We start from the raw sequence: 121,896 nt of genomic DNA on the forward strand, positions 1-121,896 counted from the left end.
CTTTAGTCTGGATATGGGAAGCGATCTTCCAGGACTTCATCCAATATCTAAGTAGGAACATGTCCTGGCTTTACCATGCATGTGTACAAACGCGGGGTTCGCACAAACTAGAGAGAATCATTTTGATTATATATATATATATATATATATATATATATATATATGGTAAATATTATACATACTTTATAAATGATGAAATGTATGGGTTACAAAGTCAGAGTAGCTGACAACAGCATCATTGGTATGTTTATGACTTCTATTTTTTGTGATGTAAGTTTCAAATCACACACCTCCACAACCGAGATTTTTTACTTTACCCGTAATGCATCTGACTGTTGGATGGACCCAAAAGCTAAGAACTGTGGAGCATCTGTTCTTGCCACTAATTCAGATATGTTTCAAAGCATAGCACATTTTTTGGCACCATTCATATATAGACAATGCAAGTCAAAGTGCTTAATAGAATTTAAAATGTCAGTTGTGCGCTAATGAGAAAACTCAATTCCACCTAACAACCTCAAAGATTCTGCACAAGGACATGGTAGACTACAGGACAACCAACTGAAAAAACACCTACCAGAGGTGGTATCTCAAGGCCGTAGGTGGCAAAATCCACCTTAAGCCAGTAGATTCCACGTACCCAATACCATTTATGGAGATTAACTTAAGTTTCATTAATCTTGTTTACATAAAATATGCTTATAGTTCCTTATGTGTTTATTCAATCTATTGGTCTGCTGGTTTTGTACTTTTGGAAGGATGCCCGTGGAAAAACATTTGATTTCACAAGGAGCTTCAAATCAGACCCTATTTGCTGTTCATCACAGCTAAATTAAAGGCTTTCTTCTGTCTCTGTGAAGCGTGCAGATTCTTAACCACATCAAATAACACCTGACACTGAAAATAATCACATTTCTCTAAGCACAAAGATTTCTCCAATGCTTACAAATGTTCGCTTGATTTGGGGCTATTCTGACAAACGTCTTTACTCAAAACACAACCGCAAGATCTTCACTTTCCAAGAGTTGACACGTTTCCCACATGCTGCACACTTTAGTGATAATGACGTCTGAGTGCAACTCTTATCTAATGTTTAAAGCCGGATTAAAGCAAACGGCAAAGATTGTTTACTACCCCAAGACACTAATGGCCTCTAAACGATCCTTCTTTGCAATCCAATTTATTTATGAAGCGCATTAAAAAAAAATAACAAAGTTGACCAAAGTGCTGTACACTAATGAAAATGTAAAATATGGCATACTAACATAAAACACACCAAGGAAATAAATGATGCCTACAATGAAGAACAAAAGCTGCAAAAAAAAAAACCTTAAAGTGTCATGTTTAATGCGGAATCCAAAGATGTTGAGGGGAGAACAAAATATTATTTTAATATTTAAAACAAGCCTAGAAATGCAGCTAGATGCCCTCCCGATTTCAGCATTTTCAGCATATTGGAATACTGTACTCAGTACAATTCTATGAGATCAAAAGTAAAGTGAATCAACTCCTCTTTTGTTGACGGAGACACGCAGACCTCAGTGACCTTTTATAGATGAGTGTTGTGCATATAAAACATGTTTTCTACGAAGACCTATAAAGGAAAAGTAAAATCAATAAAACAAATTCCCTATTGAACATGAAAGGACCAATGGAAGGAAGGGTCAAGAACCAGAGCAGGAGGAAGACCCAGATGCGTGATGTTTCTCACACAAGCTTTATTTTACTGGGGCAGACATTCACGTTAACCCAAACAAACGCCAGTGATTCGGTGATCATTGGGCGGAAGACATAAGGCAGCAGTCTGGCGTGGAACGACAGGAAGCCAGAGGCTGACAAGATCGATACCAATTGCACGAGCAGAAATCGGACAGATGGGGTCGATACCGGACAGGCCAGGACAGGACAGACTGGATTGATAACAAGCACTGGAGACTGGGGTCCGATAACAAGCAGGACGAGATAGACGGAAACGATACCAGACACAGAAGATCTAAATTAAACAGGACAAACTAGACGGGAAAGCTACTAAAAACTGGAAATCAATATCAAACAGAAGAAAATAGCTGGAACGATACTGGAGATCGACATTAAACAGGACAAAATAGACGGGAACGATACCGGACAGGAAACACAAGCAGGAAACCGGACAGGGTCCAAAAACGCGTCTTGCGGGTGCAGAGGTTTGTTGACGGACTGACAAAGGGTGAGTGAGAGCACTGAGCTTAAATAAGAGGGAAGACAATCAGTCAACGAGCTGCAGCTGGCGCCAAACGGGCGGGACCAATTGGGCGCCATGGGCAACTGTGACAGGAAGGAAGGAAGGAAGGAAGGAAGGAAGGAAGGAAGGAAAATATTTTAAAGATATTTTATTTTCATTACACCCAGAAAGGAAGGAAATAATTTTCTTCATGCTGACATGACGCTTAATGGCCTGTAGTTGGCTCGTGGCAAAGTCTGCACACACCCTCCAGTCAATGCACCAGTCAATTCCTTGATGTTGTCGGCCCAGTTCTGTATCTGTCCTTTTCTCCTCCTGCCCCTCCTCCTGGAAAAAAATCCTGGCCACTTCTGGTGATGTTGTTAGGGTCCAATGTGCCCTCTCATGTTTTTTTTTTGTAATATGGAATATGTAGCTGATGCCCAGAAGTTTTTTGGTGCATCATATCACCATGGCCTTAATTTTCCTTTCCAGCTCTGCTGTGAGAGTCTATGTAGTGTAGAGGAAGATGGTAGTAACCTTGTTAATTATCAGTTTCCTAGGATGAAAACTTTTGGTGTACTAATATTTGGTGTTTTAATTTCTCCACATTAAAAAAATGAATGAAAACATATGGCTGGAATCCACTGACACTCGTTGATGGCACACAGACTGACGGGTAGAGCACACACAACATAGACGCTCAGAAAACGATCGCCCCACCCACCCAACCACCCCGACAGCATCCTCATCCTCTTCATCCTCATTCTCCTCCTCCCTCCCCTCATAATCCACCTGCTTGTGCAGCCTGCATGTGTGCACACTCACGCGGTAGCGCCGGAGAGAGCGGACGCACTGATTTCTCCACAGAAAGCCTCTGGATCTCTTCTTTTCTTCCTTACTGCTGATTATTTTTCCAAGTTCAAGGATATAATGTGCTTTTTTGAATGAACAGGCTTCTACAGAGTGCACAGATTTAAGTTTTTTTTATTAGTACACTTTTATCTTGACTTAACCAAACACTCAAATGGGTTACCGTTTGCCAGGTAAAAGTTTGTAGCAGCAGCGAGAATATCCCTCTCCCCCTTCTCCTCACTTTTGGAATCGGTGTCAGGAGAATGACAGTCCAACTTTGGTCCATCTTCTACTTGCTTGGCTCAGTGGCGAGCCAGCAGAACGCCCCGACCACAGCCACAGGTAGCCGCTTCGTCTGCAACGCCATCCCGCCCGGTGCCGAGCCCGGTTGTGGCTACTCGCTCATTGGCAACCGCTTGCAAATGAGCGTCCCCGTGGAGGACGAGTTGCGCAACACAATCATCCAACTCCGGGAGACCATCTTGCAACAGAAAGAAACAATTGTCAGTCAGCAGGGGACCATCAAGGAGCTCAACTCCAAACTGGCGCGCTGCGAGGCGGCTGCAGACGATTCTGCGCAACCGGGCAGGTCCCGGGTTCACAGCTCAAGGAGAAAAGAGTACGGCAAGAACACCATGGGGGACTTGCCGCGGGATCCAAGCGAGACCATCAACCAGCTGGGGAAGACCATGCAAAGCCTGAGAGGGCGCTTGGAGAGCTTGGAGGTAAGGCGCACTTATACACAGACGCGCGCATGGCTCTGTGTAATGAGAACAATAAAGGGTGGGTGTTCTAACCCATAAGCCAGAACTAGAGGCAAGATCAACATAAAACACGACCACACTCAATGTATTGTCCAATTTAAATTGGCCGGTGAACTGGAGCATATCCCAACAAAATTTGGGCAAAACTAGGCGTGGTGGCCAGCCAATCACCGAGAAGATATGCTTAGAAAATGCATGCATATTTCAAAGCTTTCAAACAAGCTCACATTGATGCAGTAATTTGTATATTATGCAAGATTTAGAATATGAATTAAATGAATGGTTTAATTATCGCCGAGGCCAACAACATTTAGGGAGAACAATTGAAATAACTATAATTTCTATTGGTGGTTGAGTGGTAACAAGTCAAAAGGTAACTACTGAGATCTAGACCAAAAGGGATTTTGAACAACTCTTCGATCCTTAGTTGTATTGTGTGACAACTGCAATAAATACTTTGCATTTCCATTCTTCTCTAAAAAATTGCAAATACTAAACAACTGCACCCAAGCGATTTCATTTGCACTTTTTACTGAAAAAAAAACACAAACAATAAACACAGTCCGATTAAAACTCACAGCTGGAAAGCTACGGGAAGTCTTTGATTGATTCTGGGCAGGCGGCGGGCGGCAGCAACAGGCATGTTGTCCACATTAAAAGTACAATTCGACAACTGGTGAAGTCAGTTAAGTCCTTAAATACCTTGGTGGTAAAGAGGGCCGGGTGTGGTAGATCAAGGTGATTATCCAGTGACTGGTGTCCTTTGAGGGCCAGTGGCATACTGGATCTTCACATCACCTCCTCCTCAACAGGTGCGAGAAGGCAGGCTTGTCCGGTTAGGCACGGTAGAAGACCCGTAGGAGGTCCTTGTCCAAGATGAAGCGAGGAGGAACCAATGACTTCTCCTCTGGGCCGTAACCCTTCCAGTCCACGAGGTACTGGAAATAAGGCCTCTCCGACGGACATTCAGGATTACTTAAACAGTGTACCCAGGGGGACCATCCACGAATATGACTGGGTACAGGTCGTCAGGCAGAGGGTCAAGGTCTGACCCAGTCACTGGCTTATTGTGGGAGACATGGAGGGTGGGATGGACCTTTCGAAATGAAATGAAATCTGCATTTATATAGCGCTTTTCAAGTCAATGACTTCCCAAAGCGCTTTACATTGTGCTTCACATTTCCCAATAGCGGCCGTGATGTGTGCAGCCATGTAAGGCGCTAACATGCTTATTGGGGGTATTGGGGGTTCACTGTCTCACCCAAGGACACTTCGGCATGTAACACGGACAAGCCGGGATTTGAACTGGGATCCCTTAATCCTAAAACGATCGCTCTACCTCCTGAGCTACTGCCGCCCCAAGACGCCAGAAGCCGCAAACGCACAGCTTGCTGGGTTGACCCCACGTTTCATCCTGTAGCGCCAGCTTCCTGCTCTTCACCTGGATGGGGAGGTCCTTAGAGGACAGCAAAACCCTCTTCCCGGGTCAATCGCAAGGCACTGGAGTACAATCCTGGTTTGTCTGCTGGCGAGAGCGTACAGATGCGCCAGGTATGAAGCACATACCTGCTGCCAGATCCTCTAGCAGCAGCGGAGGTGAGCCCGGACGGATGGCACTTTCGCCTCTTCCTTCTGGTACTTAGAGACCATCATCTGGAACCCCGAGGCCAGCATGAAAGGGGAAAGACCAGAAGACAAGCGAGTTCTGAGCATATTCCACCCAGGGCAGATACGTGATCCAGGCAGAGGGATGCCGCACATTCGCCATAGTCTAGTTCATCCTCTCAGTCTGCCCATTAGCCTGGGGATGATAAACTGACTAGAGTCTCACACAAGCTCCATGAGCCTTACAGATGGAGCGCAACACCAGCAAAGTGAACTGTGGGCCCCTGTTGGATACAACATTTCTTGGGATCCCATTGAGGCGGAAGACGTTCTGAACCAGGAGGTTCCTTGTCTCGGCAGTAGACGGGAGATACCCGAAAACGATAAAGCTGGGGTAGCTCACCAAAGACGTCGCCTTCCACCCGTTGACGATAGTATGCAACCATGGCCTTCTTACATCCACAAGAGTCTAGTGAATCCAACCATGTAATATTTACTCCAAACCACACGATAATGTAATTTTTGTGGAAAAGCATCTCTGCATCGATATACGTTCCTTGTTGTTAGCCGTCTGTTTGCCATCCATAGTACCCATTTACAACTAAACAGACTAGTAAAATCATTTTCTCTAGGCCGTCATCATCCAAACTTTGACATATTTTTTGGCCAATTGCAGGCTTTCCATTACGGTCTACAATTTTAGCAATTTTAGCCAATGAAAGAGGACCTGCCTTCTTTACCTCAAAATAACTTTAGCCAATAGTGACCGAGTCTAATGATGATTGACACATTGGTTAGCCAATGAAAGTCTGGATAACTTGATATAAAGAATGCCCCTCTTGTATTCAAATTAGACCATGAAATAAATGTGCATAAGGCACCATTTCTATGCGCGAGTGTGAACAATCATTAATTGACTTCTGGAAAGAGAATTCAAAGATGTCTAAAAAAATGTCCAAAGTAATATACACATTTGCAATGATTGTAGTGTTGTAAAGTGGTCGTCTCCAAATAGCCACTTTTGGAAATGCCTAAAACTACCCTTGGAAAAATACAATGTTAAGTTTTTCAAATTGTGATCAAATTCCAACTGGGACCAGGTAAGGCTTTAAGCTATTGTCTTACCAGTTTTCCAGCTAAGAAGCCCATGCTACACTTATCTGCATGCTTTTAATTGCAAAAAAACAGGCAAAGTTAAAAACCTTTTATTTCTGTGTCTTCTAACTCAGATTACCTAATGTTCAGTACAATTTGCAGTTCGGGACAAAACTTCAGAGTGTTAATGGTTAAAGAACAGCATTCAATTTACTTTGGGTGCATCTTGGATTGGGATTTTAGGCAAATTTCACAGGAACGTTTAGGGGTTAAACACCTTGGTGGTAGTGAGGCCCAAGTATGGGTGACCAAGTTGATTATCCAGTGACTGGTGACCTCTCGGGTACAGCGGCATACTAGGTCTTTACAGAATGAATGAGTAGATAATATCTCATGTGTGGCTTGAAGGGGGCAGAAACAGTGACAAATTTGAGGTTTGTTGAAGAAAAAACGGGTACCTAGCAGGTTCATTTTCAAAACATTGTCACAATGCTAACTGATGTAGATTTAAAATGCCCTCTCCTTGTGAACCTAACAATTACAGACTTTTTTTCCAAAAATATTTCAACCCTTTCAATTGTTTTAGGGTTAAAAAAACATCTGTGTTTTCCCTGAACCCCTTTTGAAACACGAACCCCTGTTCCGCTCGGTTACGAGTTGTTCACGAACTCCTTTGGATGCACCGTTGTTTTTATTCAAATAGTTTCTGTATGCCGCATCCAGGGACTCCTGTTTGAAGAGCACAGGCAGAAACTGGAATGGAAGGGGAAGTGTCGTCTCCTTATTTAAGTAAAATACGTATTTCTCGTTCTTTCTACTCGTGGGCGAAACAAACGCGCCAAAGATGTCTTACGGCATAAATATGAGCGTGCATACAATATCAGAGCTTTAAATAGAACTCGGATAACACACAATAACGCTTTGTTCAATTGATATCAGACTGATATCCGATCTGATACTAAATGAAGACACTTCTTAGTGTTTGTTATGGTTCATGGCAAGGTTAAATATGTTTGACGTTTGTAGCTGATACAACTATTTTATGCAGTACTTGGATTTTTTTTTCATGACGTACACAACGGTTCACTTCCTGTGGTGTGTCTTGGGCAAGTACTGCCTGACGGCAGCCATTCCTTTTCAGGATTTTTTTTTCAGTAGGGGTTTGCCCACCTACATGAAACAGATTTTAATGGTTTCCATGGTTACCAGTAGCAGGAAAAGCCTCTTGATCTGACCCAGATACAGCCCTTTCATCATCTGGTTGTTGTAGTTTTTTGGTGTAACGCACCATCCCGCAATTCATAGATGAGTCTGACCTCAGCATTGACGGGCGACGGCGTGTGACAATACTCATACTGGGGGAAAAAATGTATATCTGAAATAATGGGTATCACATTGTATCACATACTTTACTTGTTACTTTCGAGTTTTTGGTGACAAAAAACCTTTGTGGAAATGACGTTACGTTCTTTGCTTTTGCTACATATTAAAGATCTTTGTCTCTTATAGGAATTTGGATGTTTTATATTTTTGTATCTATATTTAATCATGTATGCATTTAAACACAGAAATAACTACACATATAAAAATGAATTGGTTCCAGATAATTGATTTAGTTTAATGAATAGTATTTCATTGGTTTGAATTACGGACCCCTACGAAATATGAACATAAATAATGGAAAAATGCCCACTATTCGACAACCATACAGGAATTAAATTAGAGATAGAATATAGTAAAGGCTCGTAAAGGGACCCTGTTAGTGAGTTTTCTGAATCCCATTATGTCATTGCAGTAGCTAGCTTTCCACTTGAGTCATTTATATTTACTAATATTCGCCGTCTCTCAGGTACCGATACTTGCTACCAAACAGCAGTTTTTAGTGTGAGTCCCTTATGCAAGAATCTTTGCATATTGTTCTCTCGAGCCCACCCCGTAGCCCAGGGCCCGAGGCAATTACCCGTGTTGGTTCCCCTGTTGCGCTGTCCCTTCCTGCAACAGTCACACCTGAAGTGAATTTCACATTAAAGCATGTCTGCTAACAAGTGCAGGATGAGTCAATAAAGGGCCCTGCTGAATTAGAGCTATGAAAGATGGCCTGCAGTCCGGTGTAATCATACCCGTGGCGCACAAGAAGTCATGCGATGATTTATAATGCTGTTGGGGTGATTTCACCGCTGTGTTTCACTTACAAATTGTCCAATGTCTTCAAAGTCCACATTTCCATGCTCCCCTGGGAAACTGAGTAAAATTAGATTTGGGGGCCCTCTGTTCCTGTCAATAATGTCGATTGCTGATTATTCACAGGCCTCAGTTGTACCCTGGTAGTGTCGTTTACTTGTTTTTAATTCCGTCGCACTTCTTCCTTATAAGGATTTCTTTGTAATGACACACCGACCTGAGATGCAGTCTATTTTTGAACCTAAAATTTAGGCAAATCACCTTGATATGTGTAGAGATTGTTTTTTTGTATTTAGCTTTCCAATACCCCCTTAGTAGTGAACAAAAATAATTTACATATTCAGCACAGGAATAGCAAATAGAATCTTTTAGATACTTTATAAGAAGCCAAGGCCACCAAGGCCCATTCATAACATTAATTGCATTGTATATATTTGTAAAGTACTGTGGAACATGTAAACTCGAAGTACGGCAGCCACAAATTCCCTTATTTGCCATTTGAAAATCATAATTTAACGAGGAAGGGAAGGGCTTAATACACGTACACCCATTGTTCACGCAAAACCCTTACTGGTGCTATAATCCTACTCACTGCCGGCGCCAGGTCGGAACCAAATTGGTTACACTTCTGTATCTCATCTCATTAGTCGGGTCGCGGGGGTGCTGGAGCCCATCCCAGCAATCATCGGGCAGTGGACACCCTGAACTGGTTGCCAGCCAATCACACGGCACAGAGACAGACAACCATTCACTCGCTCATTCACACCTGGGGAAAATTTGGAAATGCATGTCTTTAGAATGTGGGAGGAAACCGGAGTGCCCGGAGGGAACCCACGCAAGCACGGGGAGAACATACAAACTCCGCACAGGAAGTCCGGTAGCTGGATTTGAACCCACACAGGAGGTTCTCAAGACCTTATAACTGTGCCACAGACACGCTAACCACTGCCCCGCCGTGCTGGCCCACACATCTGTATATCTTGTGTTATTTTTTGGTGTGATGTGTAGAAGGTACTTGCCAATGCAAGTCGTAAAAAGATCTTTAACAAGGCAATTTTTATGGTACGAATCATTTTAGATAAGAGTACTTATAAGTGACAATTTTGGAGGTACAAATGATGTATCCATGTCGCCAGCATTGCACTATTGAGGTTTTTCCTGCAAAGATATGACTTTGACTTAGTATCTTATTAACAGCCACTGCATAAACTGCATTCCTGTTTTGTTTTCCCATTCCAATATATTTGTAAATAATTTCAAATCATGTGGGATTGTGTTATTTATTGTATTTTAAAATGTTTTGCTTGTGTAAGTAAGTATAAATAAGCATAAGTACTTCAACTGAGCAAAATAATCTAATATGGAACAGAATAGATAAACCTTTGGTGATTTTATACTATTCCATTCAAAAAACCAATACACAAATACATACCTTAATCATCATTGAAATTAAGTGAAAGCATATGCAGTTTATTTTTTATAATTTGAGGTGTCACAGTTGCAAAATATATTAGTCTTAAAGCCACTGTTCTGCTAGATGTGCACCGTTTCATCAAAAAGTGTTTGATTCATTTGTTGGGAAGCAGGTTGTTATAGGGACAGTATATATAATTTAGCACATCCTATTGGTAAAAAAACTTAATTAGTTTAAACAATATAAAGTAACAAGCACAAATGATGAATATGGCCATTTGACTTGCATTTTTTAAAAATACTAATAGATTAAAAAATTGGCCTTTATTTTACATAGCAAGAGCCGCACCTAAAGGGGGCTCATATACTCATTGATGCTACTGGTACCTAAAAGATTCAAAACAGCTTAGCAAAGAGTACCGTAAATTAAAAAAGTAAAATGTTGCGTTTTAGTCACTTTCAGTCTCCGTTGTTTGTATTCTTCCTCATGCTTTTAGAACTCATTTTAGGATGCACTGCATCATACAGCATCATCGAGTGGTACACCAAAAAATACAAAAACCTTGTGAAAGACTGGACAAAAAAATGAGAAAGAAATTGTGTTGTATGGTAACTTTGAATCTCTGTAGTTTGACAATTTTGCTGTGTTTTTTTAGCACTCGTTTTCTACTGCACTACACAAAACAGCAACATCTAGTGGTGAAATATTACACGGGGTCCTTTTAACAATCGTTTGACAATTGGGAATAAATAGCCTACTGTACTTTTCAAACATTATCTTAACAAATAACTTCCGTTGTGACAATTTTCAAGTTTGAAAACAATCTTGCTGTCTTATTGGACAACTGTATGATTAAAGACAAGAGCCACCTTACATGATACTTTGCCGCCGTCAGGTGTGCGTTATGGAAAACTGCATTTCCCTTCCGGTTAGGTTCTACAGATCGATATATTTTTTCTATCAAACATATTTTTTAAAGCGCCAGGGAGACTCACATGTGGCTCCAGAGAAAGTATAGCAGGTCAAAATGTCCAACTTTGTTGGCTATATAAAGCATCTTGATCTGTTTAGCCAATGAGAATGCATGATGAAAATATGCAATGAGTAAACCGCGATAGAGCAAGGGATCATTGTATCCCAAAGAAACATGATAATGCTTCTTGTTGTTGATGAAGATTTGATTTTGACTGATTAAGTGTCGATATCTGTTTAAAAGGTGTGAATTGAACCAACTAGAGGTTGTCTACCACATTGCTTTGCTTGTGTTGAGAAAAAAGAACTAGAGCGTAGTCTATTATTGTAATGATGACAACATGTGGCTTGCTCTCTCACTAATTGAGGTCGTGTGCGCTCATATCTATTAATTCCCAACGCTTCACTTTGTTATCAGCTTACTGTAGAAGGAGATTTGATGTGAATTTGATGGCAGCATTGTGTTGGAAAAGATTAATCAAACTCAACCAACGGGGTCGAGACAGATGGGGAGGATAAATGAAAGGGTAAAAACGATCACATTCGTTTCAGAGCACAGAAGCAGTAAACTCGGCCATTGGCAATTTTTGTACCGTTTTCTGAGACCCAGTCTGGTGTGAAGTCTGGGTCATGTCACATACACCTTTTTTTCTTTTTCCAATAATCATTTCCATTGTGGATGTATGATGGGTCAGCAAACAAGCACAAGTGCATCAAGTCTCTCAATATATATTAATAGCCATCCCCCCTATTCCCCCACTTCCCCACTATGCACTCCAGCAGCAGAGTTTGCAGCTCCCCGGCTCTAATGTCTCAGCCGGAGGTGTGCCGGCACTGACCCCTCTGCCACCGCAGCTGCGGGAGCTCCTCGGGCAGCGACTGGGAGTCCTGGAGACGCAGCTGCTGCGAAAAGTAGCCGAGCTGGAGGAGGAGAAGAGCCAGCTTTACAATGAAACGGCGGCCCATCGCCAACGCACTGAGAAAACGCTTAATTCGCTTCTGGAGAGGATCACAGAGCTGGAAAAAAGTAAGTGAAACAGGCGGAGCTGTGAAAACGGTGTTCATTTGTAATGCCAGAGACATTTAGCAATCAATTTAATAATCACCACAAAGATAGAAGATTGTGATGATGATTAATTCTGCACTCCTGTTTTCACACACTCTTACAAAGATATCAGGGATCATCATTGGACATTACTGTTGCAAAAGTACGCTCTGTCCTACAATTCCCCTAATAAGAAGCCGAAGTGCTTGTTTCAAGCTGTTCGACACTCCAATTTTAGTTGCGTGTGAACAGTCTTGTAGAGACATTTCCACCTACTTTATTTTAATATTTCCTCACACAGATTCATTCTTTAAAGTCATAGTTTGTATTATTTGACCACTAGTTCTTGCTGTGTGGCAGTGGTCAGGAACGTATGGTTCTCTTCATGAGTACATCTGGTTTGGAGATTAAATAAGAGCCTTTGTTATCTTCTCTGTGATTTTGCAACTTTAGTTTATGCGAAGCAAAAGCAACACAGAAGGCCATTTGTTCGGTCCAAATTATATCTAGCAAAGTTTCGACCACAGCTAAAACTCACTGTGGTACACCAACAGACCCGTTTTAGCTGTACGTCTCTAAGGAATCCATTAAATTGAAGCTCAGACAATTATTACACCATCCCCTGATCTAAAACCTATATCCCTAATTTTTTAAAGGTGGAATTCGTTAAAAAAATTGTATTTGGTTTTCATTAAATTTCACAAGTGTCCTGGGAGCATTTCCTTGTGTACGATGGGACAAAAAGAAAAACACATTTTTTTTATTACAACTTGACGCATTGACATGGCAGACAGTCACAAATCTTTAAAACGTTCGGATGACCATATATTTGTATTACGTATGCCTCAATGGGCACCCCTGAGGCTTGATTTATTGATTTAGTGAAAGCAATTTCTACCAATTGAAGGAGGTGAATACACAAACACATCCACCTAAGACAATATTTGTGTCAAGTCTAATTTTTGTCTTTGCACAGACAAGGACACAATATTATTTTTTTTTGTAAGTCTGTGTTGTTTTTTTTAGGAGTGGCAGCGCAATGTTTCAAATTGTGGTGCACTCCTACTAAAACATGCATCATATTTTGCTGTTGCTACCTCATCCATTACACATTATTTTGGGCGGATTTCGTAGCTCATATTTTCTTTATTTATATTCTCGTTTCTCTCTTATGAGCCTTACAGTCTGCCACAGTGTTGCTCAGTCAAGCGTTTATTTTTATCGGGTGTCTTACACGCTCTCAAAGACCATGATTTTTTAATTCTTAACTTGTGTAACTTTGATTTTTCCCTTATAACTACTAATAAAACACAAACCCAAGATTTGAAATCCCAGAATGAACTCATTAAGTTGAGTTATTTTTGCCTGTTTTAATGTGTATCAAACAAGAGTAGCATAGTCAATTCTCAACATCTTAGAGAATAGACCTAGACAAAACATGGACATATGTCATTATTTGTGGAAGCAATAATAATAATAATAATACTAATAATAATAATAAAAACTAAATACAGTGTCAAGTCAAGTCATGTTTATTTTTATAGCCCTGAATCACAAAGAGTCTCAAAGGGCTGCACGGATCAAAGACTATTGCAAACTACAGACTATTATAACACCATCCCCTGATCTAAAACCTACATGAGGGCAAATAATACACATATTATCAACATGAAATATAGGTTATTCATATGCTATAGAGTAGAAGTGTGTTTTAAGCTTAGATTTAAACATGTCCACTGAAGTTGCAGATCGAATCTCAGGGGGAAGAGCATTCCACAGCACTGGGGCCCGGATGGAGAACGCTCTCAAACCTGCGGATCTCTTCTTGGCTCTTGGGATCACTAGTAGACTAGCATTTTCAGAGCGAAGGCTCCGGACCGGAACATAGGGGGAAATTACATCTGAAAGATATGAGGGAGCAGTGTGATTGAAGAATGATCAAAAATTAATTCAATAATCCAACCTACCCTATATATATATATATATATATATATATATATATATATATAAAGAGAGAGAGAGAGAGAGAGAGAGAGAGAGAGAGGGAGAGAGAGAGAGAAGAGAGAGAGAGAGAGAGAGAGAGAGAGAGAGAGAGAGAGAGAGAGAGAGAGAGAGAGAGAGAGAGAGATAGATACCAAAGCCATATCCCCCTAGTAGGAGGTGGCTTGAGTCAAGAAAACATTCACAATTTTAACTCTTTCTGCTACAGAGAAAGGGATTCCCAGCCCCCTCGCCCAACCCACCAGATGTTTTGTAACATCTCAACAACTCATTGTAGCTCATTGTAACAACGCATTAGGCAGTTTCAGTTAAGTACATCAGAATATCTAGAATATCATTAAAAACCTACAAACATTGTGGGCGTAAGCACAAAAATACAAGTTTATTTAAGACATTTTAATGGTGAGAATGCTTTGTGTCAATGAGACAGTTTCAATAAAGAACTAATATGGCTCCCAATGTGACGTCACATCTGGTCTGATGGTATTTCGAAATGTAAATGGTCTGGTCTGCATTTATATAGCGCTTTTCAAGTCAATGAAGACAACCCTTCGACACACTAACCTACTAATAGCAGCGTCAGTCATGCAAGGCAACTACCTGCTATCGGGGGCATTGGGGATTCAGCGTCTTGCCCAAGGACAGTTCGACATATAACACGGAGGAGCTAGAAATCAAACCTGCGACCTCTTGATCCCAAAACAAGCGCTCTACCTCCTGAGCTAATGCAATGTGTTCTACGTGCAATGTGTTCAAAGTAACTTTTCTTGAGGGGTAAAATATTACATAAATAAATGAAGAAATTGAATGTATTTAAATATATGAATTTCAACTCATTCAATGCCAGACCCTTATCTTAATTCAATGCCAGACCTTTCTCTTTAAATGGAAGTGCGGCCTTTTTTTTACCATTCCGAGTCATTTTGAAAGCCCACAGAATATTTAGTTGCGTCGCTAAATAGGAATAGGACATATCAAGAGAAAGCCTGAACCCTCATCTTTCATAAGAATAAAATAATGTGCTTCTAGGTTTCTACCATTTCTTAGTAAACAGCAGTTGAATATTGTTCTTGAAAAGTTTCTTGAAAATAGTAATTTCCAAGAAAACCTCTGAGAAAAAAAAAATTGTTAAAGGATGTCAAGCAAAACTTTCACTCTGGTGCTTTTTTGGGGGCATTGGTGATACCTAATATCTAAACAATGCTTTCATAAATACAAGGGCACTTTGTTGGGAGAACACTGAACTTATGCACCAACAATGCATGAATTTTACACAAAGTTTTTTAACATAAAACAAAAAAACACATTTTTACGTTTTAGACTTCAGGGTCGATGCTTCTGAAAACGTATTTATTTGGTATGGCATTGAATGAGTTAATTTATTAATTAGATTTGAAATGAAATTAAAGGATCTGCATTTATATAGCGCTTTTCAAGTCAATGACTTCCCAAAGCGCTTTACATTGTGCTTCACATTTCCCAATAGCGGCCGTGATCTGTGCAGCCATGTAAGGCGCTAACCTGCTTATTGGGGGTAATTGGGGGTTCAATGTCTTACCCAAGGACACTTCGACAGGTAACACGGACAAGCCGGGATTCGAACTGGCATCCCTTAATCCTAAAACGATCGCTCTACCTCCTGAGCTACTGCCGCAGCAGATTTTAAATAATAACCTTTTCTACAGGGAGTGTGGCTTGTCTTTTTAGAAAGGTTGAGAAAAAGGTTCAAGGTTCAAACTCTTTCGAAGTATATTCTGTTTGTCTCCTTGGATTTGTGCAAAAATAATGCCTGGGTCAAGTCAATATCCAAAAACAGTACTGCACTCTAGGTCCATCCTAATTCAACACAATTTGTTCCCAGATAACAACGCCTTCAAGTCTCCCGAAGATTTCAAGGTGTCCCTCTCCCTGCGTACCAACTACCTGTACGGACGCATCAAGAAGAGTCTCCCCGAAATGTATGCCTTCACCGTGTGTATGTGGCTCAAGTCCAGTGCAAGTCCCGGCATCGGAACTCCTTTCTCTTATGGCGTGCCGGGCCAAGCTAATGAGATCGTCCTGATCGAATGGGGCAACAATCCAATCGAGCTGCTGGTTAACGATAAGGTAGGTATGGCGCGTTGTTTTCTCATCAGGGCTACACGTTTTTTTTGTTGTGTTAGGACCCCTCTGGCTGTGATAATGCTAATGATTGTAGAGATGCTCATTAAAAGTGTGTATGCTTGTTCGTCTTGTCCTACTGTATGTACCTCTGAGCACAACTACTATAAAGGAGAGTCTCTGACCTTCAGCAGTGATTTTATAATTAGCATCTTATGAACATTTCATACGAATGACCCATTTCCGTGTTGGCTCCACAATAACATCAATTCATTAGAGATTTGCTGCGCTTATTTAGGGCCATCTTCTTTTTTCCGCAATCCTGTGAATCCTAATACAGCAGCTAGGTTTATGAAGTACTTTCAGCACCCAAAGATGCAAAAATCTACATTATATTCATATAGTGTTGGGTGTGTTACTGAAAAGGGTAATATGTCACAGTTACTGGTTAAGTTCATCCATCCATTATCTGTACTGCTTATCCTCAGTAGAGTCGCGGGGTGCTGGAGCCCATCCCAGCCATCTTCAGGCAGTGGGCAGGGGACACCCTGAACTGGTTGCCAGCCAGTCGCAGGGCTCACAGAGACAGACAACTCACTTGCTCATTCACACCTAGGGACAGTTTGGACCGCCAAATAACCTGACATGCATGTTTTTGGAATGTGGGAGGAAACTGGACTGCCGGGAAGAAACCCACGGAAGCCTGGGGAGAACATGCAAACTCCACACAGGAAGGTTCGTTCTCAGAACTGTGCCGCACACGCGCTAACCACTCCACCGGCATGCTGCCCACTAGTTAATTCATTGACAATTTAATTGCCTTAGCCCCCATATCACTGACACCCAAATGTAGCGTGTTACTCTGGAAGGAGTTATAAACTACAGTATATTTTCTCAATGGAGTGTACCCCCCAAAACTGTTAGAAAATAGCCACATAATAAAGAATTAAATAAAATGTGGACACCAACCACTGATTGCAATAATGCATTAATGTTTCTTGGCTTGTGCAATCTTAAAAGCTTGAAAATTTACACTTGAGAAACTCCATATCCATTTTGTCTTTTGCCACTCAAATATTTCCTTTTTCGATTTCTGAGTAATGTCCAAGAAATTGTATTTTATTTTTGAGGCATGGTGTGTTGCACAAATAATTTCAAAAGATAAACAAAAAAAACAAAAAGAAGCACACTTTTACGATTAATTCTGTGTTTACGTTTGCCCCCTTGTTTTGGTTGTTCCTGTATAAGCCAAAACCACATGCTCATTTGCTACTGGTGACACACAATCAAATACGTGCATATAAACTGACTTTAATATTCTATTTTATAGTTTTAAATACGGCTTGGATGTAAATATATACAGTACTACAAATATCAGAATATCAGTACCGAAAAATTGTAAAAACCTGTTTGGGTACTCTATGGGAAAGACGCCGCCACTATAAATGTATTCAAGTATACTTTGTAGTTAGATATGAATATGTGTGCCCTTCTTAGTTTCTGTGTTCAGTGTTGTGTTGCTGGCAGAATGAAGGTCATTGCTTCATTTGCGGAAAAGGAACGTCTGTGATCAGAATGAACTGTGATCCATGTTCGGCTTTCAAAAAGTAGTGGAGTAACGCACCATGTTCTAACAATTGAGTTACAACATGATGTCAATGACGCATTACAGTACTTATTACTGAGAAAAGTAATCATGTTCCACGAACAACCCTCCTAATAAATAGTGTTGTTTTTTTTTATGCAATGGAACATAATATAATCACACAAAGGTGATCTTCCCATGGGCTCACCACCTCTGGGAGGAACCAAAGGGGTCGGGTGTGAGGAGATCTGGGTAGAAGCCCAAGGAGGGGTCCTTGGCGCGCCGATCCCCGGCTACAGAAACTGGCGTTTGGGACATGGAATGTACTCTCTCTGAAGGGGAAGGTGCCCGAGTTAGTGTGTGAGGTTGAGAGGGTCCGGACTTTCTTTCATTCTGCAGTTACCTGTGGTGAGAGGCATGCAGCCAGTGTGGGCATATTAATTGCGCCAAGGCTCAGTGCATGTACTTTGTGGTTCACCCCGGTAGACAGAGGGTAGCCTCCCTCCGCCTTCGGGTGGTAGGATGGGTCCTGACTGTTCTTTGTGCTTATGCACCAAACAGCAGTTTAGAGTACCCACCCTTCTTGGAGTTCTCCGCAGGGTGTGCTTGAGAGTGTGCCCTTCTGGGGACTCACTCATACTGCTGGGGGACTTTAACGCTCATGAGGGCAGTGGGAGCTCGAGGGCCGTGATTGGGAGGAGTATTGAGGTGGGCTTTCGTATCTCTGGGGTTGAAGTCACTGAGGTGGTCAAAAAGCTCCACAGTGGCAAGGCCCTAGTGGTTAAAGAGATCCAGCGAGAGTTCATTAAGGCTCTGGATATTGTGAGCTTTTCATAGTTTACAAGCTTCTGCAACATCTCGTTGACGTCTGAGACAATACCTCTGGACTGGGATGTTGGTAACCCTTTTATAAAATCTGCTTTTTGCAGATTATATGGTGCTGTTGGCTTCCTCAGGGATCTTCAGCTATCACCATATGAATTCGTAGCCGAGTGTGAAGCAGCCAGGATGAAGATCAGCAACTCCAAGTCCCTGACCATGGTACTCAGCCGGAAAAGGATGGCATTTTCCTTCTGGATTGGGAATGAGATCCTGCCCCAAGAGGAGGAGTTCAAGTATCTCAGGGTGTTGTTTACGAGTGAAAGTTGGATGGAACAGGAGATCGATGCATCTGTGCAGCGTCTGCCGTCATGCAGACTTTGTGCCGGTCCGCCGTGGTGAAGATGGAGCTGAGCTAAAAGGCAAAGCTCTCGATTTACCAGTTGATCTATGTTCCTATCCTCATCAATGGTGATGAACTTTGGGTCATGACCAAACGAACAAGATTCCGGATACAGGCGAATGAAAGTTTCCTCCGCAAAGTGTCTGGGATAAGGTGAGAAGCTCTGTCATCCGAGAGGCACTCAGTATAGAGCCACTGCTCTTCCGCATTGAGAGGAGCCAGTTGAGGTGGCTGGGGCATCTGATAAGGATGCCTCCTGGACGCATCTCTCGGGAGGTGTTCCAGGCATGTCCCACCCGCAGGAGGGCCTGGAGGGACAACCCAGGACACGCTGCAGAAACTATGTCCCTAGGCTGGCCTTGGAATGCCTCGGGATGCAGTCAAATGAGCGGTACGACGTGTCTGGGAATATGGAGGTCTGAGATTCCCTGCTGAGGCTGCTGCCCCCGGGACCCTTAGGCGGAAGAAACTGGATGGATGGACATAAAGGCAATGTAGTGTATTGAATGAAAATATCTACGATCTAGTTTACCATGTAATTTTTCAGTATAAGGCACCCAGTAAAAAATAGCATCCTGACGTCCAGCCTTGTTGCTTAAAATACCATATTCATATGCCCCTAGCCCTGACTTTAAATATCTGTCATCCCATTTCTCTTCTTTACACGACAAACTCGCTGACCTGAAGCTGATGTGGCTATTTGATTTTTCTCAACGTATCTTTTCTATACTAGCTATAAAAAGGCCTCTCTTCCCCACTGTTTTAATTGCAATGAGGGGCTGCTCAAGCACAGTCAGTCATTTTTCCTCACAGCTTTTGCTCTGCCATGCATTATACATGCACTCAAGTCAGACAGTTGAGAGAAAGATGATGCTGGCAAGGGTGGCAAATATAAGAAGACCCACAAAAAAGGAATACTTTTTGGGGCCGATGAAGCGGTGTTCGGAGTACAAAGGAATGATGAACTCCAGTAAGTCATGACAGATAAGACAAAAAGATAAAAGACAGCTCAGCACTGTGATCTTATGTTAACAAACTTGACCGTGTTAAGTCAGCTTGTTTGTACCTACACGTATGATCACCCGCATAATTCCTTGCAAAGAAGAATAACATCTTGAGGGTATTCATAACTTTGTGGTTGTTTCTGTATGAAGACGTAATGTTTTGAACACAAATGGAATACTGTAGCTTAAGACTCCATCAATTAACCAGTGGCTGCAACAGCCAGGGGTTTTAATTCACTACGGGTTCAGTCAGCCTTGCACTATGGTACCTTAACACAGTGTTCTGCTGGAAATGGGAGCAAGAGGTGGAGAGGGCTGTAGGCTTTGTAAATCAGACAGAAAGTGAAGGCATTTGCATAAAATGGTGATATCAATCCACAACAACAAGGACTTACAAAGGCAAAGACTTTTCAGGACTGAGACCTCAAAAAGTCAATATAAAGCCTAGAATAACAAAAACAAAACTGCAACAGGCCGAGATTGGTTAAACACAAAGAACAGGACTATTCAAGAGTGTAAGGAGCCCAGCCAAAGATGAAAACGAAACCTTGGCAAGCCAAGACTATCGGTGTGGCCAAGACCAGAAAAAATTGTATTAAACCCGTCACACGGTTGAAGAGTTCAAGCATGCAGCCAAACAAAGAACCTTTTTGAACCTGCAACTGTGTGTTTCTCAACTGGTGCGTCGGGACCTGTTTTCAGCTGGTTTTGATGCAAAATAATCCTAAAAAGAAGGAAAAAAAAAGAGGACCAATAAAACTCCTTAAAAGTGAGCTCATCCTGATCTCTTCTTGTTCAATCGGCGCTGTCTAAATTGTGTTTTAAAGGCACATACTCTCGTTTTATTGTGATTTTGTTGTTTTTATTTCTTTTTTCCTGCCTATAATAATGTGCCCCAAGATAGTTTGTGATAAGGGGAAGGAAAAGAGGCAAAAAGTTAAACAACAATCGCCTCAAAGAAGGAAATGATATGAAAATACAAAAAGGGTGTACGAGCTTTTTACTATTATACTAATCATTATTTTCCGCATAATTATTGTTGTTTGGATGCTGTTTTTGTGTGTGTGGCTATTTTAGAGCAGTTTTTCTGCGCCATTTTTATGTGATGTAGGCTTATATGACAGTATGAATGGTACGTGAAGTCGTTTCGATTTTGCTGGTCATTTTGGTATGTTTTTTTAAAAATGTGAATGTATCACACTGTCTGATTTAAACAGCACAATCATTTCATTCAGTAAATTTGAAAAGTGGAAATTTGTCTTTGATTTAGGTTGTGGCTTGTAATATGGGTGTGAAGGTGAGTCAGACCAGTTGAGAACCACTGGTCTAAAATCTAAAATCGACTCATATAATTTGTATATTTATCAATCAATATCTGTGTATTTATGATCTGTGTATTTAACAATTCCCGGCTATATAAATAAACACCTGCTCACCTGGACTACCAGCAGTTGTCGTACTTATGATATTTTGTTCAGATTTTTGCTTTGTATACCTAAGGCTGATTTGCGGTAGGAAGTTCAAGTACCGTTCAGCTGTTCTCTTACTTTCTTTCTTGTTTTCTATCTCATTTGCTCTCTCACTTTCTTTGCACCCTCGATTGCTGAATTAACAATCGCGGATCGTTTTATCTTTGGTGCCATATACATCCTTGAAAGGGACACCTCACTATGCATGCCTCTGGGAACTCTGCCTTCCTTGCCTAATCAATATTTTATACATATATATTTATATATATCATCTCATCTCATCAGCTGCACCGCTTATCCTCAGTAGGGTCGCGGGGATGCTGGAGCCCATCCCAGCAATCATTGGGCAGTGGGCAGGGGACACCCTGGACTGGTTGCCAGCCAATCGCAGGGCTATATATATATATATATATATATATATATATATATATATATATATATATATATATATATATATATATATATATATATATATATATATATATATATATATATATATATAATTATTATTATTATTATTTTTTATGCAGTTAGTACAGTCTGGCGGCACACATCCCTCTCCTGGTCGGTTTTTGGGTAGGAGTTTGCTCCATTAGGTAAAAAAATACTGTTGGTTTCCATGGATACCAGTATCAGGAGAAGCCTCCTGATCTGACTCAGATACATCGCCTTTAACATCCGGTGTCTGTTGACTTTTGGTGTAAAGCGCCACCCCGCTGTTCAATGATGAGCCAGACCTCTGCATTGATGGGCAGCGGCGTGTGACAATACTGATACTGGGGAGAAAATATTTCTTTTGAAAATAATGAGTATCACATATGAATTGCATGACATGTACCTTTATATATTAGTGAAAAAACATCTTTGTGGTGATGACGTTACTTTGTTTTTGTGACTCTTTGTCTTTTTATATCTATATTCAAAGGATTTATGTACCTCATCAATTCAATAACTAGGCATTACTTTACTTTAATTCATAGTGGGTCAAAACCAAGTTGTATTAAATTATGTTTTTATAAACACATAAAAAGATAAATGTAATACGTACATGTAGATGACTGTATGATTATTTATTCATGCATGCATATTGTCAAGTCAAGTCAAGTCAAGTCATTTTTATTTGTATAGCCCTAAATCACGAAGAGTCTCAAAGGGCTTCACAGATTATTACACTATATTACACAGACTATTTTGTCAGTTTATTCTAGAAAAAGACGTCTTCATTTTTCGTCATTTAAAAAAAAAGCATAATCGTAATGTTTTTAATAACAAAAGTAAAAATAAATCAATAGCCGAAAACGTAAAAACATCTTTTTCTAAGGGCAGCAGCGATATAAGAAGAATTGGATAGGCCTACATTATCTTTCTTTCTTCTGTAATTATTGAGGTATCGCATGGAGACTCCGTATCAGCACATTCAAAAAATCTAATAAATAATCGGTTTTCTTGTGGTTCCATCCTGCTGCCATTTTTGTTTTGTTCAAAGACGGCCTTCAATTTAAAAAAAATTGCTCAACCATATAGGAGAAGGTTGAATAAACTGAATCACAGACTGTGAAGTAATACCCCGGAAATGCTAAAAAAGAGATCAGGTTTAGTGTTGCCTTACCCTCAGCGGGCCCTCATGTCTTGGCGTTCAGGTCGTAGTTTAGCTTTCATCCATGAGCGAAGCGCGAGGATGCTGTTTTGCTGCTGGCAGGTTGGCTTCTTTTAAAGTTCCTTCATGCCTTTGCTGTGTGTGTCACCTGGGTAATGTATATTTCATACCACTGGCTCATCTAGTGTATTTGTATTTCTTTTGAAGCCCTCGATCCATCCCCCACTGGATCCTTTTAATTTAAGTCCTTGTTACTAGTGTGACAATTAAGCCCATGTCTCTCATCTTGACAAATTTCTCTCTCGCCCCCGATCGAACTTTTCCAGGTGGCACAGCTTCCTCTTTCTGTGAGCGACGGGCGCTGGCACCACATCTGCATCACCTGGACGACCAGAGACGGCTTCTGGGAGGCTTACCAGGATGGAGAGCGACTCGGCACAGGGGACAACCTAGCCCCATGGCACCCAATTAAATCTGGCGGGGTGATTATTCTGGGCCAGGAGCAGGTGAGAGATTTGGAGGAGCTCACATTGTAAAAGTAAGAGTGGGCGATACTGGGATTTTTGGTGTTCATCCGATCCAAGTATATACAGGGAAGTACCGATCAATACCGATTCTATCATTTTTCCTTTGAAATCTCATTATCATTGAATATTCTAACCCCTGCCCCATTCAGGTAGTTCATAATTACAATAAAAGCTGCCTAAAATTGTATATAGTTTATTCGATAGCTTCATTGCAATGCAAACTTTTACAGTATAAAACATTTTCAATATTCCAGTACAAAAGTCAAGGGAGAGTCGAACCAAAAAAGCAAATGTAACAAAGTCAACATAAAAGCAATAATACCTTTCATTTTACAGTATTTTGAAAATAAGGAAAAAGTGCCCCTACAACCCGAGTGGTTAAGTGATCCAACCAACCAACCAGACACTCAAAATGGGGCAGGAAAACATCAATGTATTTTGAACTTGCATTAAGGAATGGGAGAGGGGCTTTTAGATAAGAGAATCCCACCCCAACCTAAAGCCCTCCTCCAAGCACCCTCTTATTATTAAATATTCAAGGTTACAAAAACAGATCAGCCCGGAAGGCGACATGATGTAATTGTCAAACAAACACCAGTGAGTCAGAAGAAAGAACTGGCACTTTATGAAAACTCTTTTGCATTTGTTCAACGATAAAAACAAAATAAACTCACAATACGATGTAAAAACCTTTAACAGTATTAAAATGAAAATACTTCAACAACAATAACTGTTTTGGAACATAAGTCAAGAGAGTCAAAGAGAAACAGCACCAATGTAATGAAAATACAAATACTGTATAACAATGTCAACAAGACAACTAAAATACCATATTTTACGAACTATAGGGCGTACCCAAAGTCCCCAAATTTTCCAGGGATTCAAAAGTATGCCTTATAGAGCCAGAAATACAGTAAATACAGTTGGCAATGCATAATTAGAACGAAATGTTTCTACATACGCTAAACATTTATGAATGAAAAAGCGTGTACTGTACCTTATATGTGAAACACTGGGTTATTATTGAACGTGCTTCTTATTTTCAGGTTCGCCTGCAAAATATGGTACCTTTCATTGCACAATTTTGAAAATCAAATTAGTAGTGCTAAAAAAGTGTAACCACATTGGAAAGTAATTTGAAAATCACAATGTACAGTTTGTATAATCTTACGGCAACCAACAACATAATAACAGTGATAGTTAAAATGTGACGACAGTATCTATCTTTAAACAATATTGTCGATCCCAACCAAGTACTTGCTTAGTATCTATACTATCTATATCCCGATCGATCTGCCCACCTTTAGTTGGGAGTTAAGCATGTGTGTGTCTGCTTCTGTGTGTGTTTTCCATGTATCAGTAGGATCCCTGAAGGTATTTTCCTTCTGGATTTAGCGCCCATAGCGCGGTTCTTAGGGGATAAGGATGAAATCACTCTTCTCACGCTATTATGTTCCATCAAGTATTACCTCATTCATCTGCTGCAAAGCTGAAGCATTATGTCATTTCATTAGCTGGTAAGCTCGATGACTAATTTGCTTTAATAATCTTCCGTGAGACATTCATCCATATTGGATTATGTTTGGCTTCAGAGCATACTTAAAGGGATATTGCTGCATAGATTGTGATTCATTTAACAGCACTGTTAAATGAATAACAAGCAAGAAAGCACATTATCAACTAAACATTTGAAATCATTTTTTAAGGATTCAAAATATACTCCACATTCTCTCTTGATAATTTAATTCTAGGGGGCAGGGCCAAATGTAACCTTAGTGCATGCTTGCAAGCAAGTTGATGTGCATTTTCCGTAAGGGGTTTAGTTTAGTGTCAAATATATCTCAGTTTTTTGGGGATTGTGGGTATTCATATCTTATTTATCGACCTTTTAGGAATTTTGTTACTGCTAAATGTTATTGCACTATTTTTCATTGCACTATTGTTACGAAAGAAAATTGCACATAGAACCCAGACCAGTCTCAGAGCACTACCTTGTAAATATTTTGGCCTATTTATCCTGACATTTTTTATCTCATTCGTCTCTTTTAAGACTTTAGTCTTATCTTGTTCCAAACAATGTTCATACATTCTTATCATTGGCAGTACAGACAATTTTATTCTAAACTTTCAACTTAACATATGAATTTAGACTTTCATGTGTTAAATGAAATGAAATGAAATGAAATGATTTGCATTTATATAGCGCTTTTCAAGTCAATGACTTCCCAAAGCGCTTTACAATGTGCTCAACATTTTCCAATAGCGGCCTTGCAGCCATGTAAGGCGCTAACCTGCTTATTGGGGGTGTTAGGGGTTCAGTGTCTTACCCAAGGACACTTCGACATGCAACACGGACGAGCCGGGATTCGAACTGGGATCCCTTGATCCCAAGACGAGCACTCTACCTCCTGAGCTACTGCTTCAACTTGAACATGAATGAGAATGTGCTATTTGCCACTATCATTTTGAAACTCTAAGGACTCATGAATTGGTGCACTCACTAATCAAGGTGTGCCTCAAAGGTAATTCCAAATTCCTGAACATACAAAAAGTGAGAGGATAGTACGTGTTTTTTTCATGGAAAACATATATATATGAAATATACTATTATATTTCAACTATTCTCTGACAAAATGCATTTTGAAGACAGCATGACTTGTCTTTGTCATCCTGATTTGTGACATCATCAGAGGAACACCAGCACCCTACCAAGCCAGTCCCATATTGTTTTTCGTGTAAATTAGATGAAGAGGTTATGAGTGTTTTAAGCCAAGTTTTGGTCGTTTTTGTGGAGAATGCCTAGGATTTGTGTTGCAGGTGCATGCAGAAGTGGTACAACCAAGTGCTAGCAGCAAATATAACACACTGAGAGCTAACGGGGGCTCACTGGGGCCAACCGACAAAAGTATGCCCGACCAAAAAGCATGCAGTGAGTAGGCAGGATAACTGGGAACAGACAAAAAATGGTTGGAAAGGCTAAGGCGACAAGTGCTAAGCTGGCCAGTAATAATAAAGCGCCGGACTAGTCGATCAAAAAATACGTAGTGGGCAGACAACAAGCGCAAACCTGGAGCAGACAAAGGAGGAAAGCCTTCAGCAGCCTCCGAAGGGGAGCTAGTCGGACAAAATGTTACAGATAGTGACTCATGCTGCACAATCGCCTACCTCCAAACAAAATTTTGCGGTATGCAATCACTGCTCACTATATAATTAATGTCTGTTTCGAAGTTGACCTCACGTGTTGTGGTAGTGAGATTCTTCTTTTTAAAATGTTTTTATTTGTTCTATGACACCTCTTCAGCATACAAGCCAGATGGGTACACTTCAGGACTTAATTTCTCGAGTCCTGCGGCGCGTGGAATATTTGGCAACATATTTGAATAATTGTGGGGAAGAACAATACAGGCTCTGTGCCTGATTTAAAAACAAATCTGTTTGGGAATACTTAAGTCTATTTAAAAGCCCATTTTAAAAAATCCAATATTGTTCTGGTAGTGATAGAAAAACAAGGGGAATTGATTGCTACAAATCAAACTACTCATGTTTTCCTCAGCTCGCATCTTATAATCTAATCTTGTGGTTCTCCTTCTCTGAAGGACATAGTTGGAGGACGTTTCGACGCCACCCAGGCCTTTGTGGGCGAGCTGAGCCAATTCAACATGTGGGACCGGGTGCTGCGATCAGTGGACATTGTGGGCTTGGCCAACTGCTCGGCATACATGCCCGGCAACGTGGTCCCTTGGATAGACGCTAACGTGGAAGTGTTTGGTGGGGCGACCAAAGCTCCTCTGGAGATATGCGAGGACCGTGCATTTGATTCCTAATTTGAGGAGTCTGCGAAATTGCAGAAAAAAAGAAAGCAAAGTAGTCTTGTTCATAGTTCAAAGCAAAATGGACATACATATCAACAATTGTGATGTCACTCAAAGATTAATGTGTGGGCTTATATGTGTGTTCGTCCAGTCTAAACCGTTGAGGAGACTTCCCAATCGGGACCATGTGGGGAAGATGCAATGTTGTTGACATAATGGGCCTTATTTACTAATTTGCGCATGCAAAAACAGGCGCAAATATGTAGATAGATGAGGAAGCTTACCAATTAATCAGGCGTATTAGGACAGAATGTACCAAGTCAAAATGCGGAAAGTTCATTTGCATGGCATGGAAGGAGTATCCGCAAATTGATTTAACTGCTGCTATGTGATTAATTAAAAGTGAGACAAATGTCAACAGATAATTTCAAATATCTAAGCCTTAATTATCCCTGGACAATGGGAATGCACAACAGTGTTAGCATAAAATCAGCAAAATTAGAGGCAGCAGAAATTCCCTTTTTTAAATTCTGCAACCCTTTTAAAATGCCTTTTATTGAGACGAGCTAGTATTTGACATTTCTCATTTTGAAACACCTAAATAAATATAATTTTAAGCCAGTAATAAGGAGTCATTCATTATTCTCTATAAAATCCTATATGGTGTCATAGAATTCCTTTAATTTGTGGGCCAAGGTTTAAACACAAAGTTAGCATCATATTAGGTTCATGCACGTGTTTCAAAAGACATTTCAAGCACAAGTACTCTCATTCTCTCCTCAGTATTCCATTGTAGTCCAGAATGCAGTACTTGTATGGTCTTTACAGTCACAACTTCATCTTATAGGGTTCTTTGGGAACCTCCAAAAATGCCAACCCTCGACTTCATTTTTAAAGCATTAACAGCTTTAAAACAGTAATTTTGATGGCGTCCATACGCCTGGGATGGATGAGGAAAAACATGGAGGTTCATGAAGGTTCCTTCATCACAACTTTGGATGCAGGCCTGTTATAATGGTGAAATAACAATGACTTGCCCTTTAACAAACCCTGGTTGATGTAATTCTTGTACCACAACACTGTGGTTGATTGCTTGGCGCTCATTATAGACTCGAAATTGGTAAAACAAGGGTACCATGGCTTCTCTGTGTTGCCGGCTTTTCCAAAACGATCTAATCCATGGAATTTCAGTACATAATTTACCAGTGCTTTCAATTCAGTTCCCTCCCAACATTTTCCAAATGAAAACCATGTTGTGCATGAAGCCGTTTACTCACCGCCAACAGCTCGTGCAATCAGAACAAGCATGTTAATAATCTCTGTTTTAGATCTTGACTGTGTTGTTGCTCAGTCTTTTAGTGTATACATGCAGTTTAGCGTCCACAGTTTGAGATCTTAGTAAATCAGGTCCCTTGTGTTTTGTCCACTTTCATTTGACTGCTCATGAGCTTTTTCACAGACAATGCTGCACTGCGTGCGTCATGAGTGTTCCGCTCCAACCACCTTTCATGTGCCGTGGAAACCTTATTCCCGAGTTAGACTGTGCAATATTGCACGCTTTGATGATCAAACCAATTGAAGGGAAGGCGTTCAGATCTTCGCGGCATTCACAAAGTGGTTCACAGCCATATATAATGCATGAGCCCTAGCAAAGAACGGAAGTTTAGGAAAGACACTGCATGCCTTCTTTAAATCCACAGCCTGTTTGCGTGCGTTTGAAAGAGGGAGAGCGTGGACATTACGTAAACAAATGTCTTGCGTGTTAAAATACGAGAGATTACCAGGGAGGGAGGACATTTTCATTCTTGTAAATCTACGCTTAATACCTCTCTGCCCCTTGAGCAGCTGCCATATACCAAACAGCTTTATATGGACGCTTGCGCTCAGGTTAATAGCAAATAGCCACTGACAGCTGCCCAGAACTGGCTAAAACCCGTGGACGGTTGCCGACATGCCAGACAGGGCAGTGAGGAATTGAGCAGGATGGTCTATCCATAATTTCTACATCATGACATACAGTGGTACTTTTATTTATGATCTTAAAACAGCTCAACTAATTAATCTGTATTGAAAATAATAACCCATTTCTGATCACACAAAAGGTGAATACAGAAATAACCCGATTTTATGAATGCCCCAGTGTGTGTATGGAGTTATACTTTAACAATCGTTTCATTTTGCAAAATTGAAAGAACTGATTGTTTCATTTGCTTGATTGGTGTTTTTTCTTAACGAACATCAAGATATGATTGGATCACTTTTACAAAGTGTTGTTTTCTTTTGAGCCAGTAAGTTGAGGTTTAGAGCAGTGGTTCTCAACTTGTCTGACTTCAGGACCCACCATCGCACCCTAATTTCAAGCCATGACCGAAATCAAGAACGATTTACACTCCTAAAGCTTATCGAACGAAATGATTGTGCAGCTTAAAGTAGAGATTTTGCAATACATTGACCTTTTTCCTATTCTTTTTTTTTTTAAATTAAAATCAAAAAATAAAATGACCAGCAAAACCAAAAGGACTTTAAGTATTGTATATACTGACAAATAAGCCTTCGTTGAATATAATCCACCCCTAAAACTGCTTTGAAATAGCACATACTAAAATAAATTTGTACCTAAAATATTAGAAAAACATGAACCTAAACAACTATAAGTATTTGATTACATCAATAATAAAGATGAATTTATTGCTTAAAAAAAAGGTAAAAATATAATATTTTCAAACCATTTACTGTACTTTCCAGCAGTTCTTCAATGGCAGACACATGTACACCATTTTGATATTTTGGAATAATTTCCTCCTTTAATTCAATTGTCGTTGTGACTGTTCACCACTTTTCCTCCCCCTTCTCACTAACACTCTTGGGACCCAATATTTTGGTCAAAAAAGGAAATAAAACCAATACATTCTCAAGAAAATGAGATGTGCTCCCACACAAACATAGTTGGGACGGCACCGATTGGCTGAACAGAAGAAGCGATACGGCAGGGCATTATCGCCATCTACTGTTAAGGAATGTAATTTTACCTCCATTTTTTTTCTTAGCATTATTTTGGCAAGGCAAAAGCCTGCAATCCACTGAAAACGGGTCTGCGACCCACTTTTGGGTCCTGACCAACCAGTCAAGAAACACTGATTTACCGTAGACATTCAATTAGAGTGGTAAAAACACAGTGCCCACTTTCACTCCTCACACTTCACAGTCAAGTAGTTGCATACCAGACGGTAAAGGTTTTAGCTAGGTCTAACTAAGCTAGATACCACTAAATTATGGCGATATTGTAAATAGTTTTTTCTTCAACCTTAAAAAAATATATATATATATATATATAAACCTGAAAGGGCAGCACGGCAGCGCAGTGGTTAGCGCTTGTGCGGCACAGTTCATGTCATGGGAACCTGTCGTGGGTTCAAATCCAGCTCCAGGCTTCCTCTGCGGAGTTTGTATGTTCTCCCCGTGCTTGCGTGGGTTTCCTCCGGGCACTCCGGTTTCCTCCCACATTCCAAAAACATGCATTTCAGGTGAATTGGCCGGTCCAAATTGTCCATAGGTGTGAATGAGCGAATGAGTTGTCTGTCCCTGTGTGCCCTGCGATTGGCTGGCAACCAGTTCAGGGTGTCCCCTGCCCACTGCCCGGGAATGGCTGGGTTGGGCTCCAGCCCCCCGCGACCCTAATGAGGATAAGCGGTACGGCTGATGAGATGAGATGAGATAAACCTGAAAGAAGTTGAGTTACAAGATTAGGGTTAAACCTAAAGTCAAAGAAAGGAAATGTTACAAGAAGGAAATCAGTGTGAGCGATAAAGACATATTTTAATTGATAATCAAGTTTGTTACAGAAACCGAAATCAATACTTTACATAATATAATGACATTCTTTTCTCAGATTTACTCTCTGATTCGAAGTGTATACAATATTTATGTTTTTTTCACTGTATCGTGGGTTCTACTCAGTAGGTTCTGATGCAGTATCACATAAGACAGCGCAGAATGTTGAAAAAAGGGTGTTAAGTCACCCAATTAAGGATTGTAAGATTTGCCATAATTTGTTTTGTAATGCTTCAATGTCAAATCATGCAAAACTATGTTTCCTTAAGTTACGTTTTCTTTGTTTCTCTTCATGCTTTTTGCTCGATAGCAGTAAATGGTGGGAATTTATTTCCTAAAAATGACAAATGGCCTTTTTTGGAAAGAGCTTTTTTTTAAAAAAAAAAAAGAAAAAAACGTTTGCAGTTGTTTTATTACGTCTGTCATTTAATCTTGCTTTTGCACTCATTAGAAAAAAGGAGCTTATGAAATAGCTGAGCACAATTTTTCATGTTGATGTGTTTTATGTACAAAATAAAGATCGATGTATTGTGATTTTTATTCACAGACATCTTAATGGAGATATAATTGGCTGTCCCGTATATCAAAATTGAGAGCAACCGCATAAACGCAACAATCTGGCAAAAAGAAAAATGTTCATGTGGTTCGTGTGAGCAGCAAAATTGTTTGCCTTCTTGGAAAATGATGCAATTGTCTTAATGTGTGGCAATTTTTGTGCTCAAATAAATAACACAAATGCAGTAACGTGTGTGTGTGTGTGTGGGGGGGGGGTGTCATGTTGTCATGTGACTGCATTCTCTGAACATCATGATGTGATAATCAACCACTCGTCTGTCCATTACACACCCAGGCCTTCAATGATGTCCTTCTGAGTCCGGCTTGAACACATTTCCATTGAAATCCCATCATTTATAGAATCATGGTTTAAGAAGCTCTAAACAGAAGCACGCGTGCGCACCACTGGGAGTCATATTGTCTTAATTGTGTACAACACAGGCTATTTCCCAAGGTATTTAAATATCAATAAACCTGAGTCACCAATTACAATGTATCACTATACATAATAATGCAAACATTTAAAAATAAGATAATTATACGTTCTCTTAGTTTTAACTCCTTATGAAAGCTTTTTTCACTTGAAAGATCTGTCTTTAAAATAGCTTTGCAAGTAGTAAGATTTGGTCACTGATCCAAATCTTTGTTGTCATCTTCAGCCATAGTTGGGTTGAATATTTTAATATGACACATTTTAAATTTTAAATAACATGAAGCCTCCTAGCTGGCCTTACTGCCGCCATCTTGGGATCTGATTGGCTATTGCAACCATCTATCCGCTCCATGTACCGTTCACTTACAGAGCTCAGACACCAGCATTGTTGATCCTGAAGGCCTTGGGCAGATTCCATACAGGCTGACGACACGGGCTAGCTGAGTTATGTTTGGATGCACACGCTGACCCAAAACTACAGGAAGAATAAAATATAGAATGAAAAGTACAAAATAGGGAGATTAATTTTAAATATGCATTCACTTTTGAAAAATATACTCAAAATGAAATTGACCTTTATTAAATTATGGTAATGAGGATGGTCATGACAGCCCACCACTGCAATCAACCCTACACTTTCTTACAAGTTTACAAGACGAAATACAAAGAAATTGTCGTAAATGAGGCTTTGAAGGTTCTGCCTGCTGTGTTTTCTCAAACGTTTATGTCTTTAAGAGCCGTCATTCAGGTCGTATACTATGTCTCCTTCTTTTAACACAACTCGTGCCTTCAGCAAGCGCGGCTGAAGTCGGATAAAGACCCTGTTCATCAAATCCGCTGTGTTGAAGAGGGACACAGTTTGGACTATGGGATGTCAAAGAACAAACCTTCCTCCTTTTTTTTTTTTGCCTGATTTAAGGTTGATACCGTATATAACGCACCTTTTCTTACCTACAAAAGAAGTTTAGGCGCATGTAACACATTAGATTTTAGAGTAGTGTATTACCGTAATCAAGCAATGATGATCATTCGAAAATATTGCAGACCACATTTGACACAACATTACATGCAACAGGAATAGAATCCAAATTGCAGCTATGAGAGCACTGAATCCCAACAACTTTGTATTTTATGACCACTACGTTCTCGAAAAAGGCGGGGCCAATTGGACACCATGGCAACAGTGACACACAGGTGCAGCCACTTGAGCGCCATGGCAACCATGACAGTATAAGGTCAGTGTTTTTTCCAGTAAAATTATATTTTGAGGGCAAAGTGTCATTGTGTTTATGGAAATCATTGTTCAGATATTAGAGGTATCACAAATCCAAAAGAAAACAAAAAACAAAAAAACAAAAACAAAAAAGGGAAAGTTATGCTTGAAACACATCCTTTGACGAAAAGCTGTTTTTCTCAAGAGTTTTCTTGGAAATTAATATTTTAAAGAAACTTAACAATGTTCAATTGTTGTTTATTAAACAAGGGTAAAAGCTGGAAAAATACTTTTTTTTCTATGGAAATATGAAGGTTGAAGTTTTCTTTTGATATATCCTTTGCCTATAGAGCTACAGAACTGTAGACCTTCAAAAACGAGCCATAATGGCAAAAACTGTCTGGCAAACACACTTCCAGTTCGAGAAAAACGTCTGGCACTAGATGAGTTAAAGAGTAATATTACCTACAGAAATAAAATTAACTGAATTATATTACTTATAAAAAAGGGAATACAAAATTACATATGAAAAAATGCAGGCAGTGGATGTTCAAGTAGCACTTGATCTACTTGTATACTGAATATAAAAACGGAAAGTTTGATAATAAACAGTATTGAGAAAGAAAGAACTGAAGAAGAAAGTCCATTCATCGTCTGTGAAAGGAAAAGGGCAAATAAGGTTCAGTGGAGTTGAAGGGATTTTGAAGTTAAGAGTGGGGAGGGTTGTGACTACTAGAGACAAGATGGCCGCCTGGCATCCAAGAAGACGGAGGGAGAAATGACTGCAGGGATACCGTGGAAACTATTTGGGGTTTTCCTTCGGTTTTTTAGTCAGCACTTTACCTTTGGGGACAATTGTGACATCGTCCAATCGCATTTCTGTGAGATATTGTCACAACTGTCACTTATACAACTTGATTACTACAGTAGCTAGCTGACCTATCCCCAAACCCAACAAAAATACATCATCCATTTTGACACGCTGCTGGTGTGGCTGCTTCAGAGGGCTTTGTGGTTGGCGGTGACTGCTTGCATATCATGAAAAACAGCATGAATAACTAATTCAATGCCAGAGGTTTTTCTCCAGTTACACACACTCATTCTCGGATACAGGAAGCAACTGGACTCTTTCGATGTGTGGACAAAGATCTGATCAAAGCCAATTCTGGCGTCTAATGGTAATTTATCGTACTGAAATAATTCCTAAAGCCTTGATACTTAATAATGATCAGCACCAAAAACTATTTTTCTTATATAAAACTAGAGAAACATATTTTTTTGTTTTGGCACTTATACAATATGGAATTATATGAATTATGGATTTTTATTTATTTTTTTCTTAACACTAATTTGACTGACTATTCCTGGAGCAGGAATTCTCATTGCCAAGTCCATTTTAGAGCGCCTCATTGTCTTTGCATGGAAAAAGCCCTGAGGCATCCCTGCGGGATAAAGCCACCGAGGTTTAAGGAGAATATTTGATTTTTAGCTTTAATTTGTAGACATGTGTCATTAAGCATAAGAAACATACTGGACTGACAGTTGACAGTGAATGACCATTGAAAAAACAATCTTTTAATAATATGAATTATTAATGGACTGGCTTAGCGCCTATCCCTTTGTGAGTGATGTGGATCACTTTTGACAGTTAAAATGCTATCGTGGCAGGGGATCAACATTTTAGGACGTACACACTTTACACTTCACATGGATTTTGACATCTTATTCAGCAATGGCAGTTTTAACGTTTTATTTTATTTCTAAGGAAGCCAATGACTAAGTGACAAGAAAATATTTGCACTATTCTCTGGAAAAGTAAACCCCAGCTAGGAGTGGTAGTGCTCCATTTGTTTTTTTTTTGTTCCATCCTAGTGCATGTTTTATACATTGTTTATCAAATTAAATATTCATTTGAGGAATGTTGCCAGGTTGTCAGCGCCTTTCCATCCAAGTCCATGTCAGCAGAGTGACACTGCAAGATGATTGAGAACAAAGCTCCCATTCACAGTCTTCGACAACTGCAGCATCGTACAAGGTCGTGTCAAAAAGAGTGAGCAGCCTAAAATCAAATGTGTTCATCTGCAGGAGAGCAACGAGGGTAGAATTCGAGCGCCATTGCGTCCCCACGGAGCCCTCGAGAAGGAGCGACTGTGAAAAACAAGTTGAAGAACTCAGTCAGCTAAGTTCTTTGAGTCGATAATTAAAGCCCATGAAAAAGTCACTTCTAGGCATGATATTTTTTCACTTTCTTTTTCAGGACGTCACAGACTAACCCCCTTCAGCCTGTATCACAAGTAGAATATTCTGTTCCTGTCATCAATATTGTCTCGCAGCTAGTTTTAAATTAGGCACGCAAGTACTCTTTCGTGTTGTTGCAATTCGGGAGAAAATGCGTTGTCAACCAAAAGGAGATTTTTATTAATCGCATTCCTGTTACAAAATGGTGCCACATTTTGGAGGAGACTGAAAGTGTGTACTTTTCCTCCACAAAGAAAATTGATCAGAGGCACCGGATGCAGAGACAATTTTTTATTGTCACTTCTAAGAAGATCAAAGCTCGTGGGCATGGAATGAGCATTTTGTATTTTCTTTGAAAAGCTGGGCAGCAATATCTTCAAGGATTATGAAGCTCCTCAAATGTCCTCATGTTTTGGCAGAAAAGCTCACTGCAGATTTACAAGCGGAATATTAAATCTTTGGATCTAGTTTTTTTTATCGGATGGTGAGGGATGCAGAGCATTGTGTGGTGCCTATAAGATAGAGACTTGTGAAACTTGAAAATTGCAAATAGCTCAATAGGTGACACTATGATATTCAATCAGGTGACACTTCATGTTAAAAAGATGTTCTTCATTGTAATGTTCGTGATTTTCCTTGAACTAATAGCACAACTTGGTCGTGTCTCCTCTCAATTTTTTTGGAAGGTGCGTGAGGCCAAGATCAGTCGCATGGCTCAGGTTCGGTGCAGGCCGTTTTGATTCTATTGGATTCTGAACTTGAGCCGGATCATTGAGTTTTGTTTTGTCGATAAAACATGATTTCGTTCTCCTGTGTGTGTGTGTGCTTATGTTTGGACGGAGATTGACTTCAGATTGACAACTGCACTCATTCATTAAGATTTAAAGATTTGCGTGAGCTGCTATTAGAGACCTGCACAGCCATAATCGACCAAACATTGAGTTTTCCCGTTGTAGTTTCCCCTCCATGCATGAGCACTTGTATATTTATTTTGGATTTATTGTATCTACTAGGGCAGCACGGCGGCACTGTGGTTAGCGTGTGTGCAGCACAGTTCTGGGGTCATGAGATCGAACCTCCCTGTGTGGAGTTTGCATCTTCTATCCGTGCTTGCGTCGGTTTCCTCCGGTCACTCCGGTTTCCTCCCACAAAAACATGCATGTCAGGTTAAATGGCCGGTCCAATGAGCGAGTGAGTTGTCTGTCTCTGTGTGCCCTGCGACTGACTGGCAACCAGTTCAGGGTGTCCCCTGCTCACTGCCGAAGATAGCTGGGATGGGCTCCAGCACCCCCTCGACCCTACTGAGGATAAGCGGTGCAGATAATGAATGAATGAATGAACGAATGGATCTACTAATGGAAACAGCCAATAAGAATGAATGATATGTTTTTCTTAGGGAAGGCATGTGTGCCACTCAGTATTGGAGTATCGGTATATCTTTCAGAAGCGATGCATTTGCACATAACAAGCATACACTTTATCATCTCCAACATATCTTTGTTAGTATTAACAAGAAACTAATTATGCTGACAAAATACAAATTGAACGTTTGATCGATTGATGAAGTCAAGTTCAAGTCTCTCCAACAGTACTTTTTGGATACACTGTATGTTTACCGGAATTGTATAATGTTATTTTTCTTTTCTTAACAAAATAAAGTACCACATTGAAATGATTTGATTGTCTTTGTGTGTGATTTTATTTTTTTTCAAATACAACATGTGGTTGGAAAAAAAAGGTTGTCAGTTTTGGTCTCCCCAAGCTGGATTTTAGTTGTAGCATAATGCTACCCCTTGGCCTTTCTCTCTTCCCCTCCCCACATCTGGGACTCACAGGGTTAAAACCGCCTATCTGGGTTTCGGGCACAAGAAAACAATCATTATAATATAACCTGTTAGCAATGTCAAAAAATTTATGAAATTATGTCAGAACATGTGCATTGAATCCCATGATAGCTCCAATCCAATTATTTAGAGTGATTGAATTGTATTGTATTGTATTGTATTAACAACAGGTTGAGGATTGTTCTGAACCTATCTACCGTCTGTGAGGACATTGTGGAGTTGCCTTGGAAACCCCCCTCAGAGAGAGCCCTCCACACCTCACAGTCAGTTCTGTTTGAGGCAGCGAGTGTGCAAGAAAGTCTTGCTTAGCCAGGGACAAAGGTTTTGATCCAGCCAGCGACGAAGTCCTGTGAGCGAGGAGCAAGAAAGTCTCGCTTAGCAAAAAAAAACATAAGTTCTGAATTACCTAGCAGCCAGGCAAGTTCTGATCCCAATAGCGGCTAAGCCAGTCGGATTCAGTCAGCGACCTCAAAGGTCTAACCTGCATGCTACTTCACTGTTGGGCTTAAAGTTAGCATAGAGACGCTAACCTATGCTTACTAAAGCTCCTTTCAGGACACAGAATAGACCTGTCCGCAGCCAGCTGAGACCCATTGCTACGTTTTCCCCCCACCAGTGATTTTCGTCCCGGCTTGGCCTCGAAGCTTGAGAACTGCATATCTACTGACTGGAACGTCTGAATCGGCGCTCACTATACTCACATCATTGCACTGAAACCAAAACTCATACAATGGACAGGTATCAATTGGTGTGATTTAAGGGCAATTAGACCCAGTTACAATAACACCCAGTTATCTAAAGTTCTACTTGCAGTCAAATTGAAGCGAGCCACGTTCTTTTTCGATTCTAATGTTGCCGGCTAAGATCCCAACTCATATTTCTTTATTTTGCTTAGTCTTGTTATGTGTTCTGTTCAAGCTTCTTCTTTAGATTGTTGGTTAAACTTTAAAAAAAACGGTAAAAATAATTTACTTTGAAGTGTTGTGTAGCCAATCCTTCACATTAACTAAAATGTTTTTTATCAGTTTTCCTAATGAAGTTATCTAAAAAATGAGTTATGCTTGTCTCTTCAATTGGTCAAATCAATTATCTGTACAATAATTTATTTATTGGTACACACACGCACGTACGCCCATTATGAATATATATATAAATATATATATATATATATATATATATATATATATATATATATATATATATATATATATATATATATAATATACATATAAACCAAAAAAACATTGATAAATCTCATTTGAAAAATTCAAGGAAAGAGCATACGATTTTTTTTTTTCACCTCTCTTTGTGGATTCGTCCATCTGGGGATATTACACCACCTAACACTCCTCCCCCACCACCACAAGAAGCAAAAAAGAGGACACACTATCTTATTATAAAAGACACAAAAATGAGTCAGACAAGAAAAGTTAATGCCTGCTCACTATATAGTGCTATTATAGTTAAAATGTTTAACAACTTGGCACCAACTGATCAGAAATTATTATTATCTGTTGTCGATTCAAGATCCCCGGTCCATTCACACAGCATTCATGTGACAGGTGGTGATGCTTTTATCATTGTGGGATCTAATCTGATGATACCAAGCAGCAATTGCACCCCTCCTAGCTACACAACCCTGCATGGGCTGTGCTAAGTGTATTATCTAGTTCATCCACTGCTGCTAACAAAATCATCAGCAGCCAGTGTTTTCTACCCGAGAGAGGAAGTCACCCTCCCATCGACCCAAACTCTCACAACGCACACATATACACACATACACACACACACACACACACACACTCACACACGTCGGTATGATTAAATCCTGCTTACTACTTTATGCCATGAGCAGATCATGTGACCCTCATCCGGAAACAGATCTGGCAGTATAAAGTTGTTTTTTTTTAACATTAATCCCTTCTTCATAATCTATTTATGGAACATCGGTCGCTGCCTACTATTTATGCATATGGACTTCCTCTTCTGGTTAAGCTTATCCCTCTTTCGTTAAGGCAATGTTACGGCATATGTGAGGCAATAAAGTGAAGTTTCTTTTGTATGCTATGACACAAGGCAGCATTTTTCTATGATTGGTCCTGGAGTGAAGTCAAGTCACATTTATTTGTATATACTTTAATCACTAAATGTCTCAAAGGACTGCACATGCTACAATTACACCATCCCCTGATCTTTAACCAACATGCGGGCAAGGAAGAACTCAAAACCTCAGCACGGGGAATCGATGAATCGGTCAATAATTTTTTTGATTCTTCGATAAATCTGATTTTTTACATTTCCTACACTATTCAAATATTGGAGTGACAAGATTGGATAGATTGAGAAATGAAATTGTGAGAGACAGAACTGGAGTAGTCGTGGAACTGAGCAAGCGTGTTGATAAGAGAGTACTCGGTTGGTTTGGACACATGGAGAGGATGGATGAGGAGCGAATGTTGAAGAGGATCTACAGAGCAGAAGTCAATGGAAGGAGACTAAGAGGAAGGCCGCAATTGACGTGGATGGATGGTGTTATAAGTGCACAGCAAGAAAGAGGTCTAAATATAATAGAAGCGAGAGCTCTTGCTGGTGATAGAATGGAGTGGAGAGGTGTTGTGAAAGGATAGTGGGATTGTGGACGCGTTCTTAAGGATGGGCTGGATGCGGCAGGGGTAAACCAGTGAAAGCTGTCAGGCCCTGCTGTTGAACAAAACAGTGTGTTGTGTCACCCTGACCCGAGTGACATGGCCGCTTTCTCGTGTCCCATTTCATCTGGAGGGACGAAAGCATGACCAACTTAGGTGCCGAGGTGCCTATCTTGTTTGTTGTTTGGGCAATTGGGTTGGCCATGGTCCAAAGATTTTTTGGGTGTGTTTTTTTTTGCTATTTGTTTTTTTTTCCCCTTTTATTTTCTTTGTTATTATATGTGTTTGTCTTGCTGTCGGTCACCCCTCTTGAGGGATATGACCAAGGTAGATAGATAGATTAAAACATTGAAGTTCTGGACGGATGGGAAAAAAGTACAAAAAACAGCAGAATATTCTGTGATATAAATGGGGAAAAAATACCAGTGTTCATAAAATAGCCTAACAAAAATGCATACAAATGAGTTGTATACACAAGATACGTTTTTTTATAAAGTGCAAAAAAAAGGGAGGCAATATTTCAGGAGAATGTGAGTTCTTCATTGGATGTAAGAATTTTCATGATTAAGGTCCATACAAATCAACATGACCTTACTTAATCTGTTGATAAAGGATGTATGCTGTTGTAATGTGCTGTGCCTAAATAAAAGCCACACACACAAGTCTTTAAACTAGGGCTAGCTTGAGCGTTTACCAAATTGCCTCGCTTTAAAATAGTTTGCTTAACTTTTGGCTTTGCAGGAAACTTTGTATGTAATCTTGTTGTACTTTTAATGTTTTTATACAGCACAGTGAGTTGCATTTCAGTGACTGAAAAGTGTTATATGAATAAATACGGATTCGGATCAAGATTACCTTGTGCCTCAAAATACGGTCTCGGAACGCCCTCTGCAAATCCAAAGTGCTACAACATGTTCAGAAAATTCAACAAAAAATGTAATGCATTGATTTAACGTGCACAGCAGCACGGCAGCGCAGTGGTAAGCGCTTGTGCGGCACAGTTCATGTCATGGGTACCTATCGTGGGTTCAAATCCAGCTCCAGACTTCCTGTGCGAAGTTTGTATGTTCTCCCCGTGCTTGCGTGGGTTTCCTCCGGACACTCCGGTTTCCTCCCACGTTCCAAAAACATGCATTTCAGGTGAATTGGCCGGTCCAAATTGTCCCTAGGTGTGAATGAGCGAGTGAGCTGTCTGTCCCTGTGTGCCCTGCGATTGGATGGCAACCAGTTCAGGGTGTCCCCTGCCCACTGCCCGGAGATGGCTGGGATGGGCTCCAGCCCCCCCGCGACCCAAATGAGGATAAGCGGTACGGTTAATGAGATGAGATGAGATTTAATGTGCAGAGGGACACACGAAACTGTCAGGTCCAGAACAGGAAACAGGACCCACTCGCGTAACGTTACAGTTTTATTGGGGGGGAAAAAGATAGGAGCGCACACTCGATCCGGAGATCGTTGGTCGCGGGGAGTCAGTTGCTCAGCCGCGGAAGTGGGACTTCCGTGGCAAGCGATGACGTGTCGGGAACAAAAAAAGAGTCAAAATCAAACAGATAGTGGCGGGAGAAAAACTAGAGTCAAAACACAGGAAAAACGGAGATTCGCAGACCCCCCGACAAAAGGCAACTGTCAGGACAATACTGACAGGGAGCAAATCCGTCAACGAGTTTCAGCTGGTGACCACGGGCGGGGCCAATTGGGCGCCATGGCAACCGTGACAGACACAACAAATCGATGATAAAATTCCTCCCCAACGCTTTTAATAATCGATTTCATCAATTCGCTGTTGCAGCACTAATTGGTAGATATTTATATTTAAAAATGTTATTTTTTCCTAGGGAAAAAGTTGTGTGGAAATGGCAGGATCCAAAGCTTTAATTCAGATGATGGCGTGTAAAAATAGGATACCTTTTGTTCGTGTTTCATTTTTCTTTAAGTTTTCCAATAGCTGTATTTCAGTCAGCCATTACAGCAAGAAGGAAATCTAAGTCCAATCGCAAAAGAAGGTGCTCTAGAGCCGGGCTGATCACAGACAATTCATTCAACAAGGCTGTGGAACAATTTCCCTAGCGTGTCCTCAAAGAGTTTGAGTTATGTTGATCAAAGAGCGGCAGAAGTTTAGTACAACCTCCTTGGCCCGAATGGTCAATCTGGCCACTGCTGATCTTTATGATCTTAAATGAGTGTATTGCCGATGTGTGAGTCATCTGCTGATTCCGTCTCTGCATATTTAATTCCGTTTCTGCATATTAGCGGTATGTGTATCCCTCAGGGGACGTGAATTCCAGGGAGAGGTAAAATTAAGTTAAAAAGTAGCTTTCATATTAAAAACAATCAAAAGTCATTATCGTATTATGTCATTATTTTAAGAAGATATAAGAAAAGTTTAATTCCATAAAAAAAAGAAAAATAGATGTTTTAGGTTGTTTATTTACTTCAGCTTACTTTTCTTGTAAAATAACAAAATTAATATTTTCAATGAGATATAAATAGCTTGCAGTGCATTCAGGGTTCAAGTCCAGCTACCGCAGCTCCCCGTACGGAATTTGCATGTTATCCCAGTGCCTGCGTGGGTTTCCTACGGACACTCCGGTTTCCTCCCACACTCCAAAAACATGCCTGTCAGGTTAAATGGCCGGTCCGAATTGTCCCTAGGTGTGAATGAGCAAGTGAGCTGTCTGTCTCTGTGTGCCCTGCGACTGGCTGGTAACCATTTCAGGGTTTTCCCCTGCCCACTGCCCGAAGAAGGCTGGGATGGGCTCCAGCACCCACGCGACCCTACTGAGGATAAGGGGTGCAGATAATGGATGAATGGATGGATAGTTTGCAGTGCAATAAGGACATCTGATGATGTGTTTACAAGGCTAATCATATTTATTATTATTTGCTTTTTATGTCGATTTTATTTTCATAATAATTCGAGAATACCACACAAAGCATTGTGCAAAACTTAATATGTATTTATTTATCCATATATTTGTTTATTACCTCTTCCCGAACTGATAAGTTTAAAATTCAGTAGACGCTGAAAATAAGGAGGTAATACATCAATGTATTTTAAACTTGCTAGGAGAACAGAGGAGAAAGCCTAAATTTAGGCAAACAAAATCTAACCGGTTTTAAAAGCCCTCCCTTGAGCCCCTTTCTTTGTAATAAATCCCCTAAGTTACCAATTTAGATCTGCCCTATAGAATGTTGGTATCAAAGAACAGCAACGTTATTTGCCTCTGGTGCCAATGCTGTAAAAAGTTCATGATAGTCCAAACAATGAACAACAGGGTGTGATAATCGTGAAAAAGACAAACTGAAATCATATGCAAAACAAAACAAACTTATCACCCACCATGAAAACTTTGAGCTGTCTGAGTTCTTGATTGATTGTTTTTCCAACTTAGGTATCACCGGATTACTGGAGTCTGTCCCATCTTACTTTGGGACCCACTCAGATAAGACAACTTTACACAGGTTGGTAGCTGGAATTCAACCCCGAACCTCTGATATGTGGTAACATGTCACCCATCGTACTTAGCTTGAAAATATTTAACAGCGGGCATTTCACTAAAAAGCTTAATAGGCACTGGTCTATCAGACAGTTCTTATTGTCAGCATTTTTAAAATTGCCAACCCTGAACATACTCACCCAACAGCAGGTTCAAAATTTTCTTCCTATAAGACCATGAGCCTCATGTGGCTCCATCAATTTGATCTGGTGTAGTCAGAGAGACATTTTCACGATGTTGCTGGGGATTTGAAATGTGTCTCACTGCCTAGCGAGAGGAGACTTAATCTTTTTCAAGATTTTGGCAAAGGGAATCGATGTTGTCCTCAGCCCGTGCAGATCGGATGGGTTAAACAGTGTGTAAGTACCGTGTAACAGGACTAACGTGTTGGCTCGTCTGTAGATATGGCATCGCAGTGGCCTTTTTGAAAACACAAGACTGCTTTCAAAAGATTTACATATAAGAAAACTTTATGTGTTCTAACAGTGTTCATATAGTGCTCTTATGTTTTCCTCAAAATTACTTGGCCCTTTTGACCTCATCTTGGCCTTTTCACTTCCTCTCGGAGCCAATTTATTTTCACCCGTTGGAAAAGATATGAGAAGCACTTTAAACAAATGACAAAATAGCATGATACTAAATGTGAAAAGCAATTGCAATCTAATAATAAAATCCATGCTGCCTAAAAGTAACCTAGTTACAATTGCAATGCTTGAATGCATACAGCATTTCTCAGTAGTTCCACTCGACTTTCAAGGTTGCTCAGCGAAGATGCAGTAAATTTGTACCATTCCCGCCTCGGAACTTGTGCTCTATCGTTTGAGAGGGAGCCGTATCTCACGGAGGAGGAACAACAAGCGGACTCTTGCTTACAAACAGCCTTGTCAGCTCACAGAGTGGACGGTGTGGGTCATGAACTTAAGCTGTTGATGCAACAAAACTTTTTTATATATGTTGCTTAAGATGAGATACGCTGAGGTAGGAGGAACAAGTCTGAGGCAAGCTAAAACGTGCTGCTTTGCAATACTCCTCTGATAGTATCTTGAAAATACTTCCAAGTAATAAAATATGTTCTCCTTTTTTTATTCTTCTGTATAGTGAAATCGTTGTGGGATGGAATGACAATTAAAGTAGCTTCTTTCAAATCCAAGGACTTTTAGGCCGACACGGTCCTTGCAGTTCAGCAAAGAGTAATTACAGGGGTCCGGATAGTAAACTGGCAAACCTGAAATCTATTCACACATGCAAAGATCCTCCCAGGTGGAACCATGTAGTGGTGTGGGCAACTGGAAAGTAGAGATTGTCTTGCAGCCATGCATCCGAGCTAATAAAATATCTTTGAGATGATAATGGATGTGCCTCAGCAGAGTAATTTAGTGCCATGGGCAAGACAATTCATCGATGTCCACTTTAATGTAATCCAACCTTGACAAAATATATCGAAATTGCTTTTGCACCACTTGTGCCCTAAACTCAAACTAAAAAGGCCTGCCATACTCATCTTAAATTTCCCAATTCTAAACGCAAACGCAACGATTGCACTCTGCACTTGTTTACGTTAAGGGTTGGGTAGGGTTACTTTAACCGGATTACTTTCAATTACTTTTGGATTACTCCAATACCAAATATGCTAATAAAAGACAAAATAAACTAAATATGAATAAAATTATGACTCACAACACGTGGTAAGCTTTCTCTCCTGGCTTTGATCTCTCTGATCTCCTAAGCTTTCTCTCTTGGCTTTGATCTCTTTGATCTCCGGCAAAACTAACATAAAATGCGACTGAAACAAAATGAAAATAAATCCAAACAGCTTTCCAACATCATTTTTGCCGTTCCATGTATTCCAAGCCTGCACAAAATTTAGTAATTTTATTCATATTTAGTTTCTTTTGTCTTTTATTAGCATATTTGGTATTGGATTAATCCAAAAGTAATTGAAAGTAATCCAGTCAAAGTAACCCTACCCAACCCTGTTTACGTTGTTGTAATGTCTCAAAAGAAGATGGTTTGAACTACAGTAAACACTCGAAATACGGAAAAAAGACGTCACTGGGTTTTGAACTTGCAGGGACTAGCAGGAGAGAGGCCTTCAGATGAAATAATTCCATCCCTTCCTAAAGCTATTCCATAATCCGCCTCTTTTTATCAAATCTTCAAGTATACAAAAAGAAACAGATTACCCCTAAAAGGGTGTGGAAAATCAAAGAACAGCAACATTATTGGCCGATACCTACAACGATGTGCAGTCATAGTCAAAATAATGTACAACGGTGCGCAATAATAGTCAAAATAAGGAACTGGTATCCTATGAAATCTCCTTTGTATTTGTCCAATATTAAAAAAAAACAGAATAAACTCATCATTGATTCCCTAGGAAAGATTTTGTACAATGAGCAATTAAGCTCCTCGTCGTAATAAAACAGCCGTGATTGAGTTGAATGTATATGTTGGTGGCTACTAGTTGTTTTTTTGCTAGTCTGAATCAAGGTCCCCAGGCAGCCTTTGTATCAAAATGACAGCTCATGTCTCATTCAGACAAAATGTGTGGGCGTGCACTTTAGTTTGATCAAAAGAGCGCATCTCACAAGGGACTTGTGTGCCTACGGTAGTCGACATTTGCACTGAAAGCATTCATTCTGAGGTAAGGTTTGAGTCTAAATGGAGAACTTGGATCAATCTACAAGGTTGCAGGTAATCCAAACAAACGCTTAACATTTGGGTACTCTCAGGAAAATAGTGTCATGAGTTATCACAGTGATCTGAAGCGTTTGTGAGCTGCCAAACAGATTTGGCCAACATATGGGTACTGTCAGAAACACCGAGTAGAAACATGCAATACTCAAAGAAGATTTAATCAACATGGTTATGATGAGCGGGCGGCACGGTCGATGAGTGGTTAGCGCGTCCGCGGCACAGTTCTGAGGTCATGAGATCAAATCAAGCTGCTGGCCTTCCTGTGCGGGGCTTGCATGTTCTCCCCGTGCCAGCAGGGGTTTCCGGTTTCCTCCCACATTCTAAAAACATGCATGTCAGGTTATTGGCTGGTCCAATCGGTCCCTAGGTGTGAATGGGTGACTTGTGTGTCCCTGTGTGCCCTGCAACTGGCTGACAAACAGTTCAGGGTGTCCCCTGCCCACTGCTGAAGATAGCTGGCATGGACTCCAACACCCCGTTACCCTACTGAGGATAATCAGTACAGATGATGGATGGATGGATGGATGGGTATGATGAGCATTGTTTGTTTTTAATGCATATTTGTTAGAATCTCACATAGCAGTCATTATTTGACTGTTATTCTTTCTGGAGTCCCAATAAGCTTTCACAAATACAGTACACTTATGCTATGATACCAGGGTACACTATCGTGTGCAATCAACTCTCAACAAAAATATATACATTTACATTTTATAAGTGATCATTCTAAAGGTTAGTAGACACTCAAAATAAACAAGGAAGAAATGAGTGGATTTTGAACTTGCAAGGAGAACAGGGGAGCCCAAACTTCTAAAAAGAAATTCCAACCTGTTCTGTAAGCCTTCCCCTGAGCCCTTTCTGTTGATTAAATATCTTACAAAAGCGAATCTTCCCTGACGAGTGTGGCTGATATGATTGGCTGAAAGTGACAATGATGTAAAAAGTTCATAATAGTCAAAACAACCCACAATAGTGCACAATAATAGTCAAAAAAACAAACTGGCAGCCTATCCGCCCTCTTTTGCAAGTGTCCAATATTAAAATCAGAATAATCTTCTCAATAGGGTGGGTTTCTAATTCTGAAATATTTGCTATTATTTGTCAAAGCTTCATTCACACGAAAAGGCAGCTTTTTCTACAGTGTTACAGCTCTAAACAGAACAAATCTGTTTAAAGCTTCTGTCCTACTTAACGGTCTTGTCAAATTTTAAATATTTGGTCTCTTTTACTTGTTAGATACCATTAAGCATTTACTAACAGGGACCAGAACCGAGTGTCAACAAGACCAAAATAATTATTTATTGTATTCAATTGTATTGTAATTCAAGCAGAAATGCAGTGGGGCATAAAGAAGTTGTAAATAATTTTAAATTATTTCTTCATTTCAAATTAATACCCTTTTTTGGTCTGCCTCATTTGGAGACATACTCATTAAGTGGTAGTTAAAAAGTCTTAAATCCTCTCTTTGGTCATTTGTTACATATTGATAAATATTTTTACGGATCCTATTTTTTTGCATGTACTCCTATCACCAACTCTTCATGAAGGGCAGGTATGTTATTATATACATGTTTTTTTTTTTCCTGGGTGGCTAAGTGGTAAAGTAAAATGCTCTTTTGTTAAACTTTGAGCATCCATTAATTCATAGAGACCGCCAGCTTTTGGGGAATACTTGTAAGATATATTTAAAGCGCACAGTATTATTTAAAACAATAGTAAAGTGATGCAATACTATGATGGTATTCGCATTTCCAACAATGTTTGAAATTGTAAAATAGCTATGTTTTCTTCTCCCAAAATGCATCCGCATAAAAAAATCTTTTGAGACCTATTACATTTAGCAATTCTTCATGTGCCACTAGGTGGCACCCACCACTTTTTTCTATTTGTTTATGGTCAATACAAATTTGTTTTTTACACTTGAGGATGATCAGCAATAAAGTAAATGTTAAATGAAAGCTATCTCCATTCTTTAGATACAATACATATACAATAATCCCTTCCTGTATTGCACTTTACTTTTCACGGTTTTGTTACCTCGCGGACTTTCATTCCACCTTGTGTTCTGTATTCGGATTGGCTAAACAGTCACTCCGCCTCATCTCTACCTGTGCGTCAATAACATTGTAATTGAATATGTACACGTACGTAAACAGCTTGCCGAATTTATATTTCATATGTGCAAATTATCTCACGATTTTGTTTTTTGTTAACTATAGCAAATAGCAACTCTTTGATGAGGCGTTCATTGCAGTTCTCCAATGGGATTAATGTTGACATGTCGGCGTGAACGGATCTTTTTGCCAAAACAAAAAAAAAAGGATGGACACTATCTGCATATCACTATGTTCTCGAAAAAACACACATGCACCGCAGACTTCAGAAGAAGGAAATGCTGAAGAGGAGAGTCAGGAAGTAGTGGTTCATTCAGATTAGCAGTGAAATACACTGCTACAGGGAGGGTGAAACCCCCCTTTGTGCAATGGTATCAGGGTTTCCGAGGATCCTTGAAAAGTCTTAAAAGGCATTGAATTCTTTATTCTAAAAATATGGCCTTAATTGGATTTAAAATGTCCTGAATCCAATTTTTAAAAAAATTAAAATTTTTATAAATCTTATTAATGTGTTCAGTTCACTAAAGATAGGAGTGAACTGAACACATTAATAAGATTTATATTTCCATCCATCCATTATTTGCACCACTCATCCTCAGTAGGGTCGCGGGTGCGCTGGAGCCCATCCCAGCCATCTTCGACCAGTGGGCAGGGGACACTCTGAACTGGTTGCCAGACAGTTGCAGGGAATACAGGGACAGACAACTCACTCGCTCATTCACACATAGGGACAATTTGGACCCGCCAATTAACCTGACATGCATGTTTTTGGAATGTGGGAGGAAACCGAAGTGCCCGGAGGGAACACAAGCAGGCACGGGGAGAACATGCAAACCCCACACGGGGAGGTTACGGTAGCTGGACCTGAACCCTGAACCTTAGTACCGTAGAGGCTGCGCGCTAACCACCCATCCGCCGTGCTGCCAAGATTTATATTTGTTTGAAGTCAAGTCAAGTCATTTTTATTTGTATAGCCCTAAAAAGATTTAGTAACATTTATCAATTGTCTTTTTTTTAATAATTTACGATTTACTTTTGTGGCAACATCACGTGAACACAATACCGGAGCTATCAAAACGGTCATGTGGTTTCAGTCGGGCCTTACAGACCAGACGCACGTCTTAGGTCTACCCACAAAAATTCTAGCAACCTCTGTCAGACTTTGGACCATGCCTGGTAAGTGTACATTTAATAAGAAGTGGCTGTCGGACCAACATTTTTTTCTATGGCTATAAGTTCTGCCAGGTGACGTGTACGAGGCACAATGTATTGTGTGTAAGGAATATTTGTGTTTTTTGTTTTGTTCGTCTAATTGTGGGGGTCGACTTGGTCTTAAATTTGATTTCAAAAGGCATTAAGTCTTTAAAAGTCTTAAGCTGTAAGAACTCCGGGTATGCCCCAGCGGCAGGATTGTTGTGTGTGACGTCATGTCGCACACAACAAGTTCATTACAGATCACTTGAGCATGCCCTACAGTAAGTTATCTGCATCAATATTATTGGTATTGCTAAAACATACACTTAGGTCGCTATTTGTTTGACTGCACTTTGTAATTTTATTTTTTATAACAATCTTTCTTTTTCTTCCGTTCAATTTCTTGGAAATCGGTGGGTGGCGCTAATCATTGCAATTGGAAGTCGTTACTTCACACTGATGATTTAAAATAGGATTTGACAGGACAGAAATTATTTCTTTAAAAAAAACTCCATAAAGTGCAGTACTTTTATTTGATATGAAAAGCTTGATACTGTAAATAGAGTTTGTTCTTTGGTTTTATCGTATGCTAGAGTATTTAATTGTCTAAAAATTGTAAAAAATGAATGTTTCTACTTCGCGCATTTTCGCAGTTCTTTCAGGAACGTAACTCCAATGAAAAATGAGCGATTACTATAAATGAAACCAGGCTATGCTGCTCTGAGAACCAATGAAAGGAATAATTCAGCAGTAACTATGTGGCTTATTTAAAAAAGAAAAAAAGCTTATAAAGGTGAGACACATTGTTTTTTGTCACAAGCCAGAAACGGAGACAGGACCCAATAGCGTTCGTTTTTATTAGTTTTATTGAGAAAAGAGGGCAGTGCTTGCTTCCACGATCCGATGATCGACGCACACGGGTAGCTGATGGTAGGAACGCGGAAGTGGCACTTCCGCGCGAGCGAAGATAGTCGTAGGCAGCGAGAAAACGGGTCGATAGCCGGAACAGGGGAGCAAGGGCGGTAACGAGTCCAGAAAAAAGGTCGGGAACAGGTATCAGGCAGGCAACAGGGCAAAACAGGTCGATGGCCGGGACGGAAGAGCAGAGCAGAAACGGGTCAAGAAACAGGTCGGCAACAAGTATCAGGCAGGTGAAAACAGGGCAGGAGATTGTCGGAAGGTACAGAGCTTGCCTAGGTGAAAGCATAGGTTCGCAGGACGGTCTGACACTGGTAGCAGGGAGCCGGGGGGTTTAAAAAGTGGCAGGGAGCCAGTCAACGACCATGGCTGTCGGCGCCAACGGGACAGCCACAGGTGTCCCGAATCAGTAATCATGACAATTTTTATATTTTTCATTTTGACTGAAGGTATCTAAAAAGGTTTTTACACATAATAGAAGACTGCTTATTTAAAAATTGACTTTTTTTAATTATCAAATTACAATTCGTATATTTTTTTTAATTTTACTTTCTTTTAACTCACCTGCTTTGGACTAAGTCCTCACAGAGGGAGGCACAGACCAGATGTGGCTTATTTGGATTGCTAACACAAATATTCCAAAATGATAAAGTACAACAAACAACAGTAATGAAATGAAATCAAATTCAATTCCTGGTGCAGATTGTGTTTACCGAGTGTATAACAACACCATTTAAAAAGTAGTTTAGGGAAAGTAATAAGCTCCTATGTTGCAGGTCTGATTAAATGTTCTCCCAGGCATACATCTGCAGCAGGGACTTTATTTTGTTGTGTTATGTTACCGTCACTCTTCCGATGTAATAAAATATAGTCTGAATGTTGTATAAAGAAATTACTGGAATAAAAATTCTCTGAATTGGATGTCCTTGGCCCAGCTTGACGTAATTGGTTGTAAAGGGCCTGTAAAAAAAAAAAACACAAGTGCCAAATCCTTGAAGGTTAAAATGCTTTTGAGTCAGCGATGCCGTCAACGTAGCAGCATGTGAAAGTGCTTTGGACTCAAGATCCGCTGTAAAGTCAAGTGGCCTTTTCTTGTCATGTGTAAGACTTCGACATAACCTATGGCACAGCCCGGAGACGAGAGAAGCGCAACAATGGGCGATAGATCGTAAAATGCAGACAAGGATTGAAGTAGGTCCGTGTAGAACCCTTGCAAATGTACCGGCATGCAATGTTTTGCTCCGTATTGCATCACTGGGAATCTGTTTTCTAACATACGAAATACAGGTTGAACTCAAATGTTATTAAATTCAGAACGTCACCAGGAGGTAATGCGCAGTATTGCAAAAGTTGATAGTGTATCAATTCAGTACCTAACTAGATAAATTCGTAAACTTGGCAATAATAGCAGACATCTATCTCCACCTGTGGTCATTTTAACATTTCAGGGGAAAAGGTGGGAGGATCGACCCAAATATTATCGATACTGAGCAAGTAATTGGATCGGATTGATACTATTGGCTTGCCATCGATACTGACCCTTGTCTTTCCATTTTAACTAGCACTATTATAATGTTGTTATAGGGTCGTAAGTGTTAAGATGCATTGTAACTTTCATATACGATCCAATTAAATTAACACTTTATTTACACTATTGACTTTTTGTTTTTGATTGTGTAACGGAAGGTATTTTAGTTGTCTTTTTGATGTTGTTAGACTGTATTTCTATTCTCGTTACATTGCTGCTTTTGGTAGGATCTCCTACCTCCTATACCACTATAGGGCCCCAACCAGGGTTTGAACTGGGCACAAGTTTCCAATCACACAAATGCCAAATTTTCCTTCACCCGTTAAAAGGACAGTTTCAACAGCATGTTTTCGGGTCATTTTCGTTTTCCACAGTTGTTTTTTTGTTATATTTATATTTTAGTTTGATGCTTCTTTTTTGGTTTGACTCTCTTCACTCTTGTTCTGAAACTTTTGTAATAGATAATAATAATATTCACATTATTGATGTTTATTGTTTATCATAATAATTTACTTACTCAAGGGGGGAGAAGTTCAATTATTCAATGATGACATTTCCAAGCACATATCGGATCGGTATCGATCGATGCTGCCCTGTCTTCCCTTAGATCGGATTAATACCAAAGTTTCCAGTATTTCCCACCCCTAAACAGGGTTTATATTACTTTGCGAATATTGAGCTTTGCTTGTTTGCATTTTCATTTAAACATTACAATATAACTTTTTCTGTATTTTTGGTCATACCACAATAATAATTCACAATATTTATCATCTTCCAAGGGCTCTGGTTGCGTATTTGGCTCGTTTGTACTCTTAAGTGTGGGCAAAGGTTTATATAAATATGCAAGTGAAGACGTGGGTGCAGTCTTTAGATATGAGACACACTTTTATCATGCATTCATGCCTGGTACGCCCCAAGAGGTTTCACTTTCTTTTGCAGTGTCACTTCTCAGCAGGGAGCACTCCTGAGGTGGAACTTCAAATGTTAAATCAACTAAGCTGCCTGAAGTATATTTGGCTATTATCGTGCACATCAAAATCACAGATTAAATATTCGAAACTGGTGAGGATTTATCCAATTTCAAATCTCATTCACAATTCATACATTTTATTAAACGGGATTATTTTTAAATTCAGGCATGTCAAAAATACGGTCTGTAGGCCAGGATCTGTCACGGTTGCCATGGCACCCAATCGGCCCCGCCCGTGCAGCGCCAGCTGCGGCTCGTTGACAGATTGGCTTCCCTCCTATTTAAGCTCAGTGCTCTCACTTTCCCTTTGTCAGTCCGTCAACAAACCTCTGCCCCGCAAGACGTGGGTTTTGGCTCTGTCCGGTTCCATGCCTGTGTTTCCGGCTGTCCAGTATTGTTCCCGTCTATTTTGTCCTGTTTAATACCGATCTCCAGTTTCATTCTCGTCTAGTTTGTCCTATTTAAAGTCAATATCCAGTTTTGATATCAATCCTGTCCTCATACAAAGCATGTAGGTGCTGAGGCCCATCCCAGCCATTTTTGGGCAGTGGGCAGGGGACACCCTGAACTGGTTGCCAGCCAGTTGCAGGGTACACAGAGACAGTCAACTCACTCGCTCCTTCACACCTAGGGACAATTTGGACCGGCCAAATAACTTGATATGCGTGTTTGCAGACGCGGGAGGAAACTAGCGTGCCCGGGGGAAACTGTCACTGTCACCATAAAGCATCTGTGCTTGGGGCACCCAAAGGTCTAGCAACGGCCCCCTTTATGATTATATTTTTTAGGGTGGGGTAAATGACAGTTAAAGCATACTACTGAAAAACAATGCAAAATATTCGGCGCTGACCTTTTTTTTACCTGATCTGGCCCACCTGAGAACATAAAGTTTGGATCCAGCACTCTCAGAAAAACTGAGTTTGACATTCCTGTTTTAATAGTTTGAGCGAATCGATCTCTGTAAATTAACTTTTAGTGACATCTAGTGGTAGACTAAGACTAGACTCTGGAGCAATTATGTGGCGCACCTCATTTGACCAACCCATGTCATTTTGCCGTTGAGAAGTTAATGCTTAAAAATAATATTGGCACAACAACATCTAATATTTAAAAATAAAACCACTTGTTTAATTGATAGTTTTCAGGAACAAGTTGCGTGTGGTGCTTTCGTGTGCTATTATGTCATTTTCGTAACACGCTAATTCATTAAATTAAATGTTATCCCTTTGCTATGTCATCTGCACGGTAATCTCACTCCCGTGGAAACTAAACGTTTCAAATAATGAACCTCGTTTTATGGACCAAAAAAATCAGCTTTTGGCGTGATTGTGCCAATTCGCCTCCAGGGAGCGCACTTTCCATTTTCTTACATTTTTTTTTGGCTTTCCAAGTACATCACAGTAGTCGCGCCTTGTGTTATATTAAAAAAATACTAAAATATTATTTTCAAAAGAATGGGCACGTGTCAAAATACCTGCTTGTGCGCGTGTATATTCAGTGTGGATGCGTATTATTGTAAATATGCCACTTAGTCTACTTTACTCATGATAAAATGTAATTATTGAAACTTAAAAAGAAGTACAAACTCTGTAAGCTACTTACTTTTGTAGCAAAAAATAACTGGCACTTGTTTTCAAAGGAATAAATATTCTGTCAAACCGCCCATTGCTACAAAGCAAAAGGGAAAATACAAACTACGGAGACTCAAAGTGACCTAACAGCATAATTTCTCTTCCTTTTTTTGCCCATCCTTACTCAAAGTTTTTGTTTTTTGGGGGTACCCTTGGCAGCAAGATGGCAGACAATTATCCCTTGAGGTGATCCTCACGATACGTGAAATAAAAACACATTTTTGATCTAATATGAGTATTTTATATACATTTACTGTATATGTTAGGTCATGTATTTGTGGCTATAATTAAAATCAAAATATTTTTTTTTACCACTAGAGCAGTGTTTTTCCCAATTTTATCTTTCCGAAAAATCAGGCCATTATTCAGTATTTTTTCTTTCTTCGGACAAGGAACTGTAATAATCATCCATATGAGTAGGTGGCAGTAGATTTGTATATACTTTTTGTATACTATTTATCTGCTCATGAAGTAGCACAGTACATTTAATAACTTAATTTGTTTAACAAAGCGGTTAAAGATTGCACTGTAAAAAAATAAAAACATATAAAACACATCATTCTTTTTTATTTTAAGTATTATTTTCTTATTTTTATTAACTAATTACATATTATGAGGTTGTACAGTGAAATATTTGACATAACTTAATTTTCAAACATTTTCGACGGACAGTGTGCCTCGGAACTTTTTTATGAATAAAAGTGTACCTTGATTCAAAAAGGGTTGGAAAACGCTGCACTAGAGGACGCTAAATGGTGCACAATGTCCCTTTAAGGTTATGATTAATATTTTAGTTTGAAGGCAATGACCGGAAGCACATAGACCCTCTTGATAAAAATCACTTTAACCTCTCAGTTGTGTGATTGGAATTCGGTCTCTTTCGGCTCAGCTCATTAAAAAGAGTCATCTCTTTCGACTCCCAAAAGGCACTTCAGATTGATGTTGTTGCTTTAATGAAATCAATCGATTACCAATTCGATTTCTATTACCGATAATGAAATGACTTAAAAGGGGTAAACATAAAAAGAAAAAGACACAACTGTATACAATAGCAAACGATAATAGAAGAAGAAAAAAGTAAGTAAAATGAAAAAAATAGTGAAGAAAAGCAACAAAAGAAGAGGACAAACAAAGCAAAAAATAAACAAATAAGAAGAAAGCAAAAAAGTAACAATAGCAAGAAATTAATCAAAAGACACAGAGAAAAGAAGAAAAGGAAAACAATTGTGAAGAAAAAAAAAGGCAGAGAAAAAAAGAAAAACGCAAGGAAAAAAGTAAAAAGAAGTAAGCTATGAAATATGAAAGAAAAAAGTAAGTCAAATATATAGTCTACAAGATTCGATCCCTGAAAAAATAAGTCGAGTATAAACGCGTCTCGACAGGAACTGGCTCCTTAAAGGTGGAGGGCCGGCTCCCGTCGCTCACTTCCACAAACTCGCTCTTAAAGCCGTTTTGTTCACGAACGACACATCTCTCCTCTCACCTCCTCTTCAGTAAATTCGGCAAGCAACCTGCAACAAGTTTAGCAGCAGTTTTGTCTCCCTGCTTGACAAAACCCAACACAGCCGGATCTCCCACCTCTGGACATATTTCTTCATTTTATTTTCATTTTTTGAGTCGTTGCCAAATATGACCCCGTCTCACTGTATTTGTTGGCAATGAGGACTTTAGATCGACCGTAAGGTTGCCTACCTTTTCTCTCCCTCGTTTTCTTTCCCTTCTTGCTGACGAGTGAGCGTGGACTTCGGCAAACGTCGCTTTGGTGTTCTTTTGTTTTTCTCCATCGTTGTCGGAAAGGATTTGAAACATGTCGAGGAGCGCGCAGGAAGTCAACAAGTTGACGGAAAGTACATACAAGGTTGGTACTCTGGGAATACATCAGGTGTGCCCACGCAAGAAAGGAAAGAAGGACTATTCAAGTCTTCTAAAACAATGTTAACCAACATTTATTGAGACGAGGCTAACTTTTTCTTATAAGTCCAAAATGGTTAAAAATCAATTTCTGGTACGAGTTTTTGTTTTTTTAAAACTTTAAATTATTATATTGCCTGAATTGACAGTATCAATATTTTCATATCATTTATGGCCATTGTGGTCAAGGAAGTAATACAAGTTATTTACGTTGGTAAATCATTTCGCTGTGATTTGGGATCTTACTATATGTTAACCTGCTTTGATGTGCTTTAATGTGCTCTAATCTAGACAACAGACCAATTTAGGTGCCGAGGTGCTTAACTTGTTTGGGTGTTTGGGCAATTAGGTTGGCCATGGTCCAAAAAAAATTGTGGTTTTTTTTTTTTGCTATTTTTTCCCTTTTATTTTCTTTGTTATTGTATGTGTTTGTCTTGCTGTCGGTCACCCCTCTTGAGCGATATGACCATGGTAGATAGATAGATAGATAGATAGATAGATAGATAGATAGATAAAAATCTAGACAAATCACAAAAATATTACCTAAATAGTGGGGTGCATCGAATTAGGTGTCCTTAAGAAGTTGAAGGTAGAACCATTTCTTCCGTGAGCGTAACCAGCCCGTTCTGATGGGTGTTAAAGCACCCCCAAATTATTTGTAAAACTCTTGTTTTCCTTAACAACGGCCGGTATAGGCTTAAATATGATGAAAACTCTTGATTAAACAAAATAAAAATGAGTAAAACAAAAAAAAATGTGAACAACGCAGCGTCCGAAATACTCCACTGCCATTTGATTCCTAACGCAACTCTCGCCCCGCTCCTCGACTGGTCTACTTGCGACATAGCGGTGGAGTCTGTGGATGCTCTGGTGAGCGTATCAAATAGATGTACCAGCGGTTATGCTGAACAACTATTTTGGCGCTGTCCATAACGTGACCTTTTTATTATCAACAGATATTAGTTCTCATTTTAGCTGCAATAAAGAATGCAACAGTGATCAGCTTACTGTAATTGTTGCGTGCGTGTAAGTTATGTTTGTGGTGATCCTGTCATGACCAGCGTCGAGATTTTCAGGGTTTTTTTTCTGTTAACAGGCACCATGTTCATATGAAGGTCCATTACCCACAACAACTATGAAGTAAAACACAAAACCTGTTTGCAAATGGGAAGTCACATTCTTGAACAGTGTTGAATAATCCTTAATCATTTTAATGTAATGGGGGGAAAAAAATAATAATAATATCAGCCTGACTCTGGGCGCTCAGCACCCTCAAAGCTCCGAACCTAAAATCACCCCTGGTTATTCTATTAATTATTTGTTTACAGTTTCCAACTGAGTTCAAAGAGCCTCTATTCCCACAGCCCTTATCTGCTTTTATCTGACTTTTAGGAACGCTTTTCGGGGCGCGCAACATTTTAGGGAGCAAAAAAAGGGGTTAGGGGGGTTTAGAGTGATTTAATACTTGTCTTTTTACTCTTGTTACTTTAGCATGCAAATAGTTAAAGTAAGAATATCCGTTTCAAATGCAGTCCTAACGCCACTCAAACCCCCCAAAAAAGATGAAAAAAGAAGAGATTATTCTAGTGCGTCTAAGAATTGCACATACTTGAGCTTGACAGAGGCTGCAATGATGGTTGAAGCTAGAAGACTGCATCAGCAAGAAGATAATTTCCAAATTTCAGACAGCACCTTCCAAATGAGCCAAAATGTTTGCTGTTTTAACTTTTTCAAAAGAAAATAAGACTATAATTTGAATCCTCTACATTTTGTGCAAGATTTGTACTTAATTTGATTTATGTTACTATTTTTTGCTGTGCAGTCTTAAACAACTTTTTGGAAAAGATTTAATACATTTCCTCACAGTTCAATCACGAGCAGATAATAATTTATATAAAAAGATAAAATAGTAATCTGCTGACCCGACTGATATGGATGTTACAGTTACTTCAGCCGATCACTGTAAGAAAGCAAATATCAGTATACTGAACCCTGCCATGCTCTTTTTGCAAAGATAAAATTGGGCAAATATCCTGCGGCACACTAGCCAAGCTCTCACGGCACACTGGTGTGCCCCGGCACATTGGTTGAGAAACAATGTACCAAAATATTAATGCAGCTTGTAATATATATCTATAAACACACACCCACACTTGTTTTTTCTCTTGATGTTGTGAAAATAAGTCAAAAACAGTCAGAATTCATGTCTACCTTCATTGGATATTTGTTTCAAACATTTTCTAATTTTGGATTGTGACTTTTTCTGGAAGCAGATCTTTTTTTCAACTTTGCTTAATCTGTAAAGTCGATTGTCCCATTCTACCTGCATCTGTATTATTTTTTTTTTGAAACTTTCCTTGTATTTATTCCTTGCACTTAAAAATATATGCCGCTGTATTTTCAACATGAGTCGTCACCAAGCATTAGGACACCTATGTCAAAGGGAGGCCCTCTGGCCAGAGGTTTCCCGCGAGAAGGTGTTTTCACTGCACCAGAGATAATTTTGATTCGTTATTGTATTATACGTAGGGATTCATATTTTTATGTCTATTATATCAAGGAAATTTGTCTTTTGTACCTGTTGAAAATTTAAGATTACTGACTTACAATATTCCTTCATTTATCTGATCAAATTGGAAAATAGGTGTCATGTTTTCAGTGGGTTCAATTAGGTCCACAAAATTATTTGCATCATTTAAAAAATATTCAACATTCAATCAGTCTGGCCCGTGGTTTGTAGCCATTTTTTTTTATTTCGCCCTCTGTCCATTTGACTTTGACCTGTGCTTTAGGATGTTAGGAATGGCTTGGTTTTATCGAGCTGGTGCACAGAATGTGTAAAAAAAAATAAAAAATAAAAAAATAAAATAAAAAATAAATAAAATCCCAAGTATCTAACAAAGATACTACAACCCTGCTTAACTGTTTGAAGTCAGCATTCACTTTTTGTGTTACTCTAGCTTGTTTATAATTACATTACACAAGAACATTTAGCATTGACAGGTTTGCGGGAAAAAAAACGTAAAATATTTCACCATTCTAATTTTCTATATAGCATTAAACATGTATCCAGTATAGACCATATCATTTCTGCAAACAATTTTGACGTCATGAGATACCTACCCAATGGTAAGGCAGACCGTGTTCCTGTTAAAATCCCCGACCATGTACCCGTGCCGCTTAAATGTTCAAAATATTCTGCTTGCTGACACCATCTTTAGGCTAAAATCATCATTGCAGCCCCTGTCAAGCCGCTTCCGTGGTGCATACTCGTACGTGTCTATCGTAGATGCGTTTGGGTAACCTCTTCTTTTTTGCATCCTTTTGGGGGTCAGAATTTGGACTGTATTTGAAACAGTACCTTTTTTACTTAAACTATTTTCATCCTAGAGGAAAAGTAAACCTCGAGCATGCGAGTGAAATCACTCCTCCCCAACACATAGTTATTCGAGAATAGTTTATGTTTTAAACTTTTCAAGGACACCTCAAAACGCGCACCATTATTACTGTATAGGCGCTCTAACCGTGCACAGCAAGGGATGATGATGGCATTTTTCTTTAAACTCACGCATGAAGTTCCCAGGTGGCACTTTGGAGTGTCACTGTCAAGAATATGCAAAGGAGTGCTAACACTTTTTCAGAATGTTTGCTACTTCGAACGTCCATCCATCCTTTATATGCACCGCTTATCCTCAGTAGGGTCGCGGGGATTGCTGGAGCTCATCCCAACTATCTTCAGGCAGTGGGCAGGGGACACCTTGAACAGGTTGCCAGCCAGTCACAGGGCACATAGAGACGGACAATTCACTCGCTCATTCTTAGGGACAATTTAGACCGGCCAATTAACCTGACATGCATGTTTTTGGAATGTGGGAGGAAACCGGAGTGCCCGGAGGAAACCCACGCAAGCACGGGGAGAACATGCAAACTCCACACAGGAAGGTTCGATCTCATGAGCCGTGCCACACACGCGCTAACCACTGTGCCGCCGTGTTGCCCCTACTTCGAACATAACCATTTCAAAATGATCTCCCCAACACAAACATACTGAACATCTTATTTTCAAATATTTAAATAAGCACTACCCTGGTTTATCCATGACGTAACTTTTTTTTTAGGTAATTTCCACTGAGATCAATACTTCTTGGTTAAATGCTTCCATTTTTGGTGCTAAATTTCGGTGTAGTGTAGTTTAATGTTTGGTAACTTTATAAAGTGAATCTGCAGAAAGTTTGATGCTTGCTCTTTAATTGAATAGAGCAATGGGATGGGCGATAGTGTGACATGTGTGCCTGCCTTTGTATCAATCAAGTGACCGAATTACAATTATAAGAGGATACTTTTTGATATCACCCAGTGATCAAGTACAACCTCAGCGATCGACCAGTGGATTGCATTCGACGTATCAAACAACCATTGGCTAAACCCATTAATAAAAATAAAAATAGCTATTATTGCTGCTGCTTGACCTTAGTGCTGCCTTTGACACTGTGGACCATTATATCTTACTAGAACGGTTGGAAAGATGGATTAGTCTCTCAGGAACTGTCCTCTTATGATTCAGATCCTACCTCTCAGGTTGGACGCACTGTGTTAAATATGGTGAAATTACATCTGAGCCCTTTAGTGTTACCTGTAGTGTTCCGCAGGGTTCAGTACTTGGCCGTCTTCTTTTCAGCATGTACATGCTTCCAAATTAGGTGATATTATTCGCAAGTATAATATCAGTTTTCATTGCTATGCAGATGACACTCAACTATATCTTCCGATGGAGGAATCTGCCACACTAAACTGGAAATTTGGAGGCCTGCCTCACGGAGATAAAATAATGGATGTCACTCAACTTCTTGCGCTTCAACTCTAAAAAGACCGAAATGCTAGTTATTGGTCCATCTAAATGCCGTGACTTGTTCTCAAAAACGGTTCTGAACATTCACAATTGTAATATCACCCAGAGTGTCTCAATCAAAAATGTAGGTGACATTTTTTTTACCCCAATCTGTCCTTTCATATACACGTTAAGAATATTACTAAACAGCTTTTTTTCCATCTTCGCAACATTGCTAAAATTTACCCTATGCTGTCTGATGCGGAGATTATAATTAATCCGTTTGTTATACCCCCCCTTTTCCCCCCCGTCTCGATTACTGTGAAGCACTACTCTCCGGTCTCCCGAAGTCCAAAATCAAGAGCCTTCAACTGGTACAAAATGCTGCAGCGAACCTTTTAACTAAGTCAAAAAAAGTTTAAACACATTACCCCGTTTTTAGCTAACCTGCATTGGCTCCCTGTTAGCTTAAGATGTGATTTCAAGGTTCTGTTGGTTGTATACAAAATCATGCAAGGACTTGCTCCCTCATATCTTTCAGATTTAATTTCCCCCTATGTTCTGGTCCGGAGCCTTCGCTCTGAAAATGCCGGTCTACTTGTGACTCTGAGAGCCAAGAAGAAGTCTGCAGGCTCGAGAACGTTCTCCATCCGGGCCCCGGTGCTGTGGAATACTCTGCCTCCAGAGATAAGATCTGCAACCTCAGTGGAAGTTTTTAAATCTAAGCTTTAAACACACTTCTATTCTATAGCATATGAATAAACTATATTTTATGTTGACAATATCTGTGTATTATTTGCCCTCATGTAGGTTTTAGATCAGGTGATGGTGTAATAAAAGTCTGTGGTTTCCAATAATATGTGGTCTGTACAGCCCCTTGAGACTCTTTGTGATTAAGGGCTATACAAATAAACATGACTCGACTTGACTATTACAAATAATAGATCACAATTGCTGTTTTCAGGCAACAACTGGTCACAACTAAGATTTACAAAACGCTTTGGTCCTACTCAAAGCCCAAAGTAGAAATGCGTACCACAAAACTTGATGTTTTGTCCCAGAATTTTTGTCATAAATCAGTGATCCAAGATGGCTGACCCACTTTGCATGCTTGCGCAGACTACCGAACACATAATTAAAAGACCTCAGAAAAATACTTAACTCACATTCCACACACAATCTTACCCAGAACGCTGTGTTAAAACTACATGATACTCCCACAATATAAAACCTTAGGGAATATCCTTTCGGATGTATTGTAGCAGGAAATTAAATGTTCTCCACTTTTAGTCAAAAGTGCTTATATATCTATTTATTATTTAGCAATGATAAGTATATTTGGTATTTCATGCAACAGGTTTTAAAAATCGATAACGTGCCAGAAAAATGACTTAACTAATTGCACATGCATTTTTAGTTTTGTGTCACAACCTTTTGGTGGGAACACAGACATGTCTGCGGGTTTAATTATTTCTATGTGTTTGGGAAGGTTATATTGCAAGACCACTTAATCATTTCCATCCTGAATGTTGTTATATGAGCGTGTTTAAAGACTGCTTTCTCTTGTGGACCCGGCTTAAATGTCATTCATTGACAAAAGGTCATCGGAAGTTTCTTAAGGCGTCTTACTCACGACTTGTGTTTTCATTGCTTCCTGCTTTCTGGGTTTGGGTTTGAGTGGCCCTTTCATTTAGATGTACTGAAGTCAAACCAGAGACAAAAGCTCCATAATTGAGATTATTACACAGATAGGTGGAGTTAGCAACAGGCAGCAGTCATATTATATTAGAATCACATTTGTACAATTTCAATTTCCCTGACTGTTCTGTGCGGTATATTGATAATTTGATATCTGTTCAGTGTTCCTAAGTCCTCAAGGAGGGTGTTCCATTGCAAGGTTTTCAAGAATGTAACTCACCTTCTCATGCACTCACTGATCAGACTAGTCATAAAAACCTCTGCATAATGGTTCAATTGATCCCTTTTACTAATTTCCAAACATAATATGTGAACCTCTTAACATGATTTCTTTGTTTAGATAGAGGGAACTACCAGGAAAGTGGACATGGGTTGCTGTAAATAGACTGATAAAAACTACTTTGCATTCATAGTGGAACTGTGTGTGCATGCCAACTTTAACAGAAAAGCTCTTCAGTGAAATTAGCATCCACTTTTTGCAGACTCAGATTTCTGAGCTGCAGAGTTGCCAATGGCTGAAACTCAACACACAGTTCACGATGCATTATGATCACAGCTATTTGAACAGGGAATATTCTGAAATCAAATCTGATGGCTCTCAAACAAAAGATTCTACTTTTGCTTCAAAACAAAGCAAGGGCACCAATTTGCACCAAGCAACAAGGGAATCTGCAACCAATACTGAATCATAAAACAAAATTTGTGTTCTTTTTTCCCAATTCTCTGTCCTCAGAATGTAATGGACCAATTCAACCCGGGTCTAAGGAATTTGGTCAACCTGGGAAAGAACTATGAGAAATCTGTTGCAGGTAAACATTTTGACACAATGCAAACAATGACAAACAATGAAATGTGTGCTTAGTGATGAATGTTAACCTGTATATTTCCACAGCAATGACCTTGGCAGGAAGATTGTATTTTGATGCCATGGCTAAAATTGGAGAAGGTGCCGTGGTGTCTCCAGTGTCTAGAGAATTGGGTACATTTACATTTTCTTTCAGTCCTTTAATACTTGAATGTGAAGTTGTTGCTGGGAGATTTTTTTCAGAATTTGTACTTCCCTAAGACATTTATTGCCAGTAGTGTAATATTTAATTCATCCATCCATTATCTGCACCGCTTATCCTCAGTAGTGTTGCGGGGGTGCTATAGCCCATCCCAGCTATCTTCGGGCAGTGGGCAGGGGACACCCTAAACTGGTTGGCAGCCAATCCCATGGCACACAGAGACAGACAACTCACTCGCTCCTTCACACCTAGGGACAATTTGGACTGGCCAACTATCCTGACATGCATGTTTTTGGGAACGTGGGAGGAAACTGGAGTTCCCGGAGTAAACCCACGCAAGCACGGGGAGAATATGCAAACTCCACACAGGAAGCTTTAATCCCATGACCTCAGAACTGTGCCACACAGGCGCTAACCACTGCGCTGCCTGTTATATTTAATATTTAGTTTTATGTTGCGTTGATGAACAATGAATAGATTTATTCACTAAACTCTGGCAGGTTTGTTTTTTCATTAAAAACTACAGATTTTTTTGAAAACCTATGGTTAAATGGTATCATCATCTTGGAAGTGAGTATTTAACTTACCTGATGTCTAGACATCTTGAAATATATCCCCATGTGCCTTCAAGTATTTATTGCAGCTTTCACAAGAAATGGTGAATGGTACTTTGCAGACATTTTTTTAGGTAGTTACACAATAGTTCCGTTAGTAACAAGTGTAATTTTGGTGGTGAAACTTACATAGACTACTACTGAAACTTTCTTCTTGATTTTAGATGGTTGCACCAAGCAAACAAATGGCCATGGCATGGTTTTTAACCTAAAAACATTGCATGGTAATGGGATAAATCTAGCATAGAACTTGTGCAATGGAGCACACTAGACGAAACTATGTCTGCGTCACCGACCCTTTGATTTAACCTACTGTATGTTTGTTGGTTCCCCTGTGGGTAGGGATGAAAAAAGCACTAATTAGATTGAGCGGCACAATGGTAACTTGCAGGTGATTTTAGCCTCCAGGCACAGCTACAGGGAGCCATCAGACAAACAATGAATTTTTTACGCTACACCTTTAAATAGTTCTCTCTTACACTGTTTGCTTTTTGTTTCGTTTTGTTGTACCAAAGCATTATTAATATAGACCAGAGGTCTCAAACTTGGAAATCGTGGGTCGCTATCAGTGTCCCCTCTAAGCTGCACGCGTGCGCAATTGCGCACTGCTCGCACATTCTCTGCGCACAAGAATATCTAGCCAGCGCACAAAAATGAGGGCTCAAAATTACTAATTAAGAAGCGACTTTGTCAAAGTTACAGTGCATGAAGGTAAAAATACCCGGGTTCTGCTGACGTTGTGTCCTAAATGCGGTATTTTGAAGTCGATGTCGAACAAAGTTGAAAAGTGAAGTCAGTAGAGTTTGTCGAGAACCGGCTTCTTCGGCTCGGCTCACTAAAAAGAACCTGCTCTTTCGGGTCCTAAACGGCTCTTCGGGTTGTTTTTGCTTCTTTAATTCCAACATGACCAAATATTATGTAAAATTATGAACAAAATGATTTAAAGGAAGGGGGGAATAGAACAAAAAAGAAAAAAAAATACCAAAATGAAAAAGTAGTGAAAAGCTGAGAAAAAAAGAAACAGAAGGAATAGAAAAAATAAGGAAAAATTAAGAAAAAAGCCAGAAAAAAAGAAAAGAAAGAAATGTAGGAAAAAAGTAAATAGAGAACAAAAAGAAAAAAGTAACAGCTCAGAAAATATAAACACGATGAGATTTGTTTTAAAGGAATTACAAAAAAAGTGGGAAAAAAAAACACGGAAAAAAGAAGAAAAAGTTTGTGTTGCATTCAAATAATTTCCAATTATATTAAGTGAATCTTGTTGCCAGCATTGTACTTCCACTAAAAAATGTGATTAAGTACAGTTCTGTATCTTACAACCGACTAAATAAGCCCCCAAAAATGTTAATATTATGCGATAAAATATATCAGGAAATAAAAATAAATGGATATCTTGTGAAAGAATTGTAAGAACAAACGACGTAGGCCGTACAACCTTTGCAATAGTACATGAGTCAATTCATTCAAAAGAGAAAAATAATTTTGCATTGCCGGAAACTCAGTAAAATGTAACTCGATGTCAAGTTTTGGACAATTTTGATAATTAATTATCTTGCCACACTTGGGATTATGGTTGCTCACTATTGTTTCAAGCTCTGCTCACCGACTTTGTGTGAACGCTCAGACCCGTAAAAAATTATAGGGAACATTGGTCGCTATACTTCCCTCTGCCTTAATATAAAATATGTAGCCATAGTTACATTGCATGAGGGTGAAAAATTAAAACATTGGCGCACAAAATGCGATTTCTGTCTGCGGTGTGTTTTACACACTGGTATTGAAAGTCGGTGTACTCGGCTGGCTGCTTTCATTGAATGGGTATGGAGCGCGCACGTGGAAGCAACTAAATCTAAAGGGGAAAACACATCCCAGATTGTTATGTCTGCCCTGCAATATGTTTGGCTAGCTAAAGTCCTGGTTTGGTTCATAAAATATATTTACATATCTGTACAGGCAGTGCATACAAAAAAGATTCTATTCTTTTCAACAAATTAGCTGATTCAAATAATAAAACGCTCCTTTTGTAATGTAATAGCCAATCATGTTTTAAATTGAAACACCGAACAAGGGCTGCTGGGGACTAGGCATGGAAGGGGATAGTCATCACTGTTGAACTGAAGCTTAAAGGAATGTAGCTGCACATTGACCGTTATTTTAGGTGAGTTTCTGCCTTTGAATCAAGTATGTTAAAACATGTGTTGTTTGCTTGTCCATGGTTACAAAACAGAACTTAACTTGCTGCTCTTGTGTTGTTATGCTCTACTTCATAGGACTCTGACTTGTATGGTGACTGCCCCTTTTCAGCCACATACAACGTAATGTTACAATTATTTTGCAAGAAGCCTTGTTTATAAAAGTGAATGTAAAGTTCTGTTCATGTTCAGAGAGTTGAATGTTGAAAATTACAAATATTTGAATCAAAATAATAAAATAATTAGATTTTTACTGTGCACGTGCTTGATTAATCAAGTATTGATTTATTGTTGCATTTTTATTTATTTCTTCACGATTATTTTTACTTACTATTGTTTAACCCATACTTAACCCTCCCCAACCTTCTAACCCTACCTTATCACTAAGCCCTACCCTAACCCTTGGGTTATAGGTTTTATTTGTAGGTTGGATTTTGTGAAAATCCAATGTTACCCAACCTAGCTTTTGAGGTCCCCCAAGTTAGTTGAGTTTGAGACCCCTGATGTAAACTTTGTCCTCGTTTGGGATGGATTGTGATGGGAGTGAGTTGGCCTACTGAAAAGGGGGACAACCAAATATCAACATGATTTATTCAATGTATTTATTCAGTTTACTTGTGTGTATGTTTTTTGGCATTTCAATTGCACAGATGCTTGTATATTACTATTGTTGGAAGAACTTGCCATGCTAAAAGACAGTCAAGAGCCTTATTTTAAATGGAAAACACAGTTTGAATCCCTTATTAAGAAATGTGGCGGAAATGAGAGCCGGACTGCATGCCAATTGTAGATTGTGATCATCTAGGCAGTTTTTTTAAACATGACTTCCTGGCAGACGCCTACCCTACGGATACACTCGACTGATACCTGTATGACCGACAAGGACAGTGAGTGACTCATTATGCTGGAGTGTGCTAATGCTGGGTGTGGTGGAATTGGAGGAGAACCAATGGCTTTTTGGAAATTATCTGATCTTGTCCATGTGACATAAACAGAACATAGTAGTCAAAGTTGGGGACAACTTTTGCTTATCAGGATTTCATGACACACCTAAAATATGGTTCTTTCCAAAATATTTGGAACAACCTTTGCTTGTTAGCCTTCTACAGGGTGCATTGAGGCTGCCTGGTCAGAAACTTGAGCTTCAGTGACGCGTAGCCAACCAGAAACTGGATACTCTTGAGAGATATTGGAGGAACGGTGCTCCTTGTCCTACTGCTGTCTTCCTTTAATTCATTTTGCCCTCACTGTTTTTTGTTCTCTACCTCTTCTACCGCAAAAGTTCAAACGTCAGCAGTTGTTTCGTTCTGACAATCCAAACTCTTCCCTTCCCCAGACAGACTCTCCATGAGTATCCATTATCAATTGTTCATATCTTTGTTTTGGGATTAGGGTTAAACCAAGGTTATATGATAGCAATAGCAAAAAGTTCAAAAACTCTGCTGAAACATTCCAGACACTTCTTGACTCGTAATTTGAGAAAGATTTTTTTCATACAACAATCGAAATTGAATTCCTGTAGTAGTGGTGGTAACACCTTTATTAAGCCTGCTTGGCTCTGGACAAAGTGGCCAAATGCAGCCAACAAAAATTATTGCAAATAATAAAAATAACAAATAAATACGTTACAGTTAAATGATAAGTTATTTTTTACCAGCACACTGAAACAAAAGAGCTGTGACTCTCTATCGATCCATAATGACGTATAAATATATATATATATATATATATATATATATATACATACTGTATATAGTCGGAAAAGGGTGGCATGCTCCCTCCGGGTTGGGGAAGAAATCTTGCCCCAAGTGGAAGAGCTCAAGTATCTTGGGGTCTTGTTCACGAGTGAGGGTAGGATGGAGGAACGGGAGATCGACAGACGGGTCGGTGCAGCGTCTGCCGTCATTCGGACCCTGTACCGGTCCGTCGTGGTGAAGAGGGAGCTGAGCCGAAAGGCAAAGCTCTCGATCTACCGGTCGTTCCTACCCTCGCCTATGGTCATGAACTTTGGGTCACAACCGAAAGAACACGATCCCGGATACAAGTGGCCGAAATGAGTTTCCTCCGCAGGGTGTCTGGGTTCTCCCTTAGAGATAAGGCGAGAAGCTCAGTCATCCGGGAGGGACTCTGTGTGGAGCCACTGCTCCTCCGCATTCAGAGGAGCCAGTTGAGGTGGCTCGGGCGTCTGATAAGGATGCCTCCTGGACGCCTCCCTCGGGAGGTGTTCCGGGCATGTCCCACCGGCAGGAGGCCCCGGGGGTGACCCAGGTCACGCTGGAGAGACTCTTGGGCTTGGGAACGCCTCGGGATCCCGTCGGATGAGCTGGAGGAGGTGGTTGGGGATAGGGACGTCTGGGCTTCCCTTTTAAGGCTGCTGCCCCCACGACCCGACCTCGGATAAGCGGAAGATAATGGATGGATGTGTATATATATATATATATATATATATATATATAAATAAATGTGGTAGTCTAAAAAAGAATTAACGTTACACAAAAATATTGTTAATTGGGTATTATTGGTTAGTCGAGTTTCTCAGTTTTACTGTTGTTGCGACTTTTAGATTGTCCCATTGGGGGTTACCACAGCAATTTTGAAAGTTTGTATACATATACCACTCAAACTCTTGGTCTGTTTTCATAGAACTTCAAATAAGATGAATTACAAATATTGCCGTGTAAGTCATGTAAGTTGTAACTTGTAAGTATCTGGGAAATGGCAAAAAACTGCCCACCTATGAGGTTAATCATTTACTGAACATTTGCAAGTCCCGTCAACTTTGCCGATGTTGCCTTTAAGGTCATGTGAATCAGCAGTTGGAGTTCAACCTGTACTTTATTTTTTTTTTTTAAATATCTGTGTTATACGACAGGTGATTTTAGCCTCCAGGCACCTTACTTTTTTTTTTCAGCCCGCACAACACTGAAGCACTTTTAGGAGATTTTCTATCTAATCATTTTCATGAATAAAACACTAAAAACCCAGCAGCACATAAATGGCAATGTCCTAGTTTGTTCACGTCTTTTTTTACATAATCCCAGCATGTTTGCATGGTGCGTCAGGTGGCTCTCGCTCATGCCAGGATTATTATGCCCTCAAAAACAAAACTGGAGGAAGACTGTGGGATGCTTTGCATGTTCCCAGCAAAATTATGTTTCAAAAATTTTACTGAAAAGTGGGAGATTAGTAATTCTTTTTTTAGTAATTTTTTTTTCTCTCTCTCTCACTCTGTCGATAAATTGACACAAACCCAAATACGTTCTGGGTTTCTCTCTCTCTCACTCTCTCTCTCTACACATGAGCTAGCAAACAGGACCGTTCCACATGCTGTATCTGGTTTTGGTTTGTTAGTACTTGAAAGACCATTGGCTGTGTTGTTCTATCTTCGTTATGACACACATTCACTCACAGCTCTCGGACTTTGCTTAACACCTGCTGCCTGGCAACATTCTCCAAAGGATGACGACAACAACAAACTCATGACTGAAAAAAAGGACAATTGGTATTTGTGATGTCATGAGACATGACGCAATCACATTTGGCCTGATTGTATTTCCTTATAAAATGATCCTGACTCAATGTCTAAAGATGTGCACACGTGGCTGGGGTTCATCTCACACCTTGGGAGCTTAAAATGTGTCATCTTTCTAATGGGCCATGATAGAATTTGCGTAATTTACAGAAATCAACCCTGCTTTTGCTCAACCTATTTTTTTGTAAATCAAGAATGTTTAAATTCCAACAAGGCAGTAGTCTGTGTTAATGTTGTTGTCAGTCTGTTGACTCTAACGTTTGCATCAAGAACTAATTAGTCTATCTTTTGAATTAAACCAAATATTATGACAACTTGCTGTGGTTGACGGAATAATGAAATCTAGTGTTTACCCAAAGATCCTAAAGGAATACGTCCAGCCATCAGTTCATGCTCTTAATCCCAAGCACTGTTGATCATGCAGCAGGATAGCTATCCGAAACACACCAGCAAGTCCACCTCTGACTGGTTAAAAAAATGGTTTTGGAATGGCCAAGTCAAAGTCCGAGTTTAAATCCATTTTAGATGCTGTGGTGTCACCTTAAACGGGCAGTTCATGCTAGAAAACCTTTCAATATGGCAGATTTGAAACATTTTTGCAAAGCAGAGTGGGCTAAAATTCCTCCACAGCGTTGTGAAATACTCATTACCAACTATCGTAAACGTTTAATTTCTGTTGTCGCTGTCATAGGTGGCGCAACTCACTATTAGGCAATCTGTTTTACATTGGTCCAGATAGATTTGGATTTTTTTTGTGCCTCAATAAATTGAATCAACATTTCAAAAATGCATTTTGTATTTCATTGGGTTGTCTCTGTGTGATATTAAAATGGGTTTTATAATCTGAAACCTTTTGGGAGTGATTATTATGCAAAAAAACACAGAAATCAGAAAGGCGCAAATATTTTTTCATGGCACTGTATGTTAACTTAGGTAGTTTAAAAATGACGTTGAGTAGTCAGGTGATAGGGTTCTAAATTAATTGCTACTTGAAGGCAAATTAGGCCACGAGTATTTAGGGAGCTCTGAGTAGAAAATAAACAAAAATGGTTGCACACATATGTCCGTGGGTGTGCAGCGTCAGGAAGACAGTCATGCGGGCCACAGGAAGAGTTGCTCATGCTAAGCATGAGGTCCAGTCGCACAAAGTAAGAAGTACAAATTAAGAAGAAACTGTATCTTACCAAATAATACATCCTTTACAGCAATTTAATGATATGATTTTCATTTTGAGGGCAAAGGTTCTTATTTTATTTTTATTTTTTTTTTTTTTATATTTTTTTTATAACGTTGAAAATATGGCAATTAAATATGTCTCCCTTAAGCAGATGAAAAATTGCCCACTGGCAAGTTCCAGTATTTTTACTGAAATAACAATTCTGTCCTTGGATGCAAATAAATCTTGCATGAGTTCAATTATTACATCGGGGCATGAGGGTTGGTGTCTTGTATGTGGCTGGCATATTACTAATTTGACAAAATGTAGATTCAAATACACTTCTATTTTTAATGTATCTACCCCAATAGATAATGTCAACATTTACCCTATACATCACTCAAGGTTGTGAATTTTGCCTCAAAGAACATATTCTCGTTTAAGTTTGTTTCATCTTGTATTACAAAATAATCCTTCACTTGACAATGGAAGCAAAATGGAATTATGTAGTACTAACAAGAATAGAGCTGTCAAAAAACAGCACACACACGTTCACACACACACTGATTTAATATGATTTGATTTGATCCATCAAACTCTCAGCTGAGACAAAATCAATTCTGTCTTTCTGAAAGTAGACTGAGCACAAGACTGCAGAAGTAGAAGGGTCTTTAAATACTGGTTCAAACTTGCCCACGCCATAATCCTAAATTGATTAATTGAGCCAGGCACATGCAGATACATCAAGTGGCAAGACAGGGCTTAGCTTTATTTCATTAGCCGCACAGTTGGTTGTCAAGTTTTCGATTTCAGTGATACATTTTTTTCCTTTTTCTTTAAAGTGAATTATTTGTATTATAATCTGAAGCCAGTGGTGTTCGACGAGTAGAAAGTTGAGAGTCACCACAGACAAAGAATCATTTTGGATTTGCGACTGCCAGTGTGCTATACCCTCACAGTGACCGATGTCAAAATTAAATAAAAAAGCGCAAATAATTGTGTCAAGTGTTTATCTGATGTCGGTGACGCACTCTGTTCATCGTTAAACATATATGGTTTCTTTCCTGGCCAGGAATGGTGCTAATGGGAATCTCTGAAGTCCACAGAAAAGTTTTTTTTGAGTGGGAGGACAACGTGAGTACATTTTTGTTTTTCCATTTCATCCTGTTGCCCAATCATATCTGTTTCATGTGTCATTCGCATCTTCCAAGACTTCAGGATATTACCAAACAGCCTGAAACTCCTTAGTCGTTGCCTCAACTTGTCAGGGTTATGTCTACCCCACCCTTGCAGGGAACAAGTTGACTGTTTCGGTGGGAAGGCTTTTGACATAAAGTGGCAGTGCCATCAACGTATTACTTGTAGAAAACAAGGACTGTATGTTGGTCATTCATAAGTGGAAAATACAATTCATCATGTAGTTTGATGTGAAGGAAAACTTCCCTTTAAAGCACAAGTGAGGACATGTCTGCACAATTAAAAGAATAATAGCCATCTGAAACGATTTTAGCAGAACTTAAGGGCATCATCATTTATTATTGTTTTAATCATAGATCTTTCACTTGCTTCACACTTAAGTTTGCGAGGAGATTCTGTGAGACTTTGTTGCTGAAATTAAGAGCATGTGGGTTAACTTGTTGATGACTGAGTCACCACATTGTAGAAATTGATGGGGGACAACCAGCAGTCATCAATAGGGGCTTGGTGTGCGATTAATGGAAGGGTAGTTTGTGCTTGGACTGAACTGCTCCTTGTGGATGCTGCATGGTTGGCCACCCTTACACTGATGAGCGTTAGTCGCATCTGAAGAGGGAGAAGTCTGTGGGCATTCCCACGCTTTTGCTTCTGACTCATTCAGAAGGGCAACCTTGAACAGACCCACGCATACGTACGAAATGCATTCAAGTGTATTTCTCTTATTTAACACTTGTTCTTTACTCTTAGCCAAGAGCCAATGCTCCAACTTCCTGTCAACTTTCTAACCGGCAGTGTGTTTTCCTTTTTCCATCTTTGTTGTCCCTCATTTCCACATGAAGTTTAAGAGGTTCCACAGGGAGATTATAAACGAGCTGGAGCGAAAGACGGACATGGATGTGAAATACATGACTGTGAGTAGTTCTTATATATTACATGTCTGATATCCACGTTTTGCAGTGTTCTGTGTTGCGTTCTTTATGTAAAAAACATGAACTAAATATTCCTGCCCGTCTGCGACATGTGTATATATATATATATATATATATATATACACACACACAGTGAAGAAAATAAGTATTTGAACACCCTGCCATTTTGCTATTTCTCCTCCTTAGAAATCAGAAGTCTTAAATTTGCATCATAGGTGCATGTCTACTGTGAGAGAGATAAACTAAAAAGAAAAATCCAGAAATCACAATGCATGATTTTTTTAACATTGTGAGTGCTACAGCTGCAAATAAGTATTTGAACACCTGAGAAAAGGAATGTTAATATTTGGTACAGTAGCCTTTGTTTGCTACTACTGAGGTCAAATATTTCCTGTAGTTTTTCACCAGGTTTGCACTCACTGCAGGAGGGGTATTGGCCCACATATATTGTATGTGTGTGCGTGTGCGCGTGCGCGCGTGTGTTTATGTCTAAACCAACAAGTGTTGCGTCAAGTCACATTTTATATATCTGTATAGCTCTTAATCACAGAGAGGCTCAAAAGGCTGCACAGGTTTCCGGTTATAGTAGATACATCCTCAAACCTACATGAGGGCAAGAACAAAACAGAAATGAAAATAATGGTAAATGGACTGCATTTGTATAGCACTTTTAATCAGTCACTTATGACCTCCAAAGCGCTTTATAATGTACTTTACTCTCACACACTGATAGCCATAACCATACATGGCTCCTACCAGCCTATCAAGGGTCTTACGGGTTCAGTGTACTGCCCAAGGACATTTTGTCATTAAACTCTGAGGAGCCCAAGACGATCGCTCTACCTCCTGAGCGACTGCCGCCCTAGGAAAAATAAGAAACCTTGAAGGGGCCACAAATTGTTTGATCCCTTTTCTAGGACAACTAGGCTGCAATTGATGCTGAGTGGGCACCATTAAGACGACCCATAATCAATATTAAAAAAACACAAACAATAACTGGAATCATGCAAAAGTCCAAGAAGGCAACGATGAAGCTTTCCTTTCCTTTGAGCCTTAAAAGGCTATCACAAGCCTACACATATTTATGTCATTACATATTTGTTACCAAAAATATAGGTCCCCAAACATGTCCAAGCAGATGACCAACTAAGACCCTGCTAAAATAATTTTGAGGGGGCTTCAAAGGAAGGAAGGAATTAAATAGTCCAAGACAGAAGAAATAACTTTAGAGATCAGGCTAACTAATACTATATAAAAATTTTAGTTGGCAAATTCATTTACGTCTGCAGTTTTGCAGTAGATAAATAAGATGGCTTGCAGTATTTTTCACTTGACATGCGTTAAGAACATTTCCAGTTCAGAGGATTGTTCAATCCCCATGTTTTTCCTTCTGATAATAATTCATGTTGTTGTTTTTGTGGTAAAGTTGGTTTTAAAAAAGGTTTAAATTGGAATGGGTTTTTGTGTTGATTGTGGTTAAAATAATCCACCTGAACTCTAATCCTGCTCCTCTATTCTTTTTCGTCATCCATGGATAGTATCGATAAAAGTAACTCCCTCAGATGTATTGTTGGTTTGATCAAATGTCTCAGCATGTTGAATAAAAAGGCTGGAAAGGAAACGGGAATGGAGTGTTTGAATACAAATAAGGAAAACCTTAATTTTTAGATCACCTTTAACCATTTAACTTTTATTTTTAATCGTTTACACCATACTATTGCTATAAGCACTTTTTTCTGGATGATACTGGGCTTATATTGCATCTGATTGGGCTACCTCTACTTTTTAGTTTAGCTTCATCGGTTAAATTTAAATGAAATAAATCACACTACGTATAACCATAAAGAAACTAGTTTTAGTACACATTTTCAAAGAAAAAACATCTCTTAACAAAGAACATTGCTGACATCCGTGTCTGTAAAAACATGCCAACGATTTCGCTTATTATCATAGATTTCAACAGATGTCCTTGTATTCTGCCACAATTTCATTTTGCGCCTACGCATCGAGCTCCAGAAACACAAAAGAACTGAAATTTTACTTGAACTCATTCAGTGTATAACCCTAACACGCAACACCAGTAAACACCGGAGTCATTATGTTATTACCTACTTTAATTGTGGTTGTTAAAGAACACAGTAGTTGCTTCTCCATGAAAGGGATTGATTCGTTTTTTCTTGCGGTACATTATGTGTGGCTATGATTCCTTTTTGCAGACTGTTTTAATGATTAACGTACATACCACTTAAAAAAGTAATCTTATACAAAAGCATTGTCGCCATCCTGTACAAACAACACTAACTTGATTGCAAAAAAAAAAAACAAGTGGCAAGCTTTGGCTTGATTGCTACTGTATATCACGTTTGCGACACTGCTCTCTTTCCAGGCCACATTCAAAAGGTACCAGATGGAGCACAAAATGAAGCAGGACTCTCTGGAGAAATCTCAGGCTGATCTGAAAAAGCTCAGGAGAAAAAGCCAAGGCAAAAACGCCACAAAGTATGAAAACAAAGAGAGCGAGGTGAGACCGATGCAGACACACCTTTCGACACATTTAACAATTGTCACTTTACTGACGCACATTTACGCACACAGACACGGGTCCTTTCAGTTGCCAGGATATAATTACACTTCAAGCCACATCAGCTAGTGCGGTTGCATTTAGTGACAAAGAGTTGTCTGGCAATTGGCAGAAATTACAACCTAATAACATCTTGCATACTCATTGACACACTAAAAACAAATTGTCGATTAAAGGGTAAAAAAAAACTTTTGGGTTCAGGTAAACGACACATTTGGTGGTCCTAATGCTTTATTCTAAAGATACTTACTGGTCAATCTTTCACATAAAGACTGTGGTTTGTTTCCTTCCCAAAAATAGCCTAATAATTTGGTGAAGATGCATGGTTTCCAATGTCACCGACCAAGTCAGTCAGGACCCAAAAATATACAGTAAAGCAAATAAGTATTTATAAACCACGAATTGTGCCAAGTCTCCTATTTGATAAAGATTAGAGAAGCCTGTAATTGTTAAAATGGGTAAACCTAAACTATTTAAAAAAGAAAGTGGGGGAAAATAAAAACACGATTTTACATTGTTTTGATTTTTTTATTTATTTCCAAACTAGAGTAAAAAATAAGTATTTGGTCACCTACAAACAAGCAAGATTTCTGGCTGTCAAATAAGTCTAGCTTCTTAAATCTTACCCCGTGGCGTCAAAATGATAACAAGAAGGGTGATCAAAAAAAAACACACTGGGGGACCTAGTGAATGACTAACAAAGAGCTTGGACAACAGTAACAAAGGCTAATTTCGTTAACACAATGCACCACCAGAGACTCAAATCCTGCACTGCCAGACCTGTCCCCCTGCTGAAGCCAGTACACGTCCAAGCCCCTCTGCGGTTCGCTAGAGATAATTTTGATGATTCAGGATAGGACTTGCAGAATGTATTATACTCAGATAATCCCAAATTGGAACTTTTTGGTAGAAACACAGGTTCTCGTGTATGAGAAAGAAATAATATTGAATTCCATCTGAAGAACACCATGCCCACTGTGAAGCATGGGTGTGGAAACATCATGCTTTTGGGCTGTTTTTCTGCAAAGGGACAGGACGACTGATGTGTGTAAAGGAAAGAATCCCCGAGGCCAGGTTATCAAAATATCTTGAGTTAAAATCTCCTTCCCTTAGGAAGGGTATTGCATATGACACGTGGCTGTGCCTTTCAGCATAACAATGATCCCAAACACACAGCCAGGGCAACAAAGGAAAGGGTTCATAAGAAGCATCTTGAGGTCCTGGAGTGGCCTAGCCAGCTTCGGATCTGAACTACATAGAAAATATGTGGAGGGAGTTAAAAGTCCGTGTTGCCAAACAACAGCCCCAAAACATCACCGCTCTAAAGGAGTTCTGCATGGAGGAATAGGCCAAAATACCAGCAGAAGTGTGTAAAAATCTTGTGAAGAGTTACAAAAAACGATTGTCCTTCATCTTTGCCAACAAAGGTGTCACGGAACGGAACGGGAAGCAGGAAGTAGGAATTCATTTGCGTAGACGATCTGTCACTTTAATTGAGAAAGAAAAGTGGTCCAACACACAAACGGACCAAAAACCAAACAAAGCAGACTCAAATGCAGGCAAAACTACAGACTAGGCATTTAACGGGATTTAACAGAACTTGCAGGAATCTCTCAGAATGTTACACCGAAGTCCAACAAGCACAACAAGAATAAACAGGTATCAAACAGGCATGAGCAGGTTTTCAACAAGGGTAAACAATGATCTGGCAAAGGGCAGTTCCAAAAGGCACGTTTAAGTACCCATAGGAGTAATCAGGAAAATGCTGGTCACCCGGTGTCAAGGGGCAGGGCCAGCTGGGCACCATGACAACCGTGCAGGACATGACAAAAGGGTACATAACAATGTACTGAGATTAATTTTTGGTATTGACCAAATACATATTTTCCACCATGATTTCGCAAATAAATGCTTTAAAAATCAAATAATGTAATTTGCTGGTTGTTTTTCTCCACATTCTGTCTCTCATGGTTGTGGTTTACCCATATTGACAATTACAAGCCTCTTTAATATGTTCAAGTGGGAGAACTTGCACATTTAGTGGTTGACTAAATACTTTAAATCAGCGAGGGACGGTCACACCCCCATAAAAGCCCCAAGGGTGAAAATTACCTCGAGATGACGTCCTTACGACTGAAAGTATACGACTGTAACACATTAACAACTAAAGCTCTACAAATAAAAACACAGAACACAGAATTGCAGTTGAATGAATGGTCTTTATTGTCAGTATCCATAAGTACAAGAAATTTGAGGGTTTCCGCCATGATATCAATGGCATTAAAGACAATTCAATTCAAAATCTGCTAAGCAGTGAATCAGCCATAACTGAAGCGTGAAGTAGCGAGGGATTACTGTATTGTCAGTTTTTGTTTACAAATGGTTGCCAATTGTTTACCACAATGTGTTACAGAGCCTTTGTTTATTATTAAGTGTAATACATTATGGTTAGGTAGCCAACTTCTTGAACTGGCATGGGTGCCATTTGTCTTTCAGATTAAGAACACAATACAGTTGTTTGGAAGTGAAGCTCTGAATGTAATTTGAAAAGACTAAGTTTTACGTAACCGAAGCTCGGTCGGGTCAGACCACTTGGCTATGTGGCGATTCAGGATTCTTTGAGAGTTTCATGTATTTAATCAATAGATTCAGTGCTTCGGCTGGGTTCAACAACACCATCCACACAAACAAGATATACAAAATGATTCAAAGGCAATTTCATATTTCATTGACGAGAGACAAAATCATGCATAATGTATATTATTTATACGTGTTTGTACCCGTTAAGTCTAAATAAACATGGACCTCTCCTCACTTATGAAAAATCAGGTCGTCCATAGCAACAGGCTTGCTGTTGTGCCCACGGGTGAAAAGTGAAAAGCTTCTCTTGTTTATGTATGAAAAGAGATGTTTCAAAATTCATACGCCTTCTTTTTTCACACTTCTATGTGTTAATGGGAAATATACCAACCACTTTCCACAGATGTTTTTTGTATTATCTCTGCCTTTGTTGCTGTAGTTCATGACATCAAATATGGCAGTGTCTCTGATTAGATTTATTTGGGTCCTTGAAACTAAAGCACTTCATGAAAAAAATGTTGCAGCACTAAAACTTGAGTGACCTTGTGTTGCTGTTTCCGCTTTCCTTTTAGTAACAAATAGTAACGTACATTTCACAGCAACAGAGAATGTGTTTTATAGATTTTGGGGGGGAATGGAATATGGCTTACAGTGTAATAAACATCCCAATCGTGATTGCCATCTACTAGGCATGCATTCAGTTTTTTGTGGAATTAGAGAAATGCACAACAAGGTGAAACAAACATTGCGTGTCTGCAATGTGCAAAGTGCTATATATACATACAGACACAACTTGTCCAAAGTGTTGTCTGTGTTTGGAGATAACACACAGTATGTGTCCTGCACCCTTTGTCTGTCCTTTCACAAGGCCTTTATATCAAAAACTGCAGTCTTGTCTTAGCAGTCCTCTGCCTGAGTGTGATTAGAAAATTGAAAAAAAAGGCCCCACTCATTTGAAATCGCTTCATCGTGATAGGTCAGCTGAGCAATGAAAGGTACTATATGGCTTTAAAACATATGGGCCGCGAGATAGCTTAATTCCCATCGAACCTGTGGACAACACAAGCTGTTTTGTAGGCAAGCTGATAACCCCCGTGCTAGTGGAGCAGTCGTGTGTAAAACAAACCTGTAAAAGTGTGTGTCCTTTTCCTCAGTGTGTGGAGACGCTGACGAACCGGCAAATGGACATGCAGCTTTTTATCGCGGACGGCTGCAAAGAGGCTCTGCTGGAAGAGAAGAGACGCTTCTGTTTCCTGGTGGACAAGCACTGCATGTTTTCCTATCAGATCGCATCGTTTCACGACAAGGTTACGCAACTTTTTTCGGGTACAGCTTGGCTGCTCAAACGGCACACAGGTCATAAGTTATTAGCTTTACAAGACAAGAAAAAAGGACCGTTACTTGAAGATTTCTTTCAGGACATTTTAATTGTTTATAAATCCCTACTGAGGGCCCAGGTATTTATTATTCAGTAATATGAAAGGAATGCAATGTAAAACGCCACAGTAAGAAGTAGTCTTTTTGCAACTTTGGTAAATTAAATGTTTACATTTTTTGGGGTGTGGTCAGGCAAGAGACATCCTGATGGAGAAGCTGAACAGCTGGCAGGACCAATGCAATGACGCCACAGACATGCCCGAAAGTGTCACGACCATGATCGAGGGACTCCGTACTCCAATCTCTATAACACCCCTGCCCTCTCCGTCCCCCTCACGGCACAGTTTGGTATGTTTTGATCACCCTTGTCCACCCAGTGTATATAAGAATAATCTTAAATCCCTTAAGGTTGAATTGGGCCGTCACTATAGCAATCTTGGGGAAGGGGAGTTGAGAGAATGCATGTTCTCCCTTGAATGCTCAAATTTACATCATTGCGCATGTGTGGCAGAACATCTCAGCTCCACCTGCTCCATCTCAGAAGGCTCACATCAGCCCGCTAGTAAACATGTTCACTCCCGACAACAAAATTTCTGGCATAACCACCACAAGCAACAACCACGCAGGTGATACAAACAAGAAACTTACGCTGACTATTTCAACCACATCCTATCACAAAGCCAAAGCTCTTTTCCTGCTGTCAGATCATGAGAGCAACGGGGAGAACAATCTGGCCAGGTCCGTATCGGTGGCCACGGGTCTCAACAACGTGGTGAAAAGGGCGCGGGTTCGCACTATCTTCCCCCACACCGCCGGCAACAACAACACCCTGCTCAGCTTTGACGAGGGCGACGTCATCATCCTACTTATTCCTGAAGAGAAAGATGGGTGGATGTATGGTGAAATGGAGAAGAACGGAAAGTGAGTGTTCATTAGAGTAACACATCCAGGCACTGAGCGAATAGAGGCCAAAATCAGTCCTCACGCGGCAAAAACTGGTTGAAAAGATGGTGAACAAATGCCATGGTTTCTCCCAAAATATGTCTTTTTTTCTAGTCGAAAAAGGAAAGCTGACAAATTGTCTTCTTAAGGCAACAAAGAGATATTTGTAAAATACATTGAATGTTTTTGTTTTTCTAAATCTTCACCACTTTGCACGAGGTGAACACAACTGAGATTATTTTTGGAGAGCACTTGTTCTACATCGAGGGGGCTTTTTATATTTTATATTTATAATTGATAGGCCCATTTTGGACCAGACCAGATTTGGACAAAATCCTCCATCCAAAAGTCGTCGGGAGCTGGGTGGACAATGATTCTGTTAAACCTAATAAACCTTCTTGACAAAGTCTTTCCTTAATCTTCTAGTAGATTTTGCTTCTCATAGTTAAAATTGAAGCTTATCGACACTCCTAAGGAAGGGTAAGGAAAATGCTTTATTCTGAAATGTTTTGTGATCTTTTCACTGTGACACAAGTGCCTTTTGTTACTACAAATTTTAAAATGACCAAATAATTGTTGAAGCAATTATGTTTTCTAGAAAAAAAATCAAGATGAAATGATTAATGATTAATCACCCCCAAATTTAAAAGTTATTTAAAAGCTTTCTCTTCACTTATCAGAGTGCACCTTCTGACCATGGAGGATTGGGCTTTCAGAAATTGTGGTTCGGTCTTTTGTCTTCAGCTGTGATAATGTAACTGGGCAACTCAGCCAGGCTAAACTCCTACGCGACTGACAAGGACTGAAAACAAATGTTTATTTTACCTTGGCATTCGAAAATATTATTGTATTCTCAATTTTTATTGAACGCTGGCTACCGGGCCACGCAGGTTTTATTGACTGGCAGACACTTAGGTTACAAGAGAGATAGATGACGGACTCGACATCGGGCAAACTATGAGTCATCAAAGGATACCATTATAACATATTTCCAGCTCTTGTACAAATATTGACCCACAAAGGGATAGGTGCGGTAGCTGCATAGGAAAAAAAATCGGTATCAGTTGAAAACAATATTTCAGTTTGTGTTGTCAGACTGTTTTATAGCTGATGAAAGGTTTGGCATGGTCGGGATCCTGGTTGCTGTCAAGAATTAACCAAAAATTCAATATTGTCCAATGTTTTGACTGGTGACTCAATTTTAACTTTCACTTTAAAATATTTGCAATCATTAAACCAAAATCGCTGGTGGCCAGACAAAAAACCTGCATGTGATCAAACTAAAGAGGGCTTTGTATTAATTTTCTCTATTGTTTAGCGACTCCTAGTAGTAAAATAAAACCATTATCTGCTCCGCTTATCCACAGTAAGGTCGCGGGGGTGCTGGAGCCCATCCCAGCTATCTTCGGGCAGGGGACCCCCTGAACTGGTTGCCAGCCAGTTGCAGTGCACATGGAGACAGACAACTCACTTGCTTATTCACACCTAGGGACAATTTGGACAATTTTAACCTGACATGCAGGTTTTTCGAATGTGGGAGGAAACCAGAGTGCCCAGAGGAAACCCCCGCAAGCACGGGGGGAATATGCAAACTCCACACAGGAAGGTTAAATCTCATGACCTCATGACTGTGACGCACACGCGCTAACCACTGCGCTGCCGTGCTGCCCTATATTTCAATAACAACAAACAATTAATGAACTATCACACAAACTTGCAATTTTTTTGAAATACTATTAGATTGAGAAACCGTGAAGCTCGCCAAGGTGGTCTGCAATTTTGCTGCTCAAAAACCTTGTGAAAGGCTGGGCAAAAAAAAAAATGGAATAATTGTGTGATTTTGTCACTTTGAGCTGTCGTGATATGTATTCTCCCCTATGCTTTTGAGCTCTCGTTTATAGTTGCACTACGAAATGCAGCGACATCTAGTGATCATTTATTACACATTTAACTTTAAATACAAAATAATGTGCATTTTTTTTCTCCTTTTGAGATGGTAAACACCGTCCAAGTCTCAAATTTAACAAAAGTTGATCCTCCATCTCCACTTGAATATGATTGTGTTTGGAGCAAAGTGCCTGACCCTTTTTTGGTTTTCCATGTCGGCTTCTCGAAATGTATTGTTCAAAAATATTTAGTGTTTACTCGGGTTGCTTGTAGCAAGGCTTGAGACACCACTATCATGCTTTCCTTGTTGCAGGAGGGGCTGGTTCCCTTCGTCATACTGCCGTGCCTTCTCTGAGCCACTCGTGAACAACAACAGGTAAGCAGACTCCCGACTAAAACATGCACACGCAGTGACGGGTTTCAAGTTTCAGGCGCTCTATTGTTCGCTGTAATTCGTTTAGTTTCCCTATGAGCAAGTTAAGTCTGGCGGGGGTTCTCCCTTCGTTCAACCTTTGATTCTTAATGTCTTGAGTTGCATTCCACCTGGAACCCTCACCTACGCGTCAGCTTTTGTGTTTATTTAAATGAAAACTTTCATTGGAAATTCCAAATTACTACTCCTGTTCCGGCATCACGCATCGCCCCGAAAACAGATTCCTGATAAGAAAACCATGTCACTTCCATTGATATTTTTATTCCTTAAACTATTATTGGTGCTGCCGAGAAATATGCGTTGGATCTTTTTTTAACATGACGTAGGAAGAACGTCTCGCCCGTTGTGGTTTTCCGGTAAGCAATCACTGGCTTGGAGACTTTGGGAATGGGTGTATAGAACGTCAGGCTGAAACTAATAACTATTTTAACAATTAGTCAAATGAACAGATAAATTATATTTTTTTCTTACATTTAGCATGAAGTTGATTCAAATGGGTGGCAAAAATGAATAGAACTGAATTTACTTTTTATTGTCATTCCTTGTAACCATGCACACAGAACGAAACGTCGATACACCTGACCCGCACAGTTAAACTATAGCGAGCCGATGCAGCCGCAGCCAAACAGGGCGCCGCCATTTTAGACCCAACTGCTGTGTTGGGAGTCATTTGGTGACCAAACCCCCCAATTCCAACCCTTAATGCCGAGCGCCAAGCAGGGACGCAATGAGTACCAATGTTGTAAGTCTTAGGTATGACTCGGCCGAGGCTTGAACCAGCGACCTCCCAGTCTCGGAGCGGGCGTCCTACCATCTAGGCTACCGAGCTGAATGATAATGATATATCAACTAATACATATTTTATTTAACAGATTTGTACAAATCAAACTAAAATGCCCAATCTACAATCAATTAGACATGGTGCTCGGTCAGTAGAGCCATACATCCAGGAATAAACCCGAGTTCATTTTTCAGGGCAAAAATAATAAATTAAAATCAAGTAAATATTTCTTAGCTCTGTAAACCAAGAACAGTCTACCTAGCAGCAGTAGGACAGTGAGACAAAAATGATGGGCATTTTTGTGAAGTACATTCAGTGGTCAACTGCAAAGTCTGTACCAAAATAACTTTAATTCAAACATTTGTCGTTTTGACTTTTTAAGAACAGATGTTTTTTTTGGACTGCAGGTTTTCAATTTCTAATATCTTTGGCATAACGCTCAAGCTCTACTTTATAGCAAAATATACGTGCATCAAATGTGCAGTCCATGTCATAAAAACCTTCATGGGCTTCAATTGTTCTTGAATCTTAAGGCAAGTAGGATGCCGATTTACTGCCATAATAAGTAAGGTCTGCTTTGCAAACTTTTAAGTACCGTATTTTCCGCACTATAAGGCGCACCTAAAAGCCTTTATTTTTTTCAAAAACTGACCATGTGCCTTATAATACAGTGCGCCTTATATATGGATCAATATTAAGTCGCAAGGTCTCGTAACAAAGGCAAGCAGCCGCTGACTAGATTTTTCCTCGTCGGCGATGTGGTCCGCGGTGTATGCTGGGAAACATATGCCGGCATTTCATTTCCCAGCCAATGTGTCAATCATCATTTGAATCGATCACTATTGGCTAAAGTTATTCGGAGGTAAAGGGGGCGGATCATTTTTATCATTTACAGGCTCGCATAGGCTAAAGGGGCAAAACAAAGCCTGCAATTGGCCGAAAAAGATGAATGTGAATAGCAAGTTTGGTTGTCTACGGCATAGAGGAAACATGTTTTACCATTCTGTATTTGTAAATATTTTACTCTCCTGGATTTACTACACTCACGGATATAAAAGGACCATGGTTGCACATTATTATTGAACGCAACGACTTCGGTGAGCTACTCCAGCTATATATTTTCCCAGTATCTTGTTTCAGAGTGATGTTTCTGTGATGGGTCTTTTTTAAATAAAACTCAATTCCAAGTGTTTATTGTCATATGCACAGTAAAGTTGCGAGCGAAAAAGAAAAGAGAAACTAAGGAATGGTTGGTATTTCTTGAATCCCAAGACTTTAACCTTCCGAATGATATTTGGAATGATGCATTTGAGTGACATCGTACAGACACTGTTTCCGTATATGTCTGAGACACGTATTTGCTTCTTTGCAAGCTTTCGGAATGTTAAGGGGGTAATAAGTTTGACTGAACTATCTGACTGTTTTGTCGATTGTAGCGCCTTATAACCCGGTGCGCCTTATGTATGGAAGATATAGGACCAAAAACTATTTTTTGGGGGTGCGCCCTATAACCCGGTGCGCCCTATTGTGCGGAAAATACGGTAGTTGTTTTTCCATATTGAGGCTAAAATGCTCCCAAACTTGAAAAGTTTCAGTAGGTGTATTCGATGTTGACGCCGTAATTTCTGTATATGACCGCTCAAGAAAGAGACACTATTGCGCAGGGGCGACTTTCAGCAGAGATCCGAATCATATTTATTATCATAATTGCATTGCTACAACGAAAAAACAGTTGCACTTCAGTTGGTGAATTATACAATATAAAGACAACTAAATATGAAATGAAATGATCTGCATTTTATATAGTGCTTTTCAATGACTTCTCAAAGCGCTTTACAATGTGCTCCACATTTCCCAATAGCGGCCTTGCAGCCATGTAAGGCGCTAACCTGCTTATTGGGGGTATTAGGGGTTCAGTGTCTTACCCAAGGACACTTCGACATGTAACACGGACGAGCTGGGATTCGAACTGGGATCCTTTGATCGCAAGACGACCGCTCTACTTCCTGAGCTACTGCCGCCCCAATAATAGGAGATATAAAGTTATTACCTCTAATATAGAGTATTCACATCTAGGATAAAATCTGTACACAACCTGGACATTGCACTTAGAACCAGAAAAAAAATCAGAATTAAAACTGTGACGTCAACATGACAACTAAAATACTTTCCATTTACACAGTATTTTGGAAATAAAGTCAATGTGTAAATAAAGTAAACAATACAATGTAAAAAAACTGTAATAGAACCAACGAGTCAAGAAGATTTAAAAATAAAACTACACAACCAGGATAGTGCATTTTAACCGGGACATTTCACTTAAAAGCCGTGTTATTGCACTTTGAAATATTGCACTTTAAGACTGTGCTAACGACTACAGTTTAGTGTGTGGATAGCTTCGGGGGGTGTGAGGAGTCTTTCAGTATGTGTTTAGTTCTGCTAAAGTAGCAAGAGCTGGCTAGGTCCTCCGGGCTGGGAGGGGGCAGCTGGTGATCTTTTGGGCCGTGTTCTTAATCCTCTGTCGGGCTTTCCTGTCCGCTGAAGGGCATTCTATGTACCACGCCTTGAAGCAGTACTGTAGATGCATGCAGATTATATTCATGTCGAGATTCTTCGCTCTGTTGTAAAAAAATTGACAATAGCAATAGTTGACAATGGAATTCATCGTTGACTATTTCTATTAGTGGTTTTGTTAATAATGTCGACTATTCGTCGTAGAAAGCAAAAGGATTCCTAAAATCAACGTGTCATGACAACTGCATTTACACATTCAACATGGTAGATTTCAAATGTATGTGTTGCTTGCGTGCTACAGTGTGACGGTTGCACCGTACCGCAGCCAGAGTGTGGTCAACCTTCACCACCAGGACACGGAAACAGACGAGGCCACCATGATCCTTCCCCCTGAGGACTACGCCGACAGCTCCAGGCGCACCGTGGTCAAGACCCACCACCCGTCCTCCACCAACGCCAGCACTTTCGTCACGAACAACAACCACAGGCAGCATTCTCCCACACCCTCCGCCATGTCCTCTTCGTCCTCATCTGATCATCACGCGGTTAGTCGCCTCCTCTAGAGAAACTAACACTGCGATGTACAATGGTAACCTTTTCTTACGAGCTTAATTGGTTCATGTGACGAGTAAATCATCCCTTCATAAAGTTACTCAAAACGAATTGGTCCCCTCTTGTCCACCCAAAAGTAACCGTAAATGGCTGTAAAACTCAAATAGATATTAAACATAAAAATAGAATAAGAAAAATAAGCTAATATTACCGAAATAAAATGCAAGTTTACTATGAGAACTTCCCATGGATGCAGTCGCAGCAACAAGAGTGTGCCCGTTGTGTGGAGAAAGGGGTGCGTTGAGGCATTTGCAACCCTTGCCCATTTCGGCTCCAAATCCAGATCGTCTTGGTCACTGGTAGCAGGCATCAAACGTCATCTTAGATTGCTAATATTGTCGCGGTTCTCTACATAGTCTGTCTTTCTGTGAGTAAATCGGGGCCATGTGGTCTTTGTAAGGTTTATCCTCGTTTAATAAGGGGAATTTCATGCATTAATACAGATAGATATTGGCGAAGGTTGACAGGTATGAGAGGAAGAGACTGGTGATGATACGCAAGCGCACTCTGTACACTTAAAGTTACTGTAACATACACCCATAAAATGACAGGACAATTTTTTCCTGAAGTAGTTTTCATGTGCAAACTGGAGGGAAAAAGCTGATGCTGGTGGTGAGCAGACATGAGCGGTGAGCAGTAGCCTCTGGGAATCCTCATGACCTGGATTTTCTGTTGCATTCTGGGCAAGATTTTTCTTCCAAACAAAACTCGTATATTGAAATTCCCGTTGTAGAAAATTGTGGCACCAAAACGACTGTTTTTCTTAGTAGTACTTTACTCACCATTCTGTATACCGTATTTTCCGCACTATAGGGCGCACCAGGTTATAGGGCGCACCCCAAAAAATCGTTTTTGGTCCTATATCTTCCATAGATAAGGCGCACCGGATTATAAGGCGCTACAATGGGAACGTCGACAAAACAGTCAGATGATTCAGTCCAACTGATTACCCCCTTAACATTCCCAAAGCTTGCAAAGAAGCAAATACGTGTCGTAGACACCTGCGGATGCGGTGTCCGTACGATGTCACTCAAATGCATCATTTAAAATATCATTCGGAAGGTTAAAGTCTTGGGATTCAAGAAATGCCAAACATTTCTAAGTTTCTATTTTCTTTTTCGCTCGCAACTTTACTGTGCATATGACAATAAACACTTGGAATTGAGTTTAATTCACTCAACTCATCACAGCAACATCAAGATCGTTCTAAAACACGATACCGGGAAAATATAAAGCCGCATAGCTCACCTAAGTTCTCACGTTCAATAATGATACGCAATCACAGCATGCGCAGTGATCATGAAGGTGGTTCTCTTCATTTCGAATAGATCTTGATTTTTGCAATCCGGAGATGGAATTAGAGCTTGCTCTGTCCACTCCACGCATCGGCCCGATATTGCAGTACCTCCGGGCACGGTGCATTCGCAATGATCGCAGCAAGGCTTTAAGGCTAGGACCTTAGCTTGGCCTTTTGGCTGAGAGTAAGAGTCCCGGCTCCTAGGCTTTGTAGCGTATTATGAACTGACCGATAACAGATAACAGATAATGGATAATGAATAAAGAAGATGGAACAATAACCCTTAAAAAATCCCCCCCACCGTGAGTGAAGTAAATCCAGGAGAGTAAATTATTTGCAAATACAGACTAATAAAACATGTTTCTTTATATTGTACTTTAGCAAGCTTGCTACGCCATTGCTAAACTCTGCCAATTGCAGGGTTTGTTTTGGCCCTCTAGCCAATCCGAGGCTCTGAATAACTTCAGCCAATAGCGATCGATTCAACGGATGATTGATACATCTTTTTCGGCCAATTGCAGGGTTTGTTTTGGCGCTCTAGCCAATCCGAGGCTCCGAATAACTTCAGCCAATAGTGATCGATTCAAATGATGATTGACACATTGGTTAGTCAATGAAACGCCGGTAAATAAATCCCAGCATACACCGCGGACTACTTGGCGTTCGGGGGAAAATCTAGTCGGTGGTGGCAACTTAGTTGCAAGACTTTGCGAATTAATTTTGCTCCATAAATAAGGCGCATGGTCAGCTTTTGAAAAAAATTAAGACTTTTAGGTGCGCCTTATAGTGCGCAAAATACGGTATTCTGATTTTATTTATATTTTTTTTTTTTGGGGGGGGGGGGGGTGGGCCAGATTAAAATGCCCAATGAGCTGTATGTGGCCCATAGTTTGCTAACTCAAACTCGCTTTAAATCCTACCAGGGATGGTTAACTTTTGCATTTAAACCAATACTCTTCCAAATTGCTATAGATGATCATTGTTTGGGTTGAAACCCCCCTCGATAGGCATCTATTTGTTTTTGCATGTTGGTAGATCGTGGATTCCCATTCAGTTGATTTCGATTGATACACAATGAAAACCAGTCATTGTTTACTTGAGTGCGTGTGAAGGCAACAGCATTAATTCCAGCGTTGCCCAGTTACTGAGAAAAGCACCTGCGACTCCTTGCTGAGCTCTTCTGCTTCCTCACATGAAGGCCAAGCGTGACACGCCGCTCATTTTACACAACCACAACTTAATGTACTGTAGTTTATTAACATTTTTGTTTAACACATTGTTTGCTTTGGTATTTGGCGAAGTAGAATAAAGGAGCGCCGGGGGAAAGGGTAGGGTTTCTCTGGAATGCACCGTCACCACAACCCCCCAAAAAATGCAGCCTCACTGGTTTGCTATCGTGAAAGATCAGAGCTATATGCGACCAATAACCTCAAAGGTTAATAAAACGCGTGCCTGGGAGGAAACTCGCTACCTTCTATTGTGGGATCCAAAAAAATGATTAAAGTATTTCATGTTACAATCACGTGAATGACATTATGCAATTGATTGAGACAGCAAGTGTACAACAATCTCGGGTCTTTTTTGGGGGCGATTGGGACATGAGTGTTTGTATGATGTTGGAGCCAATTTGTGGAACGTTTCTCTCCACTAAGCTGCCCTCTTGTGGTAGCTGCTGAGGCAGGGAAAAAAAGAACAGTGTATTATTTAGCGACCCCTGGTGGTTACCAAATACATTCATTTCAAATAATAGATTTGAAAAAAAAGCACAATTACATTAGCTATCATATTAACGTGCATTAATTTGAATAGTCAACAGTGGAGAAATGTATATATATTTTGCATAACATGAGGCTAACATAGAGGGAGCGGACATAATTGTCCAACATCTTGCTGCTACGGATACCCCCCCAAAAAAACAAAAAACTGGGCATAAAATAAGAAATTTGGTCACCTTGAGTCTCTGTAGTTTGGATTCTTTCTTGTGCTTTGTAGCACTCGTTTTTGTTTGAACTTCACAATACAGCGACATCTAGAGGTGAAATACTACACTCAAATAATACAATTTCCAAAAAAATGCAGATTAAGAATTATGAAAAAAGTTCTCCATTTTAGTCTGAGTAGAAAGGCTGCTCACAATCATTCACAAGTTATTTCATTATTTTAGAAAATATTTATATCACCATTTGTGATACCGTTACCAGGCCGCAAGGAAAGAAATTAAATTTGACCTTGGTTACTGCTTATACCCTATTCGTGTATACATGCTTTTTTTCTCAAACAATAACATCAAAGGTTTTGATATGTTCCTGCAGTAAACTATAGTATATGGGCAATAGTCAGTCAACAAATACTGCCTTTCACATTTGCTTGACGTTGAATGTAAAATAAATATAGGTTGATGACATTATAGTTATATTTGATCTCATCATCACACGGTTTTTACTCACGGTACCACGTTGTCCCGTCTTTTATCTTGAAAGCGCACGTGATTGGTCATTTGTTGTACAAAGTTGTTTTGACTAATTCATTCCAATAATCTTCCATTACAACATGGCACCATAAGGTATCCAATCACTGATCTAAGTCCGTGTTTCCTAAACTTGGAACAAAGGCCCCTTTTTTTCATACTGTCCATCGATAACTTTCAAAATTAATTCCTAACATCAGTTTCATGAGTCTTTTTCCAAGCTTAATTTATCATGTTGTCTACATGGACAGTTTACAGTTACTCCTCGTCATTCACCGTGGCTCAGGAGGTAATTCAGGTTATTCATTTTGGTATAATGTACTCGTTTTTTCAAGTCTAATTATATTTGGTTCTTGATTTTGTTGGGGGGAAAAATTGACTTCAAATGAGCACAATATAAGTCAGTGGAAAAAAAATTCACTACATTCTAAAACATTTTTAGTAAAAATAATAAAACCAGCAAAATAATCTGCAAGATTTTTTACTTTTTGTTATATTCTGTTATTTTAGCTTTGCAATCTTAAACCTCTCCATCAGTCAAAAAAGTTATTACATATACTGCACGACCACATGAAGTATATCAAAAAAATGGTAACCTGCCGTCTCCTACTGATAGAGATGAATGTTACTCGGCTGACCACTGGTAGAGAGCAAATATACTGTAATGACCAATGGCCGGTTTTTGGAACGATAAAATGGGACGAGGTCTCACGGCACATTAGTGTACATTGGTTGCAAAACACTGATCTAAGCCACAAAGCCAGTTAAAAGAACATTTGATTTCAAAATAATAACAAAATACTTTTAGGAGTAGTAATTCAATGTGTATGATGCCCTAGAGATATTTTAATACGGTTCAAATATTTATAATAACTGGGGATAGGCACTTAAACATTTCAGCTTTGGCCTCCTCCCTTTGGGCACATTCTTCTGCATTGCATATTAGTATTCTACAGGTTTCTTTGAGCAAAAAGCTGGAAAAGGGTGGCATGTTTCTGAATGTGGAAGAGTTCAAGTACAGTAGAAGGGTCTTGTTCACAAGCAAGTGTAGGATGGAACTGGAGATCAAAAGACGGATCGGTGCGGGGTCTGCGTGACTGTAGATTATGCACCGGTCCGTCGTGGTGAAGGAACTGAACCTAAAGGCAACGTTCTCGATTTACTGGTCATCCTGCGTTCCTACACTGAAACATGTTAACCAACTGTGGTTCATGGCTAAAAGAACACGATCCCGGATATAAGCGGCTGAAAGGAGTTTCCTCTGCAGGGTAGCTGGGCTCTCCCTTAAACATAGGGTGAGAAGCTTGGTAATCCAGGACTCAGTGTAGAGCAGTTGCTCTTTCGTGTCAAGGGGAGCCAGCTGAGGTGGCTCAGGCATCCAGTAAGGAGGCCTTCTGGATGCCTCCCACAGGAGATGTTACAGGCATGTCTCACCCAACAATGGAGAGAATACGTTTCTAGGCTGGCCTGGGACCGCCTCGGGATCCCGTCGGATGAGCTGGATGAAGTGGCTGGGGATGGGGAGGTCTGGGCTTCCCTGCTGAGGCTGCTGCCCCCGCAACCCAACCCTGGATAAGCGGAATTGGGCGAATGGATGGGCTTCAGTTTCACTTACAATAATAAGTAACCTTATGGTCCCAATGTACCTCCAAACGGTGAAAATCCACCATGGCATCAAATCGTCCTCAATGTACAGGGTATATTCTTACTATGCGCTTTGCTTTGAAGTGTTCCATGATACATGTTGAAAAACATTTTGATGAGTGGATTTTTTTTTCCCCACAGACAAACCACATCAATGGCATCACCAGACCTACACCTGCCTACCTGGCGTAAGTTAGGCACTTAATTGTATGTTTTCCGACTAACTTTTGTAGGTGAGACTTTTAATCTTTTCCGTTATTTAATAGTTATTTTTTGTTGTAAGTTGGTCCATATTTCTTTCTTTTTTAATTCTCTTGTGTTTATCAGGATAGAGTGTTAAGAAATGGACAGCAGTGCACTTAAAACAGTTATTATATAACCCTAAATTACAAATAAAATCTTTGCACTGCCCCTTTTGAATAAAAGCCTCAATCGGTAAGTCATTTTCCATTACAATTAAATAGTCCATTCATCCCGCTCTTTAGAGATAAGCCGGACCTTGGCATTGACTGGCAGTGCTGTGTCATATGAACACACAAATTATACATATGTGCAAAAATATACATTTACATTTTTTATTTATTCATTAAGATTACAGACACTCCCTACTAACGACCATTCGACTGAAGTAAAATGGTACATACATTTTTCCGGGATGTCGAAAAATATCCGGACAATGCTGTGAGTTATATTTTGTATCGTGTGGACCTTTTTCCGTGTACAGGACATTACTGGAGTGCTTCTTTCCGCCGCTACTGGCGTATAGCGATGTGAGAGGCAGCCACCACGAAGAAGAAATCCGCTTCCTCTTCCTAGTTTGTGTGTAAACATACTATACCGTATCTCCAGCGCGCTAAGAACATTTGTATCGTGTAATATCTCGTGCATCTATTCAATATGGTTAGTGTAAACTGTAACGAAGAGGCGAGCTGTTTCATTTAAAATAGAAGTGAAACATGGACGCTTGATGCTGTTGAGAAAATGGTTGGATCACTTTTTTTGGGCCACCTTTTATGACGGAGGATGAAGTCGCCCTAGCTCTTGAAGCTCACCTTTCAAAAGTTAGTTAAACTTAACTTTGTTTATCTTTATAGTGCATATTAGTTTATGAAATGTTTATTTTTAGTGCAAAACAATACAGGTTACTTATATAAACCTTAAACATACAAAATAAAGCACTGAAGCAACTTACGAACAAATTCAACTTACAATCATCCGGAACCTAACTCGTTCGTAGGTCGGGCAGCGTCTGTAATTACATTGGTTTTGAAAGAAAAGCAAAATACATCGATCCAAACTAAATTTTAAGGTATGCATTGAAAACATACAAAATGCAATAGGGCTACTTCAGGTTCAAGTGTGTGTGTGTGCTTTGTAAATTTTAATAAACATCTTAATTATTTAAAGACATTCCTGAAATACAAAAATAGTACAGAAAATCTCTAATTGTCTGGATCGCAATACACCTGCCTCATGAAAAATGAGTTTTTGATTGAGCGTGGCACATACCAAGGACCACTGGGTAAAAGTTTTATATTTTTAGCATTTTTGTTTGCCTGCGGGCAATATTTGGACCACCCCTGTATTAATCTACGCTTGTTATCCATAAGACCTTGAGCTTTGATGCCCATTGTAAAATGTAGGCGAATCTGATACACATATAATGTGAAGAATTTTTGGGCAACTTGCTCAGACATAGCAATATGGTTGACTTCTATTTCTTTAAAATAGCTTTGACCACACTGATATTTACTGTGTTTTTCAGGGGCGGCAACCCGTTTTCCACCGTGCGACTACGTCCGACCATCACCAACGACCGCTCGGCCCCGGTCATCTAATTTTTACTCAACTTCAAATGCCGCAAGCATGGACTATTTGGAACTTTTACAAGACAGACATTCATTCCTCTGTTTTTAAGTGGAAACGTGTGACAGTGACATTTGGAAATGGCCACATGTCAACCACGCACAGGCAGAGACAGGTTTTCGAAACAAGATGTTGGAATTTTGCTTTCGTCACCATTGAGAATGGAGGAAGCAGCAAACATGACCTGGAGGCCTGAGGCCCAATGACTTGCTCCAGGATGGTCTTCAATATCAATAATCTGGAAGAAATGCATTTTTAACGGAAACTACAATGCAATCTTTATCATGATTAGTAAATAATTGAACATACTGTATGTACTAATGTAAGGAGTAGAATGCATTAGAGCACAAATCCAATATACTATTTGCAACACAATTGTAGCCACTTGGACATGAGTCTATGGAATTTTGCCTTACTGGTAAAATGCTGTCACTCGTAGTTCATGGTACATAGTTGTATGCTCCAGTTGTCTTAATAGATTAGGAAATGTACTCACTGGTACATGGACCTTGAGCTGGAAATCAAGGCTCCCGAATACGTATTCAGCTTAATATCTTTACTGTCATGAAGCATAAAACAATCATGTTACTGGTTTTGCAAAATTAGTGACAACTGTGTGCTACCAGTCATAATTAATTTTTACAATTCTCCTAGTAGATTATGTGCATGTCAACTACTGCACTGAATACCACTCATAATGTGTTTAATAATATTGGACTGAAAACTGGATTGCAATTCTCAAATAGGTGCTCCAACAGCTTTAAGTATAAAGCAGTTTGAAATTCCTGTCTAACTCATATTTAAAATAATGATTCGTGCAATGAATAAGGGAATGAGATTTTGTGAATGTTGTCGTTTTGCTTAAGGGTCATTTACCCGAATAATGTTTAGGTTTTTACAATGTTTTTGTTTTAAAAGGCCAGCATTAAAAATGTCATATTACATGTTGTTACAATAAAGATTGTCAAGTCATGTCTATTTGTGACGCCCTCTGCCCTCTGAGATTCAATCTGCAACCTCAGTGGAAGTGTAAAAATCTAGACTTAAACATTCTATAGCATATGAATTACCTATATTTTATGTTGACAATATCCGTATTATTTATTATCGCAACATCCATTGCAGCCTGGTCATCATGTGTGGTCCCTTCCTACTCAAGGTTTCTTCATTTTCCTCATGTTGAGGTTTTTGAGTCTTTCCTTGCTCTCGTGTAGGTTTTAGATCAGGGGATGGTGTAAAAATAGTCTGTGCATTGCAATAATCTGTAGTCTCTGCAGCCCTTTGAGACTCTTTGTGATTAGGGGCTTTACAAATAAACATGACTTGACCTTAATCACAAGGAGTTTCAAAGGGCTGCAGAGACCACAGATTATTGCAAACTAAAGACTAGTATTACACTATGTCAATTTGTTTGCAAAGGAAGTTGTGTTAAGTGGTCCGTTCACACCAATCATCCAGATTACATCACATTCCGCTTTAAGTGGACTAAAAATAAACCAGTACTTTACAGCTAGTGTCATGTCACCAAAAATAAAATCTAGTCTGTTTTTTCCCCTCCTGACAAAATTATTCCAGGACTAATCGAGCAACATATTGGTGTACTGTATGGTGTCTATTCAAGGATAATCAAATCCATATCTACAACTGGTGTACCCACAAAAACAGGGTTGGGCAACCATTTGGAGTGGCGGGCCGCATTTGGTTAAAAAAATTGGCTAAGGGGCTGATCCTGAAGATTGACTGTAGTACTTCTGTATTATAGTATCACTGTAGAGGTATTTTGTAGGATTTATTTTGCCATGTTTTTCTTATTAGTATATTTTGTTGCTATAGTTGCATTGGTGTAAGATTGCTGTTATAATATCAGTTGTAGTAAGTATTGTTGTACTTTTTTGGGGAAATGAAAGATATTTGATTGGATTGTCTGTATTGGTATTTTGGGGGGACTATTGAGAAAAAAATGGGCACCAAAGAGACATTTTTTTTATTGGTAATACTTTACCATTATTTATAACTAGCACGCACGCACCTTGACCATTTTTGTTTGGCAGGCCAGATTGAAAAGCCTGAACTATCCACTGAACTTAGATATTACTGTCACCTTCCTAATATGATAGCCTGGGAATTTTATTTCAGAAATTATTTAGAATTTAATATCTATGATGGGATTAGATGCAGGCGGCACGGAAGATGGGTGATTAGTGCGCAGCCCCACGGTGCAGAGGTTCAGGGTTCAGATCCAGCTACCACAACCTCCCCATGTGGTGTTTGCATGTTCTACCCGTGCCTGCGTGGGTTTCCTCCGGGCACTCCGGTTTCCTCCCACATTCCAAAAACATGGATGTCAGGTTAATTGGACGGTCCAAATTGTCCCTAGGTGTGAATGAGCAAGTGAGTTGTCCGTCTCTGTGTGCCCTGCGACTGGCTGGCAACCAGAGCAGGGTGTCCCCTGCCCACTGCCCAAAGATGGCTGGGATGGGCTCCAGCATCCCCGCAACACTACTAAGCGGTGCAGATTCAAATTGAATCGTTTCTTCCGGCGCCGTCACGAATGGCAGCCACTCCAGCAGCTCCCGTGTTATTTTCGATTGTTCTCGATTGTTTGTTCTCAGCTCAGGGATGCTGCTGGAAATGTGAATTTCCCTTCGGGGATGAACAAAGTATCTATCTATCTATCTAGATAATGGATGGATGCTTTATATGGGATTTGTGTTAGTAATTTAGTGCCTTTAAAATAATATTTTACATAGAAAAACATGAATTCGTACTCACATTATCAACTCATAACTTCACAGACAGCAAAAGCACACCTTATAGTGAGAGTTTTTGCGATGGGATTAGATTCCATGATCCCTTATTTAAAACTGGGATTGATTTTAGCAGAAAGAAGGCAAGACATGAATTTAGGTGTCACCCTTATGTGGCAAGGGAGTCGATTTATGCCCTGACCCAATGAAGTTGTGAGCTTTTCCATACAGCACAATTAAAATGAAATGCCAAAAACAAAGTGTATTTCATCTGTATAGATAGCTTACTCTACATTGTATACCATTTGTAACATAAGCAAAGAAGCTCTATTAAGACTTCCACAAACAAGACAACTCCTCAATAATCAAGTGAAAAGTGCAAATCCTTAACCCCGTGTGCAGAAGTACGTTAGGGGATGAAGCCGAAGGCTATAACTGGACCGTTCAGGATTCCTCTTCGTTTTCTTTGGTTCTTTCCGGATCTTTAAGACGGAGGATTTTGATGGCACCCGTTTCTGGAAGAGAACTTTAAAAGGAAAGGTGATGTTGAGTGTTTTTTATGAATAGAGTTGTTTACACAATATAGCCATTTATCTACGCATTATACAGCAATGTGGTGCCCACAGGAACCTTTAAGCACCCCAAAAAATACCCGAGGGACTAGCAGACAGGTTCTGAAGATGGCTCAACAGGATCAAGCCATTGTGATTTTCCAGGAAAGTATTTGCCATGATGTTTTAGTGATGACTAAGCCTATTTTAATCCAACTTCTAATAATTACAACCTGCAGATAACATAGTAATAACATAATTTAGAAATATACTGTATGTCAAATTAGAAGCCCTTCGTGCCAAATAGAAACAAAAAGTAGCTCTCAGTAACTGACCCTTTTCATACAGCCACTGCATTATTTTAGGGGCTCTTATTTACTACCAGGAGGGAGGCCTTGGATCTTAACAACCTGAAAGATTCAATCTGGACGAAATGCTTCCGTGAAGCTGGTGCCTTGGGAATTTTTCACTAACTTATGTGTTCTGCCTTTTTTGTATATGAATGATTGTCAGCCAAGCGCTTGTGAAACCATCACAACCTTGATCAGTAGACACAAGCCCAAAATTCTTCCACGAGTCTGAGCAATCACACAAAGCCTGTGAGCGTTGTTTGGGATAACGGTGGGCAAAATCAATCCCAAAATGTGGCAACCAAGTCCTTATCAAACAGGTCCAAAACCTGAATTCAGATCAAGTAACATTCTGGCTTTCCAGCAACACTAGTTACTTTTTCAAATGTTATTGAATTGGCTATTGTGATATTTGAACGGTTGCACGGCCTACAAACGTCAGTTGTTTTTACAACAACTATTTCTTGAGATTTCCATTTTTTTTTGAAAAAGGTATCTTATTACATAATACTAACATTTTGTGGACACTCTCTCACCGTCTCTCACTCTTACCGTCTCTCACACACACACTCAGTCTCTCACTCTTACCGTCTCCCACACACAATTTCACCGTCTCTCACTCTCACTGTCTCTCACACACTCTCACTCTCACACACACACACACTCACACGCTCTCTCACACACACACACACACACACACACACACTCACAGTCTCTCACACACACTCTCACAGTCTCTCACACACACACACTCTCAAAGTCTCTCACACACACACACACTCAAAGTCTCTCACACACACACACACACTCTCAGTCTCTCACACACACACACACTCTCAGTCTCTCACACACACACACTCACAGTCTCTCACACACACACACTCAGTCTCTCTCACACACACACACACACACTCACAGTCTCTCACACACACACACTCACAGTCTCTCTCTCACACACACTCTCACAGTCTCACACACACTCACAGTCTCTCTCACACACACACACACACACACACACACACTCTCTCTCACACACACACTCTCACAGTCTCTCTCTCACACACACACACACACACACACACACACACACACACACACACTCTTACCGGCTCTGTCTCTCTCTCTCATCATGTCTCTGTCCCTCTCTCATTGTCTCTTAGTGTCTGTCTCCTACTGTCTATGTCTGGCTCTCTCTCTCTCTAATTTGGGATCTAATTATGTATATCTGTCCAACCAAGAAAAGGGAATTTAGATACGACAGCCACCTTTTAAGGGCAGTCGGGTAGGTAACCCTAGATGTGAAAAATGCCCAGAAAATGCTGACTCTGCACTTTTATGACCAAAAACAGCAAGAGGATGAATAAACAGCTGCTTTTCAACTTCCAGTCTCCAATTTTCCTGTTTTCTCCTTGGATTCTTGAGGTTAATCTTTTCTAAACAATATATATGTAGACAAGAGTACATATTTGGGCTGTTGGGACCCCCCAATTTCCAAATGTTTGGCATCATCTGGATTTAATCTTACTCATTTGGATTTCCATTCTCATGTACCAATGACCCTGTAAAAAAGGTAAAAGCCACCAAAAATAGTTTTGCCTGTTAACACAAGTGATGCTCTCATGGTGCACAAAAATTGTAGTTTGTTTTCTTGTCATTAAAACCTCAAACTGCTCACTCCAGCTCTTGTTTTTATCAGTTTCGTGACCCGGATGTTGGTTTGAACATGCAGAGGAAGTAAAACCGTCTGTCTGTTTTTAGAACCTCGGGATGTTTTAAATCAGTGTTTTTGTGGGAAACCTAGTGCAGCCTAACCTTACCCAGATCCCAGCCGCGGCAGCCCTCATTAAATTCAGTTTAAGAACCTGATCTATAGCTAAGACCAAGCGTGGCAGAAATAAGTCATACGGACTCGTCTGGTGACATGTCTATTATCGAAATCACCTCATGTTCTGCGGCGTGAGGAAGATAAACTGCCGGTAGCGCTGGCTGTCCGCCACTTGCAGCATCATGTCCATCGAAATCCTTCGATTCACCATATCCTAAAAAGGCGTCATACTGGATATCAAGGGAAACTCTTAACATCAAAGCAAAACTTTCGTTTACCATGTAAACGTCAAACTCATCCAGGCATCGGAACGGCGCATCAGTGATGCCCCAGAGCGACAGAACGAAGCACACGGTGGAAAAGGAGCGCTCGCCCCCTGAAAGCGAGCGCATGTTGGCCCAGTCGCCCTGACTTCCTTTTCCGGGCTGCACCTGTCAGGACCGTAGAGGAAGATTGCTCGCCTCAGTTTTTAAAATTATTTTCTAGGAAGCGAAAGGGTCCTCACTGAGATGACGAGGGTCTCGTTCTTGTGATCGAAGCCCATGGTGCCTGTGTAGCCTCTCTGCGCAAGCATCGTGTTGAAGTGATATTGACACCGAGCCGACAAGGACCTGAAGACAAAATGGCGTGATGACGTTAACAGCACGGGTGTGCTACATTTTAGCTGCTGTCCTCAATTACTTTCTCAGGACACTGAGAGCCTTTATTCTTCGATTCATCAGCTTTTCCAGAGTTTTGACGAACATGTCGAGGTTCCTCATCTCCTGTCGGGTGGTGTTGTACTTGGCCAGCGCATCACGGTACTCTCTGCAATATTACGTCAAAATTCATTTGTAAAGCACTTTCCAGCCAAAGGACTGCAAACTCAAAGAGTGCTTCAAGAAAAGATTTTCAGCCATTGAACCACACCCTACCATTTTTTTTCACAGAATAAAATTTGGGATACAGCATACACGATGAGAAATGTTTAAAAACGTGTGAAATAGGGGGGAACACATTTAAAATGACAAGTGTGATCACCATCACATTTCCTTGCAAACAGTAGGTAATTACTTAGACAAAATATTAATGAAATTCAGGGATCAGAATGGAGATTTTCATTTTCAGCTGAAATAGCCAGGGTCCAGGGGCCGCAGGCCCCGGCCAGGTCCAGGGCGGAGCCCGATGGGGGGCTCAGGGGGGCGAAGCCCTCCCTGAAGTCAACAGCATTTATCTTATTTGCTATGTGAAAATTGCACTAGAATGAATTCAATCCAACAAAACAGAAACCATGTATTATATATATATATATATATATATATATATAAATTAAAAAAATAATAATATATTGACATTAAAAGCATTTGTAATATTGAACATGATCATGATGATACAAAATAATTTATTTTAATCATGTTTATAACAAATTTTAAATTTTGTTTATCCTGTTCTAAATATTGTATAAACACAAAAGATAAAATCATTTCATAAATAAATAGATTAATAAATACCTCAGATTGGGATTTTCTGTAACACAGGGGAACCAGTGGTTGACTGCTGCTAGTATTTGAAGTGGAAGGATTTGAAACGGCTAATAATGTTGAACCGGTGGTGTTACTGTTAGTTTCACTGCCGATTTTAAATGCGGATCAGAGTGCATAATTTGATCGCCGGCAAGCTATTTTTGCTTTGTGCTTGTTCATTTTAGCATAATCGATCAGTGCCACACAACCTCGCGTACCATAATTGATCAGATCGACACAGTATAGACACTTTGCTTTCCCTGGAACATCACACTTTGCGATGAACTGGCTCAAAGTTTCTGTAACTTCCTCGATCTTTGCGCCGATTTTAACGTTTACTGTCACAGTCTTCTCCAGCCATGACCACTTAAATTTATTCTTGATTCCTTTATCAATCTTGGAGACAAAAGCCTCGTCTTCTTTTCTTAGTATTTTCATATTTACTTTTTCAAACACTCATTTCACCGTTTGAAAAGACCGGAAGGAGCGCCATGTTTGAGAAAGCCAATGCTCTGAACAAAAGCTCCGCTGATTAGTTATCAGCGAACCTATCGACCAATTGTCTAAATGCTAACTTGGGGTGATGAAACCGTCACGTATCATACCTCACCCCCCCAAAATATTTTCTCATCGAATTTAGACGATTTACGGGAATGACCTTTGGGGTTCAAAAACAGCGGAAATCCGCGGATCCGCGGAAAATTCTGATCCCTGGAAATTAAATGTGAGTTCTCTATGAGCACTATAGAGAAAGTTGGCAGTTAGCAACATAAACGAGGTGTATGCTTGCTGCAGGAGTACCAGCGCACAAAAAAGGTAATACAAGAGAGCTTACTGGGCACTTAAAGTTACTGTAACTTGAAATGAATCTACACACAAACAGTTTTACAGCACACACGTTATTGTCTTTTTTTTGCCTTTTGACTGTTTCAGTTTCTACTTTTATTCACTTTCTTTAGGCATTTCAACTGGACTCACAACACATTAACTAAATGTTTTTGGAAGAAAACATTTTCAGCGAGATTTGTCTCTACCTCCCCTTAAAATGTTAAGGATTTGCATGAAGCAAGTTTCATTTAAAAGCGCTGTTGCACAACTAGCGGCCACTTTTTCCTGGTATTTCTTTTCAACAAAAGCAGTCATTTCCTCTGCTTTACAAACACTCTTTGTAGATGTCCCCTGCTCTGGATGCTGGTGCTGATCAGTCTTTAGTGGTAGCGTCTAGAAATTCTCATAACTTGGATTTATCTCTCGCATGGCGTTTTATTCTCAAAAGCGCCTTAACTCTGAAAAGACCGAAATGCTAGTTATTGGTCCATCTAAATGCCGTGACTTGTTCTCAAAAACTGGTCTGAAGATTGAAAAATTTAATATCACCCAGAGTGACTCAGTCAAAAATGTATGTGTCATATTTGACACCGATCTGTCCTTTCAAACACATGTTAAGAATATTACTAGAACAGCTTTTTTACATCTTTGCAATATTGCTAAAATTCGCACTATGCTGTCTCAGTCGGATGCAGAGATTATAATTCACGCGTTTGTTACCTCCTGCCTCGATTACTGTAATGCACTACTCTCCGGTCTCCCGAAGTCCAAAATCAAGAGCCTTCAGCTAGTACAAAATGCTGCAGCGAGGCTTTTAACTAAGACAAGAAAGTTTGATCACATTACCCCGATTTTAGCTAACCTGCATTGGCTCCCTGTTAGCTCAAGATGTGATTTTAAGGTTCTGGTGGTATTATACAAAATCATGCATGGACTGGCTCCCTCATATCTTTCAGATTTAATCTCCCCCTATGTTCCGGTCCGGAGCTTTCGCTCTGAAAACGCTGGTCTACTAAGTGATCCCAAAAGCCAAAAAGAGAGCATTCTCCATTCGGGCCCCGATGCTGTGGAATGCGCTTCCCCCTAAGATTCGATCTGCAACCTCAGTGGAAATGTTTAAATCTAAGCTTGAAACACATTTATTTTCTATAGCATATGAATAACCTATATTTTATGTTGACAATATCAAGGGATGGTGTCATAATAGTCTATAGTTTGCAATAGTCTTTGATCTGTGCAGCCCTTTGAGACTGTGTGATTAAGGGCTATACAAATAAATATGACTTGACTAGACTTGAAAAGACATCTCGTTTGTCGAGAGGCCACTGTACTTAATTTAAAAGAGTCGCCTGAAACTGCGTTTCTCTTTTGTAATGTTTGCTATACCCTTAAAATTGTTACCAAAAACATAATTGGGATTTGTATCAGGCAGACCCCCTTCCCTTAGTGGCACATAAAGGCACCTGATGATCTGCTCAGGGTCTCCCTCCTGCTCTTGATGGGTGGCAATAGTGACCTTCAGGCGGCTGATCTCTGTATCCAGGCTTCTGGTGGAGCGCTCCACTTCAAGGCGCTCAGGCCACATCTGCCTGGCTTTGGACATGTTTACCTTGAAATCATAAGCCGAGAGACGCAATCGTCAAACTTTGCTAAAGGTGCACGGTGGCTTTCAAAGGGACGTACCTCGAATTCCTGCTCTTTACTCCGCAGGGCATCTTCCAGTTCCTGGATGCTTTGGAGGTGTGTGTTGCGCTTGTCATCGAAATGCTTCTTGTGATGCCTGCACTTCATCACTTCCTGGTCCAACTTGATCATCTCCTCCTGCACAACAGCACAAGATCAAAGGTTCAACTGTGGAACGTCTTATGGAGGTTCTACATTAGGGCTGCAACAACTAGTCGATGTTGTCACCAAAAATCTACACTAAAAATAGTCAACATGAATATAATATCTGCTGAGAGTTGTGCATTGCCAATAGCTGAACACAGTGTCCAATCTGTTATAGATGTTTATATTTTTATTTTGTTTTTCTTCAACTCCGATTACTGTATACATTTTTCACTGAACCATCTTTTTTGTGTTTATTATCACATGTCATACAATAAATCAACTTCATGTTAATTAAGGAAAAAAAAATATTCGACTAATCATTTCAACAGTCAGTCACCTACTAGAAGTCATAAGTTGCAGTCCTCGTCTCAATGAGCCTTGTCATTAAAAGCATTTAAACAAGTCAGATCGGATTTCATCAGCATAAAAAAAACTTAAAGCAGTGGTGTCAAACATACAGATCAGGCCCACCAACTCATTTAATCCAGCCCGCGAGACAATGCCGAGAGAGAAGCACAACAGAAAAATCAGGGACAGCACAACAAGGGTTAACCTGAAGTTTTAAATGTCCACAGGATGTTGCCAAAGTCGGACACTACACCCAAAATATACCACCCACTGTTGCTGTATTTGCTGACCACCATTTATCAAACAGAACATTTGAAGAAACTTTCAATGTTATTTTAGGTCAAATAGAAGTCTTGTACACATTATTTGAGGCAATTAAACACGTGTGGTACGTGGTTGTCTCTTTAAGGTGCAAATTTTTGATTCAACAACACTTTTTCTAGCCCCAGTGATCGGTTATCACCTAAATTGATAAAAAAAATATATACAAACCATTGGTTAAAAACTAACTTTAACTTTACCTCCTTTAAGTAATATGTTTGAAATCTAACAGCAAATGTCCTAAATTCAGGTCAACATTTTCATAGATTTAAAAAAAAAAAAAAAACACTTTTGAATCATTTAATCATTTGCACTTAAATTATTGTTTGAGTGATATTTTTTCCAGTTTGCATGTTTCCCTGAGTTAAATAAACCGTACTGGAAATTAATTAAATTCTTGTTTTGCTTTGCTTTTTTAAAAAAAAATGTTGATAACCACTCCATTAGATTGAATCTTAGTGAAGGGGGGAAACAAGGGGGAATAAAACCTTAATAATCCTTTTATAATTAATTTTACACCCCCGAATCATAAATGAAATAAAATGATCTGCATTTATATAGCGCTTTTCAAGTCAATGACTTCCCAAAGCGCTTTACAGTGTGCTTCACATTTCCCAATAGTGGCCTTGTATTGCAGCCATGTAAGACGCTAACCTGCTTATTGGGGGTATTAGGGTTCAGTGTCTTATCTAAGGACATGTAACACGGACAAGCCGGGATTCGAACTGGGATCCCTTGATTTAATTGTGAACCTGCAAAAGACCCATAGTCTACAGCTACGGCACACTTTTTATGCCATCAATTTACTAGCCTGGAGAGCTTTATAAAATGAGTTTGACACCCCTGGCTTAAAGTGTCTGCCGGTTGTCACCCACAGGAACTATGTCCCCCCCCAAAAAAACACAATAAAAATAATTAATTACGTTACCTTGATGGCTTCTGCCTCCTCTGCAATTGTGTTGATGCGTTCCTTGTGCAGCTTATATTCTTGCTCAGCTTTCTCGTGGTTATTCTTCAGCTCAGAGGTCCGGGCTCTGGCGTCCGCAAACTTGTCGTTCTTTACTGAGATCTTGGTGACAATCTCCTGAAGGTCCTCCTCCTTTAAAGTTTACATTTGAGCTGATTAGAGGGGGTCTTCTAAAATTAGAGAAAATCGCACTCTGTTAACCAACCAGCTGCTTGAGGTCTTCTAGCTGTGGCTCCTCCAAATTCTGAAGGTCTGTCAACTCCAGTGAATATTTTGTGGCTTTGTCCTGCAAGAAATGTACTAAATTGAGGAGTTCCCCGCACATATCAATTGGGCCAGAATTGGCACAATAACCAATGTATGGAGAATGTCAAACATAAAAAAACACACATTGACGATTTTCATCTGAGCCCGTGCACTCTTTTCAAGCTTCTCGTTTTGTCTGATGTCCTCCTCTAACTTCTTCATTTGTTTCTGCAAGCCAGACACCTGAGCTTTTTGAGCCTCAAGTTCTCTTTGTAGGTGTCTGTAAAATTGCAAACAATGGTGACTACACGCACAAAAAGGTGCCGATGCCCGACCAGAGGCGTTAACCTAATCTCCCCCTCAAGGTCCCCTGAGAGGCAGTTGGCTCTGGTCTGTTCGGAAGAATAGCAGCGGTTGGTAAAAATTTGATCGCCGTCCTTGGAGAAAGCTTGATAGCAGTTCAGGGGCGGGTGTCCATTCATCATCACGCGGCAAGCCTCTGCACGATCCTGAACACCAGTGCACAAACACATGCTCAACTGATTAAGGGACAACAATATTAGAATGTATCAACGACCCCAGAAACATTACCTTGCTGTGCGAAAAAACAATAAAGCAACTGTACGAACCTTAAAGGTAAATAGAACAATACAATCAAGAAGCGCTGTGACTTAAGCCTCATTTTGTAGAAATGTTTCCCCATCTTTCACATGTTGTCAAGGATTTTATATTAGTATTGTACGGTTGACTTCCTAGGTTAGTCTAAAAGTGCTCCCTTTCCTTAATCACATGATCACAGCTCGTTCTACAAGTAGTTGCATTTCTTAAATGCCCTCTAATAAACTCTTTTCTCATCTTTTGGGGGGTTTGGGTTGCATTTAAAACAGGTCTTTCTTACTTTTACCGTTTTAATGCTGAACTAACAAATAACTGACGACGTGCATAAAATCATTTTCCAACCTCCTCCGCTCAACCTCCCTTTTCTTCTACCTAATTTTTCAGACTAGGGCTGCAACAACGAATCAATACAAACGATGATTAAAAGCGGTGGCAATGAAATTGAGTATCGATAAGTTGTGTTGCACAATTTATGTAGCACTCAGCCCGTTATTGCAATGCAAATAGTGCACTGAATTTCCACTTTTCAATTTGGTCCGCAGAGGGCGCTCCAAGACGGTATTTTGATGCACAATTTTGTCAATGGTCTGACTAAAAGACGCACCACCCTACCCCAGTTACAGGCTGCGATCCAAATCAAGAAGAAAAACATCACTTCTCAAATTTATTGAATGAATAAATTTTAGAATATACAGTATTCACCTAAAAAATGACCAGCATAACCATAACAAATTCAAGTAATAATGGTTTATTCCCCGATTAGCTGTATTTTTAATAAAATCCATAACGTTTCTCTTATGTGGCTTTGTTTGAGATCATAAGATCCATAGCTCGTATATTTTCCACTAAATTTGCAAATGGCCATGTTCAACATATGTAAACAAACTTTATCAGTCTTTTTCTGTGGTTTGAAATGGCAAGAATTAACTGACATTTGTAGGGAATTAACTACTGTAAAGGAGTTTGAATGACCCTCAGTTGTTTTTTTCTTAGTACTATTTCTCCCAAACAATTCCATGACCCACTTGCCTCACCAGTTAATAAACTTTGATCTTGAACCAAATACAAATTTATATAGCACCTTTCAGACAAGGCAGCACGGCAGCGCAGTGGTTAGCGCGTGTGCGGCACCGTTCTGAGGTCGTGGGAACCTCCTGCGTGGGTTCAAATCCAGCTCCCGGCCTTACTGTGCCGAGTTTGTATGTTCTCCCCGTGCTTGCGTGGGTTTCCTCCCGCATTCCAAAGACATGCATTTCAGGTGAATTGGCCGGTCAAAATTGTCCCTAGGTGTGACTGAGTGAGTGAGTTGTCTGTCCCCGTGTGCCCTGCAATTGGCTGGCAACCAGTTCAGGGTGTCCCCTGCCCACTGCCCGATGATTGCTGCAACCCCGCGACCCTACTGAGGGTAAGGGGTGCAGCTAATGAGATGAGATGAGAGATGAGACCTTTCAGACATTGAAATGCAACTCAAAGTGTTGTATAAAATGTTCAACATATAGTAACAAGGCATCCGACTAAGTACTTGCATTCTCCTCTGACGTTGCCTCTCTTATTTGTTTACACTTCATTAAAAAAATTATGTTACAGGTGTATAGCATGCATAAGCATTGTTGTTTTTGTTGGACTTTTTGACAAATACTTAGATTTGTTCAATTGTTTTATATCACCTCTATTGTTATTTTGTGTGCTATTTACCTATTTGTCCATAACTCCAATATTTGAAAAGAGGAAAATTAAAAATGTTTTTAAAGGCCAATTCATCAATGATTTGAAAACAAAATCGACCAATTAATCGATTATCAAAATAATTGTGAGTGGCAGCCCCATTTCAGACAAACCAAATGTACGTGGCATCTTCTGTCAGACTTTAAGTGAGTGGGCACCTCTTCAGCTTCATTCAACACAATGTTAACTTGGATTACTTTAATCTAAACTGCTCATGTTTTTCAGTTTTCCTACATCTTAAGGCAAGTCAAATTCAAGACTTTTTAATACTTTTTAACGCCTTTTGAAATAAAATTAAAGACCAAGTCGAAAAAAAAACACACAATTGAAATAAAACAAAAAAATACAAATATGCCTTGCACACAATATATTCTGCCTCGTAAACATTAACTGGAACCGCTTTTAGCCATGGCCAAAAAAGTTTGTCTGACAGCCACTTCTCATTAAATTGACAATTTCCCAAGTTCCAAAGTCACTGTCTCTGTCCCAAGGTGCTATGTGTATTGTGGGTAGACCTAAGACGTGTCTGCTTTCAAAGGCCTGACTGAAACTACATCACCGTCTCGATAGCTCTGTTATTGGGGGTCACGAGATGTTGGCACGGAAGTAAATGGGTAAATTATTGAAAAGGACTATTGATAAGTGTTACTAAATCTTTTTTGTTCAAACAAATATAAATCTTACTCAAGTGTTCACATATTTAAGACAATTAAAAATTGGATTTAAAACATTGTAATGCTAATTAAGGCCTCATTTTTAGAAAAATCAATTCTATGCCTTTTAAGACTTTTCCAGGATACGGGGGAACCCTGTTTAACCTCCTTTGACTTGCTTATTTCACGTTCCATCTGCAAAATACTATTTCGAGTGCTCTTCACAACATTTTAATGCAGTTTTCAGACTCTGCACTACCATTAGAATGTCTTAAAGATTTTCTAATAGACCCGTGAACCTTGAACAACTTGGTATGCAGCAATGGCCATTTTTCTTTTAAGTACTACAAAAATAGTCAGAGTTGTATATTGAGCTCCCTTTAAAATATCGAAGAGGTAACAGTTAACAATGGTTTATTATGAACCCGTATTTGTTAACTTGATGACTGTGATGATGATTTTTGATAATCTTATGGAGGAAATGATGAATTACAGTAACCAAATTAGTTAATTGCAATTTCATGCATATAACATATTATAAAATTCCCTTTTGGCTGGACTTCCACTTTTACGTTTCATGACATAAAATGATCATACAATTATATGTAAAACAAGTTGGAAAACAATTGTAAATCCTTGTGTCAACTTCAGAATAGAAAAATCATTTTGGTTTTTATTACCTTGATGAGCAAAATGTTCTCAATGCCTCTTTGATCAATCAGACAATTGGTTACAACAGGGTCCTCAATTTCTAGAGTTTGAATCACAGAGGGGTAGTCTGGATGGTTCACAGCCCTAAATGAGACAAAGTCAACCACAACTCTTAAAAGAAACATGTTGCGTTCAAGCTGGTTCCTCCCATACCTCCTTCTTGTATCATGGACAGTCGGTAGAAACTTGCCGGTGATGATGAGAGGCCTGCGGCCTGAAGGAAGGACTCTGGCCATGAGTCCTTTAAGCACTTTCTCATCATCGTAGTTGTCGCAAGTGAAGGTCTGCAGCAGACTTTGCAAACACACTTCTACAGCAAGAGCCTGCTCTGGGTCCTTCAGTTTCAACAGGTAACCTGAAGAGCAAAAGTTCACAGCCCTAGAACAAATGTCTTGTCCACTTGCACAGGTAAAATCAGAGGTAGGGTAATCCCTTATTGTATTGCGGTGTACCTTTCTGTTTTGCTACTTTGCAAATTGTCATAGTGCATTGTGTTAGGCATTTTGATTGGATGAATTAGTCACCCGGCATGAGTATGCCTTTGCGTGAATGACGTTGTGGTCTTGAGTTGTACGCATAAGTCAAACAGACTTATCGAGAATCAAATTCAAGTTTTTCTAAAAGTCATCATATTTAAAAAAAAAAAAAAAATGCTTTGGACCGACAAAAGCACCAGCCTCCAGGGCCAAAACACTGGGGAAGATGCTTTCTATAGCCAAAAAAGTTAGACTTCTCCACCCACTAAACTTGCTCTGCAGCCACATGCACTCCCCTAAGTGGCTTCTTCAAAAATGTTCAATGTTGAAAAAAATGTATGTTTTCTGTATAGGAACAACAGATTATATATCTCTATACATCTATACATATATATATATAAGTTATATCTACCGTTAATTCCGGACAATAGAGCGCACCTAACTATAGGCCGCACCCACCACTTTTTGCGTAATTTGGCACTTTTGTACTTATACAAGCCACACCCATGTATTAGCCGCGGGCGCCCGCAAGTTTTCGACACAGTTACAAGTTTAACCCAGGCCACGCTGTAGGTTCCATAATTGGAACTTCATAGATAGTATACAAATTCAGAATTACAGTTGACATCACAAATAGCAAATGATACCCGTCATTAAGGTATGATGCAGACTTCTAAAGTCGGAGTCCCGTTGAAAGTAATCCAAGGAAACAAAATGTATATTTCCAAAGTTAAGGGTGGGAAAAATATATATCCACTATTGTCCGCTGCAACAACAGACAGATCTACCGGTAACTCAGCTTTACCACATTTCCCATCAGGCCGCATTTTCTCCGCCCCTTATTTTTGATTCGTCCGTAGAACACATAACAGAATAAATCTCTAAAATAAATACATTACAAAAATATACAGTTGCAAATACATAATATACATGGTTACACATATTTACGAAGAAAGACGGTACACCGAGAGAGTTTTCAAAGCTTTAATAATAATAATATAATTTTCATCCCAAACCGTGCCTTTGAAAGGTACCAACAAGCTAGTAGGATCATGCTCGCATTGTATCAAACATACCTGTGAAAAAAAAGCACCCCATAAATGTGAAAATCTCTGTAAATCATCGTGAACTTCCTTCTTACAACTATCACCTTCAAAGGCATTTTCCTCAGTATCGAAACGTACCTTGACTTTACAGAAAATATATGCTGAAACTTCGAGATTGCAGTCTTTCTTGGCGAACATATTCAACTGGTCTTAATCTTACCTTTAAAATTCCTGTGCCGCTGATGGCATTTAGAAAAATTCCATAAATTAGCCGCTTCACTGAATAAGCCACAGGGCTGAACATTTGGGAAAACGGTGCGGTTTATAGTCCGAAATTTACGGTGTATGTATATAATATATATATATATATATATATATATATATATACATGCATAAACAACTTACATATGTTTATCCATTCTTAATTCTACATTTTTGTATGACTTATAGTCCGAAAAATACGGTATATAAACAAATTTACTTTTATTTTCTTGAGATCAGAATATCCAAATTATCTTTTTCTTCAAACACAAATGTTTTATAAAAACGCATTTATAAGCCTCGAAATGATGGGGTTGAACCTCGACAGCTCTTGACAAATAGCATTATTTTAATAATCAGGGGTCAAGTCTTTGTATATTCTACATTATGTGTGCACTCCTGTTATCAACAATCTATCTCAATGCAAGAGTCATTCTTACCTAGGGGTCCCCTTGGCTTGTGTTTGAATTGACCCCGTTTGTAAGCGTCCTCAATAGTGGAGAGCAATGCAGGCATGTGTTCCCCAAAGCGCCGCAGTTGATTGGATCGACTGCCTTCCATTGTCCGCAATTTTTTTATCTGAGTATCCATGGATCTTTTCAGTGCATCATGCTCTTGACTGAAGACACAACAGCCATAGAAAAATGAATCGAAACAAACACTGGAGAGATATGGATTGACCAAAACCAAACATAGCGATGGGTTTACCGCATCTTTCCATGTTCTTCCTTGGCATGACTGCAAGCGTGCTGATACTGGCCAATCTGCTGACCCTGCGTTGACATTTGGTGCTTAAGATCATCTATCTGACGCTGAATGCGCTGAATGCTGTCGGCCTTGGCCTGTCTTGCCGATGCTGTTGCCTGGCTGATACTAGAAAGATGTTCCTATTGAGAAACACTCCCAAGGGGATTGTAGTGCATTTTGCCGTTTGTATGTTGCACCTCAGCCGGAGATCATTTATTTTTGAAGACAGTTGGGCCTCATCTCTCTTAAGGTCCCTCAGACAAACTTGATATCTGTGTACTGTTACCTATAAGAAAACAAGCAATTAAAGTGGGACTCCCCAAACATTTTCTTGTCTATGCTGTTCTAAATGTTTTGACTTAGCAGACTTATAAATGGTTGCATTTTTACAATATTTCAATGCACAGCTTCAGAAAAACTGTCGGGGCATTACTGATTTTACCTGAGCAACCGTGATTTAATTTAGGCATAAATAAAATTTGGGTACCCCTTTGAAGGATTACGGAGACTACTCTCTAGTTCACGCTTAGAGTATCGCTGGTTCATCGTTTCTGCCATTTAACACATACGACACAATAATCATTGAAAAGCTATGTTTAGACTACCAGGGAGAAGATATTATGAAAAAATATGTGCTGTGTTAAAATGTAATTTTAAGAAGCTGGAGGAAAGTTACCTCGCTGGATTTGAGAAGACTGTCGTGTTTTTTTGCCTCAGCCTTCAGCTCGGCACATTTGGTCTGCAGTTCTTGAACTGGCTGTGTGACGCCCTCGAGTTGTTCTTGCATATTTTTGTATTTCTTCTCAGCCTCCTCGACTTTGTTCTGGAAGGAGGAACAATTTTTATATGCTGAAAAAAACACTGCCCTTTTAGTGCAATTACCTTCCATTCTTTCACTTTTTCATCATATTTCTTGGTAGATTGTTTATTGGCCTGTAGTTTCTCTTTCATCGGCTTCAGCTCATTCTCCATCTCAGTCACCTGCCAAAATTTCCACAGACCTCAACCAAATGGAGCCTCTGTAGGTTTTTCTCAGTTCAAAATGGACGAGGGGTACCAACCAGAGCCCAGGCCATCTGATTCTGCAACTCTTCCAGTTTGGTTTGCATCTCGTTAACCGATGACAGGTTCTTGTATTGTTCTTCTCTTTCCAGGTACTTTTTCTTCAGCTCTTTTACATACTGTAATAATTGTTTTAAACAATTTAAAGATCCACGGATTGTTGATTTTTTTCCATAAAAACATTCCTTAGAAATAATGTTAATTTGCAATAGAGGTCGACCGATTATCGGGTGGGGCAATTATCGGCACCGATATTTGGAAATATTTATTCATTCAACAGACAGATTATTTAGGCGCAGATGCAGCTGAGTTACTCTCTCCCTTTCTTCCCTCCATCTGTCTCGGACTCTACCTACCCCGCGCCTTCTGATTGAATAAGCGGCGGGGGGCAGAGCCACTGAAGCAGGAAGAATACCATTAGAGCAGAGTAAACAGCAGCAGCTCTGCTAACTCCTGAGTCCTGACATGCGTGCCAATCAAGAATGCATATAATAATGAGATTTATAAAAGGATGTTGTAGAAAGACGTGTGTGTGTTATTAAGACATAGCGTAAGAAGTGTTGTTAACTTGTTTTAGGGAATCACGTTCAGGTGGAGATCGATTTATGATCTATCATAACAATAGTTAGTCAATCAAGCGTGTGTGTTTGTGATTTAGAGAGACCATTAAACGCACTCTAAAGTAGAAGGCTGAGTAATCAACTGTTATCATATGATTAGTTCGTCAATCTGGCTCTAAAATAGCAGTGTCCCTTTTCAATTTTCGAGTTTTGTTGAAATTACGATTCACTTTTTGTTTTAAGTCAATTCAAGTCATGTTGGTTGTATTAACATTTGTATTGATTCATTGTAAAACATATCAAGGAGCTATTTTTGTACATTTATACAAGTTGCTGCTAAACCTTATTTTATTTTTTGCACTGTTAGTGTTTTGTTTAAGTTAAAGGTTAGTCATGTTAGTTGTGCTGAAATTCGTATTAATTGTTTAAAGTTTCTGGGAGCTATTTACGTTTTTAAGTACCTTTATACAAGTTGCTGCAAAGCCTAATTTTATTTCCTGCACTGTTAGTTTTTTGTTGAATTGAAAGATTAGTCAGTCATGTTAATTGTGTTGAAATTTGAATGTTTTCTGTAAAATGTTTCAGAGAGCTATTTAAGTTTTATTTGATTTATAGGAAATATTATTTGTTTCTATTTGCATAATTTGAAAATTATTACCCCATTTTTTAAGCTTTCATAGCAAAAAACATAGGTTCCAAATATCGGTTATCAACCTCGTAATACTAATAATCGTATTGGCCCTGAAAACCCCATATTGGTCCTTAAATTGCAGTCATACTTGTAGTTACTATTTAATTTAAAATAAGTAAGTAAAAAACAGCGTTCCTTTATTTAAATTCAAGTGCTATAGACTTTATTGTTACCTCTGTGTGTTGTGCCATTTTTTCTTCTGTCATATTTTTAGTAGTTTTGATGTGGATAAAGTCCTCCTTCACCTGTTCCAGTAGTGTGGCCTTCATGAAAAACTGAGCAAAAAGATGAATTATAGCAATTTTCTTGAACACACAAAACACAACAATCAATTAAAATATACCGTATATTTCTCTCCCTCTCCTTTGGAGTGCAGGAAGTACTTGCTCATCTCTTGATTGAGAATAGACACCGGATTGGTCACCTTTAGAGAAATAAGCAAAAAAAAAATTAAACCCTCTCAGTAACAAAACTAATAATTATTTTTTTGGGGCTGTCAAAGTTACAGCTATTTAGTTAAAGATGTAAAGCAATATTTGACAGAAGTAATACACATATACTGTATTTATTCAGCTGCTACCTGAATATTAAAAGTGTCCAGAATAGAAACAAGCTCTGTCTTTTTGGTTGAGATGACTTGACCTACAAGGAGAAAAAAAATGATTATTACAATGACAACTACGGTGACTGACTTGTTAGCATGTTAACCGCACGGTTTTTAAGTACAGTACCAGGTTTCTTTCCAACTACGAGGTTTCTGTGTGGACTTTGTATTTTATCCCCGTGCCAAAGTAGGAGTTTTCTCCAAGCACTCCAATTGCATTACACGTACCAAAAACATCCATGGCAGGATAATTAGCGTGTCTTAACTGTTGCTAAGTATGATGGATGGTACGGTGGCATGAAAACGGATTTGCCACTTTCCTGATTTCTGTGTTTTTCTCATATTTATCACTTTTAAAGGGTTCAGCTCATCAAACTAATTTTAATATCACACAGAAGTGTTCAATAGAAAATCCTGAAAGAGAACGTCCGGCCATCAGTTCGTGCCCTCAAACTCAAGCACTCTTGGATCATGCAGCAGGACATTTACAAAAATACAAGCAGATCCACCTCTGAATGGCTCAAAAAAAGAAGATTCTGGATTGGTCAAGTCAAAGTCCGGATTTAAATCTAATTGAGATGCTGTGGTGTGACCTAAAACGGGCAATTCATGAAAAGGGAGAGGAAAAAAAAAAAACTCTAATACAGAAGACTTAAACAATTTTCCACAGAAGAGTGGGCATAAATTCCTCCACAGCATTGTGAAAGACAAAGTATAATTTGCAAAGAGAGCAGTCTTGATTAAAACGGCATTAACTGAAAACAATTATGTCTACTTTTAGTCTGTACCGAAAGACTTTCCAGGTCTAAAAACAAATGAGTCTTATTTAGAAACCATTCTGTACGGTCATTTCTCTAGGATCAGACTTTAAACAAATAAACAGGTGCTGAGCCTGACGATTGGGTACTGATCTCATCACGTTTCCAAACATTAAACCTGTACGTATGTATTCCTTTACCTAGGCATATTTGGTACATTTTTAAAAAAAAACAATTCGGTAGCTAATCTCAACTAAAAAACAGCGGCACCGATGCGGTTTTATGTGACGACCGCATTTAACGCTGACTCAGCTATGATGTGATGTATTTCCAATGTACTGTGCGTCCATGTACACTTTGTCCGGGCTACATCTGTTAGCATAATTTTAGCAAAAATTTCACCATTTTGACTCTTTAGTTTGTAGGTTCTCACTCCATCGTGGGTCAGCCTCAGGTCTATGGTGATAGACGGACCATACAGCTCAGGTTTGTAAGCATCCATCCCTCGATTTCGTAGCGTGATGGACACATTAGCTGAGCTGTGACAATAAAAGTGGGGTAAAATGTGCATTACTTGTAATACAAGAACACTACATTTCTGTTAATTTTCATGTGGACATCCAAAAACAGAACCTTCTAAATGTGTAATGCCCTTTCACTTCAACTCTGCCCAAAATTCAAAATTTTACTTTAACCTACTAAAACAAGAAGGCTGTGAAGATCTCTAAAGTTTACATTTCAAAGGCGTGACGCCTTAGTATTTTTCATCCACAATCTCCCCTTGACTTTAGCTTAAAACTGCCATCCTGTGTTGTCAATATGAGTTACAATCAAAACGTTAACAAGCAACATCACGACGAAACGTGTGATTGCTGCTTGCATTGTCAAACATTTATTTGTTACAGATAAAATGTTAATATAATCTCTATCAACTCAGAGGCACTGCTTTCAGTCACAGTAAACATTATCATACAATTGTGAAAGAAGGGAAACATCATAAAAAGAAAAAAAAGAAAGAAAAAAGGGGGTTGGAGATAAACAGAAATAAAACGAGAGAGGTGACAAAATAGAGGGGAGATCTAAGGGGAGGAAAAAGCTGCAGTTCAACTGTGCAAATCCAACAATTAGCTTGAATGAAAGGGGTAGAGATACAAATAAGGCAGGGGTAAAACTTTCACCTTTCACCTCTCTTGACAAAAGACTTGAGGGATGCACCCCTTCCTGATGCCTGTGCAGTGCCACCTAAAGAGACAATGAGCGCCGTCAGGATCGCACTCTTTCCACCTGCACAAACAAATGTATTACAAATGTAACAAGCAGCCATGATAAAAATGAAACAACTTCACCAAATGAGTTGCACTCACTTCCGTTAAGACCGACAACAAAGTTGATGTTGGATCCAAATTCTATAGGGCCAAGGAAGGAATGTGACATGAAGTTCTTTAACGTGATGCTCTCCACTATGCCGGCATCACTGGCCACCTCCCCAACGACTGGCCCCTAAAAAGGTCAGCCATACACTGGTATTTTAATTGAGGGATGGTAAAACATAAGAGGGTAGTTTTGCCTAATAACACAATTCACGGATCCCTAAACCATATGGCTCGTAGGGGCACCACTTCCTTTACTGTGTCTTGGGCAAATACAGCCTGGTGGCGCCCAACCTTCTCAAAGCCGGTTTAGCCCATAATTGTATGCAAGGAACATTTCAGGAAATATTCATTCTTTTTTTGCATTTAACAAAGGGGCACTCGGAGCACTTTTAATCTCCAAAGCAAAAGCATTTTATTAAGTGCCGTTCACTTAAATTGATTACTGTACTTGAGGGTGAATGACTGAGCAATTCGCTATAGCTCATTAATGGCAATTAAGTTTTCAATTGAGAAAATTTATCAGGTTAAGCCTTGTGTTTGCAGTGTTTCAGGTTGAATATTGATAAAAATATATATACATTCTGTTTGGTGTGTTTAACACAACGCCAAATTTTCGTGGGAAAGGACTTTTGTATCATTTCGAAGTCTTCTTGGCGTTTACCTGCGACTGTCCCTCATCGTCTTCGTTGTCATGCTGCTCCGAGGCACGCCGTTTATAGGGAATAAAGTTCTCGGGGCTACATTTCCTTTTGGACATTTTGTTCTCTTTGGTCCACCAATGATGATAAAAACAAGCTGCCCTCTGGCAGGCGTCGACACGATCGCCGACGTTGTTACTATGTCTTTACTGAACAAGCACAGGCGGCGCCAGCGCGGGAAGACCGCTGCTAGCGGCGTAGCGTACTCATTAGCTTATTATCAAACGACTTTGAATAAGTTCAAACTTGGTCCATCCCGGCTATCCTTTGTCTGAAAGACGTGAGAAATGACGAAGCGTCAGCCCGGTAAGACGGCAAAGAAGTAAAAAGTTGCCAATTCCAAATTCCGCCAAGCATTTTAACGAAACTATCGCGAGAACATGTAACATCGCGCATAACCTCACTCTGTCTGATCGACGCAACTTCCCGGAAATCCCTCAATCCTACAAAATAAATGTTTAATGATCATTAAAAAGCAAAACAATACATTTTAAATGCTTATTTAATGACCATTGCCTCCTTACAACCAAAATTTCAATAAAACAGCCAAACACTACAAAGTTATCGAGTTTTAGAGGAGTACAAACTCTTGCAGACATACAATAGTTAAAAAATGCATTGTATCCATAAACCTCCCCAAAAATTCATTATTTGCAACCAAAAATATTTGTAAACATTTTGGTATTTTTATGCAACTTATCTTTTCCCCCCTAGGTATGTTTAATTTTATTTTCTGGTATTTTTGGGTTATAATGTTAACACAACATTGCAGTGAAATATTTTTAATAGAACTATTTATACGTTGTGTTCAATAAAAGCATTAAAAAACGAACCAATTAATAGATCCGACGGAGCGCTAAGCCGCGCCTACCATAGTTACGGTATCCATGAATCACAAGCGGAGCAAATAGGGCGGCCGAAACAACAGTGGGAGACTCTTCCATCCATCCATCCATTATATGCACCGCTTATCCTAAGTAGGGTTGCGGGGGGTGCTGGAGCCCATCCCAGCTATCTTCAGGCAGTGGACAAGGGACACTCTGAACTAGTTGCCAGCCAGTCGCAGGGCACACAGAGAAAGACAACTCACTCGCTCATTCACACCGAGGGACAATTTGGACCGGCCAATTAACCTAACATGCATGTTTTTGGAATGTGGGAGGAAACCGGAGTGACCGGAGGAAACCCACGCAGGCACGTGGAGAACATGCAAACACCACACAGGAGGTTCGATCTCATGACCTCAGAACTGTGCCGCACACTCGCTAACCACTGCCCCGCCGTGCTGCCCTGGGAGACTCTTTAGTCGCTATAATAGCATAGCCGTATCATTTCTTCCTGAATATGCAAACGTATCTCAAAGACAGTAGAAAAGGGTCCCAATTGTTATATTCATGGCATTAACACTCCACTTATTGAAACATGAATATTTTGTTTGATTGTTTGTTTGTACATGATTCAATTGTTTGTTTGTACATGATTCAAATTGAATCTTTTCTTCCGGCGCCGTCACGAATGGCAGCCACTCCAGCAGCTCCCGTGTTATTTTCGATTGTTTTGTTCTCGATTGTTCTCAGCTCAGGGATGCTGCTGGAAATGTGAATTTCCCTTCGGGGATGAACAAAGTATCTATCTATCTATCTATCTATCTATCTATCTATCTATCTATCTATCTATCTATCTATCTATCTATCTATCTATCAAGGTGTCCAAAGACACTAAAAATCTTGTATGGGTGGATGCAAAATGTTGGTGATCTATAATGAAGTTAGCAACTCCTGTACCAACTACAAGTACACAGAGAAATATTCAGATCTGTGAGAGATAATGGTATATAAAGGATATACAATGAATGATCCAGTAAGTCAAATTTATAAAACGAGTGGTGTCATTTCCATTTGCCCCAAGTCTCTAGCGCGGAACAAATAGAAATTACATCACGAGTTTCACAAATTTGATACACAGGATCGCGAATTGCATATCCTATTCATCCCATAATTTAACAGTTTTAACTTACCTTCGCTTGTAGTTGTTTTTGTCATATGCAAAAGGTCCCCGGTTCGAGACCGGGTGAAAAAATAGATTAGTCTGAAGATGGAAGGGTGCCACCCGGCTGTACTTGCCCAAGACACACCATTGGAAATGGTGCCTCTACAACCCTACCCTACCAACCATATGCTCTTAAAGGCGCTGCACTATACTCAAAGAAAGTACATGTAAAGCAGACGCAGTTATTTACAAACTTCTGTCGCTGAAAACTAACCGACCCAATAGCGGCGTAATAAAAATAAAACACTTTCTGTCCAACAAATAACTTTGTTTTGGTTCCCATCCATCCTCTGCAAGTTGAGTTGATCGTGAAGCCGCTAGCATGCCATGCAATGTATGTGATATAAAAGGGGCCGTACAGTCGTCTGCCTTGCTTTCTGACTGGCTGAAAACAAGCGCTATTTATTAATTCACACATGCCAATCACCCAGCCATGCATGTTTTTGGAATGTGGGCGGAAACATGAGATCCCAGAGGAAATCCACACAGGCACGGGGAGGACATGAAAACTCCGCACAGGAAGGCCTGTCGCTGGTTTTATACCGGGGACCTCTGAACTGTAGGGGTGACTCAGCCAGCGTGTTGCCAAAATGTAATCCCACTTTTCAAAATGTTGTCAATTAGTTTTTTTTGCTAAAATCTGATAAAGAATCCCAATGTAAAAATAATGGGTACCTAAGGATCTCCTATGCGTTCAATTAATAATTGGACATTTTCAACTTATTTCTTTATTACGTAATTCTTCAGCATTTATTGTTCCCTTGAAAATCGTTAATTTTGTTTGTTTTTATGTCAATTTTATTTATAATGATGCTATGTTCAATTGAAAAAATTGCCTGCTCATCTCATAATAAAAGGACTAAACTACTACTACATACTACTGCTGCTAATCTGTACATCTGTTGGCTTTGTTTGACTTTTTGCACTACTGGCAGTTCTTTATAGCTAGCCACTCCTTGCACATCTGTTTCTCTGCACTATTGTACTTACAGCGTTATTGTTACAGTGTTATTGTTACTGTTTACCTGACTTGTTTACCTGACTGCCCATTTTGCACATCTGGTTAGCTGCTCCTCTTGCACTATTTGCGCTACTGTAAAATACTATACATAGCCATAATTATTTAGTATATTATTAGTACTCAATACTCCAACTCAATACAACATTTTATTTATATCTGTACATTCAAGGAAACTGTGCGGGTCAGATGTATCGACATTTCGTTCTGTATACACGTGTACTAGAATGACAATAAAGTAGATCTGAATCTGAATTTAAACGTAATATTTGTAAAGTCAGGTTTCATTCTTGAGGTCATCATGTTTTATTATTTTCTCAAATATATTTTAGCGAGTAATCATAACCCACATGCTTTGTTATCTTGAAATCAGTCTTAACCAGGCTCAAATAATGCAGTGTAGTTAAAGGGACAGTGTGTTTTATTCGGTGCCTCATATGGGTAAAAAAAAAAAAAACAGTATTGATTTAAATCACATATTTCAAAGATAAGGCTGGCAGATCCAGCCCACGACAAATTTTTCGGGGCCC

At 39.7% G+C, this 121,896-nt stretch overlaps 3 protein-coding genes and 1 pseudogene across 6 annotated transcripts; 3 read left to right on the forward strand and 1 right to left on the reverse strand.

Moving 5' to 3' along the window:
- Positions 1-3,036: 3,036 nt before the first annotated feature.
- On the forward strand, positions 3,037-35,793 carry nptx2a (neuronal pentraxin 2a). 4 transcript variants are annotated; one of them, XM_088339210.1, is made up of 6 exons: positions 3,037-3,780; positions 11,867-12,113; positions 15,994-16,238; positions 23,436-23,615; positions 35,566-35,654; positions 35,738-35,793. In XM_088339210.1, exons 1-5 carry the CDS (start codon positions 3,319-3,321, stop codon positions 35,632-35,634), a joined length of 1,203 nt encoding a protein of 400 aa, XP_088195336.1. In that variant the 5' UTR covers positions 3,037-3,318; the 3' UTR covers positions 35,635-35,654; positions 35,738-35,793. The 4 variants fall into 4 exon arrangements, with proteins under 4 accessions (XP_088195336.1, XP_088195328.1, XP_088195310.1 ...); XM_088339202.1 differs by having other exon boundaries at positions 35,566-35,793; XM_088339184.1 differs by lacking the exons at positions 35,566-35,654; positions 35,738-35,793 and adding an exon at positions 27,233-32,019.
- A 20,432-nt stretch (positions 35,794-56,225) lies between these two features.
- Positions 56,226-94,921, forward strand: baiap2l1b (BAR/IMD domain containing adaptor protein 2 like 1b). Its single transcript, XM_088339234.1, has 14 exons — positions 56,226-56,614; positions 63,927-64,002; positions 64,086-64,172; positions 72,767-72,828; positions 73,731-73,802; positions 76,207-76,341; positions 80,136-80,288; positions 80,551-80,706; positions 80,870-80,984; positions 81,063-81,279; positions 83,501-83,563; positions 87,217-87,460; positions 93,077-93,123; positions 94,701-94,921. The coding sequence occupies exons 1-14, from the start codon at positions 56,564-56,566 to the stop codon at positions 94,771-94,773; spliced, it is 1,551 nt and encodes a 516-aa protein (XP_088195360.1). The 5' UTR covers positions 56,226-56,563; the 3' UTR covers positions 94,774-94,921.
- Positions 88,800-88,954, forward strand: LOC148374662 (U2 spliceosomal RNA; annotated as a pseudogene).
- On the reverse strand, positions 93,441-118,687 carry smc6 (structural maintenance of chromosomes 6). The gene is made up of 26 exons (XM_088339223.1): positions 118,263-118,687; positions 117,593-117,728; positions 117,407-117,512; positions 116,631-116,767; positions 115,447-115,508; positions 115,210-115,290; positions 115,040-115,141; positions 113,615-113,734; positions 113,436-113,534; positions 113,230-113,376; positions 112,751-112,839; positions 112,515-112,679; positions 112,247-112,425; positions 110,177-110,378; positions 109,993-110,107; positions 106,665-106,825; positions 106,461-106,596; positions 106,276-106,356; positions 106,032-106,202; positions 104,288-104,425; positions 104,068-104,213; positions 100,956-101,081; positions 100,780-100,885; positions 100,553-100,705; positions 100,391-100,488; positions 93,441-98,074 (listed from the first exon to the last, which is right to left on the reverse strand). The coding sequence occupies exons 1-26, from the start codon at positions 118,356-118,358 to the stop codon at positions 97,993-97,995; spliced, it is 3,234 nt and encodes a 1,077-aa protein (XP_088195349.1). The 5' UTR covers positions 118,359-118,687; the 3' UTR covers positions 93,441-97,992.
- Between the last annotated feature and the right edge of the window lie 3,209 nt (positions 118,688-121,896).

This window comes from Urocampus carinirostris, chromosome 1 (assembly GCF_059441175.1).
Source record: "Urocampus carinirostris isolate Australia breed hairy pipefish chromosome 1, RoL_Ucar_1.0, whole genome shotgun sequence".
NCBI classification, from domain to species: domain Eukaryota; kingdom Metazoa; phylum Chordata; class Actinopteri; order Syngnathiformes; family Syngnathidae; genus Urocampus; species Urocampus carinirostris.

Bases quoted from the DNA above. Each gene is read 5' to 3' on its own strand.
- baiap2l1b (XM_088339234.1), top strand. From the start codon at position 56,564: ATGTCGAGGAGCGCGCAGGAAGTCAACAAGTTGACGGAAAGTACATAC. The intron at 73,803-76,206 runs GTGAGTAGTTCT...CTCTCTTTCCAG, and splicing joins TGGATGTGAAATACATGACT to GCCACATTCAAAAGGTACCA. The intron at 87,461-93,076 runs GTTAGTCGCCTC...TTTTCCCCACAG, and splicing joins CCTCATCTGATCATCACGCG to ACAAACCACATCAATGGCAT.
- nptx2a (XM_088339184.1), top strand. From the start codon at position 3,319: ATGACAGTCCAACTTTGGTCCATCTTCTACTTGCTTGGCTCAGTGGCG. The intron at 3,781-11,866 runs GTAAGGCGCACT...TATGCACTCCAG, and splicing joins GGCGCTTGGAGAGCTTGGAG to CAGCAGAGTTTGCAGCTCCC. The intron at 12,114-15,993 runs GTAAGTGAAACA...ATTTGTTCCCAG, and splicing joins GATCACAGAGCTGGAAAAAA to ATAACAACGCCTTCAAGTCT.
- smc6 (XM_088339223.1), bottom strand. From the start codon at position 118,358: ATGTCCAAAAGGAAATGTAGCCCCGAGAACTTTATTCCCTATAAACGG. The intron at 115,509-116,630 runs GTGAAATTTTTG...TTCTCCTTGTAG, and splicing joins CAAACTAAAGAGTCAAAATG to GTCAAGTCATCTCAACCAAA. The intron at 106,826-109,992 runs GTAATAAAAACC...ACTGGTGTTCAG, and splicing joins AGAACATTTTGCTCATCAAG to GATCGTGCAGAGGCTTGCCG.